Here is a 115,162-nt window from a genome sequence, read left to right as displayed (position 1 = left end):
GAGTCTCAGCCCCACCTCTAGATGCCTACTAGAGCACTGTCTGGATGTCCTCAACTACCTGGTGTTTGCGTGTCCGCAGTTCCTGTTGAATGTCTTAGAATGTTTTCCAGGATCTTCTGTTGTATTCCGTAAGCTTGCATGCACCTTTCCATTTCTGTGTACATATGCAAATATCTGGCCTCTCAAATGATCCCCCTGACACACCTCCACCAAAGTTGGTTTCCTTAAGCAGGTTGGTAAATGTGCCATCAACTATCTCCCCAAAGTGGACAAAATTCCCCAATTTTCCTACATCTAGGAATTGGTGCAGTCTGGAAATCTGCTCATCTAACAACCATTACTAACTGATCTGTTAACTACAAGCAGGCTTTGTCAGCAAAATAATTGAGCAACAGTATTCCTTATCTTATTCAAAATGATTTCATTGGTCAAACATGCTATGATTATAATGTTTTTTTAAATGTCATCGCCTAGATAGTGTGCAATACCACATGTGACCAATCTTTATGTTCTGCATAAACGTTTTTTCCATAAGTTGTCAGAATTGTGGAGCTTTGCCCTGGAGCCCACATCGCCGCTTCGCCAAAAATGGACTCATGTACATTGTGTGCCTATATTTTCTTCTATTTTCACAGAGATGCTGCCTGCAGCATCAATGTATAGTTTCCTCATATCCGATCTTATTTATTTTTTTTTTTTGTTGTTTTTTACAGCTCAGCAGTGTTAAGTATAGTTATTCATGTGGTTGTGCAACCGATCTCCTGGGCTTTTGTATCTTGCAAAACTGAAACTCTAGACCTTGTCTTTGGAGCCACTTTGGTCCTGATGAGTATGTGCCACATTAGTATGTCCCTAGATTGGGGGGAGGGGTTGCCTGAGGATTGCCACATTAAGTGTACAATACAGTATTGTCACAATGTCCTACAGCAGATTTCTAGAACTTACTCGTCTTCCATTGGGATGAGATGAAACTATACCTGTTGAATAGCATCTCCCTCAGCCCCCTCCCCTCAGCCCCTGGCAACCACCATTCTACTTTGTTCCTATGAATTAATTTGAATGGAAATTCAATACCTCATCTTAAGTGGAATCATTAATATTTGTCTTTTTGTGACTGGCTTATTTCATTTAGCCTGTTTTCAGGGTTCCTCCACGTTGTAGCACGTATCAGAATTTCCTTCCTTTTTAAGGTTGAATAACATTCTATTGCTTTTTTAATGCTTATTTATTTATTTGTTTATTTATTTATTTATTTAAGTGTTGATTTATTTTTGAAAGAGAGATGCAGGTGTGAGTGGGGGAGGGGCAGAGAGAGAGAGGGAGACACAGAATCCGAAACAGGCTCCAGGCTCTGAGCTGTCAGCACAGAGCCCGACCTGGGGCTCAAACCCATAAACCATGAGATCATGACCTCAGCTGAAGTTGGATGTTTCACCGACTCAGCCACCCAGGCTCCCCGAATAACCTTCCATTGTATGTATATACCACGTTCTGTTCATGCATGCATCTGTCCGTGTCCACCCAGATTGTTTCAGCCTCTTGGCTATCATTGTGCATAATGCTGCCGCGAACACGGGCGTACAAACGTCTGTTGGGGACCCTGCTTTGAACGCCGTTGGGTATATAATAAATCAGATCGTGGCTTTGAGTAATGCGCACTATCGTGCCCTCACTTTCGTAGTTTCAAATATGTGATCAATGTTGCCAGTCTTTGCATGGCTGTTTGGGAGACAAGACACCGAGACAGAGGTCAGTGCTCAGGACCTTGGGACCAACAATCGTGGAAGGGAGGTGAAGGAGCAGGACTGGACAGAGGGAGAAGTTGAGCTGTAATTCATTCTCAACAAAGTCTAGGTCCACCCCAGGGGAACTCTCAGTAGCTGAGGTAATCCCCGTGGGAACAGCCACTGAGAGAGGCAAGGCCTTCATTCCTGAACAGGTCTTAGAAATCCTGTTTCTGGGGCGCCTGGGTGGCGCAGTCGGTTAAGCGTCCGACTTCAGCCAGGCCACGATCTCGCGGTCCGTGAGTTCGAGCCCCGCGTCAGGCTCTGGGCTGATGGCTCAGAGCCTGGAGCCAGTTTCCGATTCTGTGTCTCCCTCTCTCTCTGCCCCTCCCCCATTCATGCTCTGTCTCTCTCTGTCCCCAAAATAAATAAACGTTGAAAAAAAAATTAAAAAAAAAAAGAAATCCTGTTTCTGTCTACCACTATGTCCTTCAAAAGTTAAAATTTTTTACTTAAAGTGAATAATTTAAATTTTTTTATTTTTTATGCTTATTTATTTATTTTAAGAGAGAGAGAGAGAGAGAGAGAGAGAGGGAGAGGTGGAGAGAGGGAAAGAGGAAGTCCCAAGCAGGCTCTGCCCTGTCAGTGCAGAGCCCCATGCAGGGCTCAAACTCAAAAACCGTGAGATCATAGCTTGAGCCGAGATCAAGAATCAGATGCTGAACCGACTGAGCCACCCAGGCACCCCTTAAGGTGAATAATTTTTAAGAGCTTAAGGGTGTAATATTCAAACATATTAAAATTATTAAATTTTATTTAATATTTTAAGACCAATATTAAAATTGACATTTTAAGAACTTAAACTTAGGAGTCTAATATCTGAATTAGATGGTTGGATTGGCAAAAAGCATACTAATGAAAGGATTTTTCATTTTCCCCCTTCCATTCATTTCTTGAAATTTTTCCTTCACGGTTTGTATAAGGGTAGGAGATAAATTCATGTCAATCATTAATAACTTTGCATTTAGCTACATTTTGCTGAAATAGCTGCTGTGGAAATTTTTTTTCTCCCTGCCACCTTATTTTTTTTTTTTTTTGCAAAAATGTATTCTGTGATCCAATTAGTTTTATGATAGCTTTCCATTTTCCAGTCGTGATTATTTTTTCCTTCTTGATAGATGTCAAATAGGGTTGATATTTTACCATAGAATCTTAACATCTTAAAATAATATGTAGATGACAAGTCGGTAAACTTAATAATAGTTAATTTCTATACTGATGAAATTGTTAAAGCAATAATAAACAACTGCTATAATAATATAATTAACAGACTGTTGAGCAATACTCTTCAATTTCCACCCACAAACATTCTTTGTGGATTACTAAGGGTAAATTGGGTATTAATTATTATATAGTGATTCATGCCAAGTGAAAGGATGTGTGGACTTAAATTTGGAACTCAATAATTCTAGTCTGGTATGGCAAATAATTAGCAAACATGAACTGCAGTATGAAATGCTGAACGCGGCCAAGGCTCAGCCACCAAGGGGGATTTTTTTTTTCTCATTAAACTTTTGTTTTAATGGCTCTCAAAATTCTGTGACAGATTTTTGGTTCAATTGCTTCCACTAAAAAGTACTGATTTTAGGGGCGCCTGGGTGGCGCAGTCAGTTAAGCGTCCGACTTCAGCCAGGTCACCATCTCGCAGTCCGTGAGTTCGAGCCCCGCGTCAGGCTCTGGGCTGATGGCTCGGAGCCTGGAGCCTGTTTCCGATTCTGTGTCTCCCTCTCTCTCTGCCCCTCCCCCGTTCATGCTCTCTCTCTGTCCCAAAAATAAATTAAAAAAAAAAAAAAAGTTGAAAAAAAAAGTACTGATTTTAAAAACAAATAACTTGGGGAGACTGGGTGGCTCAGTTGGGTTAAGCATCTGACCTCAGCTCAGGTCATGATCTCACAGTTCATGGGTTCAAGATCTGCATCGGGCTCTGTGCTGACAGCTTGGAGCCTGGAGCCTCCTTCGGATTCTGTGTCTCCCTGTCTCTCTGCCCCTCCCCCGTTCACTCTCTGTCTCTCAAAAATGAATAAACGTTAAAAAAATTTTAAAAAACCTAATACCTTAAAACTGCCACACACACACAAACCCACGCACGCATAAATGACCCACAAAACATTCTCCTTTCCTTCTGAAGGTTTTACGATGCATTGTTATCATTAACCAGTCTTTTTTCCCTAAGTTTCTTTACTTATTTTGAGAGAGAGAGAGAGAGAGAGAGAGAGAGAGAGAGAGAGAGAGAGAGAGAGAGAGAGAGAGAGAGAGTCCCAAACAGGCTCTGCACTGCCAGCACAGGGCCTGATTCGGGGCTCGAACTCAGAAACTGAGATCATGACCTGAGCTGAAACTAAGAGTTAGACGCTTACCCACCTGAGCCACCCAGGTGCCCCTCATTAACCAACGTCTTACTATCAAGCTTAAAAGACCAACTGACACAAACAGTTTTGAGACCATTTTTCCACCACTGATTAAGACTGGGGCGGCAGTTATTGGGGATTCCATTCATTTAGCCTTCTGAGCCTTCTGGCCAGGCTCGGTGACCTTGCCAGCCCCAGCTGCCTTCTTGTCCACTGCTTTGATGACCTCCACAGCAACCATCTGTCTCACGTCACTAACAGCAAAAACCGCCCGCCGGGAGGATAGTCAGAGACGCTCTCAACACACATAGGCTTGCCAGGAGCCTTATCAACGAAGGCAGCATCACCAGATTTCAAGAACTCGGGGCCATCTTCCAACTTTTTTCCAGAATGACGATCAATCTTCTCTTTCAGCTCAGCAAACTTGTGAGCAACGTGGGCCGTGTGACCGTTCAGCACAGGTGCATATCCGGCACTGATGTGGTCCGGATGGTTCAGGATAATCACCTGAGCTGTGAAGCCAGCTGCTGCCGTCGATGGGTCACGTCTGCTGTCACCAGCCACACTGCCGTGACGAACATCTTTAACAGATTTGTTCTTGACCCTGAAGCCCACGCTGTCCTCAGGAAGAGCCTCGCTCAAAGCTTCATGGTGCATTTCAACAGACTTTACTTCAGTTGTAACCTTGACTGGAGCAAAGGTGACCACCATGCTGGGTTTAAGAGCACCGGTCTCCGCTCGGCCCACAGGGACAGTACCGATACCATCAGTTATGTGGACATCCTGGAGGGGCAGACGCCAGGGCTTGTCAGTTGGACGAGTAGGTGGCAGAATGCAATCCAGAGCCTCAAGCAGTGTGGTTCCCCTGGCATTGCCATCTTTGCGGGTGACTTTCCATCTCTTGAACCAAGGCCTGTGAGCAACTGGGCTCCAGCTCATTGTCACCATTCCAACCCCAAATTGGCAAACATGCAACTGTGCTGGGGTTGTAGCCAATTTTCTTAATATAGGTGCTGACTTCCTCAACAATTTCCCCGTATCTCTTCTGGCTGTAGGCTGGCTCAGTGGAACCCATGTTGTCAACACCAACAATTAGTTGTTTCACGCCCAGTGTGTAAGCCAGAAGAAGGGCATGCTCATGGATGGGTCTGCCCATTCTTGGAGATGCCTGCTTCAAATTCGCCACCAGCAGCAGCAATCAGGACAGCACAGCCAGCCCTAGAAGTGCCTGTAATTATGTTTTTGATAAGGTCTCTGTGTTCTGGGGCATCAGTGATGATCACATAATACTTGCTGGTCTCAAATTGCCACAGGGAATTATCAATGGTGATAACCACGTTCGTGTTCAGCTTTCAGTTTATCCAAGACCCGGGCATACGTCAAGGAACCTTTCCCATCTCAGCAGCCTCCTTCTCAAAATTTTCAATAGTTCTTTTATCAGTCCCATCACATCTGTAGATCAGATGCCCAGCAGTGGTAGGCTTGCTCAAATCTACGTGTCCAATGACATGATATGAGCCTTTTCCTTTCCTGTTTCGGTTTAGGTTTAGTGGTGGTTTTCATACCTGCGTTCTGGTGGCAAAACCACTATGGAAAAAAGGGGATTAAAAAAAAATGCTCTGCACGTCAGGTGAAAAGCAAATCCTTGTTCAGAAGCACAGGCTATTTTAGATTATATGAGATCAACAATGTCTTTCCATTTTCTTTCTTTTTTTGTGAGTATTTAAAAAAATTTTGTTTTTATTAATTTATTTTTATTCTTTTTTGAGGTGTAATTGACATACATTATATTAGTTGCAGGTGTAAAACATAATGATTCAATATTTTTATATATTGCGGGGCACCTGGGTGGGTTGTATGGTTAAGCATCTGACTCTTGACTTCGGCTCAGGTCATGATCTCATGGTTCTTGAGTTCAAGCCCCACATCAGGCTCCACACTGACAACTTGGAGCCTGCTTGGGATTCTCTCTCTCCCTCTTTCTTTGCCCCTCCCTTGCTGTCTCTCTCAAAATAAATAAATAAACTTAAAAAATATTTGTATGTATTGCAAAACGATCACCAGAAATCCAGTTTACATGTGTCACCATACAAGGTCTTTCCTTTTTTTTTTTTTTTTTGAGAGAGAGCGAGACAGAGAGAGAGAACGAATTGGGGAAAGGGGCGGAGGGAGAGGAAGAGAGAATCTTAAGCAGGCTCCATGCCCATTGTGGAGCCTGACACAGGGCTTGATTTCATGACCCTGAGATCATGACCTGAGCCACCCAGGTGCTCCAAGGTCCTTCCATTTTCAAGCTGATTTCTCCTAAGTGGTAGCTACCAACCATGTTGGACCAAGACACTTTGCTGCCATCTGCTGGAGTATGATTGCAATAAATTATAATTTACTTTGCAGTCAGCAAAAGAATAACAAAATACACAAATATTTACCAAAAAATGGTTTCAAAATAATTAAGATGTCTGTGATGTGAATGGCACCTCTTGAAGTATAAGGCTCTTGTACAGTGTCCAACATGAACAACTGTACATGGTGACTGTGGAAAGCCACACACAAGTGGGACAGGTGTTGGGGGAGAATTGACTGATAACAAAGTGGAAGACAGTCAGAAGGCTTCTAGGAAGAGATCCATAGCCAGGAGTAGCAGGACTTGGAAATTAGATAAGAGTGAATTTTAGGACCATCTAAAGGTGTGTTTGGGGTTAGAGGTAGGCAATCAAAGTGGAAGGAATTATTGGAAGGTGATCAGGTGTGTGACAAGAGATGCAGGCTCTACTCTGCATTTATTGTGTCCTTAAGAGAATCCTTCCTCTTCCCTGAGTTCTTTTTCTCCCTTTGGATGTGGGAGAGGGCAGGAGTTGCTGCATTCTAGGAGCCCTGCCCTCTTTGACCCTCCAGGATCTTCAGGAATGGGTCAGGATGAGGGGTGGAGTCACAGGTTCTCCTTGCAGGAGCAGAGATGGCTGAACTTGAGGGGGGACTTGGTCATGTTCTGGCCACACCAGTGTATACACCCACCCCCAGTCTGCACTGGTGTGTGGAGGGACCAGAGGATCTCAGGTGAATGCTAGGAGGAACCCTCAGAAGAGTCTCCTTTACCCCTGGATTCCTCCGTTTGTATCCACAACCTTCTGGATATGCCAAGCTCCCTCTATATTCCAAACTTCTCTGCCTTTTCCAAGGATCTCCATTGCTTACCCTTTCTCGGCCCTTCCACCTCTCCCCCATCATAGATTCCCTTACTCCCCTTGTGCCCCTTCCCCCTACCACAGCTTTCTTCCCCCTACCTCTGTCTCAGTTCTTTTTTTTTTTTTAATTTTTTTTCAACGTTTATTTATTTTTGGGACAGAGAGAGACAGAGCATGAACGGGGGAGGGGCAGAGAGAGAGGGAGACACAGAATCGGAAACAGGCTCCAGGCTCTTGAGCCATCGGCCCAGAGCCCGACGCGGGGCTCGAACTCACGGACCGTGAGATCGTGTCTGTCTCAGTTCTAGAACTATTTCCCCAGCCTTGCTTCCACTCCCACCCCTTTTTTTCCACCTCTTTCTTTTTGCTTTTCCCAAACTTCCCACTCTCTCCAAGCTGACCTTCCAGCCCCCCTCTTCCCCTGCCTGTCATTTCCTGGCCCTTCTTTCCTGGGTCCATTCCACTGCCCCCACCTGAGGTTGCCAGATGAAATACAGGATGCTAATTTAAATCTGAGTTTCTGGTAAACAGCAGATAATTTATAGTATAAGTATGTCCCAAATATTTTACGGTGCATACTTATACTATTTATCTGAAACTCAAATTTTATTAGGTGTCCTGTATTTTTATTTGCTCTATCTCACAAATCTACTCTTGTCTCTCTGTCCCCAACTTCCGTGGCCATGTTCACGCCACCCAGACTGGTCTCCTTGAAGACCCTGCAGCTCTCAGGCAGGCAGTCCAGTGCTCCTCCCCAAAGCCCCCAACTCCATCCAGCTTATTAGCTCCTCACCAGCCACTCTGGGCGTCCTCACAACCCAGCAACGAAAGGGTTATCACCAGACAATGCAGGGGACCTGCAGGACATTGCACAGCTCTGTGGCCGGTATTGGTTCTGTTTGGTTGTACTAGGGCATATTCATTGTTATGTGGTTTATTCCACTGATACGTTTGTTTATCGTTAGGTCTTTACCATACTGACTTAATTAGCGTAGCTTTAGAATAAGTCTTGAAATAAAGCGGTATAAGTTCTCCTTTTTCTTCAAGACTGTCAGGGCTGGGGTGCCTCAACAGTTGGTTGAGCGTGCCACTTCAGCCCAGGTCACGATCTCACGGTTCATGTGTCTGAGCCCCTCGTCAGTCTCTGTGCTGACAACTCAGAGCCTGGAGCCTGCTTTGGAGTCTGTGTCTCCCTCTCTCTCTCCCCCTCCCCTGCTCACACTCTGTGCCTCTCTCTCTCTCTCTCTCTCAAAAATAAATAAACACTAAAAAAAAAAAAAAAAACAACAAAGACTGTCAGAGTTATTCTGAGACTTTCCATATATATTTTAGAATTATCAACTTATATTTTTAAAAGCTAGCTGGGATTTTTATTGGAATTGTGTTGAATCTATAGATTCCTTTGGAGAGAGTTGACGGGCTAACAGTGCAGAGTCTCCAGTCCATGAGTATGATATATCTCCCTATGTATTTGTCTTCAATTTTTCAAAGCCAGCATTTTATAGCATTTACTGTAGGCCTTGCCTATCTCCCTTTATATTTATTTCTAGATAATTTAGTTTTAATGTTTTTCAATTGGATTATAATTGACATACAATATTATATTAGTTTCAGGTGTGCAAGTCAGCGATTCCATAGTTTTATATATTCTGAAATGATTACCACACTATTTCAACTTACCCTCTGTCACCAAATTTATTATTATCAACTGTATTTTCTGTGCCATATATTACATTCCCCTTATTTATTTTGTAACTGGAAGTTAAAAAAATTTTTTTTAATGTTTGTTTTTGAGAGAGAGAGAGAGAGAGACAGAGCATGAGCAGGGGAGGGGCAGAGAGAGAGAGAGAGAGGGAAGGAGACACAGAATCTGAAGCAGGCTCCAGGCTCTGAGCTGCCAGCACAGAGCCCACTACGGGGCTCGAACTCACAGACCTGAGCCAAAGTCAGATGCTCCACTGATTGAGCCACCCAGGTGTCCCTATAACTGGGAGTTTTTACCTCTTCATCTCTTTTATGTATTTCCCTTGTTCCCCCGCCCTCTGGCAACCCCCAATTTGTTCTCTGTATCTATGAATCTGTTTCTGTTTTGTTTGTTTTGTTTAAAAAAATTTTTTTTTCAACGTTTATTTATTTTTGGGACAGAGAGAGACAGAGCATGAACGGGGGAGGGGCAGAGAGAGAGGGAGACACAGAATCGGAAACAGGCTCCAGGCTCTGAGCCATCAGCCCAGAGCCTGACGCGGGGCTCGAACTCACGGACCGCGAGATGGTGACCTGGCTGAAGTCGGACGCTCAACCGACTGCGCCACCCAGGCGCCCCTGTTTTGTTTTTAGATTCCACATGTAAGTGAAATCATACGGTATTTGTCTTTCTCTGTCTTACTTATTTCACTTACCCTACTACCCTTTAGTTCCATCCATGTTGTCGCAAATGGCAAGATTTCATTCACTTTTTTTTACAGTTGAGTAATATTCTGTTGTATATACACACCACATCTTCTTTATCTGTTCATCTATAAATGGCCACTTAAATGCTTCCATATCTTCACTACTGTAAATAGTGCTGCAGTTAACTTAGGGTTGCAATTTAGTGTCTTTGTTTTCTTCAGATAAATACCCAGAAATGGAATCGCTGGATTATGTGGCAATTCTTTTTTTTTTTTATTGTATGTATGGTAATTCTATTTTTAATTTTTTGAGGAAGCTTCATACTGTTTTCCATAGTGGCTGCACCAATTTACATTAATTTGCTATCCCTACCAATAGTGTACGAGGGTTCCCTTTTTTCCACATCGTTGCCACCACTTGCTACTTCTTGTCTTTTTGATAATAGCCATCCTGACAGGGGTGAGGTCGTATCTTATTGTGGTTTTGATTTGCATTTCCCTGAGGGTGAGTGATGTTGAGCATCTTTGGATGTATCTGTTGGCCATCTGTATGTCTTCTCTGGAACAATGTCTATTCAGGTCCTTCACCCATTTTTAACCAGGTTGTTTGGTTTTTGTTATTGAGTTATATAAGTTATTTATATATTTTGAGTATCAGCTCCTTATTGGGTATGTCATTTGCCAGTATCTTCTCCCGTTTCGTAGGTTGCTTTTTCATTTTGTCGATGGTTTCCTTCATATGCAAAAGCGTTTTGGTTTGATGCAGTCCCATTTGTTTATTTTTGCTTTTGTTGTGTTTCCATGAGGAAACATATCCAAAAAAATATTGCTTAGACTGATGTTAAAGAGCTTACTGTGTATGTTTTCTTCTACGAGTTTTATGGTTTCAGGTCTTAAATTTAAGTGTTTAATCCATTTTCAATTTATTTTGGTATATAGTATTAGACAGCGGTCTGGTTTCATTCTTTTTGGATGTAGTGGTCCAGGTTTCCCCAACACCATTTATTTTTATTTATTTTTTTAAAAATTTTTTTTCAACGTTTATTTATTTTTGGGACAGAGAGAGACAGAGCATGAACGGGGGAGGGGCAGAGAGAGAGGGAGACACAGAATCGGAAACAGGCTCCAGGCTCTGAGCCATCAGCCCAGAGCCTGACGCTGGGCTCGAACTCCCGGACCGCGAGATCGTGACCCGGCTGAAGTCGGACACTTAACCGACTGCGCCACCCAGGCGCCCCCCCAACACCATTTATTGAAGAGACCATTCCCCTGTACCCCCCACATTGTATGTTCTTGCTCAATTTGTCATAGATTAATTGGCCAGATAAGTGTGGATTTATTTCTGGGCTCTCTATTCTGATCCATTGATCTATGTGTCTGTTTTTGTGCCAGCACCACACTGTTTGAATTACTATAGCTTTGTAGTATAGTTTGATCAGGGCATGGGATATCTCCATCTTTGTTCTTTCTCAAGATCGCTTTGGCCGTTCAGGGTCTTTTGTGGTTCCATACAGATTTTAGGATTATTTGTTCTAGTTCTGTGAAAAATGCCATTGGTATTTTGATAGAAATTGCATTGAATCTGTAGGTTGCTTTCAATAGTATGGACATTTTAACAATATCAATTCTTCTCATCTATGAACATGGTATATCTTCTCATTTATTTGTGTTGTTTTCAATTTCTTTCATCAATGTCTTATATTTTCAAGGTACAGGTCTTCCACCTCCTTGGTTAAATTTATTCCTAGGTATTTTTTTTGATACAATTGTAAATGGCATTGTATATATGCCATTTTGATAGTTCATTATTAGTATACAGAAATGAAGCATATTTCTGTATATTAATTTTTTATCCTGCAACTTTACTGAATTCATTTGTGATTTTTCTTTTTTTTAAAGTTTAGTTATTTATTTTGAGAGAGAGAAGGAGAGAGAGCATGAGAGAAGGAGGGGCAGAGAGAGAGAGAGAGAGAGAGAGAGAGAGAATCTCAAGCTGACAGTGCAGAGCCTGAAGTGGGTTTGATCTCATGAACAATGAGATCACGACCTGAGCTGAAATCAAGAGTTGGATGGTTAAGCCACTCAGACACCCCTTCATTTATTATTTGTAATAGGGTTTTATTTTGTGGAGTCTTTTGGGTTTTCTATATATAGTATCATGTCATCTGCAAATAGTGATAATTTTACTTCCTTTCCAATCCGGATGCCTTTTATGTCTTTTTCTTGCCTAATTGTGGCTAGGACTTCCAATACTGTGTTGAATTAAAGTGGTGAGAGGGTCTTCCTTATCTTGTTTTTCTTAGAGAAAAAACTTTCAGCTCTTCACCACTGAGTATAATGTTAGTTGTGGGTTTGTCATCTATAGCCTTTATTATGGTGAGGTATGTTTATTCTAAACCCACTTTTTTTTGAGAATTTTTAGTATAAATGGATGTTGAATTTTGTCACATGGTTTTTCTGTATCTATGGAGATGTTCATATGATTTTTTTCTTTCATTTTGTTAACGTGGTGTATCGTATCAATTGATTTGTGGATATTAAACCATTCTTGCATCCCTGGAATAAATCCCACCTGGTCATGGTGTATGATCCTTTTAATGTATTGTTGAATTCAGGTTGCTAATATCTTGCTGAAGATTTTTACATCTATGTTCATCAGGGATATTGGCCTTTAATTTTTTTTTTTTTTTGGCTTTGGTATCAAGATAATGCTGGCTTTGTAAAATGAGTTTGGAAGTATTTCATCTTATTCAACTTTTTTTGGAATAATTTGAGAAGAATGGGTATTAATTTTTCTTTCTTTCTTTCTTTCTTTCTTTCTTTCTTTCTTTCTTTCTTTCTTTCTTTCTTTCTATCCTTTTCCTTCCTTAAATGAAATTTATTGTTAAATTGGTTTCCATACAACACCCAGTGCTCATCCCAACAGGTGCCCTCTTCAGTACCCATCACCCAGCTTCCCCTCCCTCCCACCCCCCATCAACCCTCAGATTGTTCTCAGTTTTTAAGAGTCTCTTATGGTTTGGCTCCCTCCCTCTCTAACTTTTTTTTTTCCTTCCCCTCCTCCATGGTCTTCTGTTAAGTTTCTCAGGGTCCACATAAGAGTGAAAACATATGGTATCTGTCTTTCTCTGTATGACTTATTTCACTTAGCATAACACTCTCCAGTTCCATTCACGTTGCTACAAAAGGCCATATTTCATTCTTTCTCATTGCCACGTAGTATTCCATTGTGTATATAAACCACAACTTCTTTATCCATTCATCAGTTGATGGACAATTAAAAGGCAACCAATGGAATGGGAAAAGATATTTGCAAATGACATATTGGACAAAGGGCTAGTATCCAAAATCTATAAAGAACTCACCAAACTCCACACCTAAAAAACAAATAATCCAGTGAAGAAATGGGCAGAAAATATGAATAGACACTTCTCTAAAGAAGACATCCAGATGGCCAACAGGCCCATGAAAAGATGCTCAACGTCTCTCCTCATCAGGGAAATACAAATCAAAACCACACTCAGATATCACCTCACGCCAGTCACAGTGGCCAAAATGAACAAATCAGGAGACTATAGATGCTGGAGAGGATGTGGAGAAATGGGAACCCTCTTGCACTGTTGGTGGGAATGCAAACTGGTGCAGGCGCTCTGGAAAGCAGTGTGGAGGTTCCTCAGAAAATTAAAAATAGACCTACCCTATGACCCAGCAATAGCACTACTAGGAATTTATCCAAGGGATACAGGAGTACTGATGCATAGGGGCACTTGTACCCCAATGTTTATAGCAGCTCTCTCTCTTTTTTTAATGTTTATTTACTTTTGAGAGACAGAGAGACAGAGGCGTGAGTGGGGGAGGGGCAGAGAGAGGGAGACATAGAATCTGAAGCAGGCTTCAGGCTCTGAGCTGACAACACAGAGCCCAACATGGAGCTTGAACTCACAAACCACAAGATCATGACCTCAGCTGAAGTCAGATGCTTAACCAACTGAGTCACCCAGGCGCCCCAGTATTAACTTTCTTTCAAATGTTTGGTAGAATTCACCTGTGAAGCCATCTGGACCTGGACTTTTGTTTGTTGGTTATTTTCACTACTGGTAATTTGTCTATTCATATTTTCTATTTCTTCATGATTCAGTCTTGGAAGATTGTATGTTACTATGGATTTATCCACTTTTCATGGGTTGTCTAATTTTTTGGCATATAATTGTTCACAGCATTCTCTTGTGATGCTTTATGTTTCCTTGATATTGGTTGTAATTTCTCCTCTTTCATTTCTGATTTTATTTATTTGGGCCCTCTTTTTTTTCTTGATGAATCTGCTAAAGTTTTGTTGATTTTGTTTATCTTTTCAAAGAACTAACTCTTAGTTTCACTGAGTCTTTCTTTCTTTCTTTCTTTCTTTCTTTCTTTCTTTCTTTCTTTCTTTCTTTCTTTCTTTCTTTCTTTCTTTCTTTCTTCATTCCTATTTCACTTATTTCCACTCTGATCTTTATTATTTTCGTACTCCTACTAACTCTGAGTTTTGTTTTTTCTTCTTTACCTAGTTCCTTTAGGTTATGAACTTCCCTCTAAGAACTGCTTTTGTTGGATCACAAAGCTTTTGAAACATTGTTTCCATTTTCATTTGTCACAAACTATTTTTTTATTTCCTCTTTGGTTTCTCGATGCCTTGGTTGTCTAATAGCACGTTGTTTAGTCTCCATGTGTTTGCGTTTTTTCCAGTTTTCTTCTTGAAATTGACTTCTAGTTTCATAGCATTGTGGTTAGAAAAGGTGCTTGGTATGATTTCCATCTTCTTAAATTTATTGAGACTTGTTTTGTGGCCTAACATGTCATCTTTCTGGAGAATGTTCCATGTGGACTTGAAAACAATGTGTATTCTTCTGTTTTGGGATGAAATGTCCTGTATATATTTACTAAGTCTCTCTGTTTAATGTATTGTTTAAGGCTAATGTTTCCTTGTTGATTTTTTATCTGGATGATCTATCCATTGATGTAAGTGGGGTTATTAAAATGTCCTACTATTATTGTATTGCCGTCTATTTCTGCATTTATTTCTGTTAACATTTGTTTTATGTATTTAGGTACTTCTGTGTTGGGTGGATAATTGTTATAAATGTTATATCCTTTTGTTGGATTGACCCCTTTATCATTATGTGATGCTCTTCTTTGTCTTTTGTTAGTCTTTGTTGTAGAGTCTGTTTTGTCTGCCACCTGAGCTTTCTTTTCATTTCCATTTTCATGGTATGTTTTTCCCATCCCTTCACTTTCAGTCTGCAGTATCTTTAGGTTTGAAGTGAGTCTCTTATAGGTAGCATGTAGAAGTGTCTTGGTTTTTTGGTGTTTGTTTTTTTTTAATCCATTCAGCCATCCTGTATGTTTTGATTGCAGAATTTAATCCGTTTACATTTAAAATAATTATTAATAGATATATACTTACTGCCATTTTGTTAATTGTTTTCTGTTTTTGTAGCTTCTCTCTGTTCCTTTCTTCTTTCTCTCTATGTTCTTTTGGTTTGACTGGTTTCATTAGTGTTATATTTAGATTCCTTTCTCTTTTTCTTTTGTGTATTTACTATGTTTTTTCTTTGTGGTTACCATGAGGTCCACATATAATATCTTATGTATGGAGCAGTCTCTTTTAAGTTGATGGTAACATAATTTTGAATACATTTCAAAGCTTTATATTTTTACTTCACACTCTCAGCATTTTATGTTTTTGATGACACATTCTGCATCTTTTTATTTTATGTATCCCTTCACTAATTATTGTACTTTAAATTAATTGTGCCACTTTTGTCTTTCACCTTTCATACTTGCTTTGTAAGTATTTTATACACTACCTTTATTATTTATTTACCTGTTCCAGTGAGATTTTTACTTTAGTATGTTTTATTATTAATTATGCCTTTTCTTTTTAGTTTAGGGAAGTCCCTTTAACATTTATCATAAGGCAAATTTAGTAATAATGAACTGTTTTAGCTTTTGTTTGTCTGGAAGACTTCTAATATCTTCTTCAATGTTATATAGCCTTGCTGAATAAAGAATTCTTTGTTGGCAATTTTTTCTTTCAACACTTTGAATATGTCATGCCACTCTCTTCTGGCCTACAAAGCATTTGCTGAAAAATCTGCTGACAGCCTTATGGAGTTTATACATGGTATGTTGCTTTTTCTCCTACTGCTTTTAAGATTCATTCTTTATCCTTAACTTTTACCATTTTAACTATAATGTGTCTCAATGTGTTTCTCTTTGGGTTCATCTTATTCAGAACTCTCTGGACTTCCTACATCTGGATGTCTACGTCCTCCCCCCTAATTAGGGAAGTTTTCAGCTATTATTTCTTCAAATAAGTTTTCTCGTTCTTTCTCTCTCTCTTCTCCTTCTGCGCTTCTGAGACCCCTATAATGTGAATGTTCGTCTGCTTGATATTATCCCTGAAGTCCTTAAGGTATTCTCACTTCTTTTAGTTCTTTTTTTTTTTTTTTTTTTTTTACTTTGCTGTTCTGGTTGGGTGTTTTCAATTGCTTTGTCTTCCAGATTGCTGGTTTGCGCTTCTATTTCATCTGTTCTGCTGTTGAAACCCCCTGTGTATTTTTCAGTTCAGTTATAACTTCTGTTTGGCACTTTCTTATAGTTTTTTTAAATTAAAAAAATGTGTTTATTCACTTTTGAGAGAGAGACGGAGACTCTCTTTGTTGAGGTTCTTGCTGTATTAATCCATTCCTTTCCCAAGATAAATAAGCATATTTATGATCATTACTTTGAACTCTTTATCAGGTAGGTAGGTTATCTCCTGTGAGGAAATAGGTTTTATCTACATAAATGGGTTAGAAAAAAGCTTAGGGAGGAAAGCTGCCACCATGGGGCAAAAGCACCCAAGGTTAGCTAGCGAGATATTGTAATAGGATCACAAGTAACTTTTTATATCACCTGCCGGAAATTACTCTCCATTTGTGGCCAATGTACCTGATCACAAACACCACTTGCCCCCAAACCTTTGCTTCTTACTCACGTGAGTTAATGATTACTATCTGATTGTTTTCTTCACCCTCACTATATTTGTAAGATCTTGAGAGCTCAATAAATACGGAGACGAAAGCCCTGTTTGGGGCTCTTGTCTCCTCCCAAACACTAGCCTCTCTCATATTCAGTTCTGTGTTTGCTCTCTTGTTGGACAATACAGAACCTCAGAATCATAGTCTGCGACAATCTCCATTGCATTAAGTTCTTTTTCTGGGGATTTCCCTTTTTATTTGGTCTGGGACATATCACTCTGCCTTCTCGTTTTGCCTGTCTCTCTGTGTTTGTCCATATGTATGAGTGAAGGAGTTACCTCCCTTATTCTTAGAGGAATAGTCTTGTGTAGGAGCTGTTTTGTGTGGCCCCAAAGCACAGTCTCCCCTGGTCATTGGAGCCAGGCACTCTAGCCATCTCTCATGTGGGCTGTGTATTTCCTGGCCATGATAGGGTTGCATCTCCTGCATGGGGAGGGTGGGCCTCGGGGAACTAGTTGGCCTGGTTGCAGCTTGGCTCCTGGGCAGGGAATGTGGGGCTTGAGCCACTTGCCTGTCCTGGTTATGACTTGGTCTCTGCAAAGGGAGGACAGATGCATGGAACTTGGCCCATCTGTGGCTTATATGCTATGTAGGAGGTGTAGACTATGGGGTGCTCATCCAGCCAGGTTACTGTGGGGTGGAAAAAACAAAAATCACAGTTGAGAAAGACAGGAATAAATAAGTTGACAACTAGCTCTTCTTACTGAAGGGAAATCAGTAAAAAGGGTGCTCCAACCCCTCCTCCAGTGCTAGCTGGCTAGAGGGAGGGCACCAAAAATCTTGCCTGTTGGTTCTGTCACCAGCAAATTAGGATGAGATTGCAAAAACGGTGTTTCCAGTGCTTCTGCCCCCAGTAAAGTCCCTGCAGGTTCCTGCCTCTCCAGTCACCACTTGGAAGTTAGTAAATGGGTTTCCCTCATTTATGATCTGGGCACTTTTCAGGTTTTTTAAAATTAAAAAAAAAATTTTTTTTTATTATTTGTTCTTCCAAATTTTTTTTTTGTTCTTCCAAATTTTTATTTAAATTCTAGTTAGTTGACATACTTAAGAAGTAGTAATAGTGGCTTCAGAAGCAAAATTCAGTGATTCATCAACTACACACAATACCCAGTGCTCATCATAATAAGTGCCCTCCTTAATATCTATCACCCATGTAGCCCACCCCCCACCCAAATCTAGGCACTTTTCAATGTGTTGCTTTTGTGCTGGATCTCATGGCGGGTAGGTTTGCGTGCAAGGCCTTTAAGAGCAAGATCTCTATTCCTTATAGTTCAATGATTCTCTTGGTCTTAATCCCCACTGGTATTCAAAGCCAGATGTTTTGGGGGATTGTTTTTCTGGTACTGGCTCCCAGGGTTAAGGTTCCTGGTGTAGAACATTCCCTCCTTCACTCCTTGAGGGAATGTTCCATATTTTTGGGATCCCTCCTGCTTGTGGGGTCACTGTGTCTTGGGTGGAGTCCTGGGTTAGGCTGTGTCTCTGCCTCTCTTACCTTTCTTGAAAGTCTCTTTATCTTTTGTTGTGGGAGCACTATTTACCTATTTCTCAGGTTCTTTTCAGAGGAAAATTATTCCATATGAATCATTAAATTTGTTGTGTCCAGGAGAGGAGGTGGGTTCAGGTCTTCCTATGCCACCATCTTGAACCTCCCCCCCTCGCCCCACCTTTTTGTTAAATTAAAAAAAAATTTTTTTAAGTAATATCTACATCTAATGGGGGTTTGAACTCACAACCCTTAGATCAAAAGTTGCATGTTCTACTGGCTGAGCCAGCCAGGTGCTCCAAACCCATTTCTTTTTAATGCTATTTTAAATGGTATTACTTTAAAATTTCATTTTATAATTGTTTTCTAGTTTATAGAAATGTAATTGATGTGTAAACATTGACCTCATATCTCCCAACATTTCTAAATTTACTTATTAGTTCTAATTGTAGATTCCTTTGGCTTTTCTATGTACAGTTGTGTCATCTGTAAATACAGCTTTACTTCTTTTCCAATCTTTGTGCTTTTTCTTTTTCTTGTATTACTGGACAGTATGAGATTGAATAGAGTACGCATTCTTGTCTGTTCCTGATGTTGCTGTATAGTTTGAATATCACCTCTGTTCACACTTCTCAGAGTCTATATCATCCCCCTAAACCCTTCAATTTATCACCTTCACAACAGCAAAACATCAAGGTCATGGGCAGTGGGCCCTCTGTCCAACCATGTAGCCTCCAGGATTCAAGGCCAGCATCTAGGCAGGGATCTAACTGAATTTCTCAGGGCCTAACTGCTCATCAGGGTTAACTCCACATCCTGGGGACCTGGGTGTATGGGGGAGAGACAAGGAGGTCAAGAAGCCATGAGATACCTCTCAAATCCTCTGACCAGAGTCAGTTTCCTTGCACATCTGTCTGGGAGTCTACTCTAGAAATGCTTCATCAGTATCTTGTTCTTGATGATATCTTTTAAATCATTAAGTTTGATATTGGGTAAAGTTGTACATGACTACTTAGAGTTCTTCTGGTTGTGTCAACATGTTAGACAATAGGAGGGAAAAGAACCAATTTGTTGGATAAACACATGAAAAAATAGTGGGATAGCCATGGGGGTAGACTGAGTCTTTTTTATTTTTTAATATTTATTTATTTATTTTGAGAGAGAGAGAGAGAGCAGTGGACAGGCAGAGAGAGGGGGAGAGAGAGAGAATCCCAAGCAAGCTCCATGCTCAAAATGGAGCCAGACAGGGGCTTGATCCCACAAACTGTGAGATCATGACCTGAGCTGACATCAAGAGTCAGATCCTCACCCAATTGAGCCACCCAGGCACCTGAATAGGGAGTCTTATTGAGTTTTAGCACTTTCAAGATAGCTGGTAATTAAAACAAAGTTTGGTGGTTTCTCCTTTTTCCTTTTTGCCTTTGATGATCTGAGGAAAAAAATATGAGGGTGCTTTGGAAATTGCAAATAATGGATTTTTCATTAATTAGGAATGATCTTAGTGGCATGGAGGAAATCTTAAATACAATTCCCAGATTCCCAGACCCTTAGTGGACAAATACAGGATAATATTGTGGACCTAGAAACTGGTCCAAGAAGAAAGATACCAGTATTTTAACAGGAAAAGTCACAACAAACACAGAAAAGGCTATTAGACCCGAAGGTATGATCAAACCCCTTTCTTTGGCAGCATTTGTATAGTTCTGACACTGGTCTAAAATATGGTAATAAGATTTATTAAATATTCTCCTTTTTGCTTAACAAAGCTGTAAATAAAATCAAGAAGTGAATATTTTGAATTAACATAGTACAAGCAATGCTTCATAGATTAGCTTTGAAACGAAGGATAATATGGAATGGTAGAGAATCATGATATCATGAAAATAAAGGCCATTTTCTTAAATTGTATTGTGGAAAATTTAAAGGTGCAAAGGTGTTGAAATATTGGTTCAATGATCATTTAAATTCCTACAATCTAGATCAAAATTATTAACAGCTGTCACACTTGTTTATTCTATCTGTATTTCTGCACGAGTTATCTTCTGATGCATAAGAAATTGCAAATAAAACCTACTGGCTTAAAACAACAAGCATTTTATCTTCTGGTAAGGATTGACTTGACCCATCACTCTTAAGACCTATCATGTGTCAATGGTCAGCTGGTGGATTGGATGGTGGCTGCATGATCTAAGATGATCCCATTCACAAGACTGATAGTTGGCTGTCTGTCATCCAGGTCTCAGTTCTCCTCCACATGGCCTCTCATCCTCCAGCAGGCTAGACTGGACTTTTTTCACATAGGAGTGGCAAGGTTCTAAAGGGCAGCAAGAAAGGGCAATCAACAAGTACTTCCAATCAACAAGTACTTTTTATGCCTCTCCTCAAGTTATGTTTGCTAACTTGTCTCATTGGCCAGAGCAAGTCACAAGGCTAGCAGAGAATCTGTGTGGAAGGGCAGTAAGCAAAGGTATGGATAGATAGAGGCAAATAACTTGTGGTTGTTTTTTCTGTCTCTGTCTATCTATCTATCTATCTATTGCTGTCGAACCACTAAAAGCAAATGGAAGATATCATTTTGCTTCACTCCTAAATAAAAATCCTGGAGTAGGCAAGGGGTTTCCCTTCCCTCTCTGCGGGTTATTTTTATTACTGTTTCCCCCTGCAGGTTATTTTGAACAAGCTAAATGATTTGAACACACACACACACACACACACACACACACACACACCACATTCCATCTGTCATAGGACATCCCTGCCCTCTCGTGTGCCCAGTCATGCAAATACAACATCACCTTTCGACAGTGTGACACACTCTTGACTCTATCACGCGCCCAATGTTCACATACAAACCCTCCATCATGTGTGTGCCTCACCATCATGAAAACACACTCGGGCTCTGTCCCACGCCTGTCCCTACATCACGTGACCAGGGAGACACCTGACCCTATTTTGCCCACCTTCTCCCTCAAGTCTGTCACACCATCACCTCCCTCAGCTGCTCACGCCTTCCACCTCCTAACCCCACCGTCGGCTGGGGTCAGAGGGCTTTACGTACTCTGTGTTATGTACTCTCTACCTGTGTTGATTTCTCCTTTTCAAAGACTTGCTCACACGCGGAACCCTAGAGCCCGCGGATGCTCTAGGGGACCTCGGAGACCCTCCATCATTCGGGCCCGGTGGCCTATGGGAAATGTAATCCAGTGCAAGAAAAGCAGGAGACTAGGAAAGCCAAGGGCCATTGGACCGCCCCGCCTCGGGGGTTTCTGGTAGTTGTAGTCAGTCTCTCAGTGCGCAGGTGTAGGCTCGAGCCAGCCTTGCACAGGGAAAACTGTCAGCGTGGGGTAGTTTGGCGCACGTCCAGGGCTAGTGGGCCCCTGAGTTCTGCGGTCGGTTAGGCGGAGTGTTGTGTATGGTGGCCAGTGAAGGGTTCCAGCCCTTGGAGCAGCGCTCGGAACATGTCAGGTGGCGTGTGTGTGTGTACACGTATGTGTGCCTGGTGCGTCAGAGGATTGAGTGGCGGTGCACGGATGCAGCGGTGTGTGGGAGCCAGTTCTTACTGGCAGATTCTCAGAACACTTGACACTTGTTTTGAACACAACCATTATTTTAAAATTATGTAAACGTATAATAAATACACTAGAAACTACGCTAACAAATAGTCAAACGCATCACTTTCTAATTATTTTATTATCTGTGCTCTTGAGATTATGTCTTTAGTGTCTGTATGGTGAAAATACTTTATCACGATGTACTACTGCGTATCCCTTCCCAGCTCCACCTTCGGTATACCACTTTGGTGGCTAGAAATTGGCCATGATGGGACTGTTTACACTATGGGAATTGACAGTCACTACAAATTAGGCTTGATTCATTGTTTTTGTTGATTGTTTGGGGATGGGGGAGCTCTCCAAAGTCTGATCTCTTGCTCCTAAGTGTCCTTCCGGCGCCCTCTTCTGGTAGAGCGTGCTATTGCGCTCACTTTGAAGGAGAAAATACTTAGGATAATCCCTTTGTTTATCCCAGAGCATATATTGAAGCGTGCATTCGGAGCTGAAGCGATGAAATGATAACAGAAACAAATGTCATACCACGTTTTCAATTATCAAATTTCAAAAACAAGTCTAGATAGCATACAATATTTTTCAGAATGTGGGGAAATGAGAACTCTTGTAGGTCGCTGTTGGGAATGACTACAGCCTTTCTAAAATTAAATCGAGTAGTAGCTATCCCAATGTCTGAAGGCAACCCCCTAACAGCCAGTGTTTTTATATATAGGAACATACTCCACAAAACTTCTGACTTGAAAGGAAAAGATGTGGTCACAGTAATGCTTACTAAAGCCATGTTTGTAATACTGAAGAGCTCAAATCAATCTCAATGTTCACTTCTTGAGGAATTGTTAGTCTATGCTGACCAATATGGTAGTTATTTGTGGCTATTTAAATTTAAAGTTGTTAAAATCAAATGAAATTTAATATTCAGTTCCTTCGTCACGCTAGTTACACCTGAAAAGCTCCTTAGCGAATGTAACCAGTGGCGACCGCATTGGACAATATAGATATAAAATAAAACATTCCCAAAGTCACAGAGAGTTATATTGGGCAGAGCTGGCTTAGACAATAATTCAGCAATAAAAAGAATGAGTTAGAGCTCTATAATACTGACCTAAAAGAGAGGAGTTGTGTTCAAGCAGAGAGGGCAAAGAGAACAGCATGATCCCATTTCCATATAAAATAGATGATCTTTATACATATATTCATTGTTCAGAAAAGTCTGACAGAAGATCTAAAAATGTTAATTTTGGTCAGTTCTGTAGAGAAGGAATGACTAGAAGAAGATTCCTCTATGTCAGAGTCTTAACAACAAGAGTACAAACTGATGGTTGCCAGAGAGGAGGGGTGGAGGGATGGGTTAAATAGGTGATAGGGATTAGGGAGCACACTTGTGATGGGTACCGAGTGTGGTATGGAAAATTTCGAATTATTATGTTGTATACCTGAAACTAATATAACACTGTATATTAACTGGCTGGAATTAAATAGAAATTAAAAAAAAAAGATACCTGTGATTCTTTCATCAAAGAAGATGGCTGTTGGGTGGGACACCACCAGTGACAGCCACACTGGGAAAAATCTTCACATCCGAGGAACAGAGAAAGACGTCTCAGACCTGGAGGAACTCAGCAGTTATGCCAACCATCTAAACTGTCTAAGGGAACTCTAAGGAGAGGGCATTCAGCCAAATAACATTTAAATCAGAACTAAGCTTTCAGTGAAGGGGGGAGGAGGTGAACACCAGGCAGTGATACTCCTGCTCTGACCTTTCAGTTCCTTTCAAAGCCTCCGAGCACTTTCCCCTCTTGAGGCTTTTGTAACGGCAGGAATTCTCTTCTCCCTGGCTTTGCCTGAGACACGCATCCTCTTTTGAACTGCAGCTTAATTACTGATTTCTCTTACTGGCCTTCTTGTACCCCAAGTCACGTCATGATCACCCCCCACTGGTTCTCAAAAAGCCCTCCTCTTTTTTGTTCTTGTCACTACTTGTTACATGGGTAATTTTATGTTTATGATATTCCAACTATCCTATTTCCCTGTCATCTAGTCAAATAAAATGTCCATTAGGGGAAGAATTTTGACTCTTTGATTATTCATCAATAGCGGGCATCAAAAAAACTATGACCCCAGGCCAAATCTGACCCACCACCCGTTTTGCACAGCTAGTGAGCTAAGAATCATGGTTATTCCATTTTTAAGCGGTTGGAAAAAGAAAGATGAACGATATTTATGGACAGTTGAAAGTTATAAGGTTCAGATTTTACCGCCCGTAAATAAAGTTTTATTGGAACACGGCTACACTGGATTGCTTACATATTGTCCGTGGCTGCTGTCCCGCTGCTATGGCAGAGTTGAGTAGTTGCAACAGAGACCCCGTCTAAAATTCTTACCATCTGGCCCTTTCCAGGAGAAGTGTGGCGACACTGTACTCAGTAGAGAGACAAATGCTTGGCAGATCATGGAATCTATTGGTCCAAATTCAGTGTATCACTTAGACGTCAGGCATTTACCTCAAGAGCTGACTTTTACTTTTTTCAAAGTTTATTAATTTATTTGGGGACACCTGGTTGGGGACACCTGGTTGGTTAAGGCTCTGACTCTTGATTTCAGCTCAGGTCATGAACTCATGGTTTGTGGGATTGAGCCCCGAGTCAGGCTCTGCGCTGACAGTATGGAACCTGCTTGGGTTTCTTCTCCCTCTCTCTCTGCTGCTCCCCTGCTCCCTCTCTCTTTCTCCCCAAATAAATAAACAAGCTTTAAAAAAAATGAATAAAAGCAATCGCTTGTTCAGCAGTGGGATGACAAGAGGCCCCCCTAGAGCTAACAGGCAAAAGGAATCGTTGGCTGCTGAAAGGTCAAGTTTGTGGAGTCAGACAAGGAGACACTGGTAGATGAAAATGTCACCGTGGGGACATGGGAGTTTGCACTCGTCCACACAAGTCCCCTCTGTACCATTCTCAAGACATGTCTGTTTCCACATATCACAGAAAAGTTTCTCTACAGGTTATGTTGGTCTCTCTGGGTTTTTCTCACTAAGTGTTGCTCATGTTATTTATTTATCTTGGGCCAACAGTTTCTCCGGGATATTATCAATTCCCCTTGTAGACACTGTCATTGCTACTGGTGACATTGTAATTGCTGCACTAGTGGGAAATGAGATCATGGTGTCCCTTATCTATAACTTGGAGTCAGGTGCTTTCTCACACTCTCAGGCATAAATCTCGGCAGTGCCAGACTCACTCTCCAGGTAGCAGAGATCTGCTTGGTGAGTTTTTTTTTTCTTTTTCCTCCTTTTAGAAAATATCAGAAAAAGTCAATTTCAGTGTTAGAGCTTTATCTTAGAATCCTAACATGCTTCTTACCTGGGAAGCGATGCGTGCGATATTAAATCTGAGGATTAGAGAGAAATACATTACCTTCAGGAGGGCACTAATATATCTCGTGTTTATACTTTATTTAGAGTTATCCTCTTTCCCTTGATTTCCTTTTTGTTGTTGGCTTCCTGAAACCTCCTGTCCATCCTGTCTCACTATCAGACTTGCCAGAAATCTCCTCCTTTCTCTTCCAACCTTTTAAACCCTCTCTTTAAAGTTGGGGACCACAGACTCTCCACTGTAGGAATATTATGATGAATAAATAATATATGTGTCTGGCTTTAAGCATGACATTTTTTTTCTTGTTTTCTCAGTGGTCAAAACTGGCTTCAGAAGAAAGCCATCCCTTAGGGCAGTGTGAGGAAAAGGCATAAATCATATTCTTCTCAGGTTCTTCTTAGACCAAAGGAGAGAAATGTAATTGTTGACTCTAACTCTCTTAAGGAGAGAGATATTCCTGAATTTATTTCCCAGAATCAATAATGAACATAAAGCCACTCATTGACCACATCACCAGTGCTGAGCCAGTGTCATAAATGGGCCATGGCATTAAGACAGGAAATCCTGAGTTTGGGGCTCTAATTCAGGGAATTATCCCTAGGTCTGACCCTACCCTGCCCTTGGTGTGACAGGAAATGAAACATGCCATCAGGAAAATGTGCCATACAAGGGCAGGGCCCAGCCAAGAGCCCATTGAATATAGGGTTATTTTTAACATTAGTTGTTGGTACCTGCAGGAGCCATGTGAAGGCCACCATCTGGCTTCTCCCCACCTGGCTAGAGGCCACTGCCTAAAGAAGGGCTTTAGGTCTGCCTTTTCTGTCTGAGTATGTGACTTCCTGCTATTTTCCCTTTAATGACTGACTCATTCAAGGGAAAATAGCTAGCAGTCCTTTGTTGCCCTTATATATAGTACTCTTTTTTGACAAAGGAAGCCTGGATCCTAAATATTTGGATGTCCGTGTTCTTTTTTCTTTTCTGGGTGTTTTTTTTTTTTAATGTTTATTTGTTACTGAGAGAGAGAGAGAGAGAGAGAGCAAGCAGGTGAGGGGCAGAGAGAGAGGGAGACATAGAACCTGAAGCAGGCTCCAGGCTCTGAGCTGTCAGCACAGAGCCGGTCGCGGGGCTTGACCTCATGGACTGCGAGATCATGACCTGAGCTGAAGTCGGACGTTTAACTGACTGAGCCACCCAGTCACCTGTCCTTGGTGGTTTCATATTTTATTTTTGGAAAATGTAGAACATTAACATGGTCTGAAAACTCAAAAATATATAAAATCTTATTATCAGAGAAATGTCCTTCCCTCTCTTAACTCTCTTTTGAGTCTGGGAGCATGCATTTTCCATCCTTGCCTGGTAATCTCTCTCTTGTGGAAAAGTCACAAGGCTCTTGGTGCCCTTGCTCAGTATAAGGAGAGGAAAGGGGAAGAGCTGTAGGTCAGAAAGCCCCAGGTTCCACGGAACCACTAATCCTGCACTGAACCCCAGGGGCGCCTGGGTGGCTCAGTCAGTTGAGCCTCCAACTTCAGCTCAGGTCACAATCTCGCAGTTGAAGGGTTAGAGCCCCGAATCGGGCTCTGTGCTGACAGCTTGGAGCCTGGAGCCTGCTTCTGATTCTGTGTCTTCCTCTCTCGCTCTCTCTCCCCCTCCCCCTGCTCACACTCTGTCTTTCTCTCTCTCTCTCAAAAATAAATAAACATTAAAAAATTTTTTTAAAACCCTGCACTGAACCCCAAGTTCGGTTGCCCAGTCGCTTGAAAGGCCAATACTCAAGAGACAGTTTAGATCAGAAAGGAATCTCAGCTTTATTCAGGAGGCCATACATCTGGGGAGAAGCTGAGCACTTGTCCAAGATTTCTGCTTGGCCCAGGGCTTTGTTTTGTTTTGTTTTTTTAAATTTTTTAAATGTTTATTTTATTTTTGAGACAGAGAGAGACAGAACATGAGTGGGGGAGGGGAAGAGAGAGAGGGAGACACAGAATCCAAAGCAGGCTCCAGGCTCTGAGCTGTCAGCACACAGCCCAATGCAGGGCTCGAACTCTTCAAACGTGAGATCATGACCTGAGTTGAAGTCAATGCTCAACCAACTGAGCCACCCAGGCGCCCCTGGCCCAGTGTATTTTAAAGAGGTTTAGGGATGAGTAAGGGCAGTGAAATAGTCTGTAACTTTTCTTTCTTTCTTTCTTTCTTTCTTTCTTTCTTTCTTTCTTTCTTTCTTTCTTTCTTTTCTTTCTTTCTTTCTTTCTTTCTTTCTTTCTTTCTTTCTTTCTTTCATTTTAAAGTAACCTCTACATCCAACATGGGGCTCAAAACTCACAACCCTGAGATCAAGAGTCGCATACTCCACTGACAGTGCCAGTCAGGCACCCCTGTAACATTTCTTGATTACATGTGGAGTCAATGGTGCCAGCGACAAATATCACCTCAGTGCTCATGGGTTGTGCGAGGGGCTCCAGTTTCTGTTCTGTGATGTACAGGACTGTGATGTTCTTTCTGCAAAGGAGGGCAAGATCCACAGATACACAAAGGGAAGTCAGGAAAATCATTTGTGTGACCTAAAAAAAAAGAAGAGCATTTTACTAAAAGAAAAAAAAAAATTGCTAGGCTAATTATAAATTGAGGTGGCTTCAAACAGATTCGCTGACCTCTGTAGCACAGGAAAATTCTGGTCCTTCTCTCCTCAAGGCCAGTTATCTGTCTGCTATGGATCAAAGGACTTAGGTCAGCAAATAAGCAGTGTGTTAACTTGAAGGCAGTTAACCCTTAAGACCAGCTGGAGTGCTGTTTACAACTCCTCTAGAAAACTTCTCTGGCTCCACTTTAAACACTAACAAGGGAGCAGAACTTTATGGGGGAGATTTCTTCCATAATCTGCCTTTCTGGGTTTTGGTGGAGAAAGAAGAGAGCGTCTGGGGAGAGCTGATTATCGTACATCTGATGTCATCATTTTCTCAATTCAGCAAGACTTTTAATCTTCCTGGATAACCCCCTCCAATGTCATGCCACCTGAGATATGGCTATCTAGTGCTATGGATAGGGATCAAGAAATATCCTCTAACTAGGATATAAGGGAGAAGCAAGTGCAGAATATCAAAGCTCTCCAAAATGATTTCCTTCTTCTGCATCCATCAACAAAAACGTTTCTAAAGCTTGTGCATGTGATATTCTCTTATGATGCTTAAAGCCTATCTATGTCTACTGTAATATTCTTTTACCATGATAAAGTTGTTAGTTTTTTTCCCTTTTGTCTTGACCATATTTACCAATGTTAGACTCATTTATTTTTTTTAAAAATTTTTTTTCAACGTTTATTTATTTTTGGGACAGAGAGAGACAGAGCATGAACGGGCGAGGAGCAGAGAGAGAGGGAGACACAGAATCGGAAACAGGCTCCAGGCTCTGAGCCATCAGCCCAGAGCCTGACGCGGGGCTCGAACTCCCGGACCGCGAGATCGTGACCTGGCTGAAGTCGGACGCTTAACCGACTGCGCCACCCCAGGCGCCCCATTAATTCATTTATATATCTTTTATATTTTTGTCAATTATAGTTATTTTTATTTCTGTTTATTATATTATCTTTAGTGCTGTCTTCTTTCTAGTGTCTTCAGTAAAATTAGGAGAATGCATAGTTTAATTTTAAAATGTTTTTTTTTTCAGTTTAAAATTATTCCATAAAATCTGTTAAATCAGGCAGCCTGACGACGTTATTCATATCCTCTATATTTTACCTATTTTTGTGAACTGAGTGGCATTCTCACAGAGAAATCTGTTAAAATCCATCTTGTGTCCTTATATTTCCCAAAGCTTTTTATGTATAAAGAGACAACTGTCAGTTCAAATCTTACAGGGTTGAGCCATTAACGTGAACGGATAAACCTGGTTTCACGAAGGCTGTTATGAATTAGGGGGGTGCCTGCCCTAGCCAATGGAGTCGACATTACCTGGCTCCATCAACCATTTATTATGGGAGAACAGTGGTCATACCATAGAATTTTCTAATTAAAAAAATTTTTTTTTCATGTTTATTTATTTTTGAGACAGAGAGAGACAGAGCATGAACGGGGGAGGCTCAGAGAGAGGGAGACACAGAATCTGAAGCAGGCTACAGGCTCTGAGCTGTCAACACATAGCCAACGCAGGGCTCGAACTCATGGACCGTGAGATCATGACCTGAGCCAAAGTCGGATGCTTCACCGACTGAGCACCCAGGCGTCCCAGCATTTTCTAATTTTTAAAAAGAAACAAAAACTTTCAGATCATGTAAAAGTTGGCAGAGAATCTGAAATATTTAATCTACAGAGTGGGAAAAGGAAGTGAAATATTGGGACCATAAACTTACCATTTCCTACCCTTGTGTAGCCTATGTTTAGAAAACTGTCATTCATAAATGTGCATCCACATACCCTAAATGAAATGCTAGCAAATCATATACTCTTGGAAGAGAACTAGATTCCTCTTTCAGAGTAGTTCGACTCAGTATTTGTATATCCAATAATATGAAGTAGGATTTTGCAAAGAGGAGTAAAGGTGAAATTTGTTAATAATGAATTTGCCATGCTAAGGAAAATAATGCACATATTATTTCTCTCTAGATCATCTGGCTTTGAATAAAACAAGCTCCTTCTGGGCATTGACATTATGGCTTCTTGTGAGTTTGTAGTGGGGATTCTCTTTCTCTTCCAGACTGGAACTGGGCTCCTAGGGAATTCCTTACTCCTTTATTTCTATTTGTTGACTTTGTTCACTAAACACACTAAGAGACCTACAGACCTAATTCTCAACCATTTGGCCTTAGCTAACTTTCTGATCCTTTTCTCTAGGGGAATCCCTCAGACACTGGCTGCTTTTTGTTTGGACAATTTCCTGGGAGAAGCTATGTGTAAGATTGTCTTTTATACTCACAGGGTGGCCCGAGGGGTTTCTCTCTGCGCCACCTGCCTTTTGAGTGGCTTCCAGGCTATTACTATTAGTCTTAACAATCCCAGGTGGGCAGAACTCAAACTGAGAGCTCCTAAGTTTGTTCAACCCTCCTGTTGCCTCTGTTGGATTCTTCATCTCCTGATAAATATTGTTGTGCCAGTGAAAGTGACTCACCCAGGGAATACTAGAAACATTACAAAAAGGGATTTTGGACCGTGTTCTGTCAAAGGGTCCAATTCATTCATAAGCTCACTCTGTGCATTCCTGTTTACCTTCCTTGATATTTTGTGTTTGGGACCCATGGGTTGGGCCAGTGTCTCCATAGTGCTCTTCCTGCAAAGACATAAGCAGAGAGTCCAATACCTTCACCACACCAGTCTCTCTCCCAGAGCCTCCCGAGAGACCACTGCCACTTTTACTGTCCTGCTTCTAGTGAGCTTGTTTGTTTCCTTTTACTTTCTGTCCTCTATCTTATCACTCTATATGACTTGCTTTGTCAACCCAAGCCTGCAGCTGGTGAACATCGATACGTTCCTTTCTGCTTGTTTTCCAGCTTCCAGCCCCTATGTGCTCATCAGCCATGAAATTAAAGTCTTCGTCAGTTGTAAAACAAAAATCTCCAAATAGTCCGTTTACAAACAGCTACCCTTCATTCCACAATTTTTTTGAATACAAAATATTCGCAACTGTGAGTCTAACTGTGGACTCATTTAAAATATATCCTGGTTATGTTTCAATGTGAGATTTGTCTCGTGATTTAATTTTCTAAATGCATTTAGTTTCTTGTTGAATATTGCCTTCCCATGTAGCAAAATATGTTCTATTCTCTGCAGAAACTTCATAACCCAAGAAAAATGGGCTCACTAATATTGACACTTGGCTTCACCCTAATGACATGGCAGGACCTATATAATAACCTTAATAGGAGACCCACTGGATACTCTTTGTGCCCTACCACACATGATCTGAATTTGCTTTTAAAGGCCTCATCCTTTAATATGAATCAGCCAAAGGCCAGCAGCCATTTGAAGAAACATTCTACCTTGATAGAAAAACACAGGGATGGGGGGGTGGGGTGGGGGGGAAGTAACATGGAAAAAACAAAGCATATTAAGGAAGTAGAATAAAGTCCTGCAATTTGTAAGTAATATCATTGATGAGATATGAAATTCCACTGCATGCATGAGGCAAGGATAGGATGCTATTAAAATGAATGACAGAAGACTAAAATGAACTTTTGGGAATCAGGACCATGACAGAAGAAAGTACTCAGGCAGAGGGGTTGGAAGGTAATATGAAGCAACCTCTAGGAAATTGGAAGAAGGGGAAAGTACACTGGAAACATTAGAAAAACAGCAAAACTTTACTGGATGAATAATAGATAGCGCTTGGAGAAAGAAGTGTAAATGTGGAGAGGAGAATAACATCAAAGAAATTCTACAAGATGGTTTGTCACATCCATTAACAGACTAATGAGGCCTATTTGTTTAATGGGAAATGGATCAAAATAAGCCCATATCTAAATTTTAAAATATTGGAGAGACTAACATTCTATAGTTCCATCCATGGCATTGCAAGTGGCAAGATTTCATTCTTTTTTATGGCTGAGTAATATTCCATTGTATGTATTTCACTTATGTGGAATTTAAGAAACAAATGAATATTGGGGGGAAATAGAGGCAAAGCAAGAAACAGACTTGTAACTATAGAGAACAAATTGATGGTTTGCTTGGGGGGGCAGTGGGCTGGGGATGGGTTAAATGGGGGATGGGTATTAAGGAGGGCACTTGTGATGAACACTGGGTATTATATATGAGTGATGAATCACTAGCTTCTACACCTCAAACTAATGTTGCACTGTATGTGAACTCACTGGAATTTGAATAAAAACTTGGATGAGAAAAAAGTATTGGAGAGAAATAACAACTTCCTAAAGATTCTGGAGAGCAAACAACTGGTCATATCCAAAGGGAGGAAAATCAAAATGGCCTCAGGTTTCTAAAGAGCAACATTGAAAACTGGGATGTGATGGAACAATGCTGTCAAACTTCTGAGATAATGATTTACAAACTCAAATTGGATACCTGTCAAACTAAATTAAAAAAAATTTTTTTTAACGTTTATTTAGTATTGAGAGACAGAGAGAGACAGAGCATGAGCGTGGGAGGAGCAGAAGGAGGGGGAGACACAGAATCCAAAGCAGGCTCCAGGCTCTGAGCTGCCAGCACAGAGCCCATTGCGGGGCTTGAACTCATGAGCCGTGAGATCATGACCTGGGCTAAAGTCAGATGCTTAACCAACTGAGCCACCCAGGTGCCCCTCAAACTAAATTTTTTTAATGTTTATTTTTTAGAGAGAGAGAGCACAAGCAGGGGAAGGTCAGAGAGAGAGAGAGAGAGACAGAATTCGAACCAGGCTCCAGGCTCTGAGCTGTCAAACCGAGAGATTATGATCTGGGTTGAAGTCCTACACTCAGCCGACTGAGCCACCCAAGCGCCCTGGATGCCTGTCAAACTAAACTCAGGGATGATTTAAAATAAAGGTGTCTTCAGGGGCGCCTGGGTGGCGCAGTCGGTTAAGCGTCCGACTTTGGCTTAGGTCATGATCTCACGGTCCGTGAGTTCGAGCCCCGTGTCGGGCTCTGTACTGACAGCTCAGAGCCTGGTCAGATTCTGTGTCTCCCTCTCTCTCTCTCTGACCCTTCCCTGTTCATGCTCTGTCTCTCTTGGTCTCAAAAATAAATAAATGTTAGAATTTTTTTTTAATTTCTAAAAAAGATAAAGGTATTTTCAGGAAGGCAAGGTCTCAAACTATTCTATTAATGCTTTCCCAGGAATTACTGAAGGCCAAACTCTGTAAAGAAAGTAAGTGAAAAAGGGGGCGCCTGGGTGGCTTAGTGGGTTAAGCGTCTGACCTCGGCTCGGGTCATGATCTCGTGGTGTGTGGGTTCAAGCCTCTCATAGGGCTCTGTGCTGACAGCTCAGAGCCTGGAGCCTGCTTCAGATTCTGTGTCTCCCTCTCTCTCTCTGTCTCTCCCCCACTCATGCTCTGTGTCTCTGTCTCTCAAAAAGAAATAAACATTAAACAATTAAAAAAAAAAGAAAGTAAGGGAAAAAGAAGAAAATATGGATCCCTAGAAACTGGAGCTTCAACGATATGAGATAATGAGATCTGTTCAGTGGTAGAGAAAGGAAAGCCTAGGTTGACAGCTGTATAGCCAGTCTAGAAATTACATAGTCCAGTTGGTGGCAGAGGAATGTACTAAAGAAGAAAATTAAACTGATAGAATTCCTGATGGGTTCTACTGAAAATTTGGGAATGAATAAAGAGTTTGTACACGGAGAAGCCAAGTATATTAAAACACATGAATTCTAATTTGGGGAAGTTAAAATTGGTATGAGAATACAAATTTAACATGAAACCTCACATAGCTCAGCGGTTAATAGTCGTAATGTATAAACACTGATGATTTATTTGATCAAAATAGATGTATTTAAGCTAGTGTGGAGGGTTTGTTTGCTTTTCCGTCAAATGAATCTCTAAATGACACACTGGCAAATATTGTGGAAATATATTAGGTATGCCCGACTCCCAGGGGCAGTCCTGTGAGTGGGATCAGGAGTTCCCTGTCTCCCTCTCCACTTCCAGCGGGAAGTCGCTAAGGACTAACACCTTTTCATCAGATTTCCTCTGATTTACCCTGAAGTGTATGTGAGAAGGATGTGCATTGCCAAGAGATGTGGAATTAGGTTCCAGACTCCAGCTATTATCTTCCTCTATGAGAATGAGATAAAGGGGGAAAGTTGCCAACGTGTCATGCTAGTCTGAAACTTTTCAAAGTGTTCAGATTGCAACAGAACTGCTGAACAATTACAGAATAATCCATGACACAAGGGTTACCTGGAACAAGTGTCCCTGGGGCAGCTAGAGAAGTTATTCCGTTTTTTCAAGGTCACTTGTGGGGGCAAAGTCTGGCAAAAAAAAAAAAAAAAAAAAAGTGGAACAAATTCAATGGGAAACAACCCTTGATCCTGAGGAAGACTTGAACAAAGTAGATGGCAAGAGACTTGCCAAAGAAAGAGAATCATGGGGCACCTGCGTGGCTCAGTTGGTTAAATATCCGACTTCGGCTCAGGTCATTGTCTCGTGGTTCATGAGTTTGAGCCCCACATCTGTGCTGACAGCCCAGAGCCTGGAGCCTGCTTCAGATTCTGTGTCTCCCTCTCTCTCTGCCCCTCCCCTGCTCGTGTTCTGTCTCTCTCTCTCAAAAATAACTAAACATGTGAAAACAAACAAAGAAAGAAAGAGCATCATATATGAGCTTTCTGAGAAAAACTAGAAGGATGATCCAAATTTTGTTTATGACATTGAAGTCGAGTTCCCACAGGATGAACAACTGCAGTCTTGTGGCTGGGACACAGAGTAAGCTGATGAATTCTGCTATATAAAAACCTCAAAATAATATATATTGGGCTGGCAGAAAATCTATGTTTATACAAAAAGTGTATGAACGCGGTTCTAGCAAAATCCATTAAAGAACACTAAATGAACGTGTTGGGTCATGTTTGGATTGACCATGTTACTTTTCAAAACTGGGACATGTAGAGTATCTACTACTTAGATGCATGAGGAAAATAAGGAAAACAAAATATAGGAATCTGCATTTAAGGAGCTTACAATCTTGGGATGAGCACTAGGTGTTGTATGGAAACCAATTTGACAATGAATTATATTTAATAAAAAAAGGAGCTTACAATCTAATTGCAAGATAAGTAAAAAACTTGTGAAAAGCTAATTAACAGTATTAGGCAGAAAAAATATTACAGCCACATGCTCTTTAAAGATTAAAGAGGGTCACAATATTCAAAGATATAATGTCAGAGAATGACCTAGATTGTAAGGAAGTCATGAAGTAGCAATGGAATAACATTAGCACTTAAATCTAAATCACAATCTTCCTGACCCACCAATCAGATGTGGACTCCAGAGTCCATTCAAAGATTAGTGTTTCCTTACCTGGTTGTAGATAACATTGTAATTGGGGCATTCTCTGTCTCCTACTTGTGTGTTACCCATAGATACTGCATTTTTCCTCTTATCCCATGTTTGATCTGGGTTTTTTAGTTGTGTTGTTGTTACATTTTGCATTTGTTTGTTGAGGATGTGTTAACCAATTCAGAATAAAAGAAACCAGGGGTCCTTTAAAAAAAAAAAAAAAGATTGAAGAGGGTCAGATTACCATAGGATAGGACAGTCAGGGAAGACTTTGTCCTTTAGTGGTGAGATCGGACTTTGCCTTGTGCTTGAAATGGTAGTATTTGGATAGAAGTTTATATAGAATTCCAGGTGAAGGAAACTGGGAGGGGAAAAAAAAGGCGGGGGGAGGAAGGTAGTGGTAAGGAGATAGGGATTAGGATATTTTATTTGAGGAACAGTAAGCAAATTACGGTTTGATAAGGTTGGAGGGCATATATGGTTACCAGGGGATTATTCTGTATGCATTATGTCTTTATATGTATTTAGCTCTGTTTGTTATGTAGGTTCCTCATCTATTTGTTATGTATTTAACTCTGGAGTAGAAGAATGCCCTGCAGTTGCAAGTGGGGGTCATTTGATGGACAACAGGGGAAATCTGTGCCCCTGGGATCAGGAAATATATGCTAAAGACTTTCTGAAACCCTGAAGCTCTTCCCATACATAGAGGTTTGCTTGTAAAATGGGAAATCTACCCATAATAAATGAACATAATAAAGGCCAGTTTAGGCCTGTTCTTGAGTTTGGACCTACAAAGAGAACATCTTTGTTGAACAAGGTTTATGTGTACAAATACATCTTTTGTCATATTAGAATACTGTGTAATTGGCAGAAATTCTGTTTTCTGCAAGGAAATTAAAACTCATTAAATAAATGTTTAAACATTTTTTTTTAAAGAAATATACTAGGTAATATGGAGAATGGTAAAAGATGGGATCAGAAAAGTGACGGGGGCAGATCATGAAGGAGATTATAAGCTATACAGGCCATGCTTAAGAGTTTGTCATTTGGCTTTCGTTGTGTGAAAGCCTTTTTTTTGAATAGTTACTTCATTCTGTTAACTGTTATACAGCTGGGCTATGGGAACTGAGTATTTTGTACTGATAACGCGATCCTGACTTCCGTCAAACTCAGCCATCTCTGATTTCCCATCCTGCGTGCCCATTTTTGTCATCCGTTATCTACAATGCTTTCTGGAAGCTGATGCAAAGTTCAAATACTGGAATCTGTATTTACCCTACCAATTTAAAGTATAAAGAAATTTAAGAAAATAAACACAGGCTTACAAAATCATCGAATGTACTAGAGAAAAGAGATCTAGACAGGACTTTCAGGAAGTAAAAGATGGCCAAACTGGAAATTTTATTTCTGCAGTAGATTTCTGTCACAGACAGGAGGGTGGGATGTCATGAGGGTACCACCGGAACTGTCATGTTCAAGACCCAACACCATAGCTAAATCTGGGCATTAGAAGCCTTTGCCACTGACACCTCATCGGACTTTCAACATTTTAATAGCTAATAATTGGGGATATAACCTTCTGTAAATAAGATCATTATCTCCACAACCTTGCCTGACAGAGCAATCAGCAGGAAAATAGCATGCCTCACTTCTATCTTCCAAACATCAGCCAAGTGTTAAGAGAACTTAAATTTTATTTGGATTTAAAGAAAAATGTAAGACAATTTTTAAAACCTAGTCCACTCCCACTAACCTAGCCAAAAAGGAACTGGTGAGTTTACATTTTTTAGCATTACAGCTTCCTCAGTTCAGGAAGGCACACTGAGAACACAGTGGATTGATCCTGAGGGCCAATTTACATCCATCAACATAATCGAGAAAAGATTAATCTAGAAACCAAAGCATGAACATTACAAAGTCTGTTAATATAATTCACCGTATCAATTCTGAAAGTAAAAATTCAGATGTTACTCTCTCTAGAGTCTTTTTTTAAATTCCAGTATAGTTAAACGTACAACGGTATATTAGTCTCATGTGTACAATATAGTGATTCAATAAATCCATACAACTCAGTGTTCATTATGGTAAGTGTACTCTTTAATCTGTCTCATTTATTTCACCCAGCCCCCCACCCCCCTCCCCTCTGGCAATCATCAGTTTGTTTTCTATAGCTGAGTCTGTTTTTTGGTTTGCTTTTTTTCTTTGTGTTGTTTCTTAAATTTCCCAGGCAAGTGAGATCATATGGTATCCGTCTTTCTCTGACTGACTTATTTCACTTGACATCCATCCATGTCATTGGAAATGGCAAGGTTCCACGGTTTTTATGGCTAAGTAATATTTCTATGTATATAGATACCACCTCTTCTTTATCCATTTATCTATCCATGGAAACTTGGGTTGCTTCTGTAATTTGGCTATTGTAAATAATTAATAAACATAGTGGTGCAAATGTCTTGTTGAAATGGTGTTTTAATATTCCTTTTTAAATGTTTATTCATTTGAGAGAGAGAGAGAGAGAGAGAGAGAGAGAGAGAGAGAGAAAGTGAGCAGGGGAGGCCAGGGAGTGAGGGAGACACAGAACTCAAAGCAGGCTCCAGGCTTTGCGTTGTCAGCACAGAGCCCAACGCGGGGCTCAAACTTACAAACTGAGAGAACATGACCTGAACCGAAGTTGGACGCTTCACCGACTGAGCCACCCAGGTACCGCAATATCTTTGGATAAATACCCAGTAGTGGAATACTGGATTGTATGACATTTCTATTTTTAATTTTTTGAGGAACCTCCATACTGGTTTCCACAGAGGTTGCACCAGTTTGCATTCCCACCAACATTGCACGAAAGTTCCTTTTTCTCTACATCCTCACCTGCACTTGTTTCTTGTATTTTTTATTTTAGCTATTCTGACAGGTGTGAGGTGATATCTCCTTGTGGTTTTGATTTGCATTCTCTGATGATTAGTGATGTTGAGCATCTTTTCATGTTTCTTTTGACCATCTGTATGTCTGCTTTGGAGAAATGTCTGTTCATGTCTTCTGCCCACATTTTAATTGGATTATTTGTTCTTTTGGTATTGAGTTGTATAAGTTCTTTTTTCCTTTCACCGATTTTTAAAAAATTTTAAATTTATTTATTTAAATTCAAGTTAGTTAACATACAGTGTAGTATTTTTTTAATGTTTATTTATTATTGAGAGAGAGAGAGCACGAACAGGGGAGGGGCAGAGAAGGGGGAGACACAGAATTCGAAGCAGGCTCCAGGCTCTGAGCTGTTAGCACAGAGCCCAACGTGGGGCTCGAACTCACAACCTGTGAGATCATGACCTGAGCCAAAGTTGGACATTAACCGACTGAGCCACCCAGGCACCCCAACATACAGTGTAGTATTGATTTCAGGAGTAGAGCCCAGTGATTCGTCACTTACATATAACACCCAGTGCTCATCCCAACAAGTACCCTCCTTAATGCCCATCACCCATTTAGCTCATCCCCCCCCCACCTCCCCTCTAGCCACCCTGTTTGTTTTCTGTATTTAAGCATCTCATGGTTTTCCTCCATCTCTGTTTTTATCTTATTTTTCCTTCTCTTCCCCATGTTCATCTGCTGTGTTTTTTAAAATCCATGTGAATGAAATCATATGATATTTGGCTTTCTCTAACTTATTTCGCTTAGCCTAATACCCTCCAGTTCATCCACATTGTTGCAAATGGCAAGATTTCATTCTTTTTGATCACCAAGTAGTATACCATTGTTATTGTATAATTATATTATATTTGTTATATATATATAACATAGATATTATTGTATAACATGTTATTGTATAATTATATTATATATTATATAATTATATATTATATATATGTGTGTGTATATATGATATATTATAACATGTTATTGTATAATTATATATTATATAATTATATACTATATATGTGTGTGTGTGTATATATATATATATATATATGTATGTATATACATAATTTGAGGCCTCTTATTTGGTAGGGAGGCCTACCACTCATGCATCCTGTGTTCTGACTCTTCAGAGGGCTGCCCATTTCTGTCTAGCTTCATCCACAGCACTTACAGAACCAGCATAGCTTGAATACCTGAGGGCTGCTGAGAACAACAAAAAAAAAACAGGTGGGGAACAGCTTGCTGAAGTCAGTATGCTTTGGTTTGATCAGGAGAAAGAGCATAACCTGAGACTTCTCCCTTGGAAGGGAGGGAGAAAGGTGGAGCATGCACCCAGCTCCATGCAATCCAGAAGGCTGTCTGAGGGACAGGTATCTGTTTTACCTGACAAGGGCACAGATGGGGAGTCAGCATACTTGGGATGCCTCCTGGCCATTGAGAACAAGGGAGAGAGGAAAGCTTGTTTCTATAGAATGAGACAACTTGCAGTCCCACAAACCTATACCAGAGGTAGTAAGAGATTACATACTTCTATAAAAGAAACCGGCAAACCTAACTGAGAAATTGTACACACAGTCCCAGAGAAGTTGCACCCCTCCTAAAAAAGGTCTCAGAGTCTTCCAGAATCTCTTACCAGGCTTATCGGTAAGGGTCTTCTCCTAAATGAAGCCAGTCCATAAAGACTGGAGAAAGTGGTTGTCTTTTGAAATGCATGGATCTTAACACAAAGTTATGATACATATAAAGAAATAAGCATGGCCTAAACACAGGAGCAAAATAACCCCCCAGAAGTTGGTCTTAAAGAAATGCAGTTATGTGACTAACTTAAAAATAATTCAAAATAACCATCATAAAGATGCTTTACATGCTCAAGAAAATGATGCATGAACAAAATAGGAACACCAACAAAGAGACAGAAATTATAAAAAAAAGAATCAAAAAGAAATTTTAGGACAAAAGAATATAATAACTGAGCTGAAAAATTTACTAGAAGGGTTCAACAGCTGACTTGATCAAGCAGAATAATCAATGAATTCAAAGATAGATCAATTAAAATTATACACTCAGAGAAATAAAAAGAAAAATGAAAAAAAAAGTGAAGAAAGCCTAAGGACTTATGGAATGACATAAAGTGGACCAATATATGCATTATGGGAGTCCCAGAGAAGAAAGGAAAGAGAAGGGGGCAGAAAGCTTATTTAAAGAAATAATGGCTAAAAACTTCCCAAGTTGGGCAAAAGAAATGGATATCAGAATCAAGAAGCTCTGTAGACTTCAACTAGGATGAATCCAAAGAAATCCACACTTTATAGTTGAGTCTTGAACAATGTGGGAATTGGGGGCACTGACTCCATCTTTTCAACATGCAGTCAAAAGAAATTCCATGTATAACTTTTGACTTCCTTTAACCTTAATAGCCTACTGTTGACCAGAAGCATTACTGATAACATAAATAGTGACTAACATATATGTTGTATGTTATCTGTATTATATACTGTATTCTTACAATGAAGTAAACTAGAGAAAAGAAAATGTTATTAGGAAAATTATAAGGAAGAGAAAATACATGTACAGTACTGTACTGCATTTGTAAAAAAAAAAAAAAAAATCTGTGTGTAAGTTGACCTGTACAGTTCAAGCCCATGTTGTTCAAGAGTCGACTATATAATCAAATTGTCAAAAGTCAAAGACAAAGAGTATTTTGAAAACAGCAAGAGACAAGCAGCTTGTCATGTATATGGGAAACCCCATAAGGCTCTCAGCAGATGCCTTGCAGGCCAGAAGGGAGTGGGATAATATATTCAACATGCTGAAAGAAAAAAAACATGCCAACCAAGAACTTATATATCTGGCAAAACCATCCTTCACAAATGAAGGAGATGCAGAGACTTTCCCAGAAAAGCAAAAGCTGAGGGAGTTTATCACCACTAGACCTGCCTTACAAGGAATGCTAAAGAGAGTCCTTCAAGTTGAAATGAAAGGATGCTAAATAGTAACATAAAAGCATACGAGGGGTTCCTGGTTTGGCTCAGCTGGTGGAGCATGCAACTCTTGATCTCTACATCATGAGTTCAAGCCCCACGTTGGGCATAGATTACTTAAAAAAAAAAAAAGCATATGAGGGGTGCCTGGCTGGCTCAGTTGGAAGAACTTGCAACTCTTGATTTCAGGGTCCTGAGTTCGAGCCCCACATTGGGTGTAGAGATTGCTTAATAAATAAAACTTTAAAAAAGCCGTATGAAAGTATAAAGCTCACTGGTAAGTACACAGACAAATACAGCATACTATAAAACTGTGATGGTGGTGCAGAAATCGCTGTATGGTTTAGAAGTTAAAAGAAGTATAAAAAAGCTGCAACTATTAAAATATGTTAATGGATGCACAATATAAAAAGACACAATGTATGACATCAATAACAAGGTGAGGGGAGAAAGGTGAAAGTGTTGAGTATTTCTTTGCAAGTGAAATTAGGCAGTTGTTAGTTTAATACAGATAGCTATTTAAAAATTTTTTAAGTGTTTATTTATTTTGGGGAGACAGAGAGACACAGCACAAGCGGGGGAGAGGCAGAGTGAGAGGGAGACACAGAATCTGAAGCAGGCTCCAGGCTCTGAGCTGTCAGCACAGAGCCCAACGCGGGGCTCAAACTCACAAACCGTGAGATCATGACCTGAGCCAAAGTCAGATGTTCAACCAACTGAGCCACCCAGGCGCCCCAGACAAAATAGATTTTAAGTCAACAAATGAAGGCCATAAAATATAAGGTGAAAAACACCTGAAAGCCTACTAGCTTGTGATAATAATTATTATTTTTTAACTATCTTTTAACACACATATGTAAATAACAGTGGTGTAGGTATGCCTTTTACACTTTTAATGGGAATTTCTTTTTACACAGGTTATGTATTAGTTTCTCCTCTGTACATACCTTCACAAGTTCCCACAGTCCCCTTGGGTAGAACATGTTAAAAATCGGGGGTACATATCCCCCTCCCAACACACACAGTTGCATTCAATTCCTATACCAAAAAAGTTTTAAAATTTCATCACGAATAAACAAATATTTACAACTAATGAGGAATATATCAAAGTAACAGTATACAATTATGTAATATAATCCAGTTTAAGAAATACAATACATAAAATAATTGTGCTTTGTTTTCTTGTAAGAACAACTCAGCAAAATAAAATTCCAGTTTATTGTTGGAAAACACTGTTTCACACACACTTCAAACAGGACAAACAATAAATAAACAGCAACTTCATAGACAAAAAAGGGGGAAAAAGAAATTTCATCTTGGCCCTTTTTCATTAAAATTTTTAAAGTTTATTTATTTTGAGAGAGAGACAGAGAGGCTGCATGGGGGAGGGGCAGAGAGAGAGAGAGAGAGAGAGAGAGAGAGACTACCAAGCAGGCGCAGGGAAGCATCTCACCAACTGTAAGATCATGACCTGAACCCAAATCAAGAGCGGGAGGCTTGACCCACTGAGCCTCTCAGGCGCTGGTAAGTTTTGATTCTTTTCTCCTCCCTTGTTGCAGATTCCCACTGTGGTTCTGGGGGGCTGGCAGAGCAAGAGGTCATCTGTGGGTGGCGCTCCCCACGATGGGACTCTCCACTCAAAGATGACCCTCTTTACATTTTCAGACTGGACGTGGGGGATGAAGAGGTCCTGGTGGCATTTTTTGTCGTTGTTTATCAAGTTTAACTTTCCCTTTTTCACTGTCTAGTCATCATCATCGATCTTCCGCTTCTTGGTGTCCACATCAGCATCCTCACCATCTTCCGCTGCCCGTGTGTCCGTAGCTGCCTTGGCCTCATCATCTTCCTCTCCATCCTCTTTCCTCACCTCGGCCCTCCACCTCCTTTCCCTCCTCCCCTTCTTTGTCTTCCTCATCTACCTCATTGTCGGCTTCCTGCTCCTGATTTTCCTCATTAGTGTTCCCATCAGCGGGTGCAGCTCTTCCCTTCTCCACCTCCTCCACAACTTCCTTCTTCTTCTGTAAGTCCTTGGTGGTGATATCGGAGCTGGGGTCCACGGCTGTGCCTGAAATGATGGAGCATGCCAATGGCCCCATGCAGCAGATTCAAAAGCAAGCGAGAGTTGGAGGACCATCATGGAGCAGGCATGCGCCCGAGGTGGGAGAGCGGGTTACCCGAACAATGCAAAGATGGCTTTTCAGAGCAGCCCATGGGGCCATGAAATAGCTTTGAATCCCTTTAAAAACTACCTTTTCATCTTTCCTCCTCTCTGAACTTACCACATTCCTGAATTTTATTCACCATGCCCTTGTTTTCCATTATCTTCCACTTAAGCACAAAATATCAGTGTTTTTCTTCCTTTTTAAAATTAAAATTTTTTTTAACATTTATTTATTTTTGAGACAGAGAGAGACAGAGCATGAACGGGGGGAGGCCCAGAGAGAGAGGGAGACACAGAATCTGAAGCAGGCTCCAGGCTCTGAGCTGTCAGCACAGAGCCAGATGCGGGGCTCGAACTCACGGACCGTGAGATCATGACCTGAGCGAAGTCAGACGCTCAACCGACTAAGCCACCCAGGCGCCCCTCCTTTTTAAAATTTTATGAATGAAACATCCTGCAGATATATTTCTATGGCTCAATGCTCATGTTATGATAGATTCAGTAACTTTCACTGCTATGTACTATTCCGATGTAAAGGTACTCCAGACCTAATTGTTCACCCTACTTTTGATGGGTGTGTTTCATGTCTAGATTTGTTACTGCAATATTAATGAGAGCAATGCTATTGTGTTTGATGACAGGGAAAGCATTTTAAGAATTTGTGGCTGTGATTAAGGCACTTAGGGGGAAGCAAAAGACGGACTTTGGGAAGAGAAACAACAACAACAAAAAAGGTCAAACAAACAAACGTTTTTCTCCCCAGGAACATTGAGGAGTTTCTTCTGAAATTGTGTTAGAAAAGGAATTTTATCTTCTTCCCTAACAGTATAACCATCAGCTCTTTATCTTTGTTTCTATCTACTATTTGATATCTGAAGGAAAAGTGTCAGAAATGTCAGAAGAAATACAAATATTTAGGTTCAAAATTGCCAACTGCAACAGAGGAATCAGGCACTGTTTAGGAAGTGGTTTTTGTAGACTCAGGATATAACAAAATGTAATTACCACTTTTTGAAATAAGACAAGTAGTGTTCTGATGGACTAATTATGTAGTCTCAAACAGGTTCCTTGCCTTGCATGACCTATAAACTAGTACATCTGATTCCCTAATTCTGGGCTCTGTTCTAATCTACCTGCGTTCACAAGGAGGAAATTATTTCCTTAGTCTAGGGCTTTCAAAGTTATCTGGTTAAGTACCCTTAACATCACAGAAGAATGGAAACCTACAGCAGCCACTCTATGACTGGATATTACTTTGATTTCTTCTTGCTTTTAAAACGTTATGCCAATTTGCATTCTTTCCCATAAAGCATCATTGATTCATTATAAAATATCTAAATTATTTGGCGGATAAATTGTAAATATTTTTCTGCATCTTAAATTTGATGCTCCAAGAAGATGTAATTGTACCACTCTTAGAGATAATGAAACTGTGGAAATAATGAAATTCACTATCCTAACAGTCACAATTTTCCAGGTACATACAGCGATTGGCAGTCAGATCATCAAACTAACACATACTAGGCCACACAACACTGCACTGTTTTTCGATCTCAGCTGGACAGTGATCCACTTTCATAATCACCATAGTATGCAAAAGAAAAGCCTATTAAAAAAAACCTCACAAATACTAAATTGTCCTCGGTTACTGACATTAACACACAATGTCCCAGATCTCATCTCTCAGTCCTACAGGGACCTTTGCACATGATCACAGTATCAATTCACGACCACGTATTGTTGCTTTTCTCTTGAAAAAATATATAATCTCTAACAGAAACCACCTTACACGTAAGGAAACAAGGATTCACACCAGCAGAAACTATCCCATTGAGAGGCCTGAGAAAATTGAAACTTAAAAGCTTAAGTTATGGGAAACTGAAACCTAACCAAGCTTAACCAGCTTGTTCCGCTTCTGTACAATTGCTTGGCATGCCCATGTATTCCTGATCAATCATTATTGCCTGGCACATCCGTATATTCTTGATCAACCATTGTTACTTGGCACATCCGTGTACTCCTGATCAATCATTGTTGCTTGGCACATCCGTGTATTCCTGATCAATCACTGTGATACCTGTACCCCCGGTTGTGGTCTGACCTAAAGGCAGGAACCAATCGAATACTGTTAAGTGTCCAACTTTAAACACCAACCAATCGCAGCTCTGTAACTGTGGAAAATTCCTGATTTCCCCATGACTTGTTTGTACCTGTCTATAAAAGGGGTGTAAAAACCTCTCTCAGGGCCTCTTGGCGACACCGGCAACGGGGGCGCAGAGGTCCAGGTTCGAACCTGCAATAAATGACCCTTGCTGCTTAGCTTTGACTCTGGACTCTGGTGGTTCGTTTTTGGGGGTCTCTTAGACTCTGGGCGTTTCACCATGAATATAAACAACTCCACACGAGGTCCTAGTCACTGAACTGGACCCACAAACTCAGAGCCACACGTATCCCTCTGTTCAACCCGCCAGACCCTACTCGAGGCCCTCGTAAACCAGGTAAGCCCGTGGCCTCGCTCAGGGTTATTCCCACGGACCTTACTTGCGATGTTGCCGCCCATTGAAGCGTAAGTCCCTGGTCATATCCCCCCACGCCCCTCTCCGCCAACGCTCCCCTTCCAATCTCTAACACTCTCAGAATGCATTCCTCAGCCTTCCTTGAAAACCATTTAATTCTCCCTCAGTCACATCGAAGATTATTGAGATGTGATGTTCGCCTAGCCGGGACCTACTCGCTGCAGCAAAAACTAGAAGTTCGGGTTGACTTTGGAAAAAGCGCCTTTGCTAGGCGTAGCCGAGTTGCATGCTGGGAGCATTCTAAGGGTCCTGGGTCCCAGCTTCTGAGGATTTGCCCGCCGTGGACTACATTTCCCAAAAGTCTCCGGGCACAGGTCTTCTTCCGGGCGGGGTGAGGTTGCCCGCGGAGAGCTCTTTGGATGGCCCGGTTCTCGCCCTCCGAGGACTTGGCGTCTCTTATTTCCCATAAGCCTGTGGGTCCGTTTCCGGTGTCCTGAAGGTTCTCGGGCTCCGCGCGGTGAGTCGCTCGCGTCGGAGGAAGTAGTCTTCGCCGGGTCCGAACCCGCAGCCAGTGTGGGGGTGACTTCGGGAAGCGCCCGAGGTGAGGAGGTCCGGCTAGCGGACTGGGTGTGTCGCGTTCGGAGCCTCCAGCCCGTGTGTGCGCTAGCGGCTGAGCAGGATGGTGCGTGACAGGGCCGGGGTGTGCCTCCGTGATGGTGTATGCGATTGGGAATGTGTGCCCGGGTGATGGGGTGCGTGGCCTTGTGGTTTTGCTTTGGCTGTGTGCTCTGGGTTCCCTCTAGACTTTCTTTGGGCCTGCCAGAGTTAAATGCCCGCAAGAGAAGGGGTCCTACCCTAAGCCCTAGAGGGAACGTTTCACGCCAAGAAGGCATAGGGCTAGCTAGTCTTGGGATGAGAATCGTACATCCGGAAGTGTCCTCGTGACATGCTTCTAGGAAGACGTGATGGGGGAGGCCCCAGAGGTAAGGTTCGTAGAAGGGGCGCGCGTCTCGGAGCTCCTTGGGAGCCAGCTACATGTTTCAGAGCAGCCAGACCTTCGTGCCCAGCAGTTGCTGTCAACTCAGAGACAGATTGCAACCTTCCTTCCTTTCAATTCCGTTGGGTTTTGTGTGGCTGAAGGTGAATACGGCTCTAGGCGGTGTTTCGGTTTTCCTTTTTTGTTTTTTTGTTTTAGTTAGGTCTGTGCTCCAAGAAATGCTGGTGTCTCATGAGTCTTTCGGTGTCCCCCTCCCGCACCCCCACCCCCACCCCCACCACTCCCCCTGCTGCCGGGTTTCTAAGAAGGATCCTGAGGAGGAGGGAAGAATTGTTGCATATTTTGAAGTCAAGGATCAGGGTGAGTGTGTGTTTCTTTATTATTCACACAGTTACTTTCGTTTTTAGATCATGAGAATATTTGCTTTCTTGGCCTGAAATATCACTAGTAGTGACTATCCTGGGTTTTCCTCCTGATGAATGACCTACCCTGCTCATGCATCCCTCTTCTTAGTCGCCCCTTATTGACCTTACTCTCAATTAATAGCCAGCTATTCAAGTTTGAAAAAGTGACCAGATGCTCAAATGATCTAGTAGAGGAAATCTTAACCTGAGGTTTTGTCCCATTTATAATTGCCAGATGATCACAAATCTTTTGGATTTGAGACCGAATTTTTATAAATATTTGTAAATTTATTTATTTATTTTTTTAAATTTTTTTTTCAACGTTTATTTATTTTTGGGACAGAGAGAGACAGAGCGTGAGCAGGGGAGGGGCAGAGAGAGAGGGAGACACAGAATCGGAAACAGGCTCCAGGCTCTGAGCCATCAGCCCAGAGCCGGACGCGGGGCTCGAACTCACGGACCGTGGGATCGTGACCTGGCTGAAGTCGGACGGTTAACTGACTGCGCCACCCAGGCGCCCCGTAAATCTATTTTTTTAGTGGGCAAAAAATGTCTATACTTTCATGAGATTGTCGAATGTACATGACCCAAAAAAGATCCAGCTCCATTGGTCCGGGATTAGGATTTAATAGCTGGGAAGGAGATTTTACAAGATTAGTGTCCAGTGATATGGAAACAGTTAAGTAAATTGCAGTTGTCTCCTGTAATGGAATGTGTACTTGATAAAAATTATGTTTATAAAGAATCAGAAGGAAAATGTAAGTAATAAAATATTAAGTAATAGTTATAAACAGAAGTCCTCAAGAATATTGTGAGTTCTATATGAATCCCATTCAGTAAGAGTTATGGGAGACATTATTCTCAAACATTTTTTTTAATGTTTATTTTATTTTTGAGATACAGAGCACGAGTGGGGGAGGGGCAGAGAGAGAGGGAGACAGTGATTCCGAAGCAGACTGCAGGCTCTGAGCTGTCAGCACAGAGCCCTACACGGGGCTCGAACCCACAAACTGCGAGATCAGGACCTGAGCTGAAGTCGGATGCTTAACCAACTGAGCCACCCAGGCGCCCCTGAAAGACATTTTTCAAGGATTGTCTCCAAAATGTTTTAATTGACCGCAGTGAACAGGTGGAGGGGTGTAGCCACACTTGTTGAGCATCTGTTCTGTACCAAATATTATTCTATTTATGTGCATGTTTCCTTCCTCAAGACTTTGAAGGTGACTTAACGTAATTGGTGTGTTGGTTTCAGGGGAATCTTGATAGTGAAAGTGTCTCAGTGTAGGGGTCAGCTCCACCTCCAGCATGTTCAACAGCTGGTCAGTGTACTTTGTTTCTGGCCCACTGATCTTCAGGGTTGGCTCTGTTTTTTTTCAGTTTTCTTAATGACTGAAATATGCCCCTTCCCTATCATTCAGTTTTTTACATTTGGAAATATCTTTATATTTCTGGTTATGGAATTAATGCAGGTTTGTTGCAAAAAATTCAACAGTCCAGGGAACATAGGGAAGGAAATTAGAATTACATCCTCTAGAGGTAATCATTCTTTAAAAAAATTTTTTTTAACGTTTTATTTTTGAGAGAGAGACAGATCGTAATCAAGGAAAGGACAGAGAGAGAGAGGGAGACACAGAATCCGAAGCAGGCTCCAGGCTCTGAGCTGTCAGCACAGAGCCCGATGTGGGGCTCAAACTCACAAACCGTAAGATCATGCCCTAGCCGATGTCGGACGCTTAACTGACTGAGCCACCCAGGCACCCCTAGGGTTAATTATTCTTAATATTTTGGTGCATTTCTGTTTAAAATTTTTTTTCCTGTGAGCCTATGTGCCTGGTTTTGTTTCTGCTGAATAAGATACAGTAATTGGTGATACAACTGAATTGAAGACTCTCTAGGTTTTATTTTGATGGAGAAGTCCAACCCACGTGTGGGTTTTGTTTTACTCTTGAATGTGCAGGAAGAAGAGAGAAGTGTTAGTGATTTCTTCTTTATTTAAAAACCTGAAGTATTCACAACTTTTAGGAATGTAAACGCCATTTAAAAGTTAATTACAAGAGCCTCAAAGACAGACTTTCAGAATTAGATTATTTTAAAGGTTATTTCCACAGAAAATAGTGATAATTTCCAGTGTCTTTGTTCTGTCTTCTAAAAACCTATTTTACAAATAATATTTCCAAGGACAGATATTAATAACAGAAGGTAGAATAAGAAGGTTATAGTTATGGACATTTAGTAAACCACCAATTTGCACAGAACAAGATCACACCTCTGGTTAATGTTCTCCTCTTGACATCTAATTGGGTTGTATTTTCTGAGCCAGCTTTATGATGTTGAGTCCTGTCTCTATCTGCAGCTTCTGGGAGTGGGGGATATCTCCTCTGTGTCTTTCTGAGAACCTATTGTGCTTATGTTGTTATTTAGGAAGAATAGTGGGCTTAAGGCTGGACGGTGAAACTTTAGTTAACTTTGTAAGAAAACACACCTGAGAAGCATGGATTTTATTATGAAAATATGGAAAGGGTCATTAACTTTTCTTATTATAACAGAATAAGGGACAGTAATCTCCATTTTCAGTAATAATGGCTAAAATTTAGGTTAAGTAATTATCGTACACTAGTTTTTTTTGTATGTTTCTTTTTTTAACATTTATTTATTTTTGAGATAGAGAGAGACAGAGCTCGAGTGGGGGAGGGACAAAGAAAGAAGGAGACACAGAATCCGAAGCAGGCTTCAGATTCTGTGCTGTCAGCACAGAGCCCGAGGTGGGGCTCAAACTCATGGACTGTGAGATCATGACCTGAGCTGTCAGCACAGAGCCCGAGGTGGGGCTCAAACTCATGGACTGTGAGATCATGACCTGAGCTGAAGTCAGACGCTGTATTTATTACCTGAGCCACCTAGGCACCCCACTATTTTTTTTTTTTTTTTTTTGTAATTTAAGAAATCTCTACACTCCACATGGGGCTCAGACTCACGACCCTGAAATCAAGAGCCTTATGCTCCTGCGAATGAACCAGCCAGATTCCCCTATCGTACACCAGTATTATATGTGGATTTTCTTACTTAATCTTCAGTGCAGCCCTCTGTAGCAGACAGTGTTCCTATCCTTCTCTTATTCTTTTATTGACGAGGAAATAGAAGTGTTGAGAAATTGGTCACTGTCGAGCCCAGACTCACATCCTGAAAGTCGACACCAGAGCCTTTATCTTAATTTCAGATACACTTCCCACATTGTGTATCCTTTACAAACCTGCCTGTATCACCAAGAAATTGATTATGTGTGTCTTTCTTCAATTAATATGGTCTAATACCACCAAACTAATGAGGGCACAGCAGGCCACAGTTGAGCAAACCTTTTGCTTACTGTTATGTAGTTTCTAATTCTTGGTTATCTCATAAATGATTTTTGGTTGAATATTCTTGTGTAGACATCTGTACTTCTCTAGCTATTTAAGGACACGTTTCCATAAGGGAATTTTGGGTAAAAATTTGTCCCAAATTTAAGGCCCTGAGATAGGACTTGGGTAGTGATACAGTAACTGAAAGACATGGTTGTTGCCTTTAAGACAAGGAAGGCTAAGTTTACATAGGAATGAAGTTAAGGCTGCCAGCAACAAAGGCCGAGAAACAGCTCGGGTAACCTGTCTTGGAAACTCATAGGAAGGTAATTACAGGCAATACTGTTGGGTCACGACTGGTTTTGCAGAGGCAAATAGAATTTGTCCTGCGTGTTGGATACCCTGTGGTTTGTATCCTACTAATGTTAGTTGCTAAGTGAGACCAGTAGGATCAGTTCCGCAATTATCAGGAGAGTATCCTGTCTAAAAAGACAAATTCAGATATAAAGTAAACCCATGTGTCAGAGGACATGAAGAGAAGCAGGATTGAGATCTCATCAATATATCCATGACATTTCTTGGGGGAATTTCAGCCACTTTTTTTCTAGGCAAAATGGGAGTGTATGTAGAAATTATATAGTTGGTATAATGCATGGCCATGGTTACAACAGTTATGCAGAATACTTAAACAAAAAGAACATTATGACCACAATAAAAGAAAACCCTTATTGTATATAGATGTATAATTTTCTAAACGCTTTTTTTCCTAAACAATTTTTTCATCTGTGGACACGTGATTGTCAGTCTTTTCTATATTGTTATACACATACAATTTATAAATATAATCATACTATACATCCTGCAAGCTGTATTTTCTATTGACAGTATATTTTGATTATTTCCCCTGACTTAGCTTAGTTTCTCGTATTCTGTTGCGTGTATGTTCTGAACGCGTTAAGAGGTCAGCTTTTTGGGCTCAGGCAGTTGTACATCCTGTCTACCGCTGTGTCTTGACCAACCTTCTTGAGCCCCGAGCCCATGAAAGATGTTCTCACTTGGACTGTGTTGCTCTTTCTCAGCTTGGAGAGGCAGAATGGTGGGAGGGAGATCTGGTCTGGGAAGGACCAGTGGTCCAGCCTCAGTCTCATATCAGCATCCCCAGTATCAGGCACTGCCAGAAACCTTCCTACTGAAGGACCTTTGGGTTTGAGGGGAGAGTTTAGATTTCAAAGATGGTGTGGGAGTGGGGGGGGGGGGTGGGTAGGAGGAGGAATGGCAGAGGTAGAAGTTTATATTAGCTTAAGTCAGGATGGGATCACTTCACATCTGGTCTAAAGCTTTTTTTTCCCCTCCCCAGCTCTGACTTTTCTGGATTCTGTGCTTCACCAATAGAGGAACCCCATGGATTATTAATTAGTTCTTGCAATTCTAGAACCATGACTGATGTAAGTTGGTTATTTCTCTCTCCTTGAAATACTGTGATTTTTAGGTCATATGAATCTTTTCCTTAATCATCCGAATGCTTTCTGCATAACAGAACCCCACTCCTGAACCTGCCTCTCAGTTCCCCCTATTCCAGTAAAGGATAGTGCCAAGTAGCCCAGTGTCCTTCGTATGTGCCTTTCCATTCAGTGTCGTCATGGTCATTGAACACATTCAACATCTGTGTGCGCGGTCTTCTATCAAGAGCAGCGAAGGGATGCAATCTTTTGAGGGAAATACGTGAGCTTCTGTCAAAGAATAACTTGAAGAAATGTAGTTAACAGCACACTTTTACTTATATACAAGGAAAACCAGCAGTAGACTGATTTCATCTATTAAAACACCAACGATTTATTTACAAGGGAAGGAAAAACGGGAGAATGAAGACTGTAGACATTTTGAAAACAACAGTTATTCCTTTTTCAGGTTAAGGTGCTGATTGGCTGGCATCTAGGAAAGAAGCCAGTCAGGATACAATGCCCTTAGACAGCTGGATGGTCACCCAAGAGAACAATTTCAGTTGCTTGTGCCTTCTCTGGAAGAGCTTTGGTGTTTACCTAGGACATATCCATGGTAGGCTGTCTTGGGTGGTGCCCTTCGTAATCACTTCTGTCTTTGGTCCACTAGGGCTGCGCCATTTCCCTTATCAGAATTCCTTATTCCCATCTCAGGTCTGTGGTGTGATGAGTCAGTGATGAGGGTCCCATTTGGTCATACAGGCGAACTTGGAACTTCTTCATGGACCTGAGTCTCCCAGAGAGAGAAGATGGAATTTGGGATTTCTTGGGCTCAGCCTCAGTCTCTGTGAGGCTTTGCAAGGCTTTTTGGATGCAGGGGCTTGTGAGTGGGTCTTTCCAGGGAAAGTGTGGTTCCCCAATCAATGAACACCAGTGTCAGAGTCCATTTGGTTATTGACCAGGATGCACAGCTCTTGGTGACACCTGTGTCATATATGATGTGCTCTATTGGCAGTCTCCTGCTTGGGAATGAGGAGGGTGTCAGGTGAGGTGTGGTTGATGGTAACAAGTAAGAAGGTGACTGAGATTTCTAAATACTGGATGATAGTAGATTTCTAGAATTAAGAAGGTCTTTAGAAGTTTTGTTCAACCTAAATGTATAAATATAATGGAGATACTAATTTCATATACCTATATGATGAACTGAATGCAGCTAATAAAAACATGTATTTGTAAGATGTGTAAGAAAAAAATGCTTACATTGTAATCTAATGGAATGGTTTACTTGAGGCTTAATGATAATCTGTAATTTAATGGAAGTCATTTTTCTGAAATAGAGATTTTATAGTGCATTTGGGAAAAAAATTTTCTTATTTGTGTTTTCTGTTCCTTAAAGACTGAAAGGGAAAAGATGGTGTAGCAGTTTACGTTTATAAAGAATTTACGAGGCAGGCACATAGCAGGTTGTATGTATGTTTACATACTCATAAACAACCTCCCCCCCCCCCAACACCACTTTTATTTAATAGAAGAGAAACTGGGATTATTTTATATATTACCAGACAAGTCTAGATAGCTTAGTTACCTATCTCACAATACCCAAGAAATTTTTTCTGCTGTAACAGGATTCTTCTAGAATGTGTAACACTCTGCTTTAGTTGTACTAATTTCTTTACTTTTCTCTACCTGTATGTATCACAGGCCTCCAGCCTACTTGGTTGTTACATTTTCCTCTTCTTGCGGTTTATCCTTCGTAATCCTTTTTCCCCCTCTTAGAAATATTTTCTTAAATTCTTAAATTTCTTTAATTTCCCAAGTAATGTATGGGTTTTTGGTTTTAGGGCTTGGTGACTTTCAGGGATGTGGCCATCGACTTCTCTCAGGAGGAGTGGGAGTGCCTGGACCCTGCTCAGAGGGACTTGTACGTGGATGTGATGTTGGAGAACTATAGTAACTTGGTCTCATTGGGTAAGGTCATCTGCCTGAAATACTTTAGAATCTTCTCTGCACCATTGGCTTTCCCTGTGGGAATTATAGGGCTGTCTTTGAAGAAACCAGGTCAGTTTCTTCTCCCTGTTCTCAAAGGGACGACTTAATATTTGTTGGATTAGAAATGGGTTCAGCAAGCTCCTTGATCGTCCCATACCTTCACACCTTCCTCTGGCTTTTCCTGTAGCGGCCTCTCTTCTTTACAAGGAGCTGGATTTGCATTATGGGGCATTCAGTTCGTAACCATTGTCAAAGAAACCAGGTTTCATACTGTGTTTAACTTCAGCGTGTCTAACGATTATCTGTGTGCTTGCTCCTCAGAATGTGATTGTTAATGTTTGAGGAACCATAGGAAGACCAGAACAGAGTTAGTGAAGGAGAGGATACCAAGAAGTTAGTGAAGGAGATAGGCAGGGCCCAGACGGTAGGCAGTTTTGTTGGTTTGGGGGAAGAATGCGGATTGTTTTCTGGGTGATTAGAAGCCTTTATTTGGTTTACTGGGGTTTTACCTTTTTTTTTTTTTTTTTCAAGTTCATTTATTTATTTTTGAAAGAGAGTATGTGAGCAAGCGGGGAAAGGGCAAAGAGAGGGAGGAGAGAGGGAGAATCTCAAGTAGGGGTTTGAGACGTGAGGCTTGATCTCACTGAATGGAAATCAAGAGTTGGACGCTCAACCAACTGAGCTACCCAGGTGCCCCGGTGTTAGGTTTTTTATTGTTAAATATTACACACATACCTAACATCAGCTGCTTCTACCAGCTTGTCTTTTTTTTTTTTTCCCCCAAATTAATATTTAAATTCTAGTTAGTTAACTTATAGTGTCATAGTGGTTTCAGGAATAGAATTTAGTGATTCATCACTTACATATATAAGTGAATGAATTAATGCATGAAGCATTAAAAAAAGAAATACAGTTGCCAGGTCCTATCCCAGACATGCCGAACAGAGTCTACGTTTACACAAGATCCCTGGGTGATTTTTATACACATCAAAGAAGCACTGCTCTTTGTTAGTTTTTGACCCACATGCAGAGAGTGCAGCTAGAAACAGGGTCCTGATGTACTCCGACTAAGCCCCTTCACTTTATGCAGTGGAGGATTGAATAAACAATTCATTTCACACTAAGCGAACACATTCCTTTCAACATGTTGGAAGCTGAAAGTTGCGATCTGTGAACCTTGTATTTTACAAAGTTAAACTCTACACCGGATTCAATCCTAAAAATGTCTCCTGAAACTTCTTTTCCTGTTAGCAAAATAACAATAGTAACTCTGACAATATTAACACTTAACACTGTGCTAACCTTACGCCAGTCTGTGTTGTTTTCTTTTTTTTAAGTTTATTTATTTTGAGAGAGAGAGAGCACATGTGCATGTGAGAGCTCGGGAGGGACAGAGAGAGAGGGAGAGAATCCCAAGGAGGCTCCATGCTGTCAGTGCAGAGCCTGACTTGGGCTCGATCCCCACAAACTGTTGAGATCATGACCTGAGCCAAAATCAAGAGTCAGCTGCTCGACCGACTGAGCCACCCAGGCGCCCCAAACCAGGCTGTGTTCTAAGCAGAGCAAGTACATTAGCTTAATTAACTTTCACAACATCCCCATGAGGCAAGTATTGTTTTTATCCCCTTTTAATGGATGAGAATACAGAGACACATATAGTGTAAGTGACTTCCCGGGGTCACTACAGCTGGTGGGAGAAGATTGAAGCAATTGAGCCTGCAAGGAAGTCTGGCTCATGAGCCTGTATTCTGGACCCTCGAATATGCATTTAAAAGATATCCTTTGTGGTGAAATGGGAAATATTCATTAAACTCTTCTGCTGTATACCCAAGTGTGGTACGTGCCTTGAGGAAAACCACTTGTGCAGGTGTTTGAATTGTGAGTTAAACTGGCTGTTCTTTTCATGGGACACCACTTTGTTTTTGAAAGAATGCCTAACAGATGAACTATTACACTATTATTGAGACTTAGGTAGTTAGAAAAATTTTCTCACAAGTGAGCCCGCCACTTGAAAGACAAGTAACAGTATTTTTTGCCAGTGATAGAATTCAGACTTTGAAGTAAAACTTAGAATTGTGTCAAACTTACATCTACCATTTTGAGCTTTTACAACTTCCCAATACATAAACATTTTTCTGATGAGATAGAAGGTAATATTAACACATGATTTTTTAAATATTATGTAATGAGATGTGTGAACATTTCGAAGATCTGCATAACTCCACGAGCCACCATTTTTCACATGACCAGTGCACGATATTACAAAATTATGCCCGGATAAAAGATCATTCAAAGTGCAGTGGATTTTAAGGTAACTTAATATGAAAAGTTCATGGGTATATTTGCATATTTCACCTTGCAACTAACCTTTATGAAACTATCCCTTCTCAAGTTTTACTGTAGCATCAAATAGTAACATACCCACAGTATCAAAGAATAACAGTTGCATATATGTGGGAGGCTAGATTTCCTTCATATACTTCAGTCACAATAGCATATTGCCATAGAGTGAATGCAGAAGCAGATACGAGAATCCAGTTGACTTCTGTTAAGCCATATATTAAAGAGAGTCACAAAAAATTAAGATAATACTTATTTTTTTGTTTTAGAAAATGTAACTTTTATAAATTTATTGTACTGACAGAATGATTCATTATTTTCAAGTGAATTAATAAATATCTTTAATTTTTCCATTTTAATTTCTAGTATGGTAAATATTGGAAAATCTAACTTGCACAAACAAAAGCTCTTTTGAGCCCTCAGTGATTTTTTTTTTAACATTTATTTATTTATTTATTTATTTTTAAGTGTTGTTATTTTATTTTTTTGAGGTGGGGGGAGCCAATGGGTGAGGCACAGAGAGGGAGAGGGAGAGGCAGAGGGAGAGAGAGAGAGAGAGAGAGAGGGAGGGAGAGAGAGAGAGAGAGAGAAAATCCCATGCAGGCTCTGCACTGTCAGTACGGTGCCGGAAGTGGGGCTCATTCTCACCTGATGCAGAACTCAAACTCATGAACTGTGAGATCATGACCTGAGTGGAAGTCGGATGCTTAACCGACTGAGGCATCCAGGTGCCCCGTTTTTTTTTTTTTTTTTTAACATTTAAAAAGTAGTTAAATCTCTTTTCATTTACTAATACTGTTAAGCCTTCCTTACCAAGTAATTGTAATATAAGCTCTTGCATGGCAGTTCAGATTGGTTGAACTAAATTCAAGTTTATTGAACTATCTATTGATGCTAAGCTATACAAAAGTGCATTGCATTTAGTTTATATTTGGCCGTCTCAAGGTAGTTGTAAGATTAGATTGGTCAGTTTAAATTCTGTGACTTCCTTTTGGATGTACACACAGTCCTTATACCCAAATGTTCATGTATACAAAGAAATAAAACATCATTAAGTAAAGCAGCAATAGTTACTACAGTTTATCTATGACCAGTTAAACATCATTAAAATTACTTCCCACAGACCTATCCCACAGTACTCCTCTACCCTTTAATAAGTCACCTAAGATGTCATAAAATCACCATTACACAAAAATACTAACCTTGTATATTTTGTATTGCAAATACACTTATGCATGAGCAAGCAAAGAATTCACCAATAATTAAGAGCATAAGGGGTTCTGAGACCAAGTTTGAGGACGACTGCACCAGATGATGAGTCTTTCACTATACGGGCTTTGTGAGGCCTCAGATGAATGCCTCTTTCCACTCAGTCTGGGTTGGTACTCCAAGTACCTTGTGGAGAGTCACTGTATGGATGCATAAATTAATATTTAGTTACAGATTTCATGGCTCCTTTACTTGCTAAACCATGAGCTACAAATTCCAGCTGCCTTAGCAGTCCTGAACTCAGATACCAGTATCCTTTGCCCAGTGAAACCACTGCTGTATGTTTGGACTTCATTTTCCTGTACCTTATTTTGAAGGACGCAGCCAGGCAGAAAGGGTGAATATAAAGTTCTCCTAAGAATTGTCTCTAAAAGTTTTTCAGCCCTGTGTCTGGTACACTGTTTGTTTTTTAATTTTTTTAAACGTTTATTTATTTTTGAGAGACAGAGCACGAGGAGGGGGAGGGGCAGAGAGGGAGACATGGAATCTGAAGCAGGCTCCAGGCCCCAAGCTGTCAGCACAGAGCCCGACGTGGGGCTTGAACCCACGAACCGTGAGATCGTGACCCGAGCCGAAGTCAGTTGCTTAACCGACGGAGCCACCCAGGCGCCCCATCTAGTATACTATTTTATAGCTTTAGAGCTCTTTATAGTGTGAGAGTAAGTCTAATACCAGATTTTTCTTCATGGCTGGGGCTGGAAATCTCTCATCTTCATTTTGAAGAATACTTTGTGCTTTATATAGAACTTTAGGTTGAAAGCTTGCTTTCTTTCAGCCATTAAAGATATCATTCCATTGTCTTGTAGCTTCCATTGTTACAGATGTGAAGTCAGCCTCAATTCTTATAGTTGTTCTCTAACTTTAATGTCCCCCCTTTGCCTCCTTTTATTATTTTTCCTTTATTTTCAGTTTTAAACTGTTTGATTATGATGTTCCCAGTTGTTGCTTTTCTTTATATTTATTCTGCTTGCAGTTTGCTAAAAAGTAGATTGCTTATTTATACATTTCATACATTTTAAGAATATGGCAATAATAATCTTTTCAAGTACTTATTTGGCTCTTTCTGGAACTGCTGTTGTCTGAAGTTGGATTGTTTAATATTGTTGCACAGGTCTGACTCTATTTTTTTTCCCCATCCTTTTTCTCTTTGCGCTTCAGTTTGGGTTTTTTAGTTGTAGAATTTCCATTTTATAATTTTAGAGTTTGTGTTTCTTTGCTGAAATTTCCCATCTGTTCTCTATCTTTTCTTCCAGAATCTGTAAAATATAATTCAATGGCCTTGCCTGCTGATTCTAATATCTACGTCAGCTGTTCTTTGTCTCTTTTGTGTTTTTTGGGGGGGCTGGGGGTGTGATTTTAGGTCACACTTTACCTGTTCCTCACCTACCGCATAAATTTTCATTGTGTGCCAGACATTTTGCAGAACAGTAAAGAATAGATCCCTGCCTGTTTCTCAAATCAGCTATTTAGGGGGAGGGGCTGATAACTCAGATATCCCCAGGCTTAGAGCTGAGCTGGGACTGGGTCATAGCTTTCATTAGTTTCAGTTTGTTTCTGGTTTCAAATTAGATTGAAAAATTGTTCTTTGCTCTAAACTTCCTGCATGACCACTGATGTGCTTATCTCTTTGATTGTATCAGGATTTGAGCTAAGTGGAGGTTCTGTTACAGTTTTAGTTGGTTTTGTTTCACATGTTTCACCTCCAGTAGAGCCTTGGAACTTTGTAGTTTTGTCTGCTTTTATCCCAACACCAATCCCTCAGAAAAATTCCTATGGAGTATTATGTAGCTTAGTGTTTTATTTTTTTAAGTGTAGTTGACATACAATATTAGTTTCAGGTGTGCTTGATTTTCTAGATTCCAGTTCATGAAGCCAACCCGCATAGTTGTGAAAAAGTTCAGCCGAACCACCCCTGTGCACATAAGGGCTTGCTTGATGGAAAGGCATTTTGTGTAAGGGGTCATCCACACAGGAAGATAAGGAACTTGTTAAAATGATCTTTGAGGAATCCTCCAGAAAACTTTCAGATCAGAACATTAAGAACATAAGAGCTGAAAAGTCAAAACTGAGATTGTTGTTCCAACAGGGTAGACACTTGATGCTTAGGAGTGAGCTCAGGAAGTCTTATAATCCAGTTCTTTTATGGGTATTCTTTCTTTCTTTTGTTTTTTTTTTTTTTTTTTAAATGGGTATTATTTCTAATTTGCCTTGTATTTCTATTGAGGGTTTTTTAATTTTTTTTTCTGGTAAACGAAATAAAATATGTGGTTTTCTTGTTTTCTTTCAGATTTGGAGTCAACATATGCAACCAAAAATAAAATTTCAGAAAAAGACATTTTTGAAATACATTTTTCCCAATGGGAGAGGACGAAAAGAAGTAAAACTCTTGGCCTTGAGGCATTCATTTTCAACAATAATTCTAAGTGCAAAAGCAAATTGGAGGGACTACAGGGACATCAAGAGGCATACTTTAGTCAAATGATAATTAGCTATGAAAAAATGCCCACTTACAGAAAAAGCAAATCTTTTAGTGCACATCAAAGAATTCATAATAGAGAGAAACGCTATATTTGTAAGGAATGTGGGAAGGCTTGTAGTCATGGGTCAAAACTTGTTCAACATGAGAGAACTCATATGACTGAAAAACACTTTGAATGTAGTGAATGTGGGAAGGACTTTTTTAGTGCCTATCAACTTACTGTGCATCAGAGATTTCATACTGGTGAGAAACCCTACGAATGTAAGGAATGTGGGAAGACCTTTAGTTGGGGATCTAGTCTTGTTAAACATGAAAGAATCCATACTGGTGAGAAACCCTATGAATGTAAAGAATGTGGGAAGGCTTTCAGTCGTGGCTACCACCTCACTCAACATCAGAAAATTCATATTGGTGTGAAATCTTACAAATGTAAGGAATGTGGGAAGGCCTTTTTTTGGGGCTCAAGCCTTGCTAAACATGAGATAATTCATACAGGTGAGAAACCTTATAAATGTAAAGAATGTGGGAAGGCCTTCAGTCGTGGTTATCAACTTACTCAGCATCAGAAAATTCATACTGGCAAGAAGCCTTATGAATGTAAAGTATGTGGAAAGGCTTTTTGTTGGGGCTATCAACTTACTCGACATCAGGTATTTCATACTGGCAAGAAACCCTATGAATGTAAGGAATGTGGGAAGACCTTTAATTGTGGCTCAAGCCTTATTCAACATGAGAGAATCCATACTGGCGAGAAACCTTATGGATGTAAAGAATGTGGGAAGGCCTTCAGTCGTGGCTATCACCTCACTCAACATCAGAAAATCCATACTGGTGAAAAACCTTTTGAATGTAAGCAATGTGGGAAGGCTTTTAGTTGGGGCTCAAGCCTTGTTAAACATGAGAGAATCCATACTGGTGAGAAGTCCTATGAGTGTAAAGAATGTGGGAAGGCCTTTGGTAGTAGCTATCAACTTACTCGACATCAGATATTTCATACTGGTGAGAAGCCCTATGAATGTAAGGAATGTGGGAAGACCTTTAATTGTGGCTCAAGTCTTGTTCAACATGAGAGAATCCATACTGGCGAGAAACCTTATGAATGTAAAGAATGTGGGAAGGCTTTCAGTCGTGGCTATCACCTTACGCAACATCAGAAAATCCATACTGGTGAGAAACCTTTTAAGTGTAAGGAATGTGGGAAGGCCTTTAGTTGGGCTTCAAGCCTTGTTAAACATGAGAGAATCCATACTGGTGAGAAGTCCTGTGAATGTAAGCAATGTGGGAAGGCCTTTGGTAGTGGCTATCAACTTACTGTTCATCAGAGATTTCATGCTGGTGAGAACCCTTATCAATGTAAGGAATTTGGGAAGACCTTTGTTAATGGCTCAAATCTTGTTCAACATGAGAGAACTCATAGTAATGATAAACCTTATGAATATAAAGAATGTGGAGAAGCCTTTATATGGACAACTTAAATGAGACAACTGATACTGATGAAACTTTATGATTGAAGAGATGTGAACACATTTTTTATGTGTACGAACAATACAAGGAGAATCTTACTCTTGAGAAAACTTATAAATGTAGCGAATGTGTAAAACCCTTACCTGTGTGTGGACAGTTTACTTGATATATCAGAAAATTCATACTAGTGAGAAATGCTTTGAATATAAGGAATATGAAAAGGCCTTTAGGATTTTGTACAATCTTACTGAACATCAATTTATACTGATGTGAAACCATTCAAATGTAAGGAACGTGTGAAGATCTTTATTCTTGGCACAAAGTCTGGTAAACATTGGAGAATTCATACTCATTAGAAACACTTTAAGGAATGTAGGAAGAACCTAATCGTAATTCAGTTTTTGCTCTGCACATTAGAGAACTCATACTGCTGTGAAATATTATGAATGTAAGGAATGTGGGGAGACTTAGAGATGTGATAAGTATCTCAGGGTACATCATAGACTTCATCCAAGTGGGAAACCCTTTAAATTGGGATGTAGAAAGGCCCTTAGAGAAGTACTACTAAAACTTGTCTAGAGCCTACTGCCAGTCCACAAAATTGTTACCTGTCCATCATGAGATGAATGCAGAAAGCGAGAGTAAATGTTTGGAAACTTTTATAGCAATTTGTTACTGCCATAAAATTATATTTTATAAAAGTATCAACCACTTTATGAATGATTAGAAGTTAAGAAGTTTGCCCTTTTCCAGAAATGATGTGAGAGACAACATTCACAGTTTCAAGAACATGACACAAGTCACAAGACGATTTAATTAGAATAAGAAACCCCTCACTGTCACCTCTCTGATTAGAATGGCAGAATATTCACACTATAGGATGATTTGGCTAATGTGAGACACAACTTCCTTATGCTTATAAAAGCATAGAGAATTTACAATAAACATGTTCGTTTAATGAAGGTATAGAAACGTTCTAACACTACCTGATCTTTTTTTTTTTTTTTAAGTTTATTTTATTTTTGAGAGAGAGAGCAGAGCACAAGTGGGGGAGGGAGAGAGAGGGAGACACAGAATCCGAAGCAGGCTCCAGGCTCTGAGCTGTCAGCACAGAGCCCGATGCGGGGCTCGAACTCAGGAACTACGAGATCATGACCTGAGCCGAAGTCTGCGCTCAAACGACTGAGCCACCCAGGTGCCCCTATCCAATCTTTATAAAACCTAAGTGACTTCCTCCTAGAGAATAACCCTATTAATGTAGCAAATGTAGGAAATCCCTCCCTCATGGCACAAACCATACTCCCTGTCATCACAATTCCACTTCCTTACTACCTTTGGGATGTCGGGCCAAATGCTCCTCCCCTCTGGGCATCATCTTTAAAATGCTAGTGATAGTAACTTTCTGTCCTGTTGCAGAGATTGGGCGGATTTAGTATGCATCTGATCTTTGGAAGAATATCTGGTATGTAGCGTATGCTCAATACAAACTTGCTATTGTTCTTATTATCCTCATCATTAGTATTACTACAGTGAATTCTTAGGAAGAGAATGCTCACTGGTGTAATGAATTTAGAAAAGCTTTCATAACCACTCATTCATCTAAATTTCAGATAGTCCGTTATGGATACAATTTAGAAAAACAATTCGAAAGGGTTTTTATTCAGTTTATCCCTTAAGCTGCATAAAAAATGAAGGCTGAAAAGAAATGTGGATTTAGAAAGCGTTAAGATGTTGGGAATGTACCTCTTGAAGCGCAGGGGGTGTAAAGCAATTTGCCTGTAATGAATCCCAACAGAGAGGTAGCCAGTAATTAAAATTCTCTGTTCACATTTCAAGATAAATTACAAATCAAAAACAAAAAGTTGTGCGTTTGGGAATTCTTTCCCCAGATATTATTAGGACAAATTTCAGACACTCTGAAAAACTTAAAGAATAGCATAATATCCATATATTCTATTTAGAATCGATAATTGTTAACATTTGGTCCTATTTGTTTTCTCTATGAATTTATACGTACATATGTGTATGTATACTCATGTCGTTTGACTTACGATGTAGAAATTATGACCCTTCCTTCCTGAACATATTAGCGTGCATCTTTTAAGAATAAGAACAGTCTTGGGGTGCCTGGGTGGCTGGTTAGTTAAGTGTCCAACTCTTGATTTTTGCTCAGATCATGATCTCATGGTTGTGAGATTGAGCCCCGTGTCATGCTCCATGTTGAGTGTGGAGCTTGTTTGAGATTTTCTCCCTCTTCCTCTGCCCCTCCACTGCTCGTGCTTCTTCTCAAAAAAGATTTTTAAAGAATAAGCACAGCCTTTAAGATCATGGTCATACAGGAAAATTATCAATAATTCTGTAATATTCTTTTATATTAACTTTATATGTCCCAGTACTCCCAAGCTACCCTATTGCTTTGTATTTTCTTTTTATTTTATTTTTTATTTTTATTTTTTAACATTCATTTTTGAGAGACAGAGGGAGACAGAGCATGAATGGGGAAGGGACAGAGAGGGAGACACAGAATCTGAAGCAGGCTCCAGGCCCTGAGCTGTCAGCACAGCCTGACACGGGACTCGAACTCACGAACTGTGAGATCATGACCTGAGCTGAAGTCGGATGCTCAACTGACTGAGTCACCAAGGTGCCCCTGCTTTGTATTTTCTAATGAGCATCTCGTTTATATTCATGCATTGCATTTGGTTTTCATGTCTCTAGATTTTAATCTTGAACAGACTTAAAAAAATTTTTTTAACATTTATTTTTGAGAGAGAGGGAGACACAGAATCCGAAGCAGGCTCCAGGCTCCACGCTGTCAGCACAGAACCTGACAACAGGGCTCAGACTCACAAATCGTGAGATCATGACCTGAGCTGAAGTCGGATGCCTAACCGACTGGACCATCCAGGCACCCCCTTGAACAGACTTTTTGAAAATTAAGGAAAGCTGGTTTGTAGAATCCCATGCATTCTAGATTTGTTTCTTCCCTCTGTCCTTTGTATCTCTGATAAAGTCAAGTTAGAGCCAGAAGCTTAAACATTTTTGGCCAAATACATCATAGGTGGTGATAGGTACTTCATATTGCAACACACCAGAGACACTTGCCAAAACTAAGTTTGCTCATTTGATTCCGATGGTGACTGCTAGAGCTCCCCATCATAAAGGTCCATTATACAACTACTTGGCCAACTACTTTTGAAAATGTAGTCCTATCATATGTATATATAAGTTCTGAATTAAAGAGAAAATTGAAACAATTATAGGTTGTTCGAAAAGTGATGATGAAATTGTGTATCAGAACTTGTAGAATGTGCCTGAAGCTCTGTTCCTTGGAAAATGCCTTTTAAAGTGTCTTGGAGAAAACCAAGATGCATCTGGCCAAATGGAGGGCCAGACCTATGCCTTGTTTTCCCCAGTATCTACACGGTCCCTGTCATACTGAACTAAGAAGCTATCAAAATAACAAACCCTAAGCCAATATACAGAAACCATTTATACCACTAAAATTGTCCCAGAACTTCTGAAGTTATGTGTCAAAAATTACCAGTACTGAATAGTGCTTGAGAAATCGTGGGAATCCCTGGTTAAAGAAGCTTATGAAGTAGCACTTACTAAATCTCTCAAGGAAAAATCAAACGCACCGTATCAATTTATCGGAAAACTAAAGAGTATTCTAGTGAAGAAAGTTGTTCAACTTCCTTTAAGTTGGTGTATCTCAAACTTTGCCATGGAAATACAGATTCCCATTATGTATTTCCATCTTAGGGATATGAAACTGTATTGGGAAATGCTGCCATAACTAGAGGCCCTAAAGTTGGGCATTTCAGTCACCAAACGTGCCTGGGAGCTATGAGGGAATGGGCAGTTAGCATCATGCTCTCAAACAATTGCCTTCTAATGTTTTCTCTTACTCGTGAGTAAAAATCTTTGTTGTAGCTAAGTCGAAGTGGCTCCTGAGTCTTACCAAATGTCATTTCATCATCCCTTCCTGCAATGTATAGTATTTAATTTGTTAACATGATAATTTATATTGACAGATTCTCTTGAATCTTTTTCCCATTCCCGGATAAACCCAGGTTAATTGTGTATATATTTTGATGTATTTTATTTGATATATTTATTTTACTTTGATATATATTTTGTATGTATTTTGATGCACTGCTGGATTTCATTTGCTCCCACTTAGAATATTGACATCTTATGAGTGAGATTACATAATAGTGTTATTTTTAAGATATATATATATATATATTTGTATTGCAATTACCTGTTCTTTAAAACTGTATTGGGGTGTTTTGAATTGGAGATCTTTAATCACATTTCTAGTTCTATCTGTTGATTTTTCTTGTCTTTGAAATTCTGCTTTGGACACAACAAATTCAGAGTGCCCAGCATAGTTCCTTTAAGGAGACTTTTCAGCCATGTAGTACCGGTCATGATCCACATAAAATGAGCATTCCAACATGGCCCCTCATTGAAAATCCTTCATTATGTGTTCTTGGGAATACTATGTTGGGAAGTCAGAGCTCCTCATCAGACTATTATGATCATACTTGTACATGTCTTTCTCCATATACTGGAAGTGGAGTTGTTTGGGTTTGGTCAGGGATATGCTTGTGTTCAACTTTAATTCTTCTAAATACATTCCCAAACAAGTGTACCAACTGGCACTCCCACCAACAGTTGTATGAATGTTCTGCTTTCTCTATATCCTTGACAACATTTGGCATCAATTTAAAACAATGTTTGCTACTCTGGTAGATATCATGGTTTGCATTTCCTTTTTTTTTTTTTCTGATTATTTATTAGCTGTTTGGATATTCTTGCAATTTCTCTACTCCTTGCTCCTGACATTGGATGCATTAGGTGTATCTGGTTTCACAAAGCATCTGTAAAACATGTAGGGCAGGATGTAACACCTGGGCAGTGATAGGCAGTGACTGTGTGTGTGTGTGTGTGTGTGTGTGTGTGTGTGTGTGTGTTCATCCCCCAGCAGACATGAGCTGGGTGATGGCTGTGGTGGAATTAGTTTTATCTTTGCCTCTCTAGCTCCCAATATGGGCCATGACCCTTAGTTATTTGATGTAGTTAGGATATACTCAGCAAAAATCAGAATACCAAACTAGCTGAAGCAATGAGGAAGTATACTGAGTCAAATAACAGGCTCTTGGGAGGAGAGGAGTTTCCAGAGATTTTTGATTCATCAGCAAAAGGAAATATTCAGAGACGCATGTTCTCTTCTGTTTTTTACTATGCATTCTTCAGTGTTGACTTGGGTACCATGATGGCTGACAGACATTTTAGACATTATATACAGGCATGACAATATTCAGGGCAAAGAGTATGAGAGATCATTTTTTGTGACGTTTAGGAGCAAGGAACATTTCCCATTAGCCAACAGTGTATGTCTGCTTTTATCCTAATTGTTAAATTGGGTCACAGGTAATTTCTGAAATAATCACTGGTATTACTTTAAGTTAATCACAGACTCTTGAAGGTTTTATTTAAATAAATAGATCAGGCTCAAAGATTTCATTATCTTTTTTTTTTTTTTTTTTTTTGAGAGAGAGCAAGCAAGCGAGCACAAGCAGGGGAGGGGGCAGAGGGAGAGAGAGAATCTTAAGCAGATTCCACGCTAGACCGACATGGGGCTCAATCCCATGACCCTGTTATGGCCTGAGCTGAAACCAAGAGTCAGACACTCAACTCACTGAGCCACTCAGGTGCCCCTTCATTATCTTTTTATGCATATATGAAGAAAGAACCAGTGATCCTTTATTTTAACAATAACAAAAAATTTTACATGTATACATGTCACAAAACAGATGACAATTTAAAATTAAATGTATATATTAAGACCACCAAACATAATCACAGACTAATCAGAGGTTTGCATTTATTTCGCAAAGGCAACAAAAATTCTGAAGTAGTCAATATTATTAGAACATTTACTAGTACTTTTTCATCATCTGATTTTTTTGTGTGTGTGCAGCTATGAGGGACAGGGGAAATATTAATGGTTTAACCTTGTAAAGTGTTTTTTTTTTGTTCCCAGAGTCAAAGAAGCCTACTCTTTTAACTCCTGGAATTCTGTTAGTTTCAAGGATGAGAAGGTCAAGGTTGGCAATGTGGAAATGAAGTCAAAGGTGTAAGTAGAATTGGGCAGAATGTATTTGCTAAGTTTATTTTTATAGCACACAAACATAGTGCTAAATACAAAAGAAGTGTTTTTCTGTCCCCTTTCCTATACAATGACTATTCAGAGAAAACTACATTTTTCATCTTCTTCTGTATTCTTGGGCAGATATTCTGTATAAAATAGCAGAATATATTGCCTCAGAGTAGACATTCAAGACTGAAAATATCCCATTAATGCCTCATAATTCAGTGTCACCCATATGCCATTATTATGGATTTCACCAATAAAAATTTTCATTCAGTTTACTTTTACTATTCCTGAGTGTTTACTGTGGAGGAAAGGGTCTGCATTATCCTTGGCCACAATTTTTAAATATTACCCATTCTTAATGCTTTTTTATGCCTGTTGCTCAAGAGATGTTGTGATTTCTTCTACCACCATCACTATGGTGATTTTCTTTACTTCTCTCCTATGTTGAATTTTTAATTTTCTTTCATTTACCTGGTGGAAAACCTCTAGTTGCTTTCTTAGAAGTGATTTTGAAATCATGTGGTTAAAAAAATTATTCTACCCTTCTGTTTCTAGTGTCTCCTTATTTGGGTCATATTGTATTAAATTTATGCCTACATATAAATGATTGCTTTTAAAAGTCTAGCACTTGAGGTAAATGCCTGACGTCTAAGTGCTACACCAGACTTAGACCAATCCATTCCATTACCTACCAGGCATTGTTCTCCCTACTGAATATAGTGCAGGAGTTGGCAGATTTTTTCTGTAAAGGGCCTGACAGTCAGTATTGTAGTTTGTGAGCCACAGGGTCTTTTTTTTTTTTTTTTAATGTTTATTTATTTCTGAGACAGAGAGAGACACAGCATGAGTGGGGGAGGGGCAGAGAGAGAGGGAGACACAGAATCCGAAGCAGACTCCAGGCTCTGAGCTGTCAGCACAGAGCCCAACGTGGGGCTCGAACTCATGAACTGTGAGATCATGACCTGAGCTGAAGTTGGTCGCTCAACCGTCTGAGCCACCCAGGCACCCCTTCATGGGGTCTCTCTCTTTTTTTTTTTTCTTCAATATATGAGGTTTATTGTCAAATGGGTTTCCATACAACACCCAGTGCTCATCCCAAAAGGTGCCCTCCTCAATACCCATCACCCACCCTCCCCTCCCTCCCACCCCCCATCAACCCTCAGTTTGTTCTCAGTTTTTAAGAGTCTCTTATGCTTTGGCTCTCTCCCACTCTAACCTCTTTTTTTTTTTTCCTTCCCCTCCTCCATGGGTTTCTGTTAAGTTTCTCAGGATCCACATAAGAGTGAAACCATATGGTATCTGTCTTTCTCTGTATGGCTTATTTCACTTAGCATCACACTCTCCAGTTCCATCCACGTTGCTACAAAGGGCCATATTTCATTCTTTCTCATTGCCACGTAGTACTCCATTGTGTATATAAACCACAATTTCTTTATCCATTCATCAGTTGATGGACATTTAGGCTCTTTCCATAATTTCCATAAAAATTCTTAACTACCTGAATGTCCGTGAATGGGGTAAAAGTTATGAGACATACACACAGACTACATCAATATAAGGGAATATAATGTAGCCATTAAAAATGTAGGAAATAGGGGCACCTGGGTGGCTCAGTTGGTTAAGCGTCTGGCTTTGGCTCAGGTCATGATCTCACAGTTCCTGAGTTCAAGCCCCGCATCGGGCTCTGTGCTGACAGCTTAGAGCCGGAGCCTGCTTCGGATTCTGTGTCTCCCTCTCTCTCTGCTCCTCCCCCACTCATGCTCTGTCTCTCTCTCCTTCAAAAGTAAATAAAGATATATTTTTTTAAAAATGGAAAAACCCCATAACCTCAAAATGTAAAAACTATTCTTACTCTGGTGATTGGCCATCGCCAAACAAAAAAAGACAGTGGGCCAGATTTGCCCCATAGGTCATAATTTTCTGACTCCTTTTAAAGATGAATAACTGAAAAGTCAACAATCATGCTGTAATGGACATTTTATTTTGCCTTTGGAGATGGACTTAGGAAAATCCAAATATAAACATAAAATGACACATTATGATGAGTGATAATGAAGAACAAGAAGGATTTTTTTTTGAGAACCAATGATGGGTGATCTTGATTTAAATATGGATATAAGAAGGGCCTGTAAGAGAAATTAATAAATACACTACAGTTTGAAAGATGAGAACACATTCCTATGGCAAAGACCAGGGGGAAGAGAATTCCTGGTACCACAAAGTCCCCAAGAAAACAAAGTGCTCGAGACTCTGAGAGGAACTGGAGGACGTTCAGAGATGTGGGAATATCAGTGCTGGGTGTTCACCTCATTCCCCTCTGTGAAAGCTTAGTTCTGATTTAAATGTTTAAATGTCATTTGGCTGGATCCCCTTTCTTAAGAGTTCCCTTAGACAGCTTATGTGGGTCACTTACAGTAAATGGCAGAATTGCTGAGCCCTTGTATGCCTGAGATTTCTTTTGCTCTTTTATCAGTCTGGGTTCTCCAGAGAAACAGAACCAATAGGATAGATAGAAAGATAGAAAGAAAGATTAGATAGATGATAGATAGATAGATAGATAGATAGATAGATAGATAGATAGATAAAATCTGTAGAGTACTATATATGTATGTCAATCCATCTGTCTATCTATCTATCATCTATTGAACCAATAGGATGGAAAGAGGTAGGCAGTCCAAGAAGTCCCAAGATCTGAACTTGACAAACTGGAGACCCAGGAGAGTCAGTGATACATATATCACCATATATAGTGCCAGTTGGAGTTTGAAGGCTAAAGCTGATGATGGTTTAAGTTCCAATTGGAGTCTGAGTCAGAAAGCAGGAGGAGACTGATTGATGTCCCAGCTTCAAAACAAACACAGAATTCTTTCTTATTCAGCTTTTCAATTCTATGCAGGCTTTCCCTGGCTTGGGTGTGGCCTTCTCACACAGGGGAGGGCAATCTGCTTTACTCAGTCCTGATTCAGGTGTTCATCCATACAAGACACCCTCACAGACACACCCAGAAATAGTGTTTATCTGAATAATTCAAATACCTGAACACCTATGGCCCAGTCAAAGTGGCAGGTAAAATTAACCATCACAGCTCTGATACGATAGGGGGATTTGGCTAAAGCAATAGACGCAATTCGTGTTCACCCTAACGATCATTGTCGGTTTTATTCCAGCGACAACATGCCTACCCCAAGGAGGGGGACTAAGTAAATTATGTTTATGCTTAATGTGTCTGGTGCAGTGCTAAAAGATTCATATAGTTAACCAATTTAAATCTAGCAACAAAACCCTGCATGTATGGTAATATATTGCCATTATAACAAAGAGGAAAAAGAGAGCTTATGAAAGTTAAAAAACTTGTTCAAGGCCCACCAACTTCCAAGAGGGGGAACATGGATTTGAACTGAAATGTTCAACCGAACTGAATGAAAAGAGGCTTAACCACTCTTTATATATAATCTTTAATTATTACAAATATTAAGGGAGGAATTATTATCTTCCTAAGGATGAAGAAACTTGAATTTCAAATTTTTATCAACTAGTTAGAATTAGCCAGTGTCTAGTATCATATATACTCTTAAAAATGCTGTTTATATTGCAGATTTATATTTTAGGGCACATCTACAATTATACAAAATTGGGGAGACCTATTTTTGTATGTAACCTGTTTTTTCTTATTTCTTGAAATGTGACTATCAGCCATTATACCTCTACATAATTACTATTATTAACACCTGCCCAGATTCCCATTTTTAGAATACAATACTTTATTTGCCTATTCATAATTATTGTTTGCTAATATAATTAATCCTATGGAAAATAAAATTTTTTTCACTCTATCCATTACTGTGAAGTATTCTTTTATTTTTCTGTTTATTTTTTGTTTTTGTTTTTAATGTTTATCTATTTTGAGAGAGAGAGCACATGTGCACATTGTATGAGTAGGGGTGGGGCAAAGAGAGAGGGAGAGAGAGAATCCCAGGAAGGTTCTATGCTATCAGCCTGGAGCCCAAAGCTGGGCTTGATATCACAATCTCACAAACTGTGAGATCATGACCTGAGCTGAAATTAAGAATTGGACGCTTAACTGACTGAACCACTCAGGTGCCCCTGAAGTATATTCTTTTAAATGGTTGCCGGATTAAAGAACATATTTTATTTTATTTTTATTTTCTTAGAACATACTTATTTTTTAAAACTTTTTTTAGAGAGGGAGAGAGAGAATTCATGATCAGGGGAGAGGGGCAAAGGGAAAGAGAGAATTTTAAGCAGGCTCCATGCTCAGCATGGAGCCCAATGCAGGGCTTGATCCCATGACCTTGGTGTCATGACCTGAGCTGAAATCAAGAGTCAGACTCTTAACCAGCTGAGCCACCCAGGTGCCCCTAGGGCATATTTATTTTAAATAAGGACATAAAATACCCTCTAGGAAAGTTGTATATGGATTATTTTACACCAAATTAACTTGGAATTGATAGCACATAAAATTTATGGTACAATGGATATTATTTTTATAAAAGTTTGCCAGTTTTTAGGCTAATACGTAATATTTAGTGACGTTTCTACTCATGTCATAAATTTAGATATTTTTTCATGTACACATTTGTTTTATTAAATCTCCATTTATATCCTTAGCTCATTCTTTTTCATATCAGAGTGTTCATCTCTGTATTGCTGTACATAAGCTGCTTACTGAGGTGCCTGGCTGGCTCAGGCATATGACTCTTAATCTCAGGATTGTGGGTTTGCACCCCACATTGGGTATAGAGATTACTTAAAAATAAAATCTTTAGGGGTGCCTGGGTGGCTCAGTTAAGCATCTGACTTTGGCTCAGGTCATGATCTCACAGTGCATGAGCTCAAGCCCGACGTCGGGCTCTGTGCTGACAGCTCAGAGCCTGGAGCCTGCTTCGGATTCTGTATCTCCCTCTCTCTCTGCCCCTCCCCTGCTCACACTCTATCTCTCTCTCTGTTGGATTATATGGTAATTCTATAATCTCTGTTGGATTATATGGTAATTTTATATTTAAAATTTTGAGGAATCATCATAGTTTTCCACAGCAACTGCACCTTTTTACATTCCTGCCAGCAATGCACAAATGTTGCTGTTTTTTAACGTCTTCATCAACCCTTGTTATTTTTTTTTCTTTTTAAAGCATTTTTTTAATGTTTATTTTTGAGAAAGAGAGAGAGAGAGAGTGCGAGTGGGGAGGGGCAGAGAGAAACAGAATCCCAGGCAGGCTCCAGGCTCTGAGCTCTCAGCACAGAGCCCAATGTGGGGCTGGAACTCACCAATCACAAGATCATGACCCAAGCCGAACTGACTGAGCCACCCAGGCACTCCTCTTTTTCTTTTTTTAAATAGTCATCCTGCTCAGGGTGAAGTGGTATCTATTTGTGGTTTCGATTTGCATTTCTTTAATGATTAATAATATTGATCATCTTTTCATGTGCTTTTTGGCCATTTGCATATCTTCTTGGGAGATACATATATTCATTTGCTCTTTTTAAATTGGGTTGTTGTTTTGTTGTAGAGTTGTAGTAATTCTTTATATATTCTGGATATTAATCTGCCAGATAGATAACCTGAAATATTTCCTTTGTTTCTGAGGGCCGCATTTTCACTATATTTATAGTAACTGTTGATACACAAAGGTTTTTAATCTTGGTGAAGTCCAACACATCTATTTTTTCTTTCCTGTGCTTTTAGTGTTATATCCAAGAAATCACTGTCAAATCCAATTTCTTGAAGATTTCCTCCTATGTTTTCTTCTAAGAATTCTACCAGCTCTTAGTTTTGATCCATTTTGGGTTATTTTTTGTATATGGTGTGAGACAAGGGTCCAGCTTTATTCTTCTGCATGAGGGTATGCAGTTTTCCCAGCATCATTTGTTGAAGAGACTGTTCTTTCCCCATCGAATGGCCTTGGCCTCCTTGTCAAAATCAGTTGACAGAATAGTGTATGGGTTTATTTATGGTCTCTCAATTCTATTCTATTCATGTGTATGTCTATCACTTATGTCAGTAACAGTTTTGATGATAGCTTTGTAGTAAGTTTTGAAATCAGGATGTGTGAGTTCTCTAACTTGGTCAATCTTTAAACAACCCATATACATTTTATTCAGTGCTTGTTAAGTACATGGCTTTTATAATATGCTCATAAGATCAACATATTGATCATGCAATTTCTATCTGTTTGAACTTTTTACTGAGAGATGTGTTAAAATCTCCCACTATGTGTATGGATTTGTCTGTTACTCCTTGTAGCTTCTAGCATTGTTTTTGTCTCCAGGTCCATTCATTTTGTAACATCCCAAGGAGCCTCAGCATTATTGCCTTTTCAGCTAACTTTTTCATTTTTGCCCCAATGCAGATTTAATATTCTCAGATACTCAGCTCTATAACATTTATAGAATATCTATCAGCATTTGAGATAATTTTTCTATTTTACTGAGCATTTCCTGATATTTTGTAGGATTTTTCAAGTTATCTAGTCTGCTCCAAATAGAAGTCTTCATATTATTTCATGAAGTCCTGCCAGATTCTGTTTGTTTTCAGTGCCTACCTACCTCTGCCCCCTTTACTCTTATTTCATAGCTCTTAGTTGTACGGCATTATAAGTGCCATTTTATTGGTCTTCCTTTCTAACTCAACAGGCAGATCTTTGAAGGGACATACATTTCAGATTCATCTCCGTGTCCTCAGTAGAAGAGCTATCTCTAGGTTAAAAGAAGGTTCTTGGTCCCAAAATCCTGACAGGAAATGAAATCACAGAGTGTCAGAGGTCATGATTGGAACTAATGCAAATTTAGTAAATAGTAGGCTCATGGAAGAAGTACTTAAAATATTTGTTTCTGGGCTAGGTGAGAGAAGGGCCAATCACATGTCTGAAGGGGATAATTTGGGCCTAAGAGTTCACAGGAGTGTTTACTTATCCCAAGCTTTAGGGCAAAAACCTTCATCCTTACAGTGCCAAGGACTTAAGTCATGTATCTGGCTCTGTCAGGAATTAAGGTCAGGAAAGATTAAGGACAAACATCCTAGCCTAGACCTCAATCCTCAGACTCTTCTCTGGGTCTAGTTTCAATTCTGCCCTTTGTAAGGAAAATCGTAACCCCTTTCTGCAAATTTTGAATGAATCAGGATATGGCATCTAATAGGCTAGAGCTCTGCCTCCACTCTTGAAAGAACCTAGGGTTCCCGAGGTTGGAGGTAGCAGTCCAGATTTGTGAAGTGTGAGTTGCAGAACGGAATTACTGTAAGTTGCCTAATTAGGAGTGATAAGTCAGCACTGTTCATTCATGGATTGTAGCTCCTCTTTCTCCACCTGCTTCAAAGCAGTGTTCTGTTTCAACTTCCCAAAGATAGACATGGGGGAATCATCAGTTTAAAAGCCAAGGATAGCAGGCTTTGATAATTCCACTATCTTCTGCTAATGCTCACTGCTTACGTTTCCCAAGCTTAGAAGCATTTATTTCACTTAAGTTCCTATTTTACAGTGTTCTAGAAATTATCTTAGCTCCTCTTCCCCAAGGAAGGTCTCAAATAACAGCCACTAATGCCTTTTCCTCCAAAGTTCATGTAGTCTTCCAAAATGTCACTTAGCACTATTTGAATTGTTAAAAAAGCAGAAAAGCGTGTCCCTAAGGAGGGAAATATCAGTGTCTCACCCTTGCAGGTATTCTGAATTTTTGATGAGGTGGGAATAAACACTTACGTGGGAATATTTATGTAAAATCTTTGCTCTGTTTTTGGTTGAGGTGAGATAGGAACATGTGATAGCTGTTTTTAGTATACAACAACCTGGGTGAATCAGTAGAGATTATGTTCGGCTGTAAGACAGAGACAGAACGACTGGCTCAAACAGGAAAATTTTTCTGTCACCTAGAATTCTGGAGGTGGCAGTCTAAGCCTGGTTTTGTGGCTCTGCTCCAAAGTCCTCCAAACCATTTTATCCAACTCCAGGCAGCAGAATGGAGACACGGAGTAAGGAAGAAAGGGAGATAGCCAGGCGTGTTTAAGGAAGATTTCCCCAAACTGCCACACAATCTCAATGGTCTCCAGTTGGCCATAACAGAAGATCCATAATAAGGCGGGGGAATCATCATTCTGAGTTATGCACATAAGCAAATAAAGAAGTGGTCATTCTTTTATTATGGAAGAAAGTGGATGAATATAGGAGATAATTAGCACACTTGGCCCTAATTCAAATACGGACCATGGAAACCATCTTCTTGGATACCAGTATTGAACAAAAACTCTAAGGAGTAAATAATTGAGGGGTGCCTGAGTGACCCAATCGGTTAAATGTCCGACTTCGGGGGGCGCCTGGGTGGCGCAGTCGGTTAAGCGTCCGACTTCAGCCAGGTCACGATCTCGCGGTCCGTGAGTTCGAGCCCCGCGTCAGGCTCTGGACTGATGGCTCGGAGCTTGGAGCCTGTTTCCGATTCTGTGTCTCCCTCTCTCTCTCTGCCCCTCCCCCGTTCATGCTCTGTCTCTCTCTGTCCCAAAAATAAATAAAAACGTTGAAAAAAAAAAAATGTCCGACTTCGGCTCAGGCCATGATCTCATGGTTTGTGGGTTTGAACCCTGCATTGGGCTCTGTGCTGACAGCTCAGAGCCTGGAATCTGCTTTGGATTCTGCGTCTCCCTCTCTCTGCCCCTCTCCCACTTGTCCTCTGTGTGTCTCCCTCTCTCAAAAATAAACATTAAAAAAAAATATTTTTTTAAATAATTGAAATGGGAGTTTACAGGTACACTTACAGTATTTAAGTTTTTCTGGGGGTGCCTGGGTGGCTCAGTTGGTTGAGCATCCAACTTCGGCTCAGGTCACAATCTCACGGTTTGTGAATTCGAGCCCCGTACCGGGCTCTGTGCTGACAGCTCAGAGCCTGGAGCCTGCTTCGGATTCTGTCTCCTCTCTATGCCCCTCCCCACTTGTGCTCTGTCTCTCTTGTCTCTCAAAAATAAACAAATGTAAAAAAAAAATAAAAAAAAGTCTTTCTGGAATTTTTGGTCTCTTACATCCCATTATGTCCTGCTAATTCTACTTAAAATATGAAAATTTTTTGACTTTTTTTCCTACCATCACAGCTGTAGTGAATCTTCCTTATATGCAGCCTGGATTATTGCAGTCCCTAGTAATATTGGACAGATACTTTGTATTCAGTTTTTCCTGATGCTCCTCTCATTCCTGTCCTATATCCAATACATACTATATGGCCACCCAATTGAACTTTCTAAGACACAAGGCTAGTGTAACTGAGAAATTGATTTAAACTTTATCTAATTGTAGTTAATTTAAATATACAAACAAAAGCAGTGTAGGGGCAACTGGCTGGCTCAAAGAGTGTGCAACTCTTGATCTCTGGGTCATAAGGTCAAGCCCCACGTTGGGTGTAGAGATTACTTAAATGAATGAATAAATAAAACTTTTTAATTTTTTTTTTATTAAAAAAAATTTTTTTTAACGTTTATTTATTTTTGAGACAGGGAGAGACAGCATGAACGGGGGAGGGTCAGAGAGAGAGGGAGACACAGAATCCGAAACAGGCTCCAGGCTCTGAGCTGTCAGCACAGAGCCCAAAGCGGGGCTCGAACTCATGGACCGCGAGATCATGACCTGAGCCGAAGTCGGACGCTTAACCGACTGAGCCACCCAGGCGCCCCAATAAAACTTTTTTAAAAAGCAGTGTTGACATATTTTGCCATTACTGACAACTTTATTGTTTTGGAAGGACTACATTTCACTTCAACCACTGCATAGATCTTATTTTTGTATTATAATGTACATGTCCTGTGTAGATGTTGTTTCTAGTGTTACACGTAATCACATCACTGATGTAGCTGATGTCAAGCCATCGATGGGTTTACTTGGGTATTTTATGAAGACAACGTGAGTTGCAGTGACATGAAGGAAATAATAATTGGCAATTAAATATAAATACTTATTACTTTAATCATAATGAAATTATTCTAGGTTAAATAAATATGTACGAATTTTATAATTTTTTTTTTCAACGTTTATTTATTTTTGGGACAGAGAGAGACAGAGCATGAATGGGGGAGGGGCAGAGAGAGAGGGAGACACAGAATCGGAAACAGGCTCCAGGCTCTGAGCCACCAGCCCAGAGCCTGACGCGGGGCTCGAACTCCCGGACCGCGAGATCGTGACCTGGCTGAAGTCGGACGCTTAACCGACTGCGCCACCCAGGCGCCCCATGAATTTTAAAAGTTAAAATGAAAGCATACTAATGGCCTGTAGTCAAATGGAAGCCAGTACTCTGGCCAGAGTAGTAAAAAATAAGAGGCTGGAAGAAGTGCTATGAATTTCACCATAAATGCCAATTGCAATTTGCTGTGAACAGAGCAAACAAACAAAAAATTTTTGAAAAATTTTTGGAAAAAAAATTGATGAAAATTTTCAATAACCAAAAAGGAATAGATAAAAGCACTTGCCTGGAAGCAGCATTAAATGGGCAACCAAAATATTTAAATAACTTTGAAACATAATCTGAGCTTGTAACTGTGTGTAGCTATAAAATGGCTTTGTGTCTTACACACAAAATATCAATTTTCAGATGGAAATATAGAAAGATAAATTATTTTAGTTATGGAGTTTTGTTAGGATATGAAGACTAAACATTATATTTTATAAAAAAAAGGGGCACCTGAGTGGCTCAGTTGGTTAAGCATCAACTTCTGCTTAGGTCATGATCTCACAGTTCGTAGGTTTGAGCCCCATGTTGGGCTCTGTGCTGACAGCTCAGAGCCTGGAGCCTGCTTCCGATTCTGTGTGTCCCCCTCTTTGCCCCTCCCTGGCTCACGCTCTGTCTCTCTCTCAATAATAAATAAAAACATTTAAAAATTTTTCAAGTAAAAAAAAATTTTTTTAATTAAGCCACCAGTCAACTGCTCATAAAAGATCTTTCTAACAATATTAAAGATTAATTCAAAATTAGTAAAGCTACATATATTCTTTAGTTTTTAGGTGAGTTGTACAATATGAAATATTGCCAAATTAACACTCTGGGTACATTTTGTTTCAAAGACTTCCAAATCAAATAGAAATGTTGTCAATTTTCAGCCTACAAAATTAGATTCATACCATAGATAATTAAAAATCTATATATGTCAAAAAAAGAATTTCCTCTAGATATGAAAAAAAAATAACTTCTATTACAATAGGTGGTGCTCCAGCCATGCTGTTAAAATGTGGATTCCTTGGAATTTTAAGGTAAGAGCCTAATGTCTCCCTAATTGACTTGCTTCCCAGTAGGAAAAGTATGATGGCTTGGTATATACATGTAAATGTTATGAATCATTGTCATTTATGGAGCTGTTGAAAGAAACAGAAAACAATGAATTTATTTATCTTATGTTTTTTGCCAGTGCTCATTGGTTGAATGGTGGAAGAGTTATACAAAGATTTACGGTACTTTGAACTCTGAGGCTTTCTTTAAAAAAAAAAAATACTTGGTGGGGTGCCTGGGTGGCTTAGTCAGTTAAGTGTCTGACTTTGGCTCAGGTCATGATCTTGTGGTTTGTGACTTTGAGCCCCTCGTCGGGCTCTGTGCTCTCTCAGTCTCTCTCTCTCTCTGCCCCTTCCCCACTTGTGCTCTCTTTCTCTCTCTCAAAAATAAACATTTAAAAAAATTTAAAAATACTTGGCAAATATTTCATAATCAAGACCCCCAAAATGACAGTGTGATTTGCTTTCTCACAAGTATCACACTGCATTTGAACAAACAAAATCTGAAATTCCAAGGAAAGGAAAAACTGTTTTTATGACTTAGCTAAAAGGGTAGGAATATTTACTGAAAGTGATACTTTTCATAAGTTAATACTAATTTTACTAATTTTCCTATCATGAATTGGTATATGAAAGATTTTCTTCAGAATCAAAAGCATTGTCAAAATATGCAATTAAGAAACAGGAAATCTTAGTAAGGAAATAGAAGCTATAAAAAAAGCACTAAATGAGGACTACAGGACTAAAAAGTGCAACATCTCAAATTTAAGACTTGATACATAAGCCTAACAGCATAATTGAAATGATGGGAAAAAGAATCGGTGAATTTGAAGATAGAGTAAAAGAAATTATCCAATCTGAAAAACAGAAAAACAGTTGAAGAAAACAGAACAAGTGACCTGTGGAATAATATCAAAAGATTTAACATGAGTACTTGGAATCCCAGAAGGAGAGGCAAGGGCAGAAAAAACAAATCTGAATATGGATAAAAGTTTCTGGAATTTGGGGAAAGGCATTAGTGTACAGATTGCAGAGGCTCAGAGAACTCCAAACAGGATTAACATAAAACCATACCTAGACCAGCACAAACAGATGAAAAACAGATAATGAGAAAATCTTGAAAACATGCAAAGAGAAATGACACAGAAGGAAAATAATTCAAATGACTTCTCATCATAATCTATGGAGGCCAGAAGTCAGCGTTACAATATCTTTTTCAAAATACACAATAAAACCCATAAATCTATTTTAAGAAAAATACTCCCGGGGCGCCTGGGTGGCGCAGTCGGTTAAGCGTCCGACTTCAGCCAGGTCACGATCTCGCGGTCCGGGAGTTCGAGCCCCGCGTCAGGCTCTGGGCTGATGGCTCAGAGCCTGGAGCCAGTTTCCGATTCTGTGTCTCCCTCTCTCTCTGCCCCTCCCCCGTTCATGCTCTGTCTCTCTCTGTCCCAAAAATAAATAAACGTTGAAAAAAAAATTAAAAAAAAAAAAAAAGAAAAATACTCCCTTCAAGAACAAAGGCATTCAGTAAAAGAAACTGAAAATCCATCACCAGCAGATGTGCACCCCAAGAAATGCTAAAGTTCTTTAAGGTGAAGGAAAATGATACCACATGGAAATTCAGACCATTGGGAATTGGTAACTGGGAATAATGAAGAGCATGGGGAAAGGTAAATATATGGATAAATATAAAATATGAGGAGTTTTGGGGGGGGTCTTAATTTCTTTAAAATAATAACCAATTTAAATTTCAAGTGGCATGCCAATGTGACTTTCCGTGGATTACTAACTGCAAAGAAAAAATGTACCAGTACAACGGAGAGAAATGGTGATCAATACATGCACCAAGAGACCAAACATAGTTTCACTGGTATGCCAACTGATATTTTATAATATTAAGTACACTATTACCTATGAAGTTGTCTTGTAAAAAATGTGTAATCTGAAACCTAATCAAGCCTCTAGACATAACCTTCAGTTCAAAATAAATACAAAGGAAAGAGGAAAAGTTAAGCCCACCTTGAGAAAAAGGACAAATATGGAATTAACAATATTATGTAGGTTACTTCTTCTGAGTCTTCAAAAAAGGTAAGGAGGTGGAGAGTAAATTCTTGACCAGTTCTTATCAGCCTCAACAAGCCACAGTCATAAAACATATATGAGCTTAGTTTGGTTTTTGACTTTTTAAAAATCCAGCACTTTTAGAAGATGTTCTTTAAACAATCAGAAAAATTTGTAAATGGGCTGAATGTTGTGAAACAATATAGGGTTATTGTTAATGTCTTTTTAGGTAACAGTGGGTTAATGGTCATCTAGAAGATTATCCTTAATTCTAAGAATTGTATGTTGACTTTTTAGAGGTGAAGTGATATCTAAAACATTCACTGAAAAACACAGCAAAATGATATATGTAAAATACATTCAATATGCAATAAGAATGATATATGGTATTTGTGCATCTGTATATATACATGTTCATACATAGAGAAATGTTAGATATTGAATCTAGGTGGAGGGCAAAAAAACATCATTGTAACACTGCTGTACCTTTTATGTAAGTTTGGAAACTTTCAAAAACTTGAGGAAAACTTTTCCAAGTCAACGTATGTCTTTGGCTACCAAATTATTAGTTTTTAATTTATTTCAATTGTAGGGAATGTGGATTGTATGTTATCTGTATTACAGAATTGATTGTAAGAAAAGTTTCTGCAAACTACTTTCTGGTTTTTCAACAGCTAAATTCTCAATATTCAATAAAGGCACAGGGTTTCTTCTTATTAACCTTCCAGGGGTTGAGCTTTGAATAAAAAAAGGGTCTTGTTTAATATATTCTATGGGATTTTGTCCAGAATGAATTATCTGAAAAAAATATGCTTATAGAGTCCTCCTTCCACATGAATTTATATACAGTAATACTAGTGATTATCATTTAAAAACCACAATACTTAGTAAACAAACACTATGTGCCAGATGCCTTTCTAAGCATTTATATTTTTATGTTAAATAACTTAATCTTTACCATAACATCATTAGGTGGTGGAATAGTGACAATGGTAAAGGATGTGCCATGGCTAAAAGGCTTTCTGACTCTCACTACATCAAGAGTTTCTCACCACTATGAAATCTTTGATGTTGGGTAAGTTGATAGCAATGAGTAAAGGCCTTTCCACAGTCCTTACATTTGTGTGGTTTCACACCAGTATGAATTCTCTGATGCTGAGTCAGACGATCACTACGATTAAAGGCCTTACCACATTCTTTACACTCATAGGGTTTTTCACCAGTATGAATTCTCTTATGTTGAGAAAGACCTGAGATAGAACGAAAGGCCTTTTTACATTCTTTACATACATATGGTTTCAAACCAGTATGAACTGTCTGATGATAAATCAGCTGAGAATTAAGTCTAAAGGTTTTTCCACATTCCTTACATTCATATGGTTTCTCCCCTGCATGAATTGACTGATGTGTTTTAAGGTCTCCAACACGACTGAAGGCTTTCCCACATTGTTTACATTCATGTGGTTTCAAATTAGTATGAATTATCTGATGTTGAATAAGGTATGAATGAAGCTTAAATGTCTTCCCACATTCTTTGCATTCATGTGGCTTCTCACCAGTATGAATTCTTTGATGTTGTGTAAGTTGAGAGCCTCTACAGAAGGCCTTCCCGCATTCCTTACAATCATAGAGCTTCTCACTACTATGAATTCTCTTATGTTTAAGAAGGCTTGAGCCCCTACTAAAGGCCTTTCCACAGTCCTTACATTCATGAGGCTTCTCGCCAGTATGACTTCTCTGATGTTCAATAAGTAGATAGCTGCGAACAAAGGCCTTTCCACATTGTTTACATTTATATGGTTTCTCACCAGAATGAATTTTCTTATGTTGATAAAGACTTGAGCGATGACCAAAAGCCTTCCCACATTCCTTGCATATATAGGGTTTCACACCATGATGCATTTTCTGATGTAGGCACATATGTCGGTACAATCTAAAAGTTTCCCCACATTCATTACATTCATAGGGTTTCAAACCGATATGAATTTTCTGATGTTCAGTAACGTGAGAATAACGTCTAAAAGACTTCCCACATTGCTTACATTCATAAGGTTTTACACCAGTATGAATTATCTGATGTTGAATAAGCTGTGAATAAAACCTAAAGGCCTTCTCACATCCATTACATCCATAGGGTTTCAAATCAGTGTGCATTTTTTTATGTCTAATAAAATGCTGGAGAACTATAAAGGCCTTTCCACATTCTTTACATTCATATGGTCTCACACCATTATGGTCTCTCAAATGTTCAGTAAAGTGTGATTTTTTTCTAAAGCCCCTCCTACACTCCTTACATTCATAGGAGTTCTCTCTAGAGTGAATTCTCTGATGTAGAGGAAGAGATATGTGTTTTATAAATGTCACTTGACTAAAACATCCCATGTTGGGTCCCCGTTCTCTCCCAAATTCAATTCTGCACTGTGGGTCATTTCTGAAAATAAACCTCATTAGGTTGAAGGTTTTACTTCTTTTCATTGTCTCCCGATGGTATGAATTTACTTCATAACTGCGTTTTTCTGAAGATAACTTGTTGGTCTCAGTTGTAAAATCAAAGTCTGAAAGAAAATGAGAAAATAAATGCTATTTTCCTGTACTGGGGGTGAGGAGGGGCCTTCTAGAGTAAAAATAGGGATAAATTGAGAAGTATACTCACTGGAAGTAAAAGGGTTATAAAATCCTAAAATCATGTCATTAAAGTTTTAAGAGGCAAGAAGGCCTCAGGAAATTATAAAAGTTCATACGAGACTTTTAAGGTTTGTGAGTAGGCAAAGAGAAAAAGTCAGTAGTTCTCATATTTAGTGTGGGTCAAAATTACAGAGAGAGCTTTTTATATCTAGTGCCTTTTAGAGATCCACTGAGACTGAATCAGATTCTGCAGGAGTAGGTTCTGGTTATCTACATTTCTAACATTATCTATCAGAGGCTCTATGTAATTTTTTCGGTGGGTTGTCTTTATCTTAGCATGAAACCTAAATACACAATCGTGAATAAAAAGGATGTCCTATTTACACAAATTCATTTCAAGCCCTTGGCATATTTGTTCCCTATATACTATCCCAATGCATCTCTTCAGCTACTAAGATGTCCCATGACCTTTCCCATTCCCTGGGGCTCCACCTTTCGGAAATCCTCTCACCTCACTCCTTTAAATTACTATCTTCAGGTGTTGCAGGTTAGAAATCACTTTTTCAGAAAGGCTGCCTCCGCTAACTCCACGTAAATTCATATCCTTTATCCTGTACTCCAACACCTAACTTTTTGTCTTCAGAATACTTTTCTCTATTACATACTTATTTTCTCATTTGTTTTACTACTTAGTTTCTTACTCTAAAACTCAAAAATTCTTGCAACTACTACTGCAAAACAAGTCCTTACTCGTAGAATAAAGTACTGAATTTTAAAAAATAACTTGGATGAAAATAAAGGTAAATAAGGCTGAAAATCAAGGTCACTGGGGAAGACAGCCAAGCAAAATAACCATTTCGTTTCTGAAAATGATGCAACAGTTATCAACTATCTCTCGCTGATCCTAATCTCTCATGCCTTATTATAGTAAAGTATGCTTTCCTCTATCATTTACCTTACAGGTGAGAAAAATGTACATCCGAACTAGCTTAGTCAAAAATATAAATGGAAAGAGGTGAGACCTGATCGTTCTCCACCTGCTTATCCCCTTAAATTGACGTACATTGTTCCATCCTTCCTGTGCCAAGTCATGATTGTTTTTCTGCTTTATCTCAATCAGATAATCAGATGGTGTATTACCTTCATCAGAACTTTAACATTGTTTATCCATCCTACTGATGCTAACTGTGTTCTGTTTCTCTAATGACTTTCCCAAATCCTCCCTTCCATTCCTTTATAGGCAAGGCGAATTGTCCTTGAATTTCACAGAAATGCATTTCAGGAATTGCAATAGTTAATATTATTTTTAAATGCTTATGAACATCTAAGAAATTAAACTTGAGGATGTTGGGGAAAAATAAAGTAACTAAATACCATGGGAACAGACCCTGGGAAACCAAATGCCTGGGACGCTGCAACAAAGAATACGTTGAATGTAGGCTAAAAATGGGCTGTCTGGATGGTGGAGCAGCCTGAAAGACTCTCATGTGCTAAATGGGTCGAGTATGAGGTGAAGCCAAGTGGGATTCTTCTATGAATGAAGTACAATATGTTCACAAAGTTGAAGTAAAGCAAGCAATAGTCTCTGAATCAATGAAAAATGAATAGCAATCTCAAAAAACCAAAACCCTTTCTCTGGATAAATAAAAACCAACAACTACTGTTAGAGAATGATAACATACAAAATGAAACCACAGAACATCTTGAAAAGAATGATAGTAAAAATACAACACATCAGAATCTATGGCCTTCAACTGTATTGCTGCAAACACATGGACCAAAAGGCATACATCTAATGAAAAATTAAAGAACTAAAATGAATAAATTAAATATGAAATCCAAAATTAGGAAAAGACAAAAATTAGAAAAAGAATGATAAAATATATTGAAGGAAAGCAGAAAAGGAAAATCAATAAAAACAAATTTTAAATAAAACTGTACAATTAACACATACGAACAAACCACTAGCCTACCTATTCAAGGAACAAAAGATAGGAGGACAATCCAAACGCAATGACAACAGGCAGTCAGTCATCAATAAAGAAATAGAGAATGTTTAAGAAATCCTTAAAGACAACTATGCAAATAAATTTGAGATGTACATGATGTTTTTTTCTGAAAATATTATTTATAAAAACTGACCCCAGTGAGATTTACTGACTTGGTCCTCACAAATAGAATATGAAAAGGGAACAAAAATAATAACTTTTCAGTGAAGAAAACTGACAGACACCACTTTATACAAGTTTTTAAGGTTAGCACACTGATAAATCATATCGATATCATGTACTCCCGTTATACAATGAGAAGGGGACTTCTCTGGTATTCTTCCCCCAAATCCATAATCTCAGTTTGATCATAAGAAAACAAACAGCCCAAAATTTGGAGGCACTCTACTAAATACCTGACCAAACTGTATCTTCAAAAGTATCAAGGTCAAGAAAGAGAAGGAAAAACTGAGAAACTGTCACATTTGGAGGAAACTAAGGACACGTGATGACTAAAAGTAATGTGGTATCCTGGATTGGATCCTGAAACAGAAAAAAAGACATTAGTGCAAAAACTGGTGAAATCTACATAAAATATTTAGTTTATAGTAATTGTAAAATGTTAATTTGGTAGTTTTCACAAATGTACCATGGTTATGTAAGATGTTATCATCATTATGGGAATGGTATACTAGAACTCTTTGTACCACATTTATAACTCTTCTGTGAATCTAAAATTATTTCAAAATAAAAAGTAAGACAATAACAGAAATAGACCCCAGAAGAGATGGAAAATCTAAACAAACCAATTTCCATAGAAGAAATAATTTTAAACATGTGTATTTATGCCCACAAAAAGGTGATTACAATTAGCTTCCCTGTTGCCCAGGTTTCAGTCTCTGTAAACTATTTTCCACTAATGTGAACTAGGGTGCCTTGGAGAAATAGCTAATTCCTGGTCCAGGGCAGGGAAGATATAAGGTGAGTCTAAAACCTCTTGTATTAAAGTGCAAAGAAGCTCTCAAAGACAGAGGGAATAATTTGTGATTTTGGTCATGTAACATTAAGAGGGATCAAATTTACCCTCCTACCTTAAATAACTAGAAAACCCAACAAAATAGATGAAACAATATCATTCAAATATTGGAAAATAGCACCAGACAGAAATCTCCTGAGAGAAGGGAAACAAATGAAGTATGCCCCACAAGTACCACATCTGACTGCCTAAAGAGAATTTCCAGAACAAAGCACAAGGAGGGGAAACTAAAACAGTGCAGCTATATCCCTGAGTTGAGAAGACAGAGTAGGGAATGAACGGAAAGAAAGAGATGCAGAATTTGCAAGTTGGAGTACTAGAAAGGAGGAAGAGAGATCTCTAGAGATCTGTAGAGGAATCTCCTTGAAGCTGGATGAGTATGAATCTGGACATCTGTGTGAGGAAACAAATAACGAAGAATGTACTACCAGATAGAAGTAGGCAGAACATCCCCTGGAAGTCAGAAAGGGCCTGGGAAATTCCTGTTTCCACCAACCAGAATGGAAAAACCCCATAACACGAGGCATCAAACAGAGTCCACAGAAGGATACGGCCTCAGTGGGGTGGGGGTGAGGGTGGGGCAAATTATCCCTAGACTAAAAGCTATTCTGGACCCACCCTAACAAAACTTAAAAGCAAACCACAAAAGGATCAACAGATTCCAAATTACATAACTGTATCCCAGACCAAAGCCCAAAAATGTGTAAAAGAATATTAGAAATCCAGCATCCCAACACAGTAAACTTCACAATGTCTGGCATCTAATAAAAAATGATCAGGCATGCAAATAGCAGGAAAATATGACCCTTACTAGGAGAAAAATGAATCAAAAGAAACAGACCAAGGAATGATGCAGATAATATAATTAGTAGGCAAGGATACTGAAAAAGCTATTGTAAGTATATCCCATATTTTAAAAAGATGGCTACTCTTCTCATTTTTTAATGTTCTTTTTTCTGTTTCAAGTTTTTATTTAAATGCTAGCTAGTCAACATACAGTGAAATATTACAGGAACAGAAAGTGATGCATCAGTTACCTACAACACCCAGTGCTTATCACAGCCAGTGCCCTCCTTAATACCCATCACCCATTGAGCCCATCCCCCACCTCCCTCCTTCCCTCAACCCTGTTTGTTCTCTGTCGTTAAGAGTCTATTATATGGTTTGTCCCTCTCTCCATAGTTTATTCTTTGTTAGACTCAACATGCAAAAGCATTTATGGGGAATATTTTCCCAAAATTCTTACATGTTCAAACTGTTGCACCTATACTTTAATGACAGATGATTTAGGCCTGAATCTTCTAATTTTGGGGGAGACTCTTGATGACTGATTCAGTTCCTTTAGTGCTTATGAGACTTTTCAGGTTTTTTTCTGCAGTGGAAATTTTTGTAGAGTAAAATTTTCTAATAATTTATTTCATTTGATTTTTCGTTTCTTTTTGGCAGGATGATTTTCAAAATACTGTATTTCACGGCTTCAAGGTTTGTAATGAGGTGGCTTTTTTCCTTACACAGATTTTTTTTTCTTGATTCATGTTGAGAGAGAAGCAAATTGATTTGACTTGCTCTTTTGTGTTTGGCTTTCATTTCATTACTTTCTACTTTCTTTTATTATTTCCTTTCTTCTACTTTCTTTAAGTCTGTTATGCTCTTCTTTTCCTGGCATGTCAAGCGGATGATTCACTTGTTAATTCTCAACAATTCTTCTGGAATCAAAAAAATCCATTCAGAGGGCACTTGGGTGACTCAGTCGGTTGAACGTCTGACTCTCGATTTTGGTTCAGGTCATGATCTCACAGCCGTGAGATTGAGCCCTGCATCAGGCTCTATGATTGGGATTCTCTCTCTCTGCTCCTCCCCTGCTCCCTCTCTCTCTCATATAAGTAAACATTAAAAAGAATTTTTTTTCAAAGATCGTTTGGGAGAAGCAGCTTAAAATCGACACAGATAAGCAATAAGAGCCATGAAGAAGTGGTGAATTGGTCCTGAGGATCCACTACTCTTCCCCTGTAGAAACTCATTGATTCCGAGTGCAGCTAGCAGTAAAGTGATAAAAAAGAGGTAGCTGGCCATTACCCAAACTGAAAACTAGCACTGACCCAGCTCATTCCCTGATTGTATTATAGTGATCAGCCTGCCATCCTGTCAATTAATAGAGGAAAATGTAAATACTCTGGTGGAAGATCCCATCATATGGAAACTGTTCAGTTCTTGTGAACACGAGGTCCAGCATACAATCACAATTCCAGGTGACTTAAAGAGGAATTACCAGATGACGAATAATGAGAGAAAAAAAAGAAAGAGAATCATACCCAAGGATAGTACAAAAAATGAAGGCCTTCAAAATTCCATAATAGCTTTGATTAAAATGTTTAAGAAAACAGATGAGAAAACAGTAATGAAAAGAAAGTAAATAAAAGAATGAAGAATTTCAACAGATAATTAGATGCCATAAAAGACCACCAAATTGAATTTCTAGAACTGAAAAAGACCACATCTGATATGAAAAATCCATATTTAAGAGCAGACTCATCATAGCAGAATATGGGATAAATGAGCTGAAATACACGTCAACAGAAAATAATAGAGAGAAAGGGAAATAAATACATGATAGAACTGTGCGATGCACTCAAAATATCTAACATCACCATAACTGGCATCCCAGGAGAAATAATGGTCAAGCATTTTCCAAAAACTGAACAAAGACTTTCACTTCTCAGTAGAATCTATAAAAGCACTGCAAACCAACTTTTCTCCTGCTGTAAATGCAAAAATAATACTAAGCAGATAATACTCTTGATTCATTCTACACTGTAGAAATTACCATGGTTCTTTTGTAGCAAAGAGAAAACCAGGACCCCATGTTATCTGTTCTCCATGTAGGTGGACCAGCAATTAAAGTGGAATATTTGTAGATATTCTGGACATACACATAATATGAAATTTATTTCCTTTGCATTGGTTATGCAGGAAAAAGTCCAATAATTCAAACCTTTATTGATTTAGAAAAAGAAGGAATTGTAGGATGGGGTGGAGGGAGGTAAATGAAAGACAGAAAAGATTCAGGTGCTGAAGAGAGATGCCCATTTCCACCTAATAAAGGTCAAACTAGGCCTTGGAGAATATGAATATGGAGACATTTATCTGGTTTCTCGCTATAGAACATAAAATACACAGTGGAGAAAGCAGCTATTCCAGACAGCAGATTCTACACCACTTCAGGCAGATGTCCTTACCCAGTGAGACCAAGTTAGTATAATTCTCCAACATCACATCTCTGTACAAATCCCTCTGATCAGAATTGAGGCATTCCCACTCCTCCTGAGAAAAGTCTATGGCGACATCACTGAATGTCAGTGGCACCTGAAATGACAAACCCACGTATTATTTGTAACAGGAAAGAAAAAATGTTCAAGATGGAATGGCTGAATTGCAGTAAGGGGGCAATACAGAAAAACAAGTAAGCGGAGTTACAAGATCATGACACGATCAGACGAAAATAAATAAATTAGCTTCTGAAGTAGAGTGCCAACACAGTCTTGAAGAATCCTGTTGGAGTACAACAAATTTCTTTAAAAATAGAGGAGAACTTTAAATGTATGAAAGTGAATTAAGTAACCAAGACTTTCCCAATTAAATGAAACAGTATATATAAGCACATTACCTACTATGTACCTAAATCAGACACTATTAGTAAATGCACGTTCTGACATTCTTTCTCCTCAGTGTATATGTAAGGAGCATTGTTCACTTTCTTCCCCCAAATGAATTAAAAAATCTATCCCAGCAAAAATGGAGTAACAGGGATTGGATTTACCTTCCCATGTGAAATAACCAAAAACATGGACAAAATGTCTGAGACAATAGTTTTCAAAACAGAAAATATTAGGTAGTGATCATTGAGAGATAAGTAACAAATGCCGTGAACTCTATGATTGCCCTAGCTTACTGCTAGGAGACAGTATTCTACATAATTATTAGAATGGCTAGAATTTAATAGACTGTGTTAGGTGTTGCCAGGGATGTGGAAAGAAATGGAACTCTCAAATACTGATGGTGGGAATGTAAAATGGTACAATCACTTTGAAAAACGGTTTATTTCTTTTTGAAAAAATTGTTTTAATGTTTACTTATTTTTGAGAGAGAGACAGCGCAAGTGGGGGAGGGACATAGAGAGAGGGAGACACAGAATCTGAAGCAGTCAGCACAGAGCTTGACGCGGGGCTTGAACTCATGGACTGCGAGATCATGACCTGAGTCGAAGTCAGACACTTAACTGACTGAGCCACCCAGGTGTCCCAGTTTATTTCTTAAAAAGTTAAACATCCACGTTACCCAGTCATTCCACTCCTGGTGTTCACCCAAGATAAATGAAAGCATATGTCCACACAAAGATTTTGGCATGAAGCATTTTGGCATAGCAGCTTTACTTATAGTAGTCAAAAAGTGGAAAGAACTTAGGGGCACCTGTGTGGCTCAGTCGGTTAAGCCTCCGACTTCAGCTCAGGTCACGATCTCACGGTTTGTGGGCTCAGGCCCCGCATCGGGCTCTGGGCTGACAGCTCAGAGCCTGGAGACTGCTTTGGATTCTGTGTCTCCCACTCTCTCTGCTCCTCCCCTGCTCACGCTCTGTCTCTCTCTCTCAAATTAAAATAATTTTTTTTTAAGTGGAAAGAACTCAAATATCCATCAACAGAAGAATGGATGGAAAATTTTGGTATATCCTGAGACGAGAATACTAATCAGTAATTAAATGGAATATACTACTGGAATGGAATATATACTGGAATAAGATATGCAACAATATGGATGAATCTCAACATAAATATGCTGAATGAAATAAGCTAATGAAAGAGCACATGATGTATGATTACATTTATATAAAATTCTAGAAAAATGCAAACTAACCTATAGTGACAGAAAGGAAGACAGCAGTTGCCTGGGCACAAAGGGCAAGGTTGGGAGCAGGTAAGGAGGGGGCGATTATAAAGGGACATGAGAAAAATTTTTATTATCTTGATAATGGTAAGAGTTTCACAGGTATATACATAGGTCAAAACTCATTAAATTCCACACTTTAAACATGAGCAATTTATTGTAAATTAAATTTCAATAAAGCTACTCTAAAGAGACAAAATACACTCAATTATATGTCAGTTATACTTCAAAAAGCTGATAAAGTTTCTATCTTCGGAAATAGTTTCTATAAAATTAAGTAATTTTATCAAGATGTAATATATGTCAGGTTGTGTATCATAAGCATCTCCTTTATTTTCACAAGTTAAAGTTTTCATTTAGTCCCTCTTAAAGACATCAGATACAATTTTTCTTAAAGTCTTAAGGTGTTATTAATGTTACTAAAATAATATTAAATGTAAAGTATTATGCTATTATGATATTTAGGGTGGACCCAAATCGTAAGCTTTTCCCCACTGTTCAGTATCATCTAGGACATGTAGTTCTAGATGATCTTCCTTTCTACAATCCCTTACTGAATTCCTGTTCCTGAGTTAGAACACACTAATATAGGATGATCAGACCAACACTGATTGACTCAAGACCAGCTATTTATCTTCCAATACAAAATGGACCTTACTACCGTATTCAGTTCTCAGTGATTCCTTAGCCAGGGCCCTGATGTCTGTCTGTCTGTCTGTCTGTCTGTCTCTCGGCACCAATACCATTTCTACCCAAACTGAAAAGCTTTTCAAAGCTGAGGTTTCATCTCACACCTGGCCCTGAGAACATTCCTAACCCAATTCTCCCTTACCTCCCTGGAAAACTATGGAGAAAGTGTACCCTCCTGTGATCAAATAGGACCATCACTTCTATCTCATGAAACCACAAACCTGATAAGGGAAGCTCAAATACTTCCTTCCAGGTACTGTACTCTTTCACTCCTTTAACAATTCTCTCGAGAGAAGACTGAACACATAGAAGATAAATGAATTATTTGATGAATAACTGAAATCAGTTCTAAAAAAAAAAAAAGGGAGCAAATGAGGAGGACATCATCCTTCTCTGTAAGGGGAGAAACCATGAAATAGGGTCAGAGATACAACTTTCCTAGATAGGGGGATTGGGGATAAAGAATGAAAGTTTTATATGAGCTAAAAATCATAGTATTTCAGGATAGAGACACCTACCTGGGCCATGGTTTTCAAACCACCTGTCTTCCTCAGGTTTCCTCTACTAGGGAAGCTGAGTTCAGAGAAGCCAGAGCTGAGAGAGGAAAAAGAGGCCTTGAGACCTTGTGTATCTCGGAACTCCAAAAATTATTTAAGGTAGGAGAACCTTTCTTTTTTCTTCTTTATTTCTGCTTCCCACTGTTCTTTCCCACTCTCCACCCTCCCAAACACATTAACACACATCAGCGGATATGAGAAGTCCAGAGAAACCCAAGCCCTTCCCCATACCTACAGATACAAGCCACACAAGAGTGGATACAGAACAGGGGCACTCTTGCACCAAAGCTCGATTCGGACACCCACAGTGCCTTATTTTTCATTCTTACCAAGCCAACTGAACCCTGCCTGGGTTGTTCAGTGATTCTGAATAGATCCTCCCCCATCCAGGCCTATGTTCCAGGGTAAAGACCAAGTCATACAACACAATCTGCAACAACCTTTATCCTTCATGGGCCTGGACATAAAATCTTTTGCACCAAAGACAGAAAACAGTAGAGACAAACCTGGAAACCTTGACCACTGTAAAACTGCCTGCCCATGTGAAGTCTTTCCCCTAAGCCAAAACTTTGACTTCTAAGATCCTCTGGGTTGACCAACCTGGATTTCCCTATCAGGATCTACTTTGCTGGCACGAGTCCTTGCCTGTGCCCGCAGCTCCCGACCCACCCAGTACCCACAAGAGAGGAGTGAATTCCTGCTTACTGAAACCACACAGCAACATACAGATTTTTGCAACCTTACATGATAGGTAGTGTGTACACATTAACATTTAATTAAAGCCTTTTTCCCTATATCACGAACAATAAGTAGAAGTGATATGTTTTGAATTTAATTTCTATAATTATAGGGCCAACTTTTCCCCCCAACTATTGCCTTTGAAACCCAGATTTTTTGTTCCCTTGTGTGAAACCTAAGAATAGGTAATTAAAACTTCACCTATCAAAAGATTTACTAAACAGATGTTTTTTAAGCAATAAGGTACTAACATTTACAGGTATTCAATTGTTGGATTTCAAAGGTTGATGATGTACCACATACAGTAAGGTTGTGGGGAAAAGAACATTTTTTTTTAATTAGAGAGAGAGCGAGAGCGAGAGAGAGAACACGCAAGCACAGGAGAGGAACAGAGGAAGAGAGAGAGAATCCCAAGCAGGGATTCTCTGTTCAGTGAGGAGCCTGATATAGCACTCAATCCCATGACAGTGGGATCATAACCTGAGCCGAAATCAAGAGTCAGATGCTCAACAGCCACCCAGGTGCCCTAAGAGCATTCTTATGGTGTCCTGTGGACTTCTGAAAACCTAGTGCAGTTGAGACATGTAAGTAGAATTTTCCATAAGAATTTAGCCATGAAAGGCCATTTGTGAGTTTCCATCCAAAGGAAATAACTGTAAAATGTGCCTAGAGATGTATAAAGGAATATTATAGATACTAGTTAAAAGGAAAAACTGGAGAGAAATCTAAAGGTACTAAATCTAAAGGTACTTAGATAGATGGTCAATTAAATAAATTATAGTGCGTTCATGCAATGGAAAATGAAGCAGACTTTGAAAATGACTGTACAGACCATTGGTTCTCAACAGGGGAACATTTAGCAATGTCTGAAGACATATTTGGTTGTCGAAATATGGAAAGGGCTGCTATTGTTTCTAGTGAGTAGAGAACCAGAGGTGCTGTGAAACATCCTGTAATGTACAGGAAAGCCCCCTCCTCCCCACAACAAAGAATTATCTAGCTGAAAATATCAACAGCATTAAGACTGAGAAACCCTTGGGGCACCTGGATGGCTCAGTCGGTTAAGCGTCCGACTTAGGCTCAGGTCATGATCTTGGGGTCCGTGAGTTCAAGCCCTGCGTCGGGCTCTGTGCTGACAGCTTAGAGCCTGGAGCCTGTTTTAGATTCTGTGTCTCCCTCTCTCTCTGTCCCTCCCCTGCTCATGCTCTGTCCCCCTCTGTCTCAAAAATAAATAAATGGTAAAAAAAAAATTTTTTTTAATGAGAAACCCTTAAGTAAACTCATTGAAGGAAGATAACCTAATCCAGAGTCTGTATATTATCCACAATGCCAGCATACAATAAAAATTATTAAACATGCAAAGAAACAGGAGAAGGCTACTGATAATCAACAGAAAAAAATCTCAGTATAAACAGATCCAGAGATTATCTACATAGTGAAGCTAATAGACAAGGACTTAAAAACATTATATTAAGATGCTCAAAAAAAATAAAGAAAAATATGGGCAAAATGGGATGCAAAATGGGTTCAATTGGTAGATCACATGACTACTGATATCAGGGTTGTGAATTCAAGCTCCATGTTGAGTGTAGAGCTTACTTAAAAAAAGTGGGGGAGGGGGGTTCACCTGGCTGGCTCAGTCAGACTGCAAAATGAAGCATACCAATAGAGCTTTAGAATCTTAAGAGATTCACATGAACATTTTATAAGAATAGAATACTGAAAATTAAGAATGTATTGAATTGTCAATGTAAAGTCAAATTAACAATAATCTTATGCAGAGAGAAAAAAGGAAAGAACAGAGCAGAACGTAAGAGAAATACAAGAGATAGTCAAGACATGAGATTGAACACCTAAAAAAAATAAGACAGGAAATTTACTTGAAGAAGCAATGGACAAAAACATCACAAATCTCGTGAAATGCTTCGATGTATGAATCAAAAAAACTCATCAAACCTAACCAGATAAAATGCGCAAATCCATACCTAGGCACAGCATGGCCAAACAACTGAAAAACAAAGTTTAAAAACATTATCTTAATAGTATGTTGTTAAAGGATATCAGTTATAAGAACACAACAAGAGAAAGAGTTCATTTCTCAACAGAAATTATAGTAGCCTAAGAATGGAATCAGATCTTTAAAGTGTTGAAAGAAAAATATGACAACTGTGAATTTTATACCTGAAGAAAATATTGTTCAGAAATGAAAGTGAGGGGCGCCTAGGTGGATCAGTCAATTAAGCATCTAACTCTTGATTCTGGCTCAGATCATGATCTCATGGTTCGCGGGATGGAGCCCTGCATGGGGCTCTTCGCTCACAGCGTGGAGCCTGCTTGGGATTTTTCTCTCTCCCTCTCTTCTGCCCCTTCCCCCCTTGCTTGCTCTCTCTCTCTCAAAATAAATAGATAAACAGTTACAAAAGAAATGAAAGTGAAAGAGACCTTTTCTAACAAAAGCTTAGAGAATTTCTTATTAACAGACCCACAATACAAGAAATACTAAAGGACAGCAATCAGGCTAAAGGCAAGTAATCCCGGATGGAAGTGTGGATGTACAAAAAGTTAGGGCAGTATATATATGAATAATATGACTAAACAAATGGACTGTTTTACTTTTTTTTTTTTTTAATTTTTTTTTTCAACGTTTATTTATTTTTGGGACAGAGAGAGACAGAGCATGAACGGGGGAGGGGCAGAGAGAGGGAGACACAGAATCGGAAACAGGTTCCAGGCTCTGAGCCATCAGCCCAGAGCCTGATGCGGGGCTCGAACCCACGGACCGCGAGATCGTGACCTGGCTGAAGTCGGACGCTTAACCGACTGCGCCACCCAGGCGCCCCACAAATGGACTGTTTTAAAGCAACAAAAATAATAACACTTGTGGGGCTTGTAATGAAGAATAAATGACAGTAACACCATAAATGGAGGTAAACTTAAAATGGTCTCACATTATTTGGTAGGTAGCAAAAGCCCTAATCTAAAGGAGACTATATTAAAGATGCAGTCAAAAATATCTCAGTTAAAGAATTATAGAATTATACAAAGAATTAAAGAATTATACAAAGATGTACAACCAGAAAAACCTAACAGAGAGATAAAATGAAATAATAAAAAATACTTGATTAATTGAAAATAAGACAGGAAATGAGAATGAGTAGGACAAACAAAATATATCCCAAGATTACAGACTTAAATCAAACTCTATCAGTAATTATAGTGAAATATAAATGTACTAAACATTGCATTTAAAAGCTAAGATTGTCAGATTAGATTGAAAAGAACAACAGGATCAATTATGCTGCTTATAAGAGATACATTTGAAACATAAAGACACAGACATATTAAAGATAAAAGAGTGGAAAAATGTATTAGACATTAATTAGAAGAATGCTGATGTTAGTATATTAATAACAGATACAATAGGCTTCAATGCAAGCAGCATTATAAGTGACATGTTGTACAATTCAACAAGAACAAAATGGGAGTCTTACATTTCTTATGTACCTAATAACACAGCTTTAAAATATATAAAGCGAGGGGCGCCTGGGTGGCTCAGTTGGTAAGTGTTCAACTCTTCGTTTCAGCTCAGGTCATGATCTCACAGTTTGTGAGTTCGAGCCCCACATTGGGCTCTGTGCTGACAGTGCAGAGCCTGCCTGTGGTTCTCTCTCTCCCTCTCTCTCTGCCCCTCCCTTGCTCGCTCACTCTCTCAAAATAAATAAATAAACTTAAAAGATTAAAATAAATAAATAAAATATGTATAGGAAAGCCAACAGAATTAAAGGATAGTTTAAGATTTTAATACCCTTTCAAAAGTTTGAGATTTTAATACCCTCCATTGGTAACCAATGACAGGAAGAGAAAAAAAATAAACAAGCCATAAAACTTTGAACAGGAGTAATCAAATTGACCTAATTGAACATTGTACTCCCAAACTATAGACTATATACACATTCTTTTCAAATGCTCACAGTGTATTTATCAGAATATTCTGAGCCATAAAACAAGCATCTATAAATTTCAAATGATTAATATCAAAAAAGAATGCATATATTCTGAAGCCTCTGGAATTAACTTAGAACTTAAAAACAGGTATTTCTCAAATGTTTCCAAATGTAAAAAGTTCACTTCTAAATAAACACAGGTCAAAAAACAAATCATAATGGAAACCAGACCTGAATGATCCTGAGAGTATGATATAACACAACTTGTCAGATGCAACCAAACCAATACTTACAAAGATATTTTTTACCTTAAAAAATTTTTTTTAATGTTTATTTATTTTTAAGAGAGAGAGAGAGAGAGAGAGAGACAGAGCGTGAATGGGGGAGGGGCAGGGAGAGGGAGACACAGAATCCAAAGCAGGCTCCAGGCTCTGGGTTGTCAGCATAGAGCCTGATGCGAGGTTTCGAACCCACGAACCATGAGATCGTGACCTAAGTGAGCTGAGGTTAGACATTTAACTGACTGAGCCACCCAGATGCCCAACATTTTTTACCTATAGTTTTTTTTTAATAAATGCTGCAGATAAATGCCATTCATTGTTTAATCTCCATCATAGTTGTTAGATGTACTACAGATATATTGACAAAGCAAGTAAATTAGTAGTGAAATTACGATGGAAACCCTGTGTCAAATTATGTCAATGCTAATAAATCTGGAATTTATTTTCTCCCAGTGGACAGAGTGACCATTTGTAATAATTGTCCACTTAGGTTATTCTTTCTTTACACTCTTTGACCCCCTTCAGCTAAACATAAATGTATGTATTATCAAAGTATAAAGGTTAAAAATCAATGATCTACCTTTGGAAGCTAGAAAAGCAAATTTAGAAACCAGTGACATAAAAAACCCACATATACAACAGAGAAAAATGAATAAAGCCAAAAACTATTTCATTGAAGAGATAATATTGATAAGCCTCTAGCTATACTGGTCTAGAATATAAATGCCAATATCAGGAATATGAAAGGAGGTATCACTACATATATTATAGACATTAAATTGATGACAGAATTTCATGAACAACTTTATGCCAATAAACTTGAAAATGTAGATGACATTTTAAAATTCCTTGATGGGGCGCCTGGGTGGCTAAGTCGGTTAAGCGGCCGACTTCAGCTCAGGTCACGATCTCGTGGTCCGTGAGTTTGAGCCCCACGTCGGGCTCTGGGCTGATGGCTCAGAGCCTGGAGCCTGCTTCCGATTCTGTGTTTCCCTCTCTCTCTGCCCCTCCCCTGTTCATGCTCTGTCTCTCTCTGTCTCAAAAATAATAATAATAATAATAATAATAAAATTCCTTGAAATAAATTTAACTGAACTGATAAAAGAAATGGAAATTCTGAATATTGTTGTATTTACTAAAGAAAGAAAATCTTTGGGGCACCTGGCTGGCTCAGTCAGTCAAGCGTCCGACTTTGGCTCAGGTCATGATCTCACTGGGTTCATGAGTTTGAGCCCCATGTTGGGCTCTGTACTGACAGCTCAGAGCCTGGAGCCTGCTTCAGATTCTGTGTCTCCCTCTCTCTCTGTCCCTCCCCAGAAAGAGTCTCTCTCTCTCTCTCTCTCTCTCTCTCTCTCTCTCAGAAATAAACAAACATTAAAAAAAAAAAGAAATAAAACCTTTATTAAGGAACTTCCCATAAAATGTCAGGCCCAGAGGCTTCAGTGGCAAATTCTCCCAAACACCGAAGGAATTAAAAATACTAGTAAAACTCAGTATCTTCTAGAAAACAGAAAAAAAAATGGACCATATCATGAGGCATAACTGTAGTATCAAAACCTGACAGGGATATTAATCACAAGAAATGAAAATTACAGCATATCTCTCTCATGAACATAGATGGAAGCATATTAAACCAAATATTAGGAAGCATAGTAAACCAAATAGTACCAGTGATAATAGATGATGAGAAGGATTTAATGTAGAAATACAAAGGTCATTTAATTTTCAAAAAATCAATGTAACCTTCCAAACTTAAAAAATAAAGGAGGAAGCCATTCATACATTTTGTCAGATGGAGAATCTTTGATAATATTCAACCACAGTTCATGATAAAAATTCTCGGCAAACTAGGAAAAGAAGGGAACTTCTTTAATTTGATAAAGGGAATCTACAGAATAAAACCACAGCTACCATTATATGAGAGGTGAAATATGGGTCGCTGGCCTTCTGAGTTCAGAAACAAGGTAAGGTTGTCCATTCTTACCAGTTCCATTAAATTTTATACTACAAGACCTATCCAGTACCGTAAAGAAAAAAAAAGTGAAATGAAAGGTAAGATTGGAAAAAAAAAAAGTAAAGCCATCTTTGTTTGCAGATAACATGGTTTTGAACACTGAAAAAAAAATTCAGTTCTACAAACTATTAGGATAAATGAATTCATTAGCAAGATTGTTGAATAAAAGGTCAAAGTATAAAACAATTAATTGTATTAAAGCAAAGTTACTGGAAAATGAAATTTCAAAATCCCAAAAGTTTATGAAAAAAACGAAAAAATACAACACTTTGGAAAAACCTAACAAAAGAGGTACAAGACTTTTAGACTGAAAACAACAAAACATTAAGAAATTAACAATTAAACAAATGGAAACATATTCTATGTTCAAGAATTGGAAGACTCAATTTTAACTTTTAGTTCTCTCTAAATTGATCTAATGATTCAATGCAACTCCAACAATATCAGCAGGATATTTTTTTAAAGAAAATTAACAGCCAATTTGACAAGTTATATTAAAAAAAAAAGACAGAAAATTAACAAACTTGTTCTACATTTATATGGAAATGCAAAGAACCCAGAATAGTCCAGGCAATTCTGAAGAACAAAGTTGTCAAAACCACATTACTAGATATCAAGACATGACAGAAAGCTACTGTAATTAAAACAGTGATAGTGACACAGGATTGGCAAACAGACCAATAGAACAGATTCCAGATGGGGCGCCTGGGTGGCGCAGTGGGTTAAGCATCCAACTTTGGCCAGGTCACGATCTCGCGGTCCGTGAGTTCGAGCCTCGCGTCAGGCTCTGGGCTGATGGCTCAGAGCCTGGAGCCTGTTTCCGATTCTGTGTCTCCCTCTCTCTCTGCCCCTCCCCCGTTCATGCTCTGTCTCTCTCTGTCCCAAAAACAAATAAATAAATAAATAAAAAGTTGCAAAAAAAAAAAAAAAAACCAGATTCCAGACAGAGACTTGCACATATATAGTCACATTTTTCAAAAAAGTCTGATTGCAATATAAATCAGAAAGGATAGTCTTTTTCAACAAATGGTGCCTGAGCAATTGAGTGTCTGTGTGCAAAAAAATGATTTTGACCCTGATTCTACTACATAGAGATATAAATTCAAGATGGATCATATGCCTAAGTTTGAAAACGGAAACAATGACCCTTCTGAAAGAATAAGAAAATATCTTCAAGATTATGGATGTGCAAAATTTTCCCCCGTTTTTAGTTTAATTTCTATTTTTACTTATTTTAGACTTAGCGAAAAGTTCCAATAGTACAGAGAGTTCTTTTTCCCCCTCACCCCAATGTTAACATCTTACATAGGACAGTAATCAAAACCAGGAGATTAACAGTGGGACAATACTAGAGATGGCACATCTTATTCAAATATCACCGGTTTTTCACACTAATGTCCTTTTCTTTTCCAGGATCCTATACGTGATCCCACATTGCATTTAGCTACTATTTGTCCTTAGTCTCTTCCAATCTCCATGGTCTCCTCACGGTAATAGTTTTCAACTGCTGCCATAACAAACCACCACAAGTTTAGCTTACAACAACACATATTTATCATCTCACAATTTCTGTGGACCCAGAGTTTGCACACAGTTTAGCAGGATGCTCTCCTTAGGCTGATCTCATAAATTGCAAACAAGGTGTTGGCTGGGCTGTGTTCTCATTCAGAGGTTCGCCTGGGGAAGAACCCACTTCAGAGTTCATTCGGATTGTTGGCAGAATTCATTTCTTTGCAGCTATACGACTGAGGGCCCCAGCGTTTTGCTGGCTGTCACCTGGTGGACACCCTCAGGTCCTAGAGGCCACCTGCGTTTCTGGCAATATGGGCTTCTCCCGCATGGCCGCTTACTACATCAAGCCCTCAAGGAGAGTCTAGCTCTAGTCTGCTATAACGGAGTCTTCCACGACATGATATAACCACAACAGTGACATACCATTACTTTGACCATAATGTAACTTTATCACAGGAGTGACATCCCCTCACATTTGCTATTTTCTCTTGGTTGAAAGCAAGTCAGACGCTCAGCTTGTATTCCAGGGGTGGGGATTATACAATGGCACAGACACCAGCAGGCAGGAATCGAGCGGTCACCATAGAGTCTGTCTACCGCACCTATCTTCATGACCTTGCCATCTTGGGGGGAATACCAATTATTTGGTCAAATGTCCCCCCACTTGGTTTTTCTAATATTTTCATGATTGGAGTGAGGTCACGTATTTTTGGCAGTACCACAATGATGTTGTGTCCTTCTCTTCACACCGTAAGAAAGGGCCCATGATGCCAATGCCTTATTACTGGTGAGGTTAACCTTGAACACTTGATTAGACTGCTTTCTGCTGGGTCTCCCCACTGTAAAGTTACTATCTTTCCCTTTGTAGTCAATAGGCAGCGTGGGAAATATTTTGACACTACAAATCCTTTCTCTCCTCAAATTTTCACCCACTAGTGTCAGCATCTATCAGTTGATTGTGTCTGAAACAACTATTTCTGTGGTGTTTGCCTAATTGGCATTTTCTATCTCCCTCTTCCCTTCTATACTCAACACCTGGAATTCTACCATAAGGAAGAGCTGTCCCTTCTTCCCCAGGAAAAGATGTTTTAAACAGAACAAAGATGCAATAACCGTAAAGAAAGACTGGTTAAAATTAAGAACTTCTCTTCATTATAAGATATCATTAATAAAGTGAGTAAGAAGCTCTAGGCTAATGAAAGATATTATTTCTTTTTCTGTCTCTGTACACACACACACACACACACACACACACACACACAGGCATACATATGCTTACATACACACACAAAGGACTTGTATTCAATATGTATATAATTCCTACAAATCAACAGGAAAATGGCAAAAAACAGACCAAAAAATGGACAAAAGATTTGAGTACTTAGTAAGAGTATATCAAAATGGACAGTATCATATGAAAAGATATTACATAACCACTTATCAGAAAATGCTAATTAAAATCACAATGAGATACTACTGTGCACCTATCAGAATGGACTAAAATGAAAACGATTAACAATATCAAGTGACGGCCAGTTTGAAAAGTAACTATACGTTGCAGTGGAGAGTAAATGAAGTCAATCACTTCCGCCCATAAGTACATACCCAGGAAAACCGAGAACAGATGTCCACATGAAGCCTTGTACAAGAGTGTTCATAGAAGGTTTATTCCTAACAGTCAAATGCGGAAAACAACCCGTTGTCACAAGAATGGATAAACAAAGGGTGGTAAGGTGACACAAGGGAGTTGGCATAATGTGATCATATTGTGACAGGGCTGCTAGAGACAGAATGGTGTCTCTTCCTGTGAACTCCTAAAGCAGATCACCTGAATTTCTCCTAATGGCCTCTCACATAGTCTATCTTATTCCTACTTTGATTTCATTTCCTTACTGGATAACAAGTAATTTGAGGATAGCAACTATATCTTTTTGTCATTGTATTCCAACGAGTACAAGCATATGGATATATTGTAAATATCTGATATTTGACTCAAATTTCAAAACTAGAAATTTATCCTTAGGGAATGACTGTAAAAGGACATAAAGATCTATGCATAATGATGTTCACTATAGACTAATTTCGTTGGTAATCAAAAATTAGAAACATAATAGCTAAAGGTAGGCAACAGATTAAATTATGGGGAGAAGGGCTTGGGGGTCCTGAGAAGGACGATCCACCTGCATGACCTCACACACAATTCACAGATAATGTCACTGTTAGGCAGGACATTTCAGAAGAAGGAAAAGAAAGGGTCTCATAACTTTACAATTAAAGTGCATTTTATGAATAATGAGGGTATACAAACTCACCTGAACTTTAACTTTTAGATGTGTAACAAAAATTCTTTTTGCTCTCAGTATCTTTTTTTTTTTTTATTAAGAGACTGGCAGCACTGGGAAAAGAGAAAGCAATCATGAGACATCAGGATTTTCTTGGATAGCACAGTAACTTCTAACACCAGTCCCACACACACAACCAGACTGGGAGTAGAAAGGCAGTGTTGACCTTCCCAGTATGTGAGAGGCCAGGATCACTGACGTCTCGGGTGGAATCTATCTCCAATTCACAGCATGTTCCTGGGGCCGGAGTTCTGGAAATGCTGTGGTTAGGAAACATGTAGGTGACCTCTAGGAGCTTCCAGGGGGGATCCTACTCCTACTCCTGGGACCTCATCAGGTCTTGCCAAAAGCCTGCCTTGGGGCCACATCGAGCTTCCAAAAAAAAAAAAAAAAAAAAATCTCATCTCAAGATCAAATCTGTGTGACCTTGCTGTAATTCTCCATTCTTCCATTCTAAGGCCCCGAATCTGGCTTCCCTCTTTTATCTGCGGCCGTCCCCAAGTGGCTGTGAGGACACAGGGCGGAGGATCCGCGGAGCCTAGAGCCGTGCGTTCCAATGACAACCCACACGGCCACACAACCGTCGGTCACCCATAAGCCATGAAGTTAAATAAGCACAAATCAAGTATCTGTCACTGACATGCAAACGCAGACGACGTCACGGAGACACGCTGTCACACACACACACACACACACACACACACACACACACACACACACACACGCATCTCAGGGGCACACAAATCTCTGCTGCTCGCGCAGACACAGGCCTGAGACTCCTGGCTCTACACGCCCTGTCATCTCCCGGATTGTTTTCTTCTGGAGAGCCTCTCATCCCCTCCGCGGGTTGCGTCCCGCTCTGGTCAGAGTGCGGAAGCCTCCGCTGATTTTTATCTTTGGATAGGTCTTACTCACCACGTAGGGACCACAGCTGTTTGGACACCGGAAAAGGTCTCAGGGGTCGAGGGGGATGCGAGCCCGGTGGCTTCTGGGAAATGCAGTCCAGCGGGAGCAGCCAGGCAGCAGGGAGCGGGCGGTGCCGGCGCCTGTGCTCAGAGTGCGCGGGCGCAGGCGTGCGCCTGCGCGCGGCGGAAGAGAAGCGGACCCGTGGAGGGCGGTGATCTCAGGTGGTCCCGCATGGGTGGAGAAGGCGAGTGGGATGTAAGTCCTGGCTGTAGGACGCGGAGCAAGGGCATGCGGACTCCGGGGCCTCGACCCTGCAGGCGGGAAGTGGAGGTAGCAGGCTCCTGGGTACCATAGTTCCTTAGGTGCGAGCTCTGTGAGGGGGCCTGGACTTTCGTCCTTCGCGCCCCAAGGGTGGCACCTGCGCCTGCAGTAGAGCCAGGACCACCGCGGGTGTTAAGTATGCGTTTGTTTTAAAGAAACAATGCCTCGGTGTGTGTAGGTGTGTTTGGGTTTTCATTCTCCGTGACACTGGAACCCACTGTGCGTCTGTACTCTGTGTGTGTGTGTGTGTGTGTGTGTGCGCGCGCGCGCGCTTGTGTTTTTGTGTGTGATTCAGACCTTGTTACTTTGGATGCAAAAGTGGTTTGTTTTTCAGATTTTAAGGCTGTATAAAATTTATTAAGCCCTGTTCTTCCTTACGCCTACATCTCCGTCCCAAAATTCCTCGTGCCCAGTAAGTTGTCTTTCTATTAACGTCGACTCTGACTGACTTCTGTCCAAGAGGTGTCCTAGCAGGGCCAACTCATCCATGAGGCAAGGTGGCAAAATGCCTAGGGCCCACAATACTTTTGGAGGCCCACCAAAAAAAAATTCTTTTAAAATCAGAATTAAAAATGAACGTTTAGGTCAAAGCGGCCCTATTTCTTTCCATTTTTAAATACAATACTAAATACTTAAGTATGCATCTCCTATAGGGTATAGCTCCTATAGTGGCTGTAACTGTCCATTGTGAGTTGGGTTCTCTCAGACTCACTAAGTCATAACATTGTAGATGAAAGTGGTACATCTGGAATCAAGTATGATCAGGACCAGAGTGCACAAGCAAGCTACCTCAGTGTGTAACCCTGCTTCCATTTCATTCACCATGGTTGCATCAGCACCTCTCCCTCAGCTCATGTGTGTACATGGCTTCCTGGGGGATCATTTATGACCAGCAGATAGAGGAGGAGAAATCCTGAGTTTGATTTCATGTATGTGTTCATTCAATATGCAAGCCAGGAATAGATGGGCAGGATACCATCACCCCATTCAGGAGTGGCCCTGAAGAACAGTGACAAATGAAAATTCTCCCTGTGGAGTAGGAAATTTATCAGTCTATCTGGTGACCCACTTCGTGTGAAAGGATAAGTGACCTAAAGTTAGAACGTATATAAACTCATGTGCAGCGGTACACGGATTGTCAATTGGTAAGATATTTGAGAAGAACAGTATTAGAAGACCAAGGAAAAGGAGGTCTGAGGAAGAGGGTTGTGGAGAGACATGGTAGTAGGCATGAAGTGTATGTAAACAACCTTGTATTTCATGTTAGTACCCACCAGAGGGCATGTGTGAGCGACACCAGATCAGGTAGACAAAATGTTGCGGTCAGTTAATATCAGTTAGTCTTGTCATGTTTTACTAATTGTGGCACTATGGTGGCAGGGATAGAAGCTACCTCTGGGCCAAACAACATGGGCTTTCATTTACCAAAAATGATGTAACTATTAATACCACCATATATTCAACTTGCTAGCAACAGAGACAAATTCGGAATCCCAGATATGACATAGTCCCTCAAGGAGACCAATCAACCATTTGGTGGCAAAGCAGAACTGCTTCCACACTGGACAGGAATTAACACATATTCTGATTATGGGTTTACCTTTCCTGTCCACAAAGTCTTCAGCTAGCCCTAGCATATGAAGGCTTACAGAGCTTTTGACTGTTGTCATGGATCCCAATAACATTCCATCCAACCAGGAACCTACTTTTCTCTAAAGGAGATGCAGGAGTGGACTCATGACCGTATGTTCCACGGTATTATATATTATACCAACCAAAAACTGCCAACCGGATAAAGCATCAAAAGGCCCTTTGAAGACACAGCTAACATGCCAGGTTGGAGGCCATACTTTGCAAGGCTGGAATGCCATCCTCTAGGATACAGTAATCCTTTGAATAAAAATTAAGTGAAAAATATAAATTTATAAATCCCAGAAGTTCCATGAACTCTAAGAAGGATGAATAACAAAGAAAACTACAGGGAGGCACAACATAATAAAACTGTCTTAAAGCAAATATAAAGAGAGATTTGTGAAAGAAGGTGTATAAATGACAAAAATGATTGCCGACTTGTCATTAAAAAATTGAAAGACTGAAGACGATTGAACAACATACTTACAGGGCTGAAAGAAAAGAAAGAGTAACCCCAAATTATTCAGTAAAAAATCCTTCAATAACGAGAGCCAAATGAAGATATTTTTAGATTAAAAAGAGAGTTTATCATCATCAAAAGACCTTAACTACAAAGAATGCTAAAGGAATTTCTGCAGGCCGAAGGGAAAGATATCAAATGAAAACATTTTTAGGAAGAAAAGAAGTATGCACAAAACAGTAAATGTGTGGGTTATCTTTTTTTTCCCCAGTGCCTTTAAAACACATGACTGTTTAAACAAAACTATAACATTTTGTTGTGTAATTTAAAACATATGTAAATGTAACATATTTAATAAGTTCAATATAAAGTATAAAAATAAATGGAACAATTCAGGTGCAGCTAAGATAAAGTCCACTACAGCCTATATTCCCCATGGATTACAATCAAACTCTGAGAAAAATACAAAGAGCAACTACCTGAGGGCTTTGAAAAGCAAATAATAGCAGGAAGATTAAGGAGGGAAGTCAAAACTTCAAGATTGATTAGTGTGGCATGGTGAATCCATTTATTATTATTATTATTATTATTATTATTATTATTATTATTATTACTATTACTATTCCCCCCTTTTATCTCCTGGCTTTAAACTAATGGTTGGCCAAATTGGGAAACACCTGAGAACAGAGAGGTAAAAATTCTGAGAGAAGCTTATCTTCTGACCCAAGCACTAGAAAAGAGGGCCCCTGTGACTCTTGAGAGTATGGAGGGGGGGTAATCCCCTTTTTTTCCTTTTTTCCGCCCCTTTCCTGGTGCCTGCCCAAGGCCAGCACCATTGGTGGAACTGCACTAACGTCAGTGCATATGAAGTCGTGAGTTAAAACCCATTTCTCTAGATACAGGAACTGAGAAAAGAGCTTTTCTTATGTAGAGTGTGGGAGTAATGGCCAATGTATGTTTCACTTTCACCACTGTAACCCCAACATTGTCATCTGGTAGTGTAGAAATATGTGATAGGGTATGAGGCTAAAACTCTGATAGAATCTAATCTTTTGGTTCAAATAAACTTGAAAGAGGGCCTTTAGGATCCAAAGTTCAAGAGGAGATTGAGAAGAGGACATTGCTGAAGGAGACACTTTAGTTCTGTGGATGAACTGATAAAATTTGAGGGTCACCCATAAGCTGCACATTCACAGAATATACCCAAAGAAGTGCAGAAAAGACATTGCTCAGAACTCAACTAATTTCTAAGTGGCTTAGTGAATGACAGACCCAAACAGTATATTCAAAATTTTGGAACCAACACATACAGAGAGTGAGGCAGACTTTGTGATTTGAACCTAATCCAGTTGATTGCCTGCTAAAACAAACAAAAAAAGTTGATATACTCCAGAGATTTTAATAGGAACCACAGTCTCTTAATGTTTCATTAAAAATGTCTGGGAGGGCACCTGGGTGGCTTCGTCGGTTGGGCATCCGACTTTGGCTCAGGTCATGATCTTGTGGTTTGTGGGTTCCAGCCCCGCGTCGGGCTCTGTGCTGACAGCTCAGAGCCTGGAGCCTGTTTCGGATTCTGTGTCTCCCTCTCTCTCTGCCCCTCCCCATTCACGCTGTCTCTGTCTCAAGAAAAAAAAATTTTTTTAATGTCTGGGATACAATCCAAAATTACCTGATACACAAGAGCCAGGAATATCTGACCAATTTCAAGGGAAAAGACAATTAAGAGATGCCAACCCCTAAATGTTCCAGATGTTTGAATTACCAAAGATTATTTTGTTACAATAATAAAGCAAGTATTATAACCATTTTCCATGAAGCAGAAGTAAACACTCTTGAAATGAATGGAAATATAAAAGTTCTCAGGAGAGAAATAACCATATTGAAATTTTAAAACTTTAAAATAAAATGGCAAACTTAAAAATTCAAAGAGCATCATGGCAGATAGAGATGACGAAGGCAGCTCAGTAAACTTTAAAAGTGATCAGTAGAAAGTATCCAATCTGAAGTAGGAAAAGAAAAATTAGAAAAATCTCAACTGAGCCATAGTGACCTTTGGACCCGTATCAAAAAGCCTAATATACGTGTTGTTGGAATTCCAGAAGGAGAGAAGAAAGAGGTATAAGATAAATTTTGGAGGAATCGTAGTTGAAAACTTCTCCAGTTTTTCAGATTCAAAAGGACATTTTTCGGGGCGCCTGGGTGGCGCAGTCGGTTAAGCGTCCGACTTCAGCCAGGTCACGATCTCGCGGTCCGTGAGTTCGAGCCCCGCGTCGGGCTCTGGGCTGATGGCTCAGAGCCTGGAGCCTGTTTCCGATTCTGTGTCTCCCTCTCTCTTTGCCCCTCCCCTGTTCATGCTCTGTCTCTCTCTGTCCCAAAAATAAATAAACGTTGAAAAAAAATTTTTTTTAAAAACAAAAGGACATTTTTCATATTCAAACAACTCAATAAAACCCAAACATGTTATAATAAAAGAAAGTCACTGGACTTATAATAGTTAAACTATAAGAGAAGAGACCAAAGATAGATTTTTAAATTCTTAAAAGCTAGTAGGGGCGCCTGGGTGGCGCAGTCGGTTAAGCGTCTGACTTCAGCCAGGTCACGATCTCGAGGTCCGGGAGGGAGTTCAAGCCCCGCGTCAGGCTCTGGGCTGATGGCTCGGAGCCTGCAGCCTGTTTCCGATTCTGTGTCTCCCTCTCTCTCTGCCCCTCCCCCGTTCATGCTCTGTCTCTCTCTGTCCCAAAAATAAATAAAAAACGTTGAAAAAAAATTAAAAAAAAAAGCTAGTAGAAAAAATTTTCACATTATAAATAAGAGAACAATGTTTCACATCACTGCATATTTCTGATTAGAAACTATGTATGTGAGAAGACAGTAGAACAACATTTTAAATATGCTGGAAGTAATGAATTGTCAATCCAAAATTCTATATCTGGGAAAAAAATTCAAATGTGAAGACAAAATGATGAAGGAAAACTAAGAATTAGTCACCAGCAGACCTACTGTAAAAGAAATGCAGATGAGAAATGATACTAGATGAAAAATCTCAGGAAGGAAAGCAAAGCAACAGAAATGGTAAAATTTAACTAAATATAATATGGTATTTCTCCATTTAAATTCTTTAAATATGCATGATGATTGAATAAAAAAATCAATGTCTGGTATGATTTTTTTAAATAATAAGTTTTTTTTTTTCATTTAATTTTAGAGAGCATGAGTGGGGGAGGGACAGAGAGAGAGAGAGAGAGAGATTGAGAATCTCAAGCAGGCTACATGCTCAGTGTGGAGCCCAAGGTGGGGGTCAATCCCATGACCCTGGGATCACAACACAAGCTGAAATCAAGAATTGGATGCTCAACTGACTGAGCCACCCAGATGCCCCCTGGTATGATTTTTCAATGTAGATACATATAATACATATGGCTGCTATACCATAAAGAGAGATGACAGAAGGACCTGAAGGAAGGTTGTAAAGTTTCCATGTTTTATGTCAAGTCATAAAATATTTACTCAAAGTAGTATGCAAAAGTTTATACACACACACACACACGAGTTTGTGATTATATATATATATATATATTTCCCAGACCAACACTAAAATAAGTGAACAAAACAATAAAACACCAAACCAAAGTAATAGACTAAAAAGACAATATATAAATAAAAATGGAATACCCAAAAATACGCAAACAATGCAGAAGAAGATAGAAAACATGGAGCATAGAAACAGAAAAGGACAGAGAATAATAAAATGGTAACCCAAATCAAACCATATCAATAATTAAAGTCTAAATATACTGAGTAAAAGGAATGTTTGTCATATGGTACATAAAGTCATGACTCAACTGTGCTGTCTTCAGAAAAATCACTTTCAGGGGAGCTAAGATGGCAGCATAGTAGGAGGAACCTAGGCTTGCTTCTTCCCTCGAACATAGCTAGATAACTACAAATCATTCTGAAAACCTGGAGTGCCTGCGTGGCTCAGTCAGTTTAGTGTTAGGCTCAGGTCATGATCTCATGGTTTGTGAGATCAAGCCACACATGTCGGGATTCTTTTGGGATTCTGTCTCTCCCTCTCTGCCCCTCTCCTGCGCTCTCTCTCTCTCTCTCTCTCTCTCTCTCTCTCTCTCTTCCTCTCTCTCTCTCTCTGTCTCTCTCTCTCTCAAAATAAATAAATAAACTTTAAAAAAATCATTCTGAATACCCAAGAGATCAACCCGAGGACTGATAGAACAAACTGCACAACTAGAGGGAGAGGAGAGACCACATCAAGGAAGATAGGAAGTGTGGAGACATAGTTTGAGGTGGGGGGAATTGGATCATGGGTACTGTGGAGGGGAAGGAACCCTGGCTACAGAGGAAGGTGAGAGAAAGTGGAGTGCACAGAGGTAGGCCCAAAGAGAACACTTCCCCAAAGCCATTGGCTAGGAAAATTAGAAGGGCTGGTTTTCCTGAGTTTTTGCAATGAGCAGAGCTCAAATACTGGAATTTTAGAGGTCTGTGGCTGGAATTCTAGGCTGGGATGGAGGCCTGAGGTCACTGCCCTACTCCGGGAGAAAAGGCAGACAAGCAACCCCAGGGCAGATGGTGCTATCTGAGGATCACCTAAGGCGCATGGGAGAGACTGTTCCCTCTCCTTGGAGTGCATCTGTGAGAAGTCGCATTGCCTCTCCAGGGACAAAAGAGCCGGTGGGTGGCATTTCCCTCCTCCACCCCTCAGCATAGGTGCAAAGACACCTACTGAGGATGGCTAACCTGGACACTGGCTGTTTAACCTGCTTTGCTCCAAATCTCATAGCCCTGCACTATGGCATGACTGCCATTCTGAGTCAAACCTGCATCAGTCCCAGCCTGGTGAGAACCTGTCCTGGAAGAGCAGTGCAAGTCACTGCCACACCAGGTCCCTAAAGTTTGGAGTTATAAAAGTCAGCAGGCTTGGGGCACCTAGGTGGCTCAGTTGGTTAAGCATCCAACTCTTGATTTTGGCTCAGGTCATGATCTCACAGTTCATGGGTTCCAGCCCTGAGCTGGGCTCTGTGATACTGCATGGAGCCTGCTTGGGATTCTCTCTCTCCCTCTCTCTCTCTCTCTGTGCCTCTCCTGAGCTTTTGCTCTCTCTCAATATAAATAAATAAACTTAAAAACAAAAACAAAGCAGGTTTGGCTGGGAGAGAGCCCAAAGTGTATTGACCTGCCTCAGGCAAGGCAAGCAACCCAGAGACAGTGTGAAAACAGCGATCTGAAAAATGCCTAGGATGCACAAGGGGAAATTATTTGCTCTTCTGGGAGGGCTTTCTTGAGAGCAGCAAGCACAGTCATCCATCTCCAGACACAAAAGAGCTGGCTGGTGCCATTTCCCTCCATTGCATAAACAAATCAGTAAACAGCACAGCACCAACACTGGCTGCTTAATCTGCTTACACCAAGTCCTTCCCTTTTGTGTTCTGCTGGTACTGCTTTTCTACAGCAAGTGTGCCTTAGGACAAGCACAGTGGGTCCCTTCCCAAGAAGACCAGCACAAACCCCTGCACACACCATGTCTGCTGACCACAGGGTTTTATAAAGTTTCCGTTCTAGTGGAAATAACATCAGGTATCATTTAACAAGCAGATGAGAGCACAGCTAGTTAAAAGTCACCACATTCTGGCCAAGGTCCAAACACTCCCCACTGTAGGCAAGCAGACCTGAGGGAGTGGCCAAAACACAGCAGCAGAGTGCATGTGGCATACACCAGAGACACTTCCTGAAGTGCCAGGGCCTAGAAATTATATGACCTCTTCTTCATAAAGCCATTACTCTCAGGAGCAGGAGGCATAACAGAATTTTCTAACACAGGGAAGAAGACAGAGACCTAGACAAAATGCCAAGATGGAGGAATTCATCCCAAAAGAAAGAATAAGGAAAGGTCATAGCCAGAGACCTACCAAACAGATACAAATAATATGCCTGACACAGATTTTAAAACAACAATCATAAGGATACTTGCTAGTTTTGAGAAGATCATGGAAGACATCGGGGACAGTCTTACTGCAGAGATAAAAGAGCTAAAAATCAACGAGGCATAGGGGTGCCTGGGTGGCTCAATTGGTTAAACATCTGACTCTTGGTTTCAGCTCAAGTTATGATCTCATGGCTCGTGAGTTCAAGCCCTGCATCGAGCTCCACATTGACAGCGCAGAGCCTGCTAAGGATTCTCTCTTTCCCTCTCTCTCTGCCCCTCCCCCACTCATGGTCTCTCTCTCTCTCTCTCTCTCTCTCTCTCTCTCTCTCTCTCAAAATAAATAACCATTAAGAAAAACCAATCAGGCAGAAATGAAAAATGCAATAACTGATATTTGAAACCAGCTGGATGTAATGACCACTGGGATGGAAGAAGCTGAAGAACAAATAAATGATATAGAAGATAGAATTATGGAAAATAATAAGGCTGAACCGAAGAGAGAAAGAAGAATGATGGATCGTGAGAGTAGACATGGAACTCAATGACTCCATCAAACATAACAGCATTCATATCATAGGAGTCCCAGAAGAAGAATAAAAGAGATCATATCATAGGAGTCCCAGAAGAAGAATAAAAGAGAAAGGGGACAGAAGGTTTTCTTTGAAGAGATTATAGCTGAAAAATCCCCTAATCTCAGGAAAGAAACAGACATACAAATCCAGGAGGCACAGAGAACTCCCATCAAAATAAAAACAGGCCAAGACATACTGTAGTTAAATTTGCAAAATATAGTGATAAATAAAAATTCCTAAAAGCAGCAAGACAAAAGAAGTCCCCAACTTATAAGCAAAGACCCAGAAGGCTAGCAACAAATCTCTCTACAGAAACTTGGCAAGCCAGAAGGAAGTGGCATGATGTATTCAGCATGCTGAATGGGAAAAATCTACTGCCAAGAGTACTCTAGCCATCAAGGCTATCATTCAGAATAGAAAGAGAGATAAGGAATTTCCCAAAGAAAAACTGAAGGAGTTCCTGACCACTAAACCAGCCCTGCAAGAAATATTAAAGAGGACTCTTTGAGTGGGAAGGAAAGACCCAAAGTGACAAAGACTGGAAAGGAATAGAGAAAATCTCCAGAAACAACGACAAAATAAGAAATAAAATGGCACTAAATATGTATCTATCAATAATTAATCTGAATGTAAATTGACTAAATGGTCCAATTAAAAGACATAGAGTATCAGAATAGGTAAAAAACAAAAACAAGACCCATCTATATATTCCCACAGGAGTCTCATTTTAGACCTAAAAGCACCTGCAAATTCAAATTGAGAGGATAGAGAAATATTTATCATGAAAATGGTTGTCAATAGAAAGCCAGAGTACCAATACTTCTATCAAACAAACTAGATTTTATTTAAAAAAATTAATGTTATTTATTTTTGAGAGCAAGACAGAGCATGAGACCAATACCCCAAATATATAAAGAACTCATACAACACAACAACCACAACAACAATAACTAATATGATTTATAAAAATGGACAGAGGAACTAAACAGACGTTTTTCCAAAGAAGACATCCAAATGGCCAACATGTACATGAAAAGATGCTCAACATTGCTAATCATCTGGAAAGTGCGGATCAAAACCACATAGATATCATCTCACACATGTTAGAATGGCTATCACAAAGAAGACAAGAGATAACACGTGTTGGTAAAGATGTGGAGGTAAGGGAACCCTTGTACATTGTTGGTGAGAATATAAATTGGTTCAGCCACTATGGAAAACAATATGAGGTTCCTAAAAAATTATAAATAGAAGTACCATATGATACAGCAATTTTACTTCTGGAGATTTAACCAAAGGAAGTGAAATAGGAGTTTTAAGAGATACATGCACTCCCATGTTTCTTGCAGCCAAAGTATGGAAACAATCCAACTGTCTGTCAACAAATAATTTGTGGTATATATACAGTGAGGAATATTATTCAGCCATGAGAAAGAAGGAAACGCTGCTGTTTGGGACAACATGGATGGACCTTTAGGGCATTATGCTGAGTGAGATATGTCAGAGAAAGACAAATACTGTATGATATATCATATGTGGAATCTAAAAAGGGCAAATTCATAAAAGCAGAGAATTTGATGGTTACCTCTGATGGTTACCAGAGGCTGGGGGGGTGGGAGAATTGGGGATATGCTGTTTGGAGTATACAAACTTGGAAATAGTAGATGAAGAAATCCTGTAGAGCGAATGCACAGCATAGTGATTATAGTTAACAATAACTGTATTATAAACTTCAAAGTTGCTAAAAGATTAGATATTAATTGTTTTCATCACAAAAAAGAAATGACTAAGGGAGGTGACAAGTGTTA

General features: G+C 39.6%; 3 protein-coding genes and 3 pseudogenes across 11 annotated transcripts; 3 read left to right on the top strand and 3 right to left on the bottom strand.

Moving 5' to 3' along the window:
- Positions 1–4,124: 4,124 nt before the first annotated feature.
- On the bottom strand, positions 4,125–5,676 carry LOC122495285 (annotated as a pseudogene).
- Positions 5,677–29,820: 24,144 nt separating this feature from the next.
- LOC122495164 (vomeronasal type-1 receptor 1-like) lies at positions 29,821–30,729 on the top strand. The gene has a single exon (XM_043600943.1). It carries the CDS (start codon positions 29,821–29,823, stop codon positions 30,727–30,729), a length of 909 nt encoding a protein of 302 aa, XP_043456878.1.
- A 3,093-nt stretch (positions 30,730–33,822) lies between these two features.
- LOC122495284 lies at positions 33,823–34,564 on the top strand (annotated as a pseudogene).
- Positions 34,565–42,700: 8,136 nt separating this feature from the next.
- Positions 42,701–43,084, bottom strand: LOC122495283 (annotated as a pseudogene).
- A 2,971-nt stretch (positions 43,085–46,055) lies between these two features.
- ZNF283 (zinc finger protein 283) lies at positions 46,056–61,526 on the top strand. 8 transcript variants are annotated; one of them, XM_043598687.1, is made up of 6 exons: positions 46,058–46,347; positions 46,861–47,022; positions 51,762–51,849; positions 52,313–52,459; positions 53,685–53,811; positions 59,729–61,526. In XM_043598687.1, exons 4-6 carry the CDS (start codon positions 52,457–52,459, stop codon positions 61,393–61,395), a joined length of 1,797 nt encoding a protein of 598 aa, XP_043454622.1. In that variant the 5' UTR covers positions 46,058–46,347; positions 46,861–47,022; positions 51,762–51,849; positions 52,313–52,456; the 3' UTR covers positions 61,396–61,526. The 8 variants fall into 8 exon arrangements, with proteins under 8 accessions (XP_043454618.1, XP_043454616.1, XP_043454617.1 ...); XM_043598685.1 differs by lacking the exon at positions 52,313–52,459 and having other exon boundaries at positions 46,058–46,266; positions 46,971–47,022; XM_043598686.1 differs by lacking the exon at positions 52,313–52,459 and having other exon boundaries at positions 46,971–47,022.
- An 18,840-nt stretch (positions 61,527–80,366) lies between these two features.
- On the bottom strand, positions 80,367–104,677 carry ZNF404 (zinc finger protein 404). Of its 2 annotated transcripts, XM_043598690.1 has the most exons (4): positions 103,496–104,673; positions 92,656–92,731; positions 89,746–89,872; positions 80,367–83,415 (listed from the first exon to the last, which is right to left on the bottom strand). In XM_043598690.1, the coding sequence occupies exons 2-4, from the start codon at positions 92,662–92,664 to the stop codon at positions 81,893–81,895; spliced, it is 1,659 nt and encodes a 552-aa protein (XP_043454625.1). In that variant the 5' UTR covers positions 92,665–92,731; positions 103,496–104,673; the 3' UTR covers positions 80,367–81,892. The 2 variants fall into 2 exon arrangements, with proteins under 2 accessions (XP_043454625.1, XP_043454626.1); XM_043598691.1 differs by lacking the exon at positions 92,656–92,731 and having other exon boundaries at positions 103,496–104,677.
- Between the last annotated feature and the right edge of the window lie 10,485 nt (positions 104,678–115,162).

This window comes from Prionailurus bengalensis, chromosome E2, assembly GCF_016509475.1.
Source record: "Prionailurus bengalensis isolate Pbe53 chromosome E2, Fcat_Pben_1.1_paternal_pri, whole genome shotgun sequence".
Taxonomy (NCBI): domain Eukaryota; kingdom Metazoa; phylum Chordata; class Mammalia; order Carnivora; family Felidae; genus Prionailurus; species Prionailurus bengalensis.
The sequence above is the reverse complement of the archived record's forward strand: the minus strand, read 5'-3'. Positions and strand labels throughout refer to the sequence as shown.

Bases quoted from the DNA above. Each gene is read 5' to 3' on its own strand.
- LOC122495164 (XM_043600943.1), top strand. From the start codon at position 29,821: ATGGCTTCTTGTGAGTTTGTAGTGGGGATTCTCTTTCTCTTCCAGACT.
- ZNF283 (XM_043598681.1), top strand. The intron at 47,023-53,684 runs GTGAGTGTGTGT...TTTTGGTTTTAG, and splicing joins TTTTGAAGTCAAGGATCAGG to GGCTTGGTGACTTTCAGGGA. The intron at 53,812-59,728 runs GTAAGGTCATCT...GTTTTCTTTCAG, and splicing joins TAGTAACTTGGTCTCATTGG to ATTTGGAGTCAACATATGCA.
- ZNF404 (XM_043598690.1), bottom strand. The intron at 83,416-89,745 runs GTAAGGACATCT...ATTTTCTTTCAG, and splicing joins TACTAACTTGGTCTCACTGG to ACTTTGATTTTACAACTGAG.